At 34.9% G+C, this 138,825-nt stretch overlaps 2 protein-coding genes across 5 annotated transcripts in view; both read right to left on the minus strand.

Moving 5' to 3' along the window:
- Window positions 1-15,626: 15,626 nt before the first annotated feature.
- On the minus strand, window positions 15,627-100,149 carry LOC136025423 (complexin-like). 4 transcript variants are annotated; one of them, XM_065701450.1, is made up of 5 exons: window positions 100,025-100,149; window positions 78,033-78,119; window positions 44,784-44,938; window positions 30,344-30,476; window positions 15,627-20,592 (listed from the first exon to the last, which is right to left on the minus strand). In XM_065701450.1, the coding sequence occupies exons 2-5, from the start codon at window positions 78,085-78,087 to the stop codon at window positions 20,519-20,521; spliced, it is 417 nt and encodes a 138-aa protein (XP_065557522.1). In that variant the 5' UTR covers window positions 78,088-78,119; window positions 100,025-100,149; the 3' UTR covers window positions 15,627-20,518. The 4 variants fall into 4 exon arrangements, with proteins under 4 accessions (XP_065557522.1, XP_065557523.1, XP_065557524.1 ...); XM_065701451.1 differs by lacking the exon at window positions 100,025-100,149 and adding an exon at window positions 79,324-79,432 and having other exon boundaries at window positions 19,343-20,592; XM_065701452.1 differs by lacking the exon at window positions 100,025-100,149 and adding an exon at window positions 79,250-79,272 and having other exon boundaries at window positions 19,343-20,592.
- Window positions 100,150-108,441: 8,292 nt separating this feature from the next.
- LOC136025568 (uncharacterized) overlaps window positions 108,442-138,825 on the minus strand; it is a 31,167-nt gene continuing 783 nt past the window's right edge. The window contains exons 2-4 of the mRNA XM_065701594.1: window positions 135,826-136,071; window positions 112,498-114,407; window positions 108,442-108,637 (exon numbers count right to left, since the gene is read on the minus strand). Of these exons, the coding sequence (XP_065557666.1) occupies window positions 112,944-114,407; window positions 135,826-136,071 (1,710 nt within the window). The 3' untranslated portion in view covers window positions 108,442-108,637; window positions 112,498-112,943. The remainder of the gene's footprint in view (window positions 108,638-112,497; window positions 114,408-135,825; window positions 136,072-138,825) is intronic.

Here is a 138,825-nt window from a genome sequence, read left to right on the forward strand (position 1 = left end):
AATTCCTTAAGAATGACCCCTGAATCACAAAGGCCGTAGAATAAATAGTTGAAATTACTAAAAATACTTTAGCGTAAAGAGCAAGGTATTACGAGGAGGTAAACCCCTCATATGCGTAATAATTTCTGTTCGTTTTAAGTTTTAATGCTACTTCTCACTTCCAGCAGAAAAAAACTTTTCATATTTATTTTTTAATAATGCTAGAAAATACTGCGCCCCCTTCATTGAAAGTCTCTTCCCCCATGAGAAGTTTTTCCATGGAAAGATCCTCCCGTGTACCCCTTCTCACCTCAACTCTCCCTCCCAAACCAAAAAAAAAATCCCCCTGAAAACGTCCGTACACTTCCCAGTAACCATTACTATGTAAACACAGGTCAAAGTTTGTAACTTGCAGCCCCTCCCACGGAGACTGAGGGGGAGTAAGTCATACCCAAAGACATAGTTATTAGGTTTTTCGACTATGGTGAATAAAATGGCTATCTCAGAATTTTGATCCGGTGACTTTGGGGATGGGGGGAAATGGGTGCGGGAGGGGTCTAGGTGCCCTACAATTTTTTGGTACTTAAAAATGGCACTAGAACTTTTAATTTCCGTTAGATGAGCCCTTTCGCGACATTCTAGGACCACTGAGTCGATACGATCACCCCTGGGAAAAAAAAACAAACCAAAAAAAAAAAAAAACAAATAAACACGCATCCGCTATTTGTCTTCTGGCAAAATTCCACATTTTTGTAGATAGGGGCTTGCAAATTCTACAATAAGGTTCTCTGATACGCTTAATCTGATGGTGTGATTTTCGTTAAAGTCGTATGACTTTTAGGGGGTGTTTCCCCTATTTTCTAAAATGAGGCAAATTTTCTCAGGCTCATAACCTTTGATGGGTAAGACTAATCTTGATGAAACTTATATATTTAAAATCAGCATTAAAATGCGATTCTTTTGATGTAACTATTGGTATTAATTTATTTTTAGAGTTTCGGTTACTATTGCGCCGGGTCGCTCCTTACTACAGTTCGTTACCACGAACTGTTTGACAAATTGGATTTTAGGGTGAAGTGGTTACATAAATGTAACTTATCTGTCCGTTAAATGAAGTTGCGAATAATGTTTTTCTCAATAGTAAAAAGATTGGTAAACAAAGAGAATTTGACAACAAAAAATGATTTATTATGTGAGCCCCCTTCCCCTTAATAAGGTTAGATGTAACCCTAGACTAAAGACTAAAAGTTTACTTCGCTCAAAAAGTTCTAAATTCGCTCAAATCCCCCCAAAATTCTAGTTTAGCTGCTTTCGCTATCTTGGAGAAATGTTAGGTTATGAAAAGTCCCAGGCCTATTGTATCGCTCTTTAAGGATACTTAGATAAAAAAAAAATCTTTTTTTAAGTAAGGAGCGACATTAAAACTTAAAACGAACAGAAATTACTCCGTATATGAAAGGAGCTGTTCCCTCCTCAACACCCCACTTTTTACGCTAAATTTTGACTCTTTCAACTCTACTTTTTAAAACATTAAAAAACTTTAGCGTAAAGAGTGGGGCGTTGAGGAGGGAACAGCCCCTTTCACATACGGAGTAATTTCTGTTCGTTTTTAAGTTTCAATGTCGCTCCTTACGTTCTGTTAAAAAAACTTGTTCTTTTTTATTTAATTTCTGAACATTTTTGAAATAATGCATGTTTTGATTTTGGCTCTCCGTACATGAATAGTTAAAACGAAATTTGCGTATTAATTTATTTTTTTTTGGCTCAATGGCGAAAGGCAACTAGAACTTTTAATTTTACAAATGTTTTTATTAGTAAAAATATACATAAGTAACGACTTAAATTACGTAAAGAAATTTTAAATTCGAATGTTTTTATTACGTATTTTTTTGGCTAAATGGCTTTCTCTTAGTTTTGATCAGACGATTTTGAGAAATAAGGGGTGGAGAAGGAGGCCTAGTTGCCCTCCAATTTTTTGGTTACATAAAAAGGCAACTAGAACTTTAAATTTTTAACGAACGTTTTTAATAGTAAAAAATATACGTAACTTAAGAATTAACTTACGTAACAAACTTTCATAATCTTATATTTTATTATGTATACGAGGGGGTTTGTACCCTCGTTAATACCTCGCTCTTTACACTAAAGCTTAAATTTTATCCCAATTCCTTAAGAATGACCCCTTGAATCACAAAGGCCGTAGAATAAATAGTTGAAATTACTAAAAATACTATAGAGTAAAGAGCGAGGTATTAGGAGAAGGTGAATCTCTCCTATGTGTAATAATTTTTGTTCGTTTTAAGTTTTAATCCTGCTCCTTACTTTTAGTTAAGAAACTTTTTCATATTTATTTTTTCATTGCTTTTTAAAAAAATGTTGAAAGATCCTGCACTCCGTCATGGAAATTCTCTTTCCCCATGATAAAATTCCTCCATAAAATGTTCCCCCTGTATAACCCCCTCCCCTCAAACCCTCCCCCAACCAAAAAAATTCCCCTGAAAGTGTCTATACACCTCCCAATAACCATTACTATGTGTAAACACTGATCAAAGTTTGTAACTTGCAGACCCTCCCATGGGGAGAGTGGGGAGAAAGTCGTCCCCAAAGACATGGTTTTCAGGTTTTTTATTTCTGTTGAACAAAATGGCCATCTCAGAATTTTAATCCGGTGACGTTGGGAAAAAGTGAGCGTGGGAGGGGGCCTAAGCGCCATCCAATATTTTTGGTCACTTAAAAAGGGCACTAGAACTTTTAATTTCCGTTAGAATAAGCCATCTTGCGACATTCTAGGACCACTGGGTCGATACAATCAACCTTGGGTAAAAAAAACAAATAAACACGTATCCGTGATCTGTCATGTGGCAAAAAATGTGAAATTCCACATTTTTGTAGATAAGAGCTTGAAATTTCTACTGTAGAATTCTCTGATATGCTGAATCTGATGGTTTGATTTTCGTTAAGATTCTATGACTTGTAAGGGGTGTTTCCCCCCTGTTTTCTAAAATAAAGTAAATTTTTTCAGGATCGTAACTTTTGATGGGTAAGACTAAACTTGGTGAAACTTATAGATTTAAAATGAGCATTAAAATACAATTCTTTTGATGTAGCTATTGGTATCAAAATTCCGTTTCTTAGAGTTTCAACTACTGTTGAGCCGGGTCACTCCCTACCACAACTCGCTACCACGAACTGTTCGATAACTGCAATCAATATACTCGACCCCAAACAAACCCTGTATTCACAATTGATTGCTTCTTTGTGGTCTGGATTTCTAATTCTTGCTTAGGAATTTTTTTACTTAAAATTATCAGGCAGCAGAATAATGGCAAATTTTTTAAAGCTCCTATTTTTTACCTTTCTTAATTTTCCTGTTTATCCTCGTGGGCCGTGAAGACTTTGGTTTCTAGCATCGATATAGAAGGGTTGCGGTGTAATAGGGGAGAGATAAACTTAAATGATGATATTTTGAAAATAAGATGTATTTTTTCAAGAAAAAATTAAATTTAATTTCCATTACAGGAAAATTCGGACCAATGCCGAACTGGTCCGAAAAGAAGGCAAGGGTAAGTGAACATGTATCCCCTAATGTGGTCACTTGATGACCAACAGTCATCATGTATGACAAGAATGCCGGCCAATCCACGCCCCATAACAAAACAGGGATAATACGGGCCCTTATGTCCTCCACAAGCAAGATAGTGAAGTTGCCGGGCCTTCTTGAAGGTGGGGGGCCTTCTAATCCCTGGAAACCCATGATGTGGAGAGTCTATTTCCTTCTGTCCTAACCGCACAAATGGACACCGACAATACCAACCTACAAGTAAGTAAAAACCATAAATATTTCTCGAAAAAGGCTTATATACTGGGGTAAAAACGTAATGTTTTTCAGCATGGGAAAGAACTAGGATGTCGGAAACCTTGTTCGCTTCCTCTGGGGAGGGTAATAGTATTGCTCCATTCTAAGAAATAGCTTTCTTTTCAGGTTAATAAAGCCATTTGACTAAAACATAAGGTGCTTTAGATTACACTTTCTAATGTTGAAAACTTAGCGTTTTACTGTTCCCTCTAAGAAGGGGATTTGAGGATCTTAATCCTTATATTAGTAATATTTTTTTTCAGGTTAATAAATGGCCTTCAGGCGGTTAGAGGGGCTTTTCGCTATATTTTAACGCTAAAAACCAAATTTTTGTGCGAGGTACATTTCTCAATCTATTAGAACATTGATGCTATATCAAATTTTAAGAAAGTAACGATTTATTTTGAGCTTAATAAAGGGAGCCCTTATGACAGTTTTGAGGGAAGTTGAAGACCCCCTCACTCCTAAGAGAGAAAAAGCTAACAATAAGACATTCTTTCGGGAGAATAAAGGGGGAAATACCTAGGATCTTGCTGCTTATAACTCTCCGTGACTGTTAGAAGCGGATTTTGAGGAGCCACTAAGCCCTTAAGTTAATATTCTTTTTCAGCTTAATATAAATTATTTTTACAGTTTAAAATTACAAATGCTTCAAAGAATAACAATTATCACTCTTTTTTCAGGCTTTACCAGAAATGCCTGCAAGGATTGATGATTCGCTGGTGGATTTCTTCGGGGAAGAAGAAGTAGCAATTTACATAAACATCCCCTCAGTATGTGCTTTTAAGATTCTTTAGAACATTATAATAGCTTAGATGTAAAGAGGGGGCACTCTACCCACGCTTATGTGGTAATTTCTGGCTCTTAAATTCTTAACAGGTAGTGGAGGGTCTATGGACGCGAAGGATACAAATGGTGGCCATGTACGAAATATTTTCAGGTGGTTACACCTTTAGTTCTTAGTGGGGTCCTTCTAGCTCTGAGCGCTCACTCTAAAGTATAAGCATGCGTCTTACTTCAAAAATTTTCAGATTGATATTCCCTTTCAGTCTAATATAAATTCATTTTCTGCATGAAACCAAAAGTGTTTCAATGAGCTAATAAGCTCTTATTATTTTCTAGATTCATATACTTACACCACAAACAGAATTCCGTGACAGTTCATGTAAGCCAACATAACAAGGTTAACATGAGGGGGATCAAAGTGCGGGGATAAGCCCTCTTAGCACATTTTCCCCCAAACTTTGATCTAAATTGTTTCGTGAAGAACTCTGGCTTTCATGTGGAATTCTTAGACAATCTTTTACAACAAGTACCATCTAGCAAGGTCATAATCCCAAGACAATGGATGCCAATAAGACGCATTTGGACAATTTGCCAGTTAGTGGTTTTGGGAGGGGGCAGACTCTCCTGAAGTAGATTTAACTGTTTAAAGGTGCGAATATCCTGTAACACTTAAGAGGATAGATGTTTTTGAGAGGGCTAATGAGTCTTTCAAGATGGTATTTTAGCGTTACAGTATGAAACAGAGCATAAAGAGGGAGATCTTAAAGATAAAAATGGGATAACATGTTCAGTAAGGGCCCCATCTATTGATGCAGTGAAAAACTGGATATGGCTTCCCTATAAATCTGCCAAAGACCCTGATTCAATAAGAAATTTCTTTCCTATTCCCCATATTAGTCAGGTTTTGAGTCAAGGGATGAAGCAAAATTCACGCTACTATTGTCCAATTTGTCTTTCAAGATTTTATGCAGAGTCAAAATTGAAACACCTTTTGAGGCAATGTAAGCGTGATGGATACCAGTCAATGGAGACGGTTTTGGGTGGCAATTCCACCTCACGTATCAAAAATTTCCAGATTTAACTCTTGCAGAGCGACAAGGTGAATTTATTTATTGAAGCCAGACTCATGGACATTTACAATTAATCAAATTTGAATCGTATTAAAAACATCAAGCTATTGCAATCTCTAATGCCTACACCTAAAGATAATCGAGTAATACTATGCAATTGGTAGAGGTATTTGAGACATTAGTTGGGGAAGATTGTGTAGGCTCAGCTATGGTTGCACTTATTAAAACATCTAATAAGTCTCTTTGACGGCTGGGCAGCGTAAATTATCCAATGAATCTATCTCTAGAGTACGAGTTGGCTATTGAAAATAAAGATATGTGTTGGGTAAAAATATGTTAAAAAAATTGTTATAAAATTTGTTGAGGTTAGTGAGTAAATGTCAGTCTGCAGCCATGAACATTTAAGCAATCCTATTTTATAGGGGGGGGGGAGAGGCTAACTCTAATGAACTGGCATATAAATCTTGTAATTTAAACGTTAAGCAGCAACATTTTTTACAGGTTTGCATACACAATTTCAACTATGATTTAAGTTCATTTTACCAGCGTAGGCATGTTTGCAGAAAGGTGAAGTCATAGATGGCACATGTTAGATGGTTTTTTAATACAAAATCATACACAACTCATCGGGAAGCTGCTACTTTTAGAATACAAACGAAAAACAGTTAAAATAATAATAAGTACTTCAATAAAATCCGTTTCCTAGATTCACATAGTTGTTTCCCGAAATCCATCAGTGAATTGATTAAAGCACAAAAAAGTGATAATTTTCATAGCTTCCTCCTTCTCTAACAGAACTTTCAGATGAGGAAATGTATGATTTATTAACGAGCATGGGCATATATCCGTATAAGTATAAGAACTCCACCTCGAGGCTATTTTAGGAAAAATTACCATCCTGGTTTTTGATTCGCATCACGATCGTCAATCCACAACTACCAACTATGAATTTTCTATAAAAAATTAGGGCCAAGGGAGGGTGTCAAAATGGGAAGGATTATTGTAAAATGTACATGGAAAGTGATGTATTGACATTGTTGAATATTGTCTTTAAAATCACGGATAAATTTTGCGAGGAATTTGGCTTTGATTTTCGGTTTTATTTTTCTACTCCTTATCTGGTGATGAATTTGATTTTAAAAATCAGTGTAGAAGAAATAGATCTGATCATCGACGTGGATCGGCACTTTTCCAAAGAGAGGAAAACATGGGGGTATATTTTAAACGTGGATCGTATCCTGGAAACCAATACGACTGGACAAAGCACCGGTGAAAAGTCGAATATGGTTTTTCGTGATATAAACTCCCTTTATTCATCAGCAATGTCTCACTGCTGTTTGCCGTGTGAGAATTATAAAAGGCTGAACGATCCTTGTGATATAAGTTTCCCCGACACATCTACTGTTAAGGAGAATGGACCATAAAGTTGGTTTGTCAGAATTTATGGTGAAATACCAGTAGAACTTCATGACTCGGTAAGGGATTTTGTTTTCCCGTGCGAAAATGGACCGGTGTATATAATGTATCTTTAGTAGAAGATGGGGGTATGTACTGGACACTGTCATGATAAAAACTTATTGCCGACCTTCATCCGATATAAATATTGTTGTTCATCACTTTATTTTGCGCTGGATCCTGGCCAACGGTTTTAAGGTCACAAAGGTTCATTGAGACCTCCAATTTAATCAAAAGCCAAACATGAAGACGTATATTGAGACCTTTTTCAGCAAACGATCCGAGACAAAAAAGAAGGTTGAAAAGAAGATCTTTAAACACATTAGAATTGCAGCCTTCGCTAAGATGGTAAGATATGGAAGAGTGTGCACCGTTTTCGTTTTGTGAGTCGTTTTGACGTTGTAACCAACCCAAAAGAAAGTGCCCAAGTCATTGGAGATCCGAATTTCACATCGTTCACGACCATAGACACCAATGTGTTTCTTATACATGGGAAAACGGAAATGTAATTTTAAATAAAAACATTGCCACGGGCACTGCAATTTTTGAAATTTCCAAAAAATTTATGTTGGAATTTGATTACATTGTGCGTAAGCTCCAGTGGCCAGAGGAGGGATAAGTTCAAGTTTATAACGGGGACAGAGATACATTATTGTTAAATGTTAAGACTGGTAATTTAATAGATAATTTGGAAAATGGTGAACCCATTAGCTCTTAAATGGACTAGAGCAACTGGGACGAGTTTTTTTTATCCGGAAGCTAGTAAAGGGCCAGGCCCCAAATAAATTGTTATTTTTAAAATCCAAGACTGGGAGCGATTTGATGCCAAATGCTTGCAGGTCCGAAGGTGTACTGTGTGCAGAAACACTATGAGGATAACAAAAAAGCCGGCTAAGCAGTGCCTTACTTCTATGTAAAGGAAAATTTTGAATTGAGTGTTTATAGGAACTGTTTAGAAAATGAATTTAGTTCCAAGGGTAGGTGTAATGGCTATTTGCTCTTTAAAATTTCAAAACTATACCATTCAAGTTAAAAAAAATGCTGTATCAGCCAGTATGTGCGCGTGGACGGTGTGAGTCTATGTTCACACGAGCAGTTTGAGAGCACTACAACACGGTCATTACCTTACTTCTTATCGAGAAGTATGTGTAGAGCATAGACGGCATCTCGGTCTTGAGAAAGTTATATAGTATGTGGAAGGAGGGACCTTTTTTCGATAACATATGTGTTTTGTCGGTCTCCAGCTCAGCAGTGTGTTTTTCTAGTCTTTTCCTAGTGTTTTTTTGTTTAAAATTTTTTTTTGCGAAGCGGAATCGATTTTTTAAAAAGTGCTTAAGATCAAACAATATTTTTTATGCCCCACCAACCGCCCGGTCGGAGCCCAGCTTTTGGTCGCCGAAATGGCCACCGCATCTTCTGACCGCCTTGCTCATGGGTGGTGCCATGACTAGGTTTCTTTTTAAATATCCATGTAAATATGTTTAAGTGTTTTTGAAATGTCTATGTATATGTATTCAAGTGCTTATGTAAATTTATAGTTCACTTATTTATATATTAGAGAAACCATGTATTTTATTTTTGTCTTTTACTATTTATTCCACAGACTGAGGCATGAATGATTCTTGTCGTGCTGTCAACAGAAGAATCTCTCTTCTGTTTTGTGTGTTTCACCATTATGAAAATTGTGCATTCCACTTTAATAATTCAATGGAATTAGGGCAACATCTATATTAGTTCCCCATTGACAATGAAAAGGTTATTCTCAATGATAATCTGAGAGATATTCTTAATTTTAAACAAAATATAATCAATGGTAGAAGTGCTGGAAGCACCAGCGGGGTGAAAAGTGTTATTTTTTATGACTATCCACTGGTCTTATCAATTGTATATATGTTCATGTATCTTTAGTCGAGACAACGAGAGTCGGGTAATAACAATATCTCCCTCCTGCGTAGTCTTGAAGAAGAAACCACTCACTAACACACTCACAACTGCAATATAAAGCACCTTCAGTATATTTCAGTCTACACTTCGTATTTAGAACTCTGTCAGTTAACATTATGAAGTGAATTGAACGATCCTCTACCAAATACAAAAGGTTTGGCTCTGATTACATGTCATTTTCGACCCTTTCAAATGACATGTAAATGACAAATGACATTTCGACATGGGTCGAAAATTTACGCTAAATACTTTAGCGTAAAGAGCGAGGTATTAGGAGGAAGTGAGCCCATCATATGCGCAATAATTTCTGTTCATTTTAGGTTTTAATGCTTCTCCTTACTTTCAGTTGAAAAAAACTTGAAATACATTGTTTTTTTTAATAATGCTAGAAAATCCTGCACTCACTTCACGAAAATTTTCTTTCCTCATGACAAATTCCTCCAAGGAAAGTTCCCCCAACATATCCCCATCTTCTCAACCCCCCCAAACCTAAAAATCCCCCTGAAAACGTCCGTACACTTCCAAACAACCATTACTATATGTAAGCACTGGTCAAAGTTTGTAAGTTGTGGTCCCTCCCACGGGGACTGTGGGGGAGTAAGTCGTCCCCAAAGACATAGTTATAAGGTTTTTTGACTACGTTGAATAAAATGGTTATCTCAGAATTTTGATCTGGTGACTTTGGGAAAATAATTAGCGTGGGAGGGGGCCTAGGTGCCCTCCAATTTTTTGGGTCACTTAAAAAGGGCACTAGGACTTTTCATTTCTGTTAGAATGAGCCCTATCGAAAGATTCTAGGACCACTGGGTCGATACGATCACCCCAGGGAAAAAACAGACAAGCAAATAAACACGCATCCATGATCTGCCTTCTGGCAAAAAATACAAAATTCCAAATTTTTGTAGATAGGAGCTTTAAACTGCTACAGTAGGTTTAGGGGTCGTTTCCCCCTATTTTCTAAAATAAGGCAAATTTTTTCAGGCTCGTAACTTTTGATGGGTAAGACTAAACTTGATTAAACTTATATATTTAAAATCAGCATGAAAATGCGATTCTTTTGATATCAAAATTCCATTTTCTAGATTTTTGGTTACTATTGAGCCGGGTCGCTCCTTACTACAGTTTGTTACTACGAACTGTTTGATAAAATAGTGTGGCTCTCCCGCATATTGTATATTTGACCCAGTTTTGGGACATTTTTACTGAATCTGAAAGACGAGTGTTGCGAAAGTGTTATTTGAAGTACGCCAAGTTTTTGCTTCAGGCCCCTCGGTGGTCCATCGTTAACCCTTTTGGTGTGGTGGAACCGGTTCCATGCCGGGGATGAACAGTTCCAGAAACTGAGTAACCAGTCCTCTTCTCACAAGAGGACAGGCGTACTATTTTAGATTTGGTACTATTAGTAATTTGTGTATATCCTTATGACGTGTTTGTTTCGTTTTCCTTCCTTTTATTTGACTCCATCGTTTTCTTTTTTGTTATGAACATCATGAAGACGAATCTTTAAAAAAGGAAAGTTTCCAATTATTTAGAAATGGAAGTAGTGAAATGAACAGTGGAGTTTTTGGAATTTGTTAATGAAATTTTTGCACTTGGATTATAATTGAGGCCTGGACTATCACACCTGTTTAGTTCTGAGGCATAGATTATAGATTATGACCAGGTATTTGATTCGGGAGGTGGAAGAGATTTAAAGGAGGTTTTTATCCGTAAATTGCTTAATGGATAAGCTTGTTAAATAGATTAAGGCAAGGTGCTGACTATTACAGTTAAGGTAGAAAGTGGGGCTAGTAGCTATTTCGGTGTGGAGTAAAGTTTAACAGGACGGGGTTGAATCCCAATTTTGATGGGTTTTGTGCTAACGAACGTGGAAAGGGTGGATGGTATTAAAGGGGATGATGAAGCAAAATAATTATTTAAGGTGAATTTTTGATGGGAATGAATTTTTTCTGATATTTTCAAAGAATCTACTACAAGAAACATGTTTTCAAAATAAGTTTTTACGAAAATTTGTCATTTAAACTGTCAATATCAGGTGATGAAAAAGTTTACCAAGTAAAGTTATTAGAATGGTTACGCTTTGCGATTACATCCGATGGTTGAAGGACCATCAAAAATTGTAAATCTTGACGGTAAAATTGTGACCACCGAAAATTGTGAGTTTGTGAGCTACGAGCACAAGATTCAAAAGAAACTGGAATTCCTTGCGAGGGAGCAACATTTCTTGAACAACTTGAAACTGACCCAATACTAAAACAAATACTAGACGGTTGTCCTCTTTTGTCTGATATTGATGGCACTGTGTCGCTTAGATTATCCAGTTTACCATCTGAAACGGCATACCTTCTGTTCAAATTCTCCTGGAGTGTGCATGTCCCTTATGAGCCCTGTAGATAATGTTGAGTGCATCAGCGATGATTTTCATGAATACAGAAAGGAGCTCTAACGGTTATTCTTGCGGGAAAACACTTTGAGGTACTTGTATGATATACCCTATACCTAATATTCTTCTAATATGTTAATCTGACGCTCAATCCTAAAGAAATATACCAAATTAAGATAAAAATATAATACTTTAGAAACAATTTGGACTAAATATTTGCACATTAGGAGGGAGTGGGGTAAAGTATAGCGGGTCTGCATGCCTTATGTGTTAGGTACGATTATTCTGGATATTATGTAGTAAGAATAGCTTTCTAGCTTCAAACTGTCCAAATACTTTACCCCCCCCCCACATCTAATGGGCAAATATATAGCCCAAATTACATATTTTCCATCTATTCTGTCACTTCTCTTTGTCATGTCTCATGCTAAGCTGAATGAAAATAATAAAAAAAACCGTTTTATAATGCGTCAATGAATGAGCAACTTGAGTGGTACTGGGCTTATGATACAAGTACCCATTTTGACTACAACTCGGCTCTAAAACTCAATTTAAAATAATGATCACTTTTGGCGTCTTCTTGATTTCAAGTTTCCACCATGGCACATTGCCAGACAGTACGAGCACTCGCATAAGAAACGGACTTAAGCCAGTTGGATACCACGCGAACAGATTCATTAATTTCATTTTTACCCTTTCTTACAAATGTTAATATTAAGTTAAAGTGACACTGCGATTGTGCAAAACCACACAATTCAATGTAGTGCGGGCGAAAAGCGTCGAAAAACACCAGAATACTTCCGTATTTGAGGAAAGCACCAAAATTGACTGAGATGTACTTTCGAGCATGCTCTTTAATATGGCTCGATTACGCGAGCGAAATTTGTCCTTGAAATGCCGCTAGGTAGCTTGAAATCCAAGATGACGGACAAAAATACGAATTTGTCAAAATGAGAAGACATGGCCGTTCAAACAGGCTAGTATGAGGTAATCGATGGCACCGGTTCCAAATATGAGCTGAAAAATAACCTAAGTTGCACTGTAGTTCTGCTAGGTGCCTCAAATCCAAAATGGCGGAGGAAAATACGAGTTTGTCAACTTGAGAAGACATGGCCGTTCAAATAGGCTAGTATGGGTTAATCGATGGCATAGTTTTCGAATATGAACGCAAAAATAACCTAAGTTGTACCGTAGTGCCGCTAGGTGCCTCAAATTCAAAATGGCAGACGAAAATACGAGTTTGTTTAAATGAGAAGACAAGACCACTCAAATAGGCTAGTCTGGAGTAATTGATGGCACTGGTATATGGAAGTAAGAGTGGACTAAAGTAATAATATCTGGAATTCCGTCAATTGCTCTGAATAATGATAATAAGCATTTTGATACTAGACTAACTAAAAAAAAATACAGCCAGTTTCCACGGGAAACCCGATATTCACAATAAGACAATAACAAAAAACAACGCTCGTTCGTCCAAACATGACACATCTCCAACGACTTAAATTTGCCTCCATGTCGACTGCTTTCGTTCAGCCTGTTATCTAGCGGTCAGTTTCATCGTTACTCTAAATGACGTAGTTTTTGCCGTGCTCCTTGAAGGGTAAGTGTTTTTCCATTTCTTATAAGCTAAATAGAAAAGGGAATTGGTGGTTGAAAAAGATGTATGCAAGACATTACTCAGGGCTTAACGAAACGTATTGTTATTGCTTTATGTATCACTGGAATGAAATGATGTATCACATTGAAATGATGTATCTCTGTTTGGAGCACTTTACGTGGGCTGTGTTGCTCGAGGAGGTGCCATGGACGCCTTCTTCAAACACGAAAACAGTCAGTATCCACTGGCTTTGACGTTTGATGGCCAGATCCGTGTCGGCAACAAGTCTGAACTTGCAGATGTCTTAATCAGCTTAACCCCAGCTGCTGAGTTTACCGTCCAAATGTTACGGCGAAACTGATAGATTGAGCTGCTCTGGTGCAAATGTTGAACCCAGGGAATTCGAAGACCTTCGGAGAGTATGCAGAAAACGTGTTTTTTCCCATGATAGAGTATCAACTCAGACGTGTCGAGAGACTTGACCTCGTATTTGATGTCTACAGATTGGATAGTCTAAAGTCGTCTGTCAGAAGTTAGAGAGGCAAGGGTTCACCACTAAAAGTTGTTTCGAACACACACATCCCATTGGAGTGGAGAGAATTCCTGCGAGTAGATGCAAACAAAATAGACTTGTTTAACCTGCTGTCCCAAGCTGTCATGAAAAGGTCTCCAACGTCAAAACGAGTATATTGCACTTTTGGAAACACGTGCATAGCTAACCAGGCATTCGAAGAGCAGAACCTCATCCAGTTCACAGGAAGAGGCTGACACCCGCCTTTCGCTTCACGCTTGTGACGCAGTCTTACAAGGACATGCGTCGATTCTCATACGAACGGTGGACACAGACGTGATTGTGATTGCGACCTCATGCTTTGATCGCATTGGAGTATCCGAATTATTTATTGCGTTTGGTGTCGCTGCACACCTAAAGTACGTTCCCATTCACGAAATAGTTTGATCGCTCGGGCCGGCGAGATCACAGGCACTTTCGTTCTTCCACGCGTTTACAGGATGTGATAGCGTTTCTTCTTTTATTCACCACTCAAAGAGGCAGTTCTTTTTGAATTGGCAAAATATGTCAGGACTGACGGAGACTTTCCTTCAACTGACAAACCGGCCTTGTCAAGTGACAGAACTGTAAGTACACGACCTTGCACGCTTTGTCATGAAGACATACGACATAAAACAAGACTGCGACGACGGGAATGAATTTAGGAAAGAAACATTTCTTCGACAAAAGACCAAGAACATGCAGAGACTTCCTCCAGCTAGTGCTTCGCTTTTACAACATATCCTTAGAGCTGCACTACAGTCAGGTCATGTGTGGAGTCGCAGCCTGGAATCAACACCCAGCCTTCCCAGTTTTTCCGACTTTGACTGGGTCAGAGGCAAACAATGGAAAGTGACTTCCCAATTGGTCAGGTTCCCTTCCACCAGTGCCAAAAGTCTGTCGCGAGACAGTGCGTTGTGGTTGCAAAAAAGGGTGTGAAAGAAGGTGCCACTGAAGGAAATTTGACCTTAACTGTAGCCCACTATGCTGGTGCAAATCAAAGTGCTTTAATTGTTGAACATGTGATTATTCTTTTTACCTGAAGATTCGATTGATCTCTTTGTGTTGCTGATAAAATTATAATTCTTGAATGCTTTAATCCGTGCGTTTAGCTTGTGTTGATGATTTACAATAAATAAAGAGATGAAGAGTTAACAAGTATTTAACTTATTTTGGTTTAGCATATGTAAACAAAGGCCATAAATTAGACGTGTCTTGGTCTTATACTTAGGCAATTTGTACTGTACAGACTGTATTACTATCAGGCGTATGTCGGAATGACAGAACGATATTTAAAACTGCAGCATTAATTACTCCACTCCAGCCTGTTATATCGGGATCATGAACCTCGCGCGACTCGGAAAACTGACATTTTCTTCCGCCATCTTCGATTTTAGACCCCAAGCGGATCAATGGATCTGAAGTATCGATTGCGTCCGTATTTTCGTCCACCATCTTGAATTTCAAGCCACCTAGCGGCGTTCCAAGGAAAAATTTCACTTGCGTAATTAAGCCATATTAAAGAGCATGCTCGAAAATACATCTCGGCCAATTTTGGTGGTTTCTCAAATACGGAAGTATATTGGTGCTTTTCGCCCGCACTAATGCGTATTTATGTGTCTATGACAGCCATTGCAGTTAAATGATTCGAAGCAAATGAACAAATGAACAAAAAAATACTTTGTACTTTATGCTTCCCAATCACAAGAAAGATTTCTATTTTAAAGGATTCAATTAATTTTGAGGTCAGGGGCGTCCAAATAAGAAAAAATTACAGCGCAATGCATTATCTAGAGAAGGCAGAAGCCCTGGCGTAGCTAAAGCATTTCTATGGGAGGAACCAAGAAGGGCCCATATCCAAATAGTCAAGGGACACGGGCTATATAATAATTCTTTCCTCCAAATTATTAGGAAAGGGGGCAACTCCCCCCAACAACAGCCCTGGGCAGGGATGGACCTTTTTGTTCCGTTTCCTACAAGTCCTAGTTTGAACAAAAAAAAATATATATATAACAATAACATGTATTCAAAACATTAGCTGCCAGATAGAAGGGTATAGCCTACTGAATTGCATAGTTCAAAAACTAAAATTCTTTTCAAAATACCCGACACTCCGAACTAGTCGTGTTAACTTCAGCTAATAAAAACAAATTCGCTCTACCAAAATATACAGAATAGATAAACTGGCTAGAATTTGTACGGGTATAATGGGATTGAAGAAATTGCGTTTAAAGAGGAAACCTCTTTGATAGTCAATATATCAGAATTGGATAAATGAATAGGGTATAGGTGTTGCTCGAATAAATATCACATAAACTAAAAAAAAGAGGGAGAAACAGAAAAAAAATTGACAAGAATAAACAAATTTCACTAAATGAAGCGTGATTTTTAAAACTAAATATAAACTTTAGTCTAACTTACATTACCAGGTTTTGAATAGTTTCAGTGAGAAAATTAAATTTAATTAATAACTTATAGCAATATTATATCTTAATAGATAGCTTAACTAAAAAATTGAGTGATAATTGATCATCGAAATAATTAAAATAATTTTCAACTGATATCTTTAGCAAAAATATAATCAAACGGTAAGTAAATAAAAAGTAAGAATAAACACTAAAAACCTAAAAATCAAAGCAAAAACACGATTATTCAGATCAAGCTGTAACTAGGAATAATGTCAGATTATCGAGTTTTTAAGTCAAGTAGGCTGATTTACTTAATTACTAATAGTACTAATTACTAATAATAATAACTAATTACTAATAATTACTAAATAGTACTGATTACTAATGCTATCTGATTTACTTTCGATTTATTTTTGTTCATAGTTTAACTTTTTAATTCTTAAATCTTCCGACTGGAAGGAATTTCAAATAAACAAACTTAAGAAAGGGGCAGTTACCAAAGTAGAACTACCAAACATGCACAAAAATCCCTGTCTCAATGAGTTTAATAATGATCACAGGAATTCTACTCATTAGAAAGCTTTTATACCCATTATAGAGAGGGGATTTCCCCTTGTCTTAATTTAAATTTAAGACGATTAGAAGAGATACCACCCTCATCATCATTGTTAGTACGCCTTTCTCTCTTTTAAAGCAATACCCGCCATAAGCCTTTTATCGGGTATTGCTTCAGTAATAAGATGAATAAAAAGGGCAGAACAGTTTCCCGTTTAGTTTTATTAGTATTGTTCGTCTAATTTACATTATTGCCCAAAAATAAAGAACTTAAGAAAGGGAAAGATACCAAAGTAGAACTGCCAAACATGCACAATAGCCCTGTCTTAATGAGTTTGATAATAATCGCAGGAATTCTACTCATGAGAGAGCTTTTATACCCCTTATAGAGAAGGGATTTCCCCTTGTCTTAATCCAAATTTAAAACGATTAGTAGAGATACCACCCTTATCATCTTTGTTAGTACACCTTACTCTCTTTTAAAGCAATAGCCGCCATGAGCCTTTCATCGAGTATTGCTTCAGTAATAAGATGAATAAAAAGGATAGAACAGTTTCCCGTTTAGTTTTATTAGTGTTATTTGTCTAATTTACATTATTGCCCGAAAATAAAGAATCCTTATTACCATTATTCACCAATTAAGACAAAGCATTATACGAAATAAGACGGGGCTTAATAAGAAAATTTACTGCTCATTGCTAAAAAAATAAAGTGCTAACAAGTGATCATGGAATGATGTCCTAATTGCAATAAATAAACGGATAGTATCCAGTAAACATATCAAGCTACTATATTTGATCAATATTTGAGAGGAACTTTAAATCTTCTCTGAACACAATTGAAAACAACTTAAAAGTTATGATCAAGAAGGCTCGTAGGTTGTTTTTTGCTACACCTCGGGCAAGAATTGCTAGATTTCCCCATGAGATACTCCTTTTTAACAAAAAGGGAAATCTTTGAAGAAGTAGATGGGCCACTAATGGTTTTTAATTTTTAATCACTTTGTTAATATATGAGCACCAGTCTGTGGGGTTTGCACTCAGGAGTCAAATAACGAAACTCGAGTCAATTTTTCACGAAATAGAATTTTTTTTCATTTGAAACAGACACATTCTCTCTTCATTAGCATAAATTCTTCCATAAGTTTACTAGATTTTGATCATAGGTAAAACTTAGTTTCCTTAATTCGGGAGCAGATCCAGGGGGACCATGCCCCCTAATATTTTTTCTGGTACTCTCGTTTGTTTTTTTCTCTGTTTTTCCTTTTTCAAAAAATAAACTTGTAGATTTGGTGAAATATTTGCACCCGTGTCACATTACCCCCCACCTTCCCAAGATTTTGCCCTAGATCCGCCTTTGCCTCAATTCGTATATTATGTTAAGCTCTAAGCTCTTCCTGGAATTGGCTTAATTTTTTGCACTCAGCTGGAAACCGACTGAATTCTGAAACATAACGAAACCGATAAGGGTTGGAACCCAAATAAAACTATCTATAGAGGTTGGTTGCTTAAATTACTTGTCTTTCACCCTCTCTCAGTCTATCAAATAGTACAGCTTATGTAATTCCACTATTACGAAACATCACCAACTTCTACTCAATCATCTTACAAAAGTAGCCTAGCTAAGGAAATAAGTAAAAACAGACAGATCATTCTCCCTAAATAGACCTATTGCTCAAAATACCACTATATAATAAATAAAAAAGCCTGAGTGAAAGGATGGGGGAGATCTATTTCATGGATATCATAGGTAAATGAAAGTATTTTTATCAAGGTGGGTAAGCCTCTAGAAATTATACCAAGAGAAAAAGGGCAAAATGAAATGAGTTTTACAATGTAGGGTCTTTTTTTGTCTTCTAAGACGCAATGGGGCAACTTCACGATAAAGTAGGCAGTTCAAGGATTTTTTTTTAAATGAAGATAAAAAAAAACAGTTTCTTTAAACGAAAGGGCTATTGGGCATCCCCATTTTCAATTAATACGTCTGTCATTGGAGGGGGGGGGGGTGGAGACAATAAGTCCCCTTTCTTTGGGAATGCCCATGTTCCAGCTCCCTAAAGCACGCAAATATTTACGAAACCATATTATTTTCTTTTATAATACAATTGCCTTTTCCAGTTATTTTTATTATTGGTGTTTATTTCTTAAAATGATTTTCACTATTTTTAATGATTGGAACCACCCACTCTCCTCTAAAAATTATTCAGACTAATCAAAATCCAAAGTGAGATTTTGGCTACATCCCTGTGTACTGCATCAGGAAATGACCTTTTTTAAATCATAAAATAAAACACACAAATAAAATTTAAAAATACGACTGAAAACAAAATTGGCATATCAGTAATTTTAAGAAAAACGATGCAATGGCCAAGATGTATTAGGGCATTATTTACTCTGTATGCTCAATCTTACTAAAATGTGTCAAAAAATTATTCAATTCATATCACATAAACCTCTCATTGAATAAATATCTACTAACAAGAAATTAAAATACATACTCACCTCAAATCTAGAACCATAGCTAGAAGGCTACACTCCACGCAACGTATTAACACCCCTCTAATTATAAAAAGCAATACTTTGTCACAAAACTGAATTAAAGCATATATATATATATATATATATATATATATATATATATATATATATATATATATATATATATATATATATACACATTTTGAATCTGAAACTAAACATTGAAATAAAAACAGAGGTTATTTTCACCTCGTAACTTTGTTACAAAATGTAGGAAATAAGTAACAAACTTTCTAGTTTATTTATATACAATGTCTCATAATTACTGCTAAAGGCAAGCAATCCAGAAGCATAGCCTACTAAAAGTAATTGATAAATGCAATAGTTATATATAATAATAATATAATAGCTATTAAAAAATAGTAATTAAAAGTAATCATCTTCATCTCAAATTTTGCAGACAAACAAAAGACAACCCTTCAACTTATTTGTCTTTTTTAAAACGGAATAAAAAATGAAAAGACTTTTAATATAGTTTGCTTTTTTGCCATTTATTTCTGAAACTAACGCCATACTCACTATTTTTTGGCTTGGATTAAATTAGCATTCATAATTACTTTTTTAATATAGTAGAGTTTAATCCATGGAAAGAAAAAATTACCATTGTAAATCCACCTGGTAATGTAATTCCTGATTATTAATTTTAGGAGGGGTTTAGAATAATATGTAGCTACAAAGAATTTAGGAGTTGTTATTAAATAAAATTTTAGTCCAAGCGACGTCTTCTAGGCTTTAAAATTCACGTCATTTAATATTTTATGAAAGCTGGGAGAAGTTTCGAATTGACTTACTATAAAACGCCAGAACAAATGACGTTTCATAGACGCTAAAATAAAACATTTCATTTTTTTAATGAAAACAGGTAGTATTGGTCTTGGTCAGTTATTGTAGGAGGAGTTTAAGATAGTGTATATAGTGCTTCTAAACCGAAAGTCTTACAAAGAAAAATGAACCATTGCCATTCCTCCAACCCCTCTCCCCACAAGAAGGAAACATGTTTGAAAGTCTTATTTTTACTGCTCACAAATAAAAACCTCCAAATCTAGGTTAGAACCTTGCCGATACCCCTATTCATTAATTTTACTATTCTGATGAACCGAAATAGTACTTACCAGTTCTGAGTTAGTATTAAACGATTTTTTTCTCACTAGACAATTTGAATCAAAATTCAGTTTCCAATTTTCGGCTATTATGGGCTCCCTTTAACTAGGTTTCCCCTAGGAGAGGAACCATGATTACTGAGTTATGTTTCAACTATGCTTCTAGAAAATGCTTATGCTACGTATGATTATAACTATGTTCAAACCTTATGTCAGTACTAACATGGACACAAATACGCTCAAATAAAATCAACAAGTAACAAGTAACAAGTTGTTTTCAGGCAAGATCCGTTTTTGACTATTGAAGAACACACTTGCTCTCTATCTGAGACTTCAATTCATTCACCTGGGCTTCAATCGTATTTTTAAGTCCTGCAATAAAATTAACGAATAAAATTGACAGTAGGCTCTCTATTCATTCTACCTAGATGTTACGCTTTCAAACAGTTCGTAATAACTGAAATCAAACAATTCGGGGTAAGGGATTTTAAGTAAAAGAACGAGATGTGTCGACAAACATCAGGAAAAATAACGGTCCTTAGCAAAACATAAATACACAGAAGAAGAATAAGAAAAAAGTTAAATAAATCTCTTTTAAGATTTAAATCTCGTCTGAGGACGGCCCTTGACATAAGACCGAAATATATGAAAAAATAAAGCGTTTTAAGCAAAAGAACGACATGTGTCTACAAACATCAGCTAAACATAACAGTCCTCAGCAAAACATAAATACACAGAGGAAGAATAAGAAAAAAGTTAAATTAATCTCTCTTAAGATTTAAATATCGTCTGAGGACGGCCGTTGGACATAAGACCGAAATATATGAAAAAATAAAGCGTTTTAAGTAAAAGAACGACATGTGTCTACAAACATCAGCACAACATAACAGTCCTCAGCAAAACATAAATATATAGAAGAAGAAAAAGAGAAGAAAAAAATCTGCTTCTATATATTCATGTTTTGCTGAGAACGGCCCATGGACACAGGACCGAAATATTCATTATATTTAGATTTGCAGTGTCTTGTGAAAACAATTCCCTATTGTTCTTCTTGTTTTTGATGTTTGTGATGGAAAGGCACTGGGGTCTTTGTCGTTATTTGTGACATATGTCTATAGAAACCGAAACCCTAAAAAATAGAATACTGATAACATAAAATACGTAAAAGCATTGAATGGAGGGCCTCTTATTTTTGTGGAAAAGTAAAGATTTTAGCTGGTCTAGATATAACCCCGAAAGAAAGACACTTACAAACTAGACTCCAGAGCTAGTTTTATTGCTCACTTTCATTTACTCTTCAGTATGAAACTTGGGGAATGTCGGTTTCCCCGAATTCTTATCCCATCAGATGGCTAGGATTCATCTTTTAAAGGCACTTATCTTCCAGTTTTTAAAGTACCGTAGGAAGTCGCAGGCATTCAAATCGAGGTAAAGGCTCGCAGTCTACATAAAATATCTTAGAAATGCACCCATAAACAGCATAATTAGTCTGAAAAGCCGTACTCCTTCTTGAGGATCATCAAAGAGAAGGAAACCCTGACAAACTTACTTATCTTTGCTTCTATGATAGAAACATTCAGGCCTATTTTGAGTAGCCCATTGTGACAAATTCAAAACGTTAAGGTTAATTGTTCTTAAGGATTAAGGTTAATTAGAGGGTATCAAATCCAAAAACACATACTATTAGACCCTCCATTGTATGCTCTTTTTCCTAATAAAAAGTCTGCTTTTTATTGTGCTTCTGAATCTATAAACTTTATCGATTCTAAATTTACGCATAAAAAGTAACGAATCTGAGAAGGCACACACGCTCTCTATTTAAAACTTCACTAACATGAATTTCAATAATTGCTAAGATTCCTACGATGAATTGTGTATATTCAATAACTAGTACGCTCTGCAATAACTCTTTTCGCGATGAAAAATAATCAATAAGCTTGCGGCAACAAAATCAAACAGCTTGAGGTAGCCTAACTGTGAGCAAGGAACGACGTGTCTACAGTAACCGAAACTTTAATCGAAATTTCAATTGCAGAAAATATATCAAAAGAATCTTGTTTTTACGGTACTTTCAAATATACAAAATTCATTCATTTAAATTTACTCTTAAAACCTTAGAAGCCTGACAAATTGTAAAAGGGGGTGATCTTGACGAAAATCTCAAAGATAGATACAGCTTGTTTTAGAACCCCAGTGCAAAGGTTCCAAGCTCTTATGTGAAAAATTGCGAAATTTTACGCTTCTTCCCCCGAGAAATTTGATAGTTGGTGTGTTAATTAATTTTTTTCACCAGGGACTGCGGTATTGGAACAGTTTTGTAGAATATTGGGAAAGGCATCATTCAAATGAAAATAAAAAAACAGGCGAATAAAAGTGCCTATTTCTATTTTTTGCCACAAACCGAAATTGACAAAAAGGGCCGCAGTGACAAGTAAGGCTCAACTTTTGACATATGCAAACCTTATTCTTAAAGTCATTGACAGGAGATTGGAATTTCCGGTTTTACTCTACCCGGGCTGGATAGGATTAGAGAGAGCTGCCCAACTTACAGTGGTGGTAAGCTATAAAAGTAAATTTGACCACTAAATGAAAAGTACACCTTGAACTTGGTGACAAGTCACTGTCAGAAAAGGCAGATGCTTTTTCTATAGTCCTCGCACAAGCTTCTACGTCAACTGTGCAAATAGAACTAACGGCAAGGTGTTTTAAATTCTCACAAAATTGAATACTCTAAGGCTTTGGGCTTCGATCAAACCTCTAATGCCGTTTTGCGCTCTTCATGTTAAAGCCTTTTAGTACTTAAAAAACCTTCTAATCTAATTAAATGACTCTTATGTCTCATGAGTCCTTCTCAAGGAATTGGGACGAAAAAATGAAACTTTGCCGTACAGAGTGAAGTATTGAGGAGGGGGTCAGGCCCCTCATGTAAGGAATAATTTCTGTTCGTTTTAAGCTTTAATGATGCTCCTTACTTTCAGTAAAAAACTTGCATTTAATTTAATTTCTGATCGTGCCGAGAAATCCGGCTCCTTCTTCATAGAAAATTCCCTCCCCCACGTAAAAATCATAAATGGATATTTCCTGCCATGTAAAACACCCCGAACAATTACATCCTCGCTGAAAATTCCCCCCAGGAAATTTCTTGCGGACGATTCCTTCTGAAAAGTTTTAATTAGCATAACCTCATTTTTAAGGACTGTAATTTTAGATGGATTTTCAAATTAACTAAGAAATCTTTTTTCTTTGAAAAATTTTTCCTGACCCCCCCCCCCTCCTTCAGTGGAAAGCCGGTCCCATGAAAAACTTCCTCAAGGTAAATTTCTCCCCGGGAAATATTATTGCGAGGAGATCCCCCCTTCCCACACAAATTGAAAAATCATCCAGACTTTTCCATCCCCACTGAAACCTTCTTCTTAAACTATTCCCCCGGAACACCTCCAGATGAATAATAGAGTCGGCAAAGATAAATTAAGACAAATAAAAATAATTTCTTAGGAATTATGGTAAGGTCCCCACTCAAAAATTCCCTTTGGAAAGTTCAACCCCTAGAAAATTTCCTCTCCATGAAAAATTCTCACCATTGAAAGTCTGCCCAGTATAAAATTCCCCCCTTCCCGGAAAATATCGGCATATCTCCCAATAATAAATACTATGCGTCAAAACTTACTGCCTCTTCACCAGGGGCTGTGGAGCGGGGGTCTTATTATCCCTAAAGGTGGAGATTGAAAGGTTGAATGGTCATTGTTGACCTTTCAACAATGCTGAACAAAATGGCTATCCAAAAAGGCATGGAAGGGGTTATTCTAGGACAAATATTTGTCCATTATGGTCACTCCTGGTAAAAAAGAAACAAAACAAACAAACAAATAAACAGGCATCCGTGACCTTTCTTCTGGCAAAAAAAAATGTAATATTCTGTATTTTTTCAGATGGGAGCTAAAATTCATTAAGATCCCTTGGATTTTTGAGGGTGTTTCTCCCTTTTTTCAAAAATCAGGCAGATTTTCTCACTATCGTAGCTTTTGATGGGTAAAACAATACTTAATGAATATTGTATATTTGAAATCAGTATTAAAAAGTAGTTTTTTTATGTATCTATTGATGTTAAAGTTTCGTTTTGTTAGCGTTTTGCTTACAGTTTGTTATCGTGAACTGTGTGATACTTGCCACAACTACTTACAGGTCTGAAGTCCCCCCAGGAGCTATATAAGAATTTGTACAATTACCTGATGCAATATGGAGTTACTTCCTATCAAATATAAACCCGAAAGAATCTTCTCTCAGTTATTTGCAAAGAAGGTACAAGGGGAAATAACTGCAAGGACTAGTAATATATCGTCAGATAATAGCACGCTAAAACGTGATATAGAAAGGACTTATTGGGAAGGGATACAGTTTAACTATTTTACACTCTATTTTGGAAGTTTTTTTTTTTAATTACAAATACTGATATACTGATAATACTGATTTTTGTGTCATAAAATCATTGTTATAATAGTTGTCCTTCCTCCCCTCTTATCTTATAATCCCCTCCTAGACTTGCCCTTTTATCTCCCATGGGTTCGTCTCTCGCATTTATACAGTGATGGCTATTTCTAACAAATAACGAGCTGTATACCTGTCACATACGTCCATTTAGTCCCACAACATAATTCCTAAACGCCCTTTTATTCCAAGCACGTTAACTATCCAAGCACATAACATTATATATAATGTTAGATATTATCTTTATTTCTTCATGTTTGAAAAAGCTCAAATTCATCCTAATAAGAACTTAAGTTCAAAGAGCGTATCAAATTCTTCGTTTGATGAAACTGAGTATAAAAGTGTAATTGAGAACTACTCTACTGGAGGTCACATCAGAACCTGTGCCAGAGAAATAAAATGAAACACAATATTTCTAAAATGAAGCTTGATCCTCTGACTGGGTGATAATTTGCGCAGCGACATATTTAGTAATGAATTTATTTTACATTTTGTGATAAGAGATATATATTTTGTTTCATATTTGTAAAGTATGTATTTTATTAATAGGATTGTTATTGTTAAATTAACAAGGACATCAAAATCAAAGAATTCTTTCCCTGGACCTATCTAAGGTCTGTTCACAGCTGAAAACCTGAATTTCCTAATATTTTTCTTTTAGTTGTTTAAAAAAATGACATTTTTAGGACAGTGGCAAATTTTTACTAGTGTTGCCATGCCGAACCGTGAAGATGACTAAGAAAATTATTAAGCGGTTCTTGACAGCATTTTTCGTCTGTAGAAACTCAAACATTTACAAACTGATGATTCCTAAGGACATTAACACCATCAGAGGAAAGTTTCATTTTTTTAAGCTGTCTGATACCATAAGTTCTTAGCATACTTTTAGGTGGTTTGTCACTCAATGTGGTACACTTTAAAATGTGGCATCCACTGCTGTCGAAAATTACATAACCATGCGTGGAGAGGGTTGACTCGAAGGAACAAGGCTAGGAGGGGTGAAACCTCATCCTCTAAACGACTCCTAGGTCAGATTATAAGACTCTTGAAAATTTATTATAGTGAATGTTGTATCATTTATACTCATCTATGGAGACGAACAAGAGGCTAAAATGAAACACATCAGGCGTAACAAGGACAGTTATGATTGTATTCACCTGTTCTTCAAAGTGGACCACTGCTGGACAATCTTTTTTAAGTCCATGGCCTCGGTTAGGTCTTTCTCAATCTCCAATAACGTAAGGACTCTGGTCAAAAATAAACAATGGCAGTTCTCAGCAAGTTTTTGAGCTTACTAAATGTTCTTCTGGCAGCAGCAACTGCAACAGGTGCTGTCGCAGCCAATTTGCAAAGATGATTGGCTCGCATAAGCTGGTGTTGCCGGCAATTTACTTCACCTAGGACTTCTCTGATGCAAGTAGAGACGTAGCGAAAAGAAACAGATTTTCAAGCTCTACTTATAAAGCAGTAGAATTTGGAGGTCTTTCTTAGTTTAAATAAAAAGTTGTTGCTAGCTGAATATCTGCAAATGAAACCCCTTTTTCAAGGAGGCTAAAGTTAGGATCAAAATGGGAGCCGTAAGATTCTCTACCCTCATTGTTGTCAACCTTTCAAGCAGGATTCTAAAATGTGTCTATAGAACTGATACATTCAAATCTCGGCTTGACTCTGAGCTCTACTGTCAAAACGAGATGGTTCAAGTTACCTACGATGATGTCTGACGAAATCTCCTTCTGGATTGACTTTTCTCAAATTGACAAACACTTTTGCAGTGTCAATGAAACTGATCATTTCATCCTCTGATGTTCTTTCGGAGCGTCTCTTCATAGCTTCACGTATATCGACAACAATGAAGATGTCACAGAATTGAGCACCTGGGATTTCAATGAGGTCAAAATAAACGACTTATATGACTTTGCGAAAACCAGGGGGTGAGTCAACCCCCCTCACCCACCTTCGAGCCACCCTTGTATCTGGAAACCTTTTTCATGTAAAAATGGATTCTTGATTTATCCAAATTTATTACGATATATTTGGTTGTGTGGGGTCTCCACGTAACCAATACAAAGAATCAGATTTCATTTTCACTGTCCTTCGTACAGAAGCCACCACATTCCAAAAATCGAAATATTACCCGATAAAAAGGAATACAGAGCGAGACAATTCATAGGCAATGCAACACACAATGCAAATTCAATCAAGAAAAACATACAACTTAACTAAATAGGGCTTTAGTTGTTGTTAACTAAATTCCCAAATTTTGATGGAAAATTCATATCTAGCAAACCTTACATGCCACAACAATTGCCACGGAAAAACCTCATAAAAAGGTTGAATATCCTCAAAAGATACACTACAATGATGAAAACCACTACGCACAATTCAAAATGCTTAAGAACGTTTATTTGGTGGATTCTATTTTCTAGTAAGGAAATTTAAAATTTAAAATTTCTTACGAAAATGGTCATGGGAGCGTTTTTTTTTTTTTTTTTTTTAGGGTGAGTGTATTAAACAAGTCACCATAAAATTTTAGTAGAGGGTTCGTTTGAACATATTTTAGATGCTCTAGTATCTAATTTATTCCTAAGCGATTCTACCTTTAGTTCTCTCTAATCCGAGGATCCCTAGAAGCGGCTCATTATCCCCGCATTTAAATAAGGCTGCCCTTAAATGCTTAAGCCTACAGCATTTTAAAGAAAATACTTCATTCCTACACCAGACATAATGAACAAGTTCAGAGTTCATCTGCAAGATACCTATTACTCCAACCTGTCATCATCTATCAAATTCAATCTCTATATCAAATTTACCATTTGACTTTTAATGAATTAGAGTGGAGTTTGGTGCTGGTATGATAGAGCGGAGCTGATGGCGTGATATAGATTTATTACCTGCCAAAACAGTATAAAAAATGGACTACGAAGTATGAGAAACTTCGAAAAAGGAAAGCAAAAGAGAACAGTTAGCAGGAATAGATTTAATGAAGTGGGATAGCCAAACGTACACATTCATATAACCATTTTAAATCGAGTCTGTCCCTAGAAAGTTTCAAAGAGGACTTAGAGTAAGGATCTGTTGCTCTAACAGGAACCGCTAAAGCAGAGTCCTTCAATCTAAATTCACTGACCAAGTATGAAGACCATGGTGGTAGTCAAAGCAAATACTTCACATACTTGAAATACATTATGCATAGCTTTTCCTCTCTTATATGTATGAAGGAATCAAAAATCGGAAAGATGTAAAAAAAAGTATGAAGACAAAAGCATTATAAAATGAGCAAGAATATCACAGCTAAACCTCGCCTTGTTAGGGCCAAGCTTTCCAAATCCCGAGGACATCCGCAATAATAATTACCTTGCGTGGCAAAGAGTTGTACACCGAGGTAGGTGAGGTAAGTGAGTAAGCGAGGTAAATGTTACAATGCTCTTCCACTAGTTTCCATTCTTTGAATATATTAATGGGGTCCTATATATTTAAGTGAACGATGCGTTTGGCTCAAAGTGGTAGATGACAGACTGACGCTGTATGGCAAACATGTACTACCGGAATTTTATTGCAGCACAAAACTTCCTCAGGCTAACACAACTGCAATATAAAACAGCTGCACAGCTAAAATCTAAAGCAAATGTATAGCAGCAATATAAAACAGCTGCAATATAAAAAAAACTGCACAGCTTCACTACAAAACAGCTGCAATATCACACAGCTGCAATATACAACACAGCTGCACAGCTACAATATAAAAGAAAAAAAAATATTCCACAATTTCAAACTAGTCATTGCAAGTAATGAAAACCATTGTTAAAGTTGTAAGTAATGACCAACCAAGTGAATTTTTTTAAAGTGAAACATAGCAATTATTCAAATTAATAATATTGGAAAACTCCATTCATTCATACAATTTTGAGTGATAAAAGGGATAAAATTCTGATAAAATATTCCTGATGTCCTTGGTAAGAATTTGTATTATCTTTTTATGGCAATATTTATGGGGCAATAAGGTGCCCACCTTTCACTTTAGTAATTATTTTAGTTTACTGTATTATTACTGCTAAATTTACTTTAAATTACTTTACTAATGATTGCCATGCATCTGGTCTTGATAAAAGTCATGTTTTGGCAAAACTTTAAAACGTATTTTCAACGAGTTTAGTAACAATTTTCTATTTATAACTTGTGCTGCAAGTTCTTTGAACATGGTAGCTGTTCGTTAGCAACATTTTTTTTTTATAAATTTGCCACTATTCAACTTCCAGGGGAAGAAGAGCAGCATAAGGTAACATTTAAACGCCTTAACCTACGCTGAAATCTACTTCAAGACAAAATGTATCCTTTTAGAAAAATTATAAAGATGACAGATCAAATACAACCCAAAGGCTACTCGGGATGAAAGCTTGTATAAAAAGTGGTCAGAAACAGTGCTTTCGATATGCCCAGATTCTCTTAAAAGAAAATTAGTTTCTTTAAAATCTTCCCGAAGATTAACGTTCACGTAATCCAAATCGCTAATCTTTTCATGTTCATTTTATGTGATATTTCAGGGAGCCAAATTTCCTTTCGGGTAAATTCAGGGAAACCCAAGAAACCTCAGGATAGTGGAAATGTTATGCAAAGATGTTCAGGGATAGGAAAAAAACCTCATATTTGTTCCGAGTTTTGCAAAGTCGTTAATTTTTTGTATATTTTCAATATTTTTACCCTCTTCAGTAGCTACCCTTCTCATTTGATTAGATCTTTAACACTTCTGACAGCTAACAAAATGGACAAGTAGACTACAAAATTCTTTTTATATACCGCTTAACACAACATATGCTATATGTCCACCTATGTTATGTTAACCAATGCCATATGTTATGTTACGCTATATCTAAGGCATAATAAACTACTTTTCACACTTTTCTCAGCAAGTTCCCTTAGTAGCGTAGATTGATATTTGACATATTTGAAAAATATGACATTTTGACATATTTGAAAAATATGTCAAAAAGATTCAACCCTGGGTCAGAACTAGTTTTCCTGATTCCCAGTCGATACTTGCTTATGTATCATCCATATTTACTGTTACTTCTCTGCCTCCCTTTTTATTATTGCTTCAATATAAAGTTTTTTTAAGATACCGTAAAGGAAAGCTGAATAACAAAATATGTAGAAGGAATAAAAATACAAATACACTACGGTAGTTATATTCTGTTAATCGTCAAAACGTTTCATATTGATGATTTGCCAACTATTCAATTTGGAAAACTTACAGTGCTCGCTTTCTTATCTCCCTTTTTTTAAAAAAAATGACATTTTAGATTCAAAATTTAAAATTAAATTTTTTATATGACATTTGGAAATGTCTACCAAAACATTCATCTGAGCTACCACATCAAGTCTTCATTCTACCTTAAAATAAGAAGTCGTGCTTATAGTTTCTGTATATAGAAAATGGTCTATTAAAAGAACGTATTTCTGAGAATTACTTCTCACTAAATAACTTTTTTTTTAGCTTTTATTAAGCATAATGAACAAAATTGTAAGCAATTACAGATCACTACGCTAGTGAAACAAAAAAATTATCATTAAAACTGCAGCATAGAAATAGCAAAATGTATGAATCTATAAAAAAGAGAAAAAAACAAGATATCCGGCTTACTGGTAAATTCATCCTGATCGTCTTCTTCTGCTTCTCTGGCTAACTCCTCTGGGGTCTTTTTCTTTCGCATTAGTGGGTTATCTGGTTCAGGCTCCTTAATTTCTTGAACTTCCTCCTTCTTTTTTATGTTGTACTGGAAAAAAGTGACTTCTTTAAAGATTTTTGGCTTGCAATTTTTTCTATTGATTTTTTAAAAACTAATCTCTCGATTAATTTTAATAATATTACAGAGACATGCGAAATGTTTCTATATTGTAATATCTTAATATATAAAAAAGCTCATTATATTTTTGTCAGACCAAAAGTATTGAAACCAGTATCCTGGTGTACTGATTATCTCTATAATTATCTTCCCTTTTGTAGCACTTTTAGATTTTGCTCTAAAATAAGATTTGCCATATAGAACATGATATCAAAATACTTTTCGTAAATTTTGAGTTAGGGACTTAGCCCAAACAGGATCATTCTGGTTTTCTTACCTTGGGTTTTGTATGGCTTATATTTAATAGATTTGAAATAAAAGATGTATTATTGGGCCAAAAACCAAAGATTATATTTCAAACTTTTACGAAAATGACTTGTTTTCTTCCTAAATGTTGTCTTTTTTTGTCAACGCTGTTAGATAAATTTGTCAGTTTAGAGCACTGATTATCAATTCCTAAGCTGCGGCCAATAAGGTACCAGCTGCTACCCCTATGAGTACGCTTGTGAGTAACTATACTTCGGCCAATAAGGTACCAGGTGCTACCCCTAAGAGTAACCTTCCTACAGGGTGTCCTAAGAAGCTCTAATTAATTTATCAAAACACTAAAACAAAAGAATCTCTTGGTGATCTATACCAAAAGCAGTGGTAAGGTAAAGGATACTGCATTAGACTTTACAGTCCGTACAGGCGGTGCTGATCTCCGTTTCTTGGCCCTTCAGCCAGAAAGTGCAATGGGGGGTTGGGAGCCAGCCATCCTGTGCTTTCGCACACCCTTCCTGTTTACCTTCCCCAGATTTCTCCAGGTACCCATTTAGAACTGGGTCGACTCTGGCTAAGCTTACAGAGTCACGCCACTGACCCCCGTCCCAAACTGAAGAATTGGGTACACTGGGATTCGAACCCGCATCCTCTCAGAAAAGGGGAGCCGAATCCAGCGCACCAATCCACTCGGCCAGGAAGGCTTTGGAACGAATGGCTTTTTCGGCCAGGACAAAAGCAGTGGCACAAATTAGGAAATGGACAGAGGAAATACTCCGCTAAATTTTGAGCCTGCGATCTTTATGGTCTTCAATTCAACAGCTTCATCATTTGGAAGAATATTCTTTTGTATTTTCATTTAAAAAATTCAAAAATCCTTGCCCCCTCCTACAGTTTTGAAAATTGGCCCCAATAGGCAAAAAACCCTTTAGACCTGTAATAAGATAGTCTAAAGGACATTTTAATTTCAAATTAAAATTTAAAGTTTAAGAATGAATATTAAATCAAACAATTCGTGGTAATGAACTGTAAGTAAGGAGTGGTGCGACTCAATAGTACCGAAAACTCTAAGAAACAGGGCTTTGATAAAAATGGATGCATCAAAAGAATCACATTTTAATCTTATTCCGAATATACAAAATTCATCAAGTTTAATATTACCATCAAAAGTTACGAACATTGGAAAATTCGCTCAACATTTGAAGAAGGGGGAAACATCTCCAAAGCATCAAGTGATCTTAATGAAAATCACACCATCAGATTCAGCATATCAGACAACCTTACTGTAGAGGTTTCAAGCTGCCATATGAAAAAATGTGGTATTTTGCTTTTTTGCCAGAAGAATGATCATGGATGCGTGTTTATTTGTTTTTTTGTTTGTTTGTTTATTTGTTTGTGTTTATTTGTGTGTTTTCCCAGGGGTGTCTGTATCTAACCTGTGATCCTAGAAGGTCAAGAGAGGGCTCATTTGACCGTAAATCTAAAGTTCTAAGGCCCTTTTTAGGTGACAAAAATATTAGAGGCACTAGCCCCCCTCTCACGCCCTTTTTCCCCAATGTCACCTGATCAAAATTTTTAGATAGCCAATTTGTCCAGCAAAGTCGATCTACTAGCTATGTTTTTGAGGATGACGTGACCCCCCCACAAACACAGAGATAGTATTGGTTATTGAGAAATATAGAGATATTTTTCTTGGGTGGGAGGCTTTTTCGGTGGGGAAATTACGTCGAAGGATCTTTCTATTTAGGAATTTTGTAGGGGAAGAGAATATTCCATTGAAGGGGAGCCAGATTTCTCGGTATTATTTAAAAAAAAGGATCAGAAATTAAATAAAGAAAGGATTTTCAAATCAAACAGTTCGTGGTAACGAACTGTAGTAAAGAGCGACCCGGCTCAATAGTAACCAAAACTCTAAAAAATTGAATTTTGATATCAAAAGCTAAATCAAAAGAATCGCATTTTAATGCTAATTTTAAATATATAAATTTCATCAAGTTTAGTCTTACCCATCAAAAGTTAAGAGCCTGAGAAAATTTACCTTATTTAGGAAAATAGGGAAACACCCACTAAAAGTCGTAGGATCTTAACGAATATGACACTATCAGATTCAGCGTATCAGAGAACCCTACTGTAGAAGTTTCAAGCTCATATCTACAAAAATGTGGAATTTTGTATTTTTTGCCAGAAGACAAATCACGGGTGCATGTTTATTTGTTTGATGGTTTGTTTTTTGTTTTTTTTTCTTTTCCCCAGGGGTCATCGTATCGACCAAGTGGTCCTAGAAAGTCGCAAGAGGGCTCATTCTAACGGAAATGAAAAGTTCTAGTGCCCTTTTTAAGTGACCAAAAAATTGGAGGGTATCTAGGCCCCCTCCCACGCTCATTTTTTCCCAAAGTCAACGGAGCAAAATTTTGAGATAGTCATTTTGTTCAGCATAGTTGAAAACCATAATAACTATGTCTTTGGTGATGACTTACTCCCCCACAATCCCTGGGGGAGGGGCTGCAAGTTACAAACTTTGACCAGTGTTTACATATAGTAATGGTTATTGGGAAGTGTACAGACGTTTTCAGGGGGATTTTATTTTGTTTGGGCTGGGGCTGAGGAGAGGGGGCTATGTTGGATGATCTTTCCTTGGAGGAATCTGTCATGGGGGAAGAAAAATTCAATGACAAGGGCGCAGGAGTCTCTAGCATTACTATAAGAAAACAATAAAAAATAAACATGAAAACGTTTTTTCAAATGAAAGGAAGAAGTAGCATTGAAACTTAAAACGAACAGAGATTATTACGCATATGAGGGGTTCTAAAAATACTTTAGCATAAAGAGCGAGGTATTTAGGAGGAGATAAATACCTTGCTCTTTATGCTAAAGTATTTTTAGTAATTTCAACTATTTATTCTACGGCCTTTCTGATTCAGGGGTCGTGCTTAAAGAATTGGGACAAAACTTACGATTTAGTGTAAAGAGCGAGGTATTAACGAGGGTACAAACCCCCTCGTATACATAATAAAAATATAAGGTTATGAAAGTTTTTACGTAAGTTAATTCTTAAGTTACGTATATTTTTTACTAATAAAAACGTTCGTTAAAAATTAAAAATTCTAGTTGCCTTTTTAGATAACCGAAAAATTGGAGGGCAACTAGGCCTCCTTCTCCACCCCTTATTTCTCAAAATCGTCTGATCAAAACTAAGAAAAAGCCATTTGGCCAAAAAAAGAATTAATATACAAATTTCATTTTAATAATTTATGTGCGGAGAGCCAAAACAAAACATGCATTAATTCAAAAACATTCAGAAATTAAATAAAAAAAAACTAATTTTTTTTAGCTGAAAGTAAGGAGCGACATTAAAACTTAAAACGAACAGAAATTACTCCGTATATGAAATGAGTTGTCCCCTCCGCAATCCCTCGCTCTTTACGCTAAAGTTTGACTCTTTGCCACAATTCTGCTTTTTAAAACAATTAAAAACAAATTTTCAAAACAATTTTTGAAAAATCTCAATCTTTTTAAAACAATTTTCCCTGTTCTTTAACAGCTAGCAAACTAGACACTTACTTCTGCTAATTTTGATTTTATTTCAGTTTTTAGCTCGTCATTATTTGTATCGGAGAGATTTTATAGTGAGTAAAATTTTTTTTTTCCATTTGGCCGAAATGTTCACTTAGACTTTATTTTAACCATTGTCTCCCAAAGTTCCTCATTCCAAATAACTCTTCTTGTTTGCATATTGAATTAGTATGTGACTTTGGTTCAATGGACAATAAACAAAAAAAAAATGGAAGAATAAAATATGTAATAGAAAAGTGGCAGACCCCCGCATCGAATCAGAAATTCAAGCAACAAATAAATTAATGAACGGAAAAAAGCAATAACAGGATATTACTCTTTAACAAAGATTTGGCGAATTCAGAATTCCCAGAATGTTCGTTTCGAGGATAGCATTCCTGAGTTTACTCGAATTCCGTCTCCATGGCACAGTCTTTGATCAGCGTTCTTATTGCTTTTTTTTCGGAAATGATTTTCTTCTTGCCGTGATATCACCTCATATCATAAGTACTTTTGGAAAAGAAAAAGAAGAAAAAAGGTCATTGCATTTTTCCTCGTGTAGAAAAATCTTGATGGAAAAATGTTTCTGTACTTGAATCCACAAGTGTAAAGGATGAGGACCTTTGAAGTTCGAATTTCTACCAACCCACTTGTACCGGAATAGGATAGTAGTTTATAAGCCTATTTGGCAGCCTATCATGTATATTAATACGTGAATCGTATATTGTGCAAGATATGCGGAAGTGAATCCTTCATCACAATCCAATCTGACACCGTTTCCAAGGGGTTTCAAGCTATTTTTGAAAATTCTCATAAGTTTGTTTTTGAAATCAACTTTCACCATTAAGATCAAAAGAAATAGTAGTTAACGTTTGTGAACTAACTTTAAATGGCAATTCTTATTCACTTGATGGTATTTTCCAAACATGTATATAAATTTTTGTTGGTCCAGAGTTCATTTTTTACTAGGTTACATTGCAGCTAGACACTAGGTCTAGCAGCAACGATGATTTGGCAATTGGCCAACTCCGTTTGGCCTTGCATATTACTAGCATTGACAATGTACACTTTTTTTGATCGTTAAGATTATCACTGTATAAAATAAGATAACGGAGATGGTCGGCCTTGAAGCGTATGATTGAAGGCATAACAAGCACAGATCCATCAAGAGGCTTACAGCATCATGTCAAGTCTTGAAAAATTATTTTAGAAAGTAGTCCCAGGATAATCATTTTTGTTCTATCATACCTCAAAAAGCTAAAATACTTACGCTCATTCCATAGAATATAGGGATTTTTCTTCTTTTTATTTTACCTTTGTGCAGTAGGTGTTACTTCTATAATGATGAGGCTAAGGACTGACTCAGTAAGTCCGTCAGTCTGTAGTTAAGTCCGTCCGTAGTCACGACTTGGGTTATAACTTTTAGTGTGGATATACCTTATAATATTTTGTTAGAGACATCAGAAGTACCCCATAGATGATGGAGGGACATATATTGTTTTCGAATAGTCGTTAGCAAATATTTGATTATTACAATTACGGAGAGTGCCGAGAATTTAGATTTATCCTCAAATTTACTTTTTTTTTTCTTTTTATTGAAAATTCCGATCTTGGTCAGAAAAATTAGTAGGTAGATCATTAAATATTAAAATATATTGTTTTCACAATTTGTGTTCTAAATTTAATTTTTGTTTCAACAATTTCGGGAAGTATTTAAAGGATTTTTTTATTTAGTGTTTTTTCTAGTGTTTAGTGTTTTAGTTGGCTATTTTCTTTTGCATTTAGTCAGATTAAAACGTATAACCTACGAAATTTGGATCTCCTAGAAATTACAAATGTAGATAAATTTATGTTGAAACATACTGAATGTTGTTCCAATAGCAAACAAGACCCTTTTGTTATTGAAAAGTCTAGTTTTGTATATATATTTACATAATCATTTAGTGCTATGATGGTTTTTTTCTACTGGCATTTCGAGGTGTCGGTATTTTCCACATTTGAAGATAAATTTATTGTCAAAACGTACAGAGCATTTTCTCAAGAACACACAAGGAAGCTTTTATGGACCACACCCGTAGATGTCTTTTTATTTTCATTCAGTTCCCTGGTTTGTGCTTGAATATAGTGGTGACAACCTTTTAGTGGTGCTCCTGAGAGTTGTAGGCACAAATAGAGGCGAGTTTAATACTCCCAATTTCATTCACTGGCCGTCCAGGCCACTAGCTGATCATGAGCCAAGGCATTTTGTGGAAAACATTACCTAAAATGGATAGATTGAAGCCAGGGATGGCTGCAAAAATCGTGCACAGAAGGTAAGTCCTCCGGAAAATCTGAAGTACTGACCGTGGTGCAAGAAAAAATCTCGAGGAACAATCGGAGGTGGGTGAAAGAAGCTTTCTTGTTAGTCCCGGCGCTAGGATAAAGTGCGTTTGCCGCTGGCGTATGTTGGGTGACTCTCCCCTCTATTTTTAGGGACGTACGTTGCCTTACCACGCCAGTCTAAAGCTAGCGGGTTGGGTTCTCATGACGTCAAAAGAATGATGGCGGACACCTTGAAACTGTCAAGGAAAGCTTTCTACAAAGGGAAAAAGACAGTCAATCTCAAACTATTACGCCCGAGTGAGCCTTAATAGCCCAGAAACTTTTTGAATGTTGAGGAAAACGGGCGAATATGGCCTGAACCGCAAATCAGATTTGTATGTCGGCCAATATTAATAACAATAATGAGAATACTGCATTTTACTCCCTATTGGTGTTTTCAGTCAGTTCAGAATATCAATTTGTGAATATTTTCAAAATAAATACCTTCATGTTTTTCTCTGGGATAGAGCTCGTCTAAAACTATTTGATTTCCTTTTTTGTTAGTTTGTTGTAAATGCCTCTTAACTAATTTACTTTAAGACATAAAACTTTTCAGCTACAATTAACAAATCCGCTTTCGGAAAGCTGTTATTCTGTCTACTTTTAAACAAAACTTTTTTCCGCGTTAAGAAACAACCAAAACTGTGGAAATAGCATTTCCTCTAAAATGGAACTTAATTTCCTCGACTAAACAGGATAAGCCTTTAATTTCCACTCAAAGAGCCTATTGTTAGATAATCTTTGTAGTTCTGCACAATTATTTGGGGTCATGCCTGACAGTGTTTAATAGGCTGAAGCGAAAAACTAGTCGAAATTAGAACGGAGCTATCAGTTCTAAACGCTGTCTGAAACGGCTAATAGACAAAGAGTTTAGACTCATTTGAATTAAAAACAGCAGAAGTCACAAGATTAAATGGAAACAGTCTTCCTTTTCTCCTTCTGTCTTCCTTTTTTTTCTTTTTTATGTGTTTGTGCTGTTGCATTGGTGATTTCTCTTTTCATTATAATTTAAATGCAATGAGTGTTAATTTTTTTTTTGGCGATCCTGAAACGTGTCTTCTGTGAATTGAAGAAAGAAGTGGAACAACTGAAATCAAAGAGTGATCTTAAAAGGAAGAGACCATGAAAGGGAAATGCCACCCCCTTAGAAAATTTTTAGAAATATTGAAAGGGGAATATAAATATTATAGACGCTAGTTTTTTTATAATCCCCTAGTGTGCTTAATGTGAATTAAGTTATTTTTTTTATGAAAGTAAAAAATGTAAGAAGATAATGAGGAATCCTTTGCAGGAAGTTTTTTCACCATCTTCAGAAAATACCTCATTACCTTCTTATATTTATCAGGATGGAAAGATGGGGTGGACTTTGTGATTATGCAAATAAAAGCAAAGTGTTATGGGTATGGGTAGACCAAAAGATCTTATGGGTCTCTTATTTGAATGGTCGTTAAATAACAATGCAATGGTCGTTAAATAACATTTTATGTTTTTTAAGAAATCTTCCATATCCATCTCTGAGGTCTTGCTATCTTTCATTTTCTCCGCAGTTTTCAATATTTTTCATGATTCTACTATTTTTAGCTTGTTTTATTTTTTACAACATCTTGTAATAGTTTACCCCCATAATTAAATAGAGTATTGAAATTAATTAATTGGTAGTTTCTTACCATTCCTTCAAAGGATAAAACGAGGAAATTCCAATTAATAGTTTTCCGAATTCCTCCTAATAGCATTTGGAATTAAAAGAAAAAAAATGTAGTTTCTATAATTTTCAGAGAGAAAGAAAATTAAGATATAATAAATTATAGAGATTGTCAAGGATATTACTGTGCTTCTAGAAAGTGTAGCATTATCTATACTCTCATCAAACTCCACGCCAGAAGAGGGGTTAGTAACTTGCACCTTTGAAACAAATTCCTTGCATCGAACTTCTTTCAGATGAATTCCTCGCAAGACATTATTTCTTGTTATTCATTCTCTGATATACTTTGGGATCGTTTCAGTCCAGAGCAAATTCCATACTTCAGTAGTCCAAACGCACTGGAAGATGCACAGGCGCACCAGATTTTATGTCGACATAAAACCCCTCTACTTTCAAAAGTAGAACACAAAATACCCTCTAATTAAAAATTAATGAGACTTTTTTTCTTTTTTCAACGAGATCTACAATACAAAAAAGTTTGAGTAAGAACAGATATTGAAGCCGGAGTCAGCTGTACTTTTGATTTTGCATTTTTAGTTGTTTTTTCTACATTTTTAAGCTAAAACCTCTATACTATTAATAAATTATACTGCAGATTTTTGATATTCTAAAACTGTAAAATAATAAAGAAAACTAGAACAGAATTGTTTTACATACTTATATACATGTAACAGTAACTGGTATTTTATTGTAATGAGTTTTAAAATGTATAAATTTTAAAAATGAAATCAAATCAAATTGTACAAAAAAATAAATTAGCCGGCAAAATAATTGCAAGCTGTAGAATTGGATACATTAAAACATTTAATTTTCAATGAATTTTTATGAATTTTATGTGAGACATTATGTCATGCTGTATTTCTAATGTTTCTTAGAAGAGAAAGTAAGAAAACAATTATTACAATGTTTGCCAGTTATGAACGCAGATCCTAAGCAAAATCTTGAGGAGGGGGGCAGTGCGACAAGGGTACCAATAATTGACGGAACTGACAAGTTTATTCAAAAAAAGAGTTAAAAATCGAAAAAGAAAACGGAATGAGAATGCCAGAATTTTGGGTGGCCGGGTTCCTCCCGACCCTCCTGGATCTACCCTGTATTTATTTATTACTTATAGTATTATTTATATTAGCATATTACATATTTTTTAATAACTAATATAATTACCATTTAGTTCCAAGAACGACGCAGATGACAGCAGTGTCTTGTTTTGACATCACTTTACCAGATCATTAACTTTATACATAACGTTTTATTTTTATTTTCAGACGGGTCTTTTAAGAATAAACTATCTCATAGAAAACACAATTTAGTAGAAAAGCTTGATTCTTTGAAGCCTGAGGAAATACAAATTACAATTTTTTCCAATTCAAAGAATCCACCAAACAGAAAATTGGCTAAGGAGCTCGATCAGAATACCCCCGAGGCAAATAAATCACTGGATTTCTATTCTAAGAGAAGCAGCAGTATCCATTTTAACAATATTCTGGAATTGATAAGAAAAGGAAATATCACATTCATGGAACTCTTACAAAGTTTTACTTGAAACCAATTGTAGCTTGTTTTATTCAAACATACAGGCTATATTTATGCAAGTGTTTTATTAATTAGTCTTGGATAATTAAGGTAATAGGATAACTAATCCTTTAGTCTGATATAGCAAAACTAATTAGTCTGGATAACTAAGGATCAATTTCAATAAATGATGTCCCAAATACAGGTGGAAACAAACTGTTCACTAGTTTATATCTTCGTTAAACTCAAGAACTCTCCACCTTGAACTCAACACGAAAAATAGTCCCTATAATCCTGACAAAAAGACTTTATTAAGTTATTTCATTGGAAATAAAGATGTTCATTTACCCAGAGCGAGTAATAAGCTTATTTTTCTGTTTGTTAAAAACGAGAAAACAAGACTAAATATAAATACGTTTCATTTCGAAAAAATATGGGTTGCATGAATTAGTATGTTAATCACTGTCTTTGTACAGATTAAGTAAAAAACCAAGTTTTTCAGTTGAAACTAATGAGCAAAATTAAAACGTAAAATAAACAGAAATTATACCGTATATAAGAGGGCTGCCCCCTCTTCAATCTCCCACTCTTTAACTTGAAGGTTTTTAGTACTTCGAAAAAGCTTCTTATTCTAAATAAACGTTCCTTGTGTTTGGAGAGTCATTCTTAAGGAATTACGACACAAAGTTAAACTTTAACGTAAATAGCAAAGTATTGAAGAAGGGGCAATATTCTCATATACAGGATAATTTCTGTTCGGTTTAGGTTTTAATGTTGCTCCTTACTTTTAGTTGTAAAAACTTTTTTTGCATTTTATTTCTGATCATTTTCCAAACAATATCGTGAAATCTATCTCCCCCTTCAAAAGAAAATTAATCTTCCCCTCATAATATTTTTCCATTGACAACTCCTTCCATGTAAAATATACCCCGGACAATTCCATCCTTGCTGGAGATTCCCCCCGGAAAATTTCTTGCGGACGATTCCGCTTCATAGCATACTTTCTTCTAAAAAATATTTCGTTTCTGATCATATTTCAAATCATGCTGAAAATCCCCTCGTGGAAAATTTTCCCAGAAATATCCTGCAATGAAAATTTGCTCACACGGAAAACTCCCTCGTGGAGAATTTCTCCCGCGGAAAAATTACCTCAAAGAGAATTTCCCCCATGTAAAATCACCCCCCCCCACCGCGGAAATATCCTCCAGACAATTCGAACCCCGCTGAAAACCTCCTCCGGACATTCCCTCAGAACATCTCCACATATAAAATTTAGTTGGTGAAGAAAATGTAAGACAACAAAAATAAAATTGTTTTGGAACTACCCATGTGAAAATTCTCCCTAGAAAGTTTAGCCCCAGAAACTTCCCTCCACACGAAAAACTTTTCTCGTTGACCCCCCCCCCAGGTAAATGTCTGTATACTTCCTAATAATACGTATTGTACGTAAACAGTGTGCAAATTTAATAGCTCAATTTCCATTGGGGCTATGGGGCGTCATGTTACACCCAAAGGCACAGTTATTGGACCCCTTATCTATACTGAATAAAATGACTATCTAAAAGTTTATATCTGATGCATTTCGGAGAAAAGAGGGTATGGAAGAGGGGCTAGTTGCTCTGCAACTTTTAGGTCACTAAAAAGAACACTAGAAATGTTAGTTCCATTCTAAGTCCACATTCCCGATATTTGAGTACCATTGGTCCGATATTGAAATTGAACACTCATCCGTTATCTTTCTTCTGGCATACATACACTATTTCAAATTTTTGCAGATGAAAGCTTCACACATCTACAGCAAGGTTCTCTAAAGCGTTGAATATGAGGATGTAATTTTCATCACACTTCCTTGACTTTTTGGGTTGTTTTCCCCCTCTTTCGAAAATCAGACAAATTTTCCAAGGCTCGTAGCTTTTGATGAGTAACAGTGAATCTTGAGCGTTTGGAATCAGCATAAAATGCCCATTGTTTTCATGTGTCTACTGATATCAAAATTTCATTTTTTAGAGTTTGGTTGCTATTGAGCCACTTCGTTGCTACGAACTATTAAATAAAAAAAAACAAGTTTTTTTAAATGAAAGTAAGGAGCGACATTAAAACTTAAAACGAACAGAAATTACTCCGTATATGAAAGGGGCTTTTCCTCCTCGACACCCCGCTCCTTACGCTAAAGTTTTTTATTGTTTTAAAAAGTAGAGTTGCGAGAAAGAATCAAACTTTGGCGCAAGGAGCGGGGTGTCGAGGAGGAAAAGCCCCTTTCATATACGGAGTAATTTCTGTTCGTTTAAAGTTTTAATGTCGCTCCTTACTTTCATTTAAAAAAACTTGTTTTTTTTTAATTTAATTTCTGAAAGTTTTTGAATTAATGCATGTTTGATTTTGGCTCTCCGTACATAAATTACTAAAATGAAATTTGCATATTAATTCTTTTTTTGGCTAAATGGCTTTCTCTTAGTTTTGATCAGACGATTTTGAGAAATAAGGGGTGGGGAAGGAGGTCTAGTTGCCCTCCAATTTTTCGGTTACTCAAAAAGGCAACTAGATCTTTTAATTTTTAACGAACGTTTTTATTAGTAAGAAAAAAAACGTAACTTAAGAATTAACTTACGTAACAAACGTACATAACTTACGTAACTTACGTTACGTTTTATCCCAATTCTTTAAGAATGACCCCTGAATCAGAAAGGCCGTAGAATAAATAGTTGAAATTATTTAAAAAATTTTTAGCATAAAGAGCGAAGTATTTATCTCCTCCTAAATACCTCGCTCTTTATGCTAAAGTATTTTTAGAACCCTTCATATGCGTAATAATCTCTGTTCGTTTTAAGTTTTAATGCTTCTCCTTACTTTCAATTGAAAAAACTTTTTCATGTTTATATTTTCATTGTTTATTTTATAGTAATGCTAGAAAGTCCTGTGCCCTTTTCATTGAATTTCTCTTCCCCCATGAAATACCCCTCCAAGGAAAGATCCTCCCATATAGCCCCCTCCCCTGAACCCCACACCCAAACCAAAAAAATCCCCCTGATAACGTCGGTACACTTCCCATTAACCATTACTGTATGTAAACATTGGTCAAAGTTTATAGCTTGCAGCCCTTCCCCCAGGGACTGTGGGGGGTAAGTCATCCCCAAAGACATAGTTATTATGGTTTTCGACTATGCGGAACAAAATGGCTATCTCAAAATTTTGATCCGTTGACTTTGGGAAAAAAATGAGCGTGGGAGGGGGCCTAGGTGCCCTCCAATTTTTTTGGTCACTTAAAAAGGGCACTAGAACTTATCATTTACGTTAGAATGAGCCCTCTTGCAACACTCTAGGACCACTTGGTCGATACGATGACCCCTGGGAAAAAAAACAACAAATAAACACGCACCCGTGATTTGTCTTCTGGCAAAAAATACGAAATTCCACATTTTTGTAGATTGGACCTTGGAATTTTTCTATAGTGTTCTCTGATACGCTGAATGCGATGGTGTAATTTTCGTTAAGATCCTATGACTTTTAGGGGGTGTTACCCCCTATTTTCCAAAATAAGGCAAATTTTCTCAGGCTCGTAACTTTTGATGACAAAGACTAAATTTGATGAAATTTATATATTTAAAATCAGCATAAAAATCCGATTCTTTTGATATATCTTTTAGTATCGAAATTTCGTTTTTTAGCGTTTCGTTTACTATTGAGCCGGGTCGCTCCTTACTACAGTTCGTTACCACGAACTGTTTGATTTGAAATAAAAATAAATTTAAAAAAAAGATCATTTTTTTTGGCTTCTTCTAGCGGGTTACTCTGATACACTGTATATTATTTTGTAATTCGCATCCCTTTTTATGTGAGGGACTTTCGGTTGGGAGGGACACCCACGCCCACCAGAAAACCTAAGTTTTACTGAACACCCCTTATTAAAATGATCAAACAAGATTGTTTGCTTTTTAATTAATCCCCCTCAGAAAAGAATTGCGTGCGCGCCAGTCTTCATTTACTTTCCCCCTCCTTTTGAGAAGTGTGCACTTATTGTGAGTGATGAAAGCGACGCATCAACTTCCGTCTCTCTCTTTCTCTCTCTCTCTCTCTCTCTCTCTCTCTCTCTCTCTCTCTCTCTCTTCTCTCTCTTTATACCTTTGCTTACAACTTGGTGATTCATTGTAATTTGTTTATTCGATAAAAACTTCAAAGAAAACAATGCATTTTTGAGTTGAAGGATATCCTATATCTAAAGGAAATGAGGAAACACTGGAAAACAAAAAAATACGAGATAATTCATAGCCAACGAAAAAAATAGAAAAAACTCATCTACCATTTACCTTTGGCAATTTGCTATTGTCAATTGCCATTTTCCAATAGATTTCCAATTTACCAGCACTTGCAATCTCCCTTTAAAAGCTCCTAATATGTGACGAAAGAACTGCATTATTTTGCGCAATGTTTTTTATGCTAATACCAGTAATACCAGTTAATAGGTTTAAAACTGGCGAGCAACAAAAAAATAAATAGAACTCTTTCTTTTTTCGCTGATTTTGGTTTACCTCGTTTTTCCTAGTTTGTCCTGTATTTGAAAATTCTTTATTTTGAAATTCAAATTCTAAACCAAATTTTATTACACTGAACAGGATTATTGGAAATATCATTAATTGTAAAATTGCCGACTAGATTGAAAAGGTTATCACCTTTGTTTGCGCAGTCTAAATGCAGGTCATTTTGAAATTAAAAAAAGGTGAAGACCTTGGTTTCTGGATTTCTTTTTCCTAGTTTTGGTAACATGAAGAATTAGAATCTATTAGTTTATCTATTAATTCTATTAATTAATATTATTCATTATTTATTAATTAACAAAATAATTATAATTTTACCTTGTCTCTAATTTCCTGCCTCATGTTTTCTCTTTCTTCTTCCATTTTCCTGTGTTTTTCTTTTCGTCTATCTTCTGCCTCTTTTATAGCCTCTAACCTTTCTCTTTCAGCCTCTTCTTCCTTTTCCTTGTCTCCACTGTCTTCTCCTCCTCCTCCTATAAACCGTTTAAAAAACAACTGATTTAATTCCTTTAAAAAAAAAAAATGTGTTTCTTAATAAAATAAAAGCCTTTTTTCTTTAAATGTTCTCATCTTTTGAAAAGAAATTACAATCAACTTGAGTAAGTACATTGAAAATTAGTAAGTTCTGAAATATATTAGTTTAAAACCGAATAAATTACAATTTTTTATTTCCATATAATATTTGGGCATTTTTACGGGAAATTGTCTTTATTTGTATTTCCATCGACCAGATTGAAAAAAAATCCCCATCCCCTCAATAATGGATGACTTCAAGATCGGGAGTCTAATGCTTTACTATACTGCATCCCAGCAAGCAAGGTTTGATATTGGGTTATACACATTTTCTTACAAATATAAGGGTTGCTAAAAACAGATTTTCTCTAGCCCTACCAACATTGTCAATTATATATAATATATAGAGTATATATGCTCTGTATTTATGGCTAACCATGCAACAAAATGGTCTCTCAATTTCAAAAGCATAGTGATTTGGTAACAGAAACTTTACCTTTTCCGATGCGTAAAAGTAAGTCTGTTAACGAGTTTTAACAGTCTTAAGTAGAAGCTATATTAAAATAAATCCATTTTTTGAGGTCTTGTAATGTGCACCTGCCCGTTTAAAGGGGGGAGGGGGTCTTCGTAAGCCGCTATTATGATTGTTGTTTCAATTTTATTTTTAGTTCACAAATTTGTATAGGTAAAAGATAAGGTAAAGAATGCGGCATTGCACTTTACAGTTCCTAACGCTGGTACTTCATGACCCTCCAGTCAGGAAGTGAAATGGGGGTAGGAAGTCAGTCATTCTGTTCTTTCACACACACTCTCTGTTTACCTTCCCAGATTTTTCTAGGTGCCCATTTAGAGCTAGATAGACTCTGGCTAAGCTTAGAGAGTCACACCACTGACCCCGTTCCAAACCAACTACCCAATGACACCAGGGCCCGAACTCCTGTCCATGTGGACAAAGAATTTCAAGTCTAGCGTGCTAAGGACGTGCTAAGGACGTGCTAGGACGGATCATATAGGACAAAACAGCAAAGGACGCGTATTCGTACTGGACAAGCAGTAAATTTATGAATTCGGATAACAATGGAAATGGGCTTCCAATTTGAAGAGTTATTTTAACATTCATAATGGCAAGGCTTCCATTTGACTCCTTTCAAGCCTTTTTTTCCAACATTCATGGGTCACAAAGAGCCTCCAGTTGATTGGAGGCTTACTAATCCAACTATTGAGCCGTTGGGTTAGTAAGGTATTTATCTCCTCCTAAATACCCTGCTCTTTATGCTAAAGTATTTTTAGAACCCCTCATATGCGTAATAATCTCTGTTCGTTTTAAGTTTCAATGCTACTTCTTCCTTTCATTTGAAAAAACGTTTTCATGTTTATTTTTCATTGTTTTCTTATAGTAATGCTAGAGAATCCTGCGCCCTTTTCATTGAATTTTTCTTCCCCCATGACAGATTCCTCCAAGGAAAGATCCTCCAACATAGCCCCCTCTCCTCAGCCCCACCCCCAAATAAAATAAAACTCCCCTGAAAACGTCTGTACACTTCCCAATAAACATTACTATATGTAAACACTAGTCAAAGTTTTTAACTTGCAGCCCCTCCCCCAGGGATTGTGGGGGAGTAAGTCATCCCCAAAGACATAGTTATTATGGTTTTTGACTATGTTGAACAAAATGGCTATCTCAAAATTCTGATCCGTTGACTTTAGGAAAAAATGAGCGTGGGAGGGGGCCTAGATGCCCTCCAAATTTTTTGGTCACTTAAAAAGGGCACTAGAACTTTTCCTTTCCGTTAGAATGAGCCCTCTTGCGACATTCTAGGACCACTTGGTCGATACGATGACCCCTGGAAAAAAAAAAAAAAAAAATAAAATAATAATAATAAACACGCACCCGTGATTTGTCTTCTGGCAAAAAATACAAAATTCCACATTTTTGTAGATAGGAGCTTGAAACTTCTACAGTAGGGTTCTCTGATACGCTGAATCTGATGGTGTCATTTTCTTTAAGATCCTACGACTTTTAGGGGGTGTTTCCCCCTATTTTCATAAATAAGGCAAATGTTCTCAGGCTCGTAACTTTTGATGGGTAGGACTAAACTTGATGAAACTTATATATTTAAAATCAGCATTAAAATGCGATTCTTTTGATGTAGCTATTGATATCAAAATTCAATTCTTTAGAGTTTTGGTTACTATTGAGCCGGGTTGTCCCCTCCACAATCCCTCGCTCTTTACGCTAAAGTTTGACTTTTTGCCACAATTCTACTTTTAAAAACAATTAAAAGCTTTAGCGTAAAGAGCGAGGGAGTGCGGAGGGGACAACCCATTTCATATACGGAGTAATTTCTGTTCGTTTTAAGTTTTAATGTCGCTCCTTACTTTCAGCTAAAAAAATTAGTTTTTTTTATTTAATTTCTGAACGTTTTTGAATTAATGCATGTTTGGTTTTGGCTCTCCGCACATAAATTATTAAAATGAAACTTGTATATAATTAAAACGAAAATTACGTATTTATATCTTTTTTGCTAAATGGCTTTCTCATAGTTTTGATCGAATGACTTTGAGAAAAAAAGGAGCGGGAGAGGAAGCCTAGTTGCCCTCTGAGTTTTTGGTTACTTAAAAAGGCAACTTCTAATTTTTTACGACTGTTTTTATTAGCAAAAGATATACGTAACTTATAAATTAGCTTACGTAACGAACTTTTGTATTCTCATGTTTTTATTACACATATGAGGGGTTCACCCCCACGTCAGTACCTCTACATCGCAAAAGCCGTAGAATAAATAGATTAAATTACTAAAAATACTTTAGCGTAAAGAGCGAGGTATTAGGAGGAAGTGAGCCCCTCATATGCGTAATAATTTATGTTCGTTTTAAGTTTTAATGCTGCTCCTTACTTCCAGTTGAAAAAACTTTTTCATATTTATTTTTTTATTGTGTTTTTTTAAATAATGTTAGAAAATCCTGCGCTCCCTTCATGGAAATTTTCTTCCCCGTGATAAATTCCTCTATGGAAAGTTCCCCCAACATGTCCCCCTCTTCTCAACCCCTCCCCCCAACCGATAAATCCCCCTGAAAACGTCTGTACACTTTCAATAACCATTACTATATGTAAGTACTGGTCAAAGTTTGTAACTATTAGCCCCTCCCACGGGGAGTCTGGGGGAGTAAGTCGTCCCCAAAGACATAGTTATAAGGTTTTTCGACTATGCTGAATAAAACAGCTTTCTCAGAATTTTTATCCGTTGACTTTGGAAAAATAATTAGTGCGGGAGGGGGCCTAGGTGCCCTCCAATTTTTTGGTCACTTAAAAAGCGCACTAGAAATTTTCATTTCCGTTAGAATAAGCCCTCTTGCAACATTCTAGGACAAGAGGGTCGATACGATCACCCCTGGGAAAAAAAAAACAAAAAAAAAACAAAAAAATAAACACGCATTCTGCCAAGCAGAGCTGCCTTCTGGCAAAAAATACAAAATTCCACATTTTTGTAGATAACAGCTTGAAACTTCTACAATAGGGTTGTATGATACGTTGAATCTGATGGTGCGATTTTCGTTAAGATTCTATTACTTTTAGGGGGTGTTTCCCCCTATTTTCTAAAATAAGGCAAATTTTCTCAGGCTCGTAACTTTTGACGGGTAAGACTAAACTTGATGAAACTTATATATTTAAAATCAACATTAAAATGAGATTCTTTTGATGTAGCCATTGGTATAAAAATTCCATTTTTAGAGTATTGGTTACTATTGAGCTGGTCGCTCCTTAATGCAGTTCGTTACCACGAACTGTTTGGTATCTCACAGAAATATCTCTGTTTGAAATATATACTGTTTGATAAAACTAACTGTGAGAAGCTTCAAACAAGTGAGAAAAACTGAAATTTAAAAGTTGTCTCAATAGTCTGCTTTTGAGCCAGTAAAAAGAGCGAAGAGATTTTGAGCCGTAAAATCATTTATTGGTAAAAAATAGACATATCCTAACTTATTCAAAACTTTACTTTTTTCTTGAAATTTAGAATGGACAAATATTTCACACTTTTGAAAGTTTTCCAGGGGCTAGAGAGCATGTTTAGGTTTAAACCAAAAACCTATATATATATACTAGACATCAAACGTCAGTGAAATTACATTAGAGAGGATGAGATAAGTTAAATTTCCAGAGGATGGCAAGCACAATAAAGAAAAGGCGGAAAAGTTGATCCGTATTTCCCGTAGAAGACAAATACAACAGAGCTATTATTAATAGCACTAGGGATTCTAGGGAATACGTGTAGGAATTGTCCCTCATGTCTTGGAAAACCTTTTTTCGGCAATTTCTTTAAAAGAAAAATAGAGAATTTAAATGAGCAAAATAGAAAAAAATAAACCAAATATACTAAAAACGACAGTGGACAAAAACATTAAACAATAAATATCTAAATATTTCGGTTCGCAGCCGGAAGCCCTTATCAACGGTGAAAAAAAGTAACTTGTAGTAACCTTCAAGATACTCTGTGCCATAAATTAAAAAATCATGCCATTTTTCATGTCAAACAACCAAAGTGCCGCAATAAAATATATATACAGTAGATAAGAAATTGACATAAAGAAAAACACAGATTTTAAATCTTTATCTTTTTGTCTCTCCTATTCATCATTTCCCCTTAATCTTTTGGGATTTAATACTATCTTACATTTAAATATCAATTTTTATTTGTTTTAGATTTGTTTTACTTTACACTGTGACAAAATTTCAAATGACAAAATATCGAAATTTTATATCACACAACCAAAATACCATAATAAAATCAACACAATGCACATAATAAAGTCGATATAAAAGAAAAATGAGTGTTTATAAGTAATAGTTAAATTATTTACCTTTTTTGTCTGACCTAGTCAACATACTGTCGACATTTTTCTCTTAAAATTTTTGAGATTTAATACTTGTTTACATTTTAAGTTTTTGCTTTAGATTCGTGTTACTTGACATTGTGGTATTTCCTTCAATTGTGAAATTGACCACGTTTAACCTATTTATGGTATTTTTACTTGATGATACTGAGTATTAACATACCCAGGCTTATAAATATAAAATTCTGCCAAGTTTCACAATTTTTTTCATATCAAACAACCAAAATATAATAATAAAAAATAAACAAATCACAAAAGAAAATACACCTAAAAATTGAATATTTAGAATACTGATAAATTCTGAATTTATGAATATTAGTTAAATTCGTTTCCTTTTTCTGTCGGACATAGTCAGCATACTGTCAACACTTTTTTTCTATAATTTTGTGATATTTCATAATTTTTTACGGTACTTGTATGATAAATCCACTACCGCTCAAGTCGTTCATCCATTGACGCATTATAGAGCCATTTTTTCGCTAGTCTCTTTCATCTTAGTGTGAGACATGATAAAGAGAAGAGACGGAAAATAAATAATTTAGGCTATAGGTTTTCATATTAGGGAGGTGGAGGTAAATTATTTGGACTGTGGGAAGTTAGAAAGTAATTCTTACCATATAATGTGGAGAATAGTTGTACCTAACACATTAGACACGCAAACTTGCTATACTTTATCTCCCCCTCCCTAATGTACAAATATATAGCCCAAATTTGCTTTTAAAGCATCATATTTTTATCTTACTTCGTATACTTCATTGAAATTAAGCATCAGAGAAACAAGCCTATTAGAAAAATATTAGGTAGTAGGTATAAGATACAAGTACCTTTTCTACTGTTGGATATTAAACTCTTGTTTTGAAATGTTCTCCATCAAAATTGTGATACAGTGAGACAAATTCTTTTTGAAAATGAGTAGAGTAGAATTATTTGTAGTTTTACTTGAGCGTGATGATTTTTGAGTTAAATAAATATAAAAATTTTACCATCTTTCATATCAAACAACGACGTTATTTTCTTGGAAAACTGGTTATGAAAGAACTTGCGATCGAACATGACAACCTATCGATACATACTGGCCACAATCTCTGAAAGGCATTGCATGTCCAACCAACAAACTCGAAATATTAATGAACAGATTCATTCATTTAGTTTTCCGACTGTTTTGGGCTCTTAAATTCGTCATGGAATTGGTTATGAAATTGGCTGTAGAGAGATAATAGTTAATTCATGCTGCCTTTTTGAACTTAATTTAGTCTGATGGAACTGAATTTCGAAACATCGGATTTGATCACGAGATAATTCCAAAAATACTTCAAAACAAAAAGGGAAACCCATTATAATAAAATTAAACGTTCTGGGTTTCCACTTAAAAGAAACAAACGACGTTAAAACTTAAAGGAACATGAATTGTTAAATATGGCTATAAATTAGGTGAATAAGCCACTTGACGCCTTTTTTATGATATTTCTGAATATCATAATCGCTTTATTAAGTTTATAATAAAAAAAAACAAGTTTTTTTCTTAAATGAAAGTAAGGAGCAACAATAAAACTTAAAACGTACAGAGATAACTCCGTATGTGAAAGGGGCTTTTCCTCCTCAACTCCTCGCTCTTTACGCTAAAGTTTGACTCTTTCTCTTACTCTACTTTTTAAAACGGTAAAAAACTTTAGCGTAAAGAGCGAGGTGTTGAGGAGGAAAAGCCCCTTTCATATACGGAGTAATTTCTGTTCGTTTTGAGTTTTAATGTTGCTCCTTACTTTCATTTAAAAAAACTTTTTTTTGTTTAATTTCTGGACTTTTTGAATTAATGCATGTTTTGATCTTGGCTCTCCGCACATAAATAATTAAATAAAAATTTGCATGTTATTTTTTTTGGCTAAATGGCTTTCTCATATTTTTAATCGGAAGATTTTGAGAAAAAAGGAGCGAGGGAGGAGGCCTAGCTGCCCTCCAATTTTTGATTACTTATAGGCAACTAGAACTTTTTATTTTTTACGAGCGTTTTCGTTATAAAAATATACGTAACTTACAAATTAACTAATGTAACGAACTTCAATATTCATATGTTTTTATTGCGTATATGAGGGGGTTCATCCCTCGTCGATACCTCGCTCTTTACACTAAAGCTTAAATTTGTCCAAATTCCTTAAGAATGACCTCTGAATCACAAAGGCCGTAGAATAAATAGTTGAAATTACTAAAATTACTTTAGCGTAAAGATCTACGAGGAGGTAAACCCCTCATGTGCGTAATAATTTTGTTCGTTTTAAATTTCAATGCTGCTCCTTACTTTCAGTAGAAAAAAAACTTTTCATATTTATTTTTTCATTGTTTTTCCAAATAATGCTAGAAAATCCTGCGCCCCCCTTCATTGAAATTCTCATCCCCATGAGAAGTTCCTCCATGGAAATATCCTCCCACGCAACCCCCCCCCCCCTCAACCCTCCCCCTAAACCAAAAAAATCCCCTGAAAACGTCTGTACACTTCCCAGAAACCATTACTATATGTAATGGAAATTACTATATGTAAAACTTGCAGCCCCTCCTACGGGACTGCGGGGAAGTAAATCATCCCCAAAGACATAGTTATTAGGTTATTCGACTACGGTGAATAAAATGGCTATCTCAGAATTTTGATCCAGTGACTTTAGGGGAAAAGTGAGCGTGGGAGGGGGCCTAGGTGCCCTCCATTTTTTTGTCACTTAAAAAGGGAAATAAAAATTTTGTTTCCCTTAGAATGAGCCCTCTTGCGACATTCTAGGACCAATTGGTCGATACGATGACTCATGGAAAAAAAACACAAAAAAAAACAAATAAACACGCATCCGTGATCTGCCTTCTGGCAAAAAATACGGAATTCCACATTTTTGTAGATAGGAGCTTGGGGGTATTTTAACTTTTCGGGGGTGTTTCCCCCTATTATCCAAAATAAGTCAAATTTTCTTAGGCTCATAACTTTTGATGACAAAGACAAAATTTGATGAAACTTATATATTTGAAATCAGCATGAAAATTTGATTCTTTTGATCTATCTTTTAGTATCAAAATAATATAAAAAATAAAAAATAGTATCAAAAGTAGTAAGGAGCCTGGTCGCTCCTTACTACAGTTGGTTACCACGAGCTGTTTGATAAGTTTTTAATTATATTTAACTTCTTTATCCTGGTTGCAGCGGCAACTGCAACCTAGTGACGAACCTTTGAAGATGTCTTATACGTTCTATTAAAGGCTGCTTTTTACCATGTATCACATCTTGTTTCAACCTGAGTACCCATAAATTGAACCAACTCTGGCGAAATAAAGAGCCGAAAAATGCAGGGGAAGTATATGATTTGAGCTATGTATGACATTTTAGGGGGAGTGGTGGGTATAAAGTATATTGGAACTGCAGTTGAAATGGGCTAACTACAACTATTCTGCATATATGAAGTGAAAATTGTTGTTTTTAACCATTTTCTAGTTTAATTAAGAGGGAATGGTATCACCTTAATGTTTCAATGAAGGGCTTAAAATTGAACTTCCGAGAAGAGCAATTAGCATATTCGAAAAGAGCACAAAAAAGGCATCGAGTAGTGTGTTCACCTAATTCATAGCTGAGTAATGGAGAGGGTCTCCATATTTACCCATGAATTACCAAACGTATGAAGAGGTTTAACATTAAATTTCCTTAATTTTCCTTAAAGTTTCCTTTTCGCAATCATGAAAGCTTCTTTCTAGACTTCTACGACATACTGAAAGTGATGTTGTTGTTTCTCATCAATATTAAAGGGCTCTCTTGAGTGCCTTTCCAACGTTTACTTTCTTATCTATATTTTTGATTTTATCAAATTAGTTATTTTGACGGGTAACACTATACTAAAACAATCTTTTTATTTAAATCTGTTCATTAAAAATGGAAGAAAACATTTGTAGTCTGTCATTTTCTAAGTTTACTCAAACGTTCTAAATTTGGATACCGTTTTTAAGTAATTAAGCATGAATACCGGCTTTTATTCAACAGATCAATGTTAAACAACAGATATTATAAGTAATGTCAATTAAATTTAGATTATAAGTATTGAAAGACGTTATAAATAACACCGATTAAGTAATCGACGTTATAATTAATGTCAATTAAATTTTAATTATAAGTAGCGCTAAGTTGATGCTATAAGTAAAACTGATTAAACAAATGACATTGTAAGTAATTAAGCAAATTACCCTGACCAGATCATCATCAAGAACAAATTAATGACAATTAGGGTCGTGCATCCTCGATGACCATTCTATACGAAAAATTGAATGAACCGTTACCCGAAGGTAAAAAAAACCGTTACCCACAAAATTGAACGAACCATTACCGCTTAACCACAAAATTTTTATTTCAGCACACTTAAGTCGTTGCCCAAAAGAAGAAGCAAACACTGCTAGAAAGTGTTCTAGCCTTAAGATGGAAATTAATATTAGACAACAATGCTTTTGTTCTTGTGTCACAGGATTTCTGCAAAAAGGGCAACTTGTTTTAGCATAAATCAATTCAGCCATTGTCGTAAAATCTCCGCTTTTTTAGAATACCGTCAATAATGGAAATTTAATCTCTTCATAGAGCCTGACTTCCAGAGCCAAATGGCTGAAAATATGGACACTGATTTTGGACTAGTTTCAGAACCAATGTCACGGTATTGATCCTGGAAGCATTAATACTTTTTATGGATATGAAGCCATTCTAGTTTGCTAGAGCCGGCCCCCGTGAATAGACTTAAGAATGTTTACTTTACATTATCCTCGGAAGAGTCAATAGAAGCATTCGCATAAGTAATGGTATTTTTCTTTGGGAAGGGGGCAGTAGTTACCCCTCTGAAAGTTTTCCATAGATAACTTCGAAGACCACACTGCCTTTCCATGACGAAAGTAAAACAGTTCAAAATAGGGACGAAACCTTTTAATTGACAGTTAACAGATATAAAATTATTTAACTGTATATTTCGAACACATATACAGTATTCATCACCCAGTTAAATAATTTTATATCTGTTCACTGTCAATTAAAAGGTTTCATCCCTATTTTGAACTGTTTTACTTTCGTCAAAGTTTTTTATTGAATAAGGTCAGTAAATACAGATTTTTTCGAAGGGGAATGTGAGTTTTCTAGGGAGTACCACTGCCCAGCTGGGTCCCCGTGGCAAAGCTAATATATTTGAGCAATGTGATATATTGTACAAGGAGCCAAAATCTAATTAGGACTGAGGCATGAATCATGCGCTATAATAAGAGAGAAAGTGTGAGCAATTTGAATGAACTTTTAGAGATTTTGAAAGTTAAGGGTTCTAGAATTGGTTTGAATTATTTAGAAATATCTAGAATTGGAGTCGAAATATGTAGTAATTATGTTTTTGAGTACGATCTAATCTCCCACAGTCCCCGGGGGAAGGGCTGCAAGTTATGAGCTTTGCCCATTAATTGCATGTAGAATTTTTCATTGGTAAGTATACAGACGTTTTCAGGGGGGTTCTGGTGGGGGGATTGGGTTTCGTGAGATGATCTTTCCATGGAGGAAATCTCATGGGAGAAAACAATTTCCATGAAGGGGGCGCTGGATATCCCAGCATTATTTAAAACGGTCAGAAACTAAAGTTAAGAAAAAGAAAACATGTCTACTAAAAGCAAGGAGTAACATCAAAACTTAAAACGAACAAATATTATTACGTATATGAGGGTGTTCGTCTCCTCTTCAATACCTTGCTATTTACGCTAAAGTATTTTTAGGAAATTCGAAGGAGCTATTTATTCTAATTAAACGGCCTTTGTAATTAAGGGGTTATTCTTAAAGAATTAGAACAAAATTTGAAAGAGCGACGAGGTGGCGAGCCCTCTGATATTACTTATACGAGGAAGTTTGCCCCCTCGTGAATACCTCACTCTTTACGCTAAAGTTCGAATTTTGTATAATAATGGCCAATATAAGCAATAATTTTTTGTGTTATATTCCGGCCGATCTTAGCATTTAATTTTACCTTAAGCAGCTTCATAACTATGATTCTTATGTGATAATAAACCAAAGATATTGCATGTGTTCGGCTTGTGGGTGTTATCAAATAGTAAAAAACAAGTTACGAATATAAACTATTACGAATATAAATCATTACGTATATCTTTTAAATATCTTTTCTTTCATTCATTTCAGTCATTTGAGAATTGCTCAACTTGTGACTCTCATTTTCATAAGAATAGTTTCGACCTCTTTGGCCGTTTTGTTACTATGCCTTAGAAATTAGTCCCCCAAACATCGCTAATTTAAGTTACGTGGGGGAATCTTTTGATGGAGGAATTTCTTGTGGGGGAAGAGAATTTTCCATGGAGGGAGTCTGGAGTTCCTGACATTATCCAAGAAACGATCCGTAATTAAATAAAAAAACAAGTTTTTCAACTGAAAGTAAGAAGCAACATTAAAACTTAAAACGGACAGAAAAAATTGTGTTTTTCAGATAGGCTACCTCTCGTCAGTAGCTCGCTCTTACTTTAAAGTTTCTTTTTTTATCTTTTAAAAGAGGTTATTATTCTACTTAAATAGATTTTGTGATTCAGGAGTTATTCTTAAACAACTCAAACAAAAGTCAAACTTAGGCCATTATAAGGTTATTATTAGTTTAAAAAAGTAAAATTATTATGCAAATTTCATTTTAATCATTCATGTTTGGTGAACCAAATTCAAAGCCTGCATTAATTCAAAACGTTCAGAAATTAAATGTCAAAAACTTGTTTTCTTATTTAATCTATATACTAAAGTAACCTTAAAAATATTCTTTAAATAAAAAATTAATGTAATTTTTAAAACTCCTTTGCAAAATGTATTGAAAAGTTGAAATTATTTCTTTTTCCTTAGGATTTTGAATATAACTGACTACATAATATAGCAAGTTGATCTCAATTATAAATGCATAAATGAATAAAGTAGGTGAATTGAGAAAAACTCCTCAAGTCCAAAAAAATTGATGTTTAAATTTCAAGTCCAAAAAATGATTATTAAATTGATCAAGTCCAGAAAAGATCCAGACCAAAGCTTGTGATTTAAATTTGACCCTTAGTGTCAACAGCCAGGTTTGACAAAGGTACCAATGCTCTTCCTATTTAGGAAAATACTTATTTTGTGTGTGTGTAGAGCAAACACAATTAAATAAAATACTATTTTGTTGTGCAGAGCAAACACATCGGAAAAAATCCCCTATTTTCAAAACATTGTTTGGCGAAAGAAACTGTCGAGTGTGAAAGTTTGGGGATTGAAGGGATGGTAGCCCCCTCCTATTTAGGATCAACCCTGAATATAATGGTAAAAAAAAAAATCAAATTTAAAAAACGAGTTTTCTCAAATGAAAGTACACAGAATCGGTGAAATTTAAAAGCGAAAGACTTTTCACTTACAAACGTGGTTTTGTCACCCCTTCCTCACTCTTTGCGTTGAAGTCTGGCTTTCTTATAATTTCATTGTTTATGGAATAAGAGCTCTAACATACGAAAATAAAAGTATAAATGTTTCTTTTTTAGTTTAAATTTGTCTGTAAATTAAGTGATAATTTACTTCACAATGCGACTCGAACGATGTGTCTCAGACAGCAAAATTTTTAGTCCAAAGGTTTTGAAGATTAAACCCTTGTAGATACCAACCGGGTGTATTAGTAAAATGTAGAGTACTTTCTGGAAAGTGTTATGTAAACAATAGAATAGAAAGCGGGGACTGATCCAAAATGGACCAAACCCCCCTAGCCTCCCCCCAGGATACGGACTTGATTGTATTTAACAGTGATAATACTGGCCTATCGGCTTTCTTCAGTTCTTGTAGGTGATTGAATGAGCTATGGCAGTCACGTCTTATGTATCTTTATTATGAATTCATTAAAAATTTAAAATCTTTAGAAATCTTGCGTTTTGAGATAGAGGCAACCGTTACAATTTTAGATTATGAAGATGAGATTAAGTTTTTAATGAGAAAATAATAATGACGAAAAAAGGATTAATAAGAAATTGAATGAAAAGAAACACGAGGGGTACCTAATGAAAAAGAGGAAAATTTAGATTCATTAAGTAAAGCTTAGACAAATTCAGTGGCGCCAGTTGGAGAAGGGGGCAGCGAAGTGATATTTAGTCTCCCCCTAAATTTTAATAAATAACTTTTTGAAGTATTTTCATTGAAAAGTTGAAAAAATGACAATTTTGCCCCCCCCCCTTAGATTTACAACAACACATTTTACACCCTCTCGCTGAATTTTTATAAATTGACGTCGCTGGATATATTTATGTGTGAATCACTTTGTAATTCCATGATGGACAGTGTGACATAATGTTTTGAACAAAGGAATTAATTAGCATTTTTAATTAGCATTGCTAATTAGCTAATTTAATTACCATTAGCATAATTAATTATGAAAGCAATTAGTATTCTGACCCATGTCTTACTGATAAAATCCATTCTAAATGGATCCAGATCAAAAGCTACGGTTTATCTTTTATTGGTTATTCTGAAGAACCGTTTAAGATACATGTAATGAACAAAATCAGAAATATATATATGTATATATATATATATATATATATATATATATATATATATATATATATATATATATATATATATATATATATATATATATATATATATATATATATATATATATATATATATATATATATATATATATATATATATATATATATATATATATATATATATATATATATATATATATATATATATATATATATATATATATATATATATATATATATATATATATATATATATATATATATATATGTATATATAAAACGAAGTAGATATTTAAAATCTACTTCTTAAACTGAGATAAAAAAAAACAATTAAAACCAACAAAAATATCCTGCATATGAGGGAACTCCCGATCCATATCCCCTAAGTCTTTGCACTCAAGTTAAAAGTGCTTTAGTGATAGAATTTACAAGTGCAAAGAATCCAGGTCGTGGGTTATTGCAAGTGTTTATTTACTATTTACTTTAGAAAAATTTGAACTGAAAATTTATTGTTTAAATGAAATGCACTTCAATAAGGTAGATATATAGAATCTACTTCCTAAACTGATATTAAAAAAAAACAACAAAAAAAAACTGAAAAGACACAAAAATATCTTGCATATGAGGGAACTCCCGATCCACAGTCCCACAGTCCCTCGGTCTTGGCACCCAAATTAAAAGTGCGTTAGTTATATAATTTACAAGTGCAAAGAATCCAGGTGGTGGGTTATTGCAAGTGTTTATTCACTAATCACTTTTGAAAAGTTTGAGCTGAAAATTTTATTGTTTAAAGGAAATGCACTTGAATAAGGTCATTCATTCTTGTGGCATTGTGAAAAATACTTTTTACTCAGTTCATGTTGTCGTTGTGTTTGAAAATTGGTTCTTAAGGCATTGAGAGCAAAAAATCGAATTTTATGCGTATAAAGTGAGGGTGCAAACTCCCCTCATAGGCCAAACAGTTTCTGTTCATCTTAAGTTTTTATCTCACTCTTTACTACTATTTGAAAAAAACTTCTTTTTTGTATTTGATTGAAAAGTAGGATTTTCGAAATAAACTAACGTCTCCGCAATAGGATGCATATGGTGAAAAGAGGTCAGAGGTGAAATCCGGAATCATCTAAAAATTCACTTAATTAATCTGAAGCAACTCTCAAAGAAAGCACAAAAACATGGGCTTAACACGCTTTCTTGAGTCTTTCTTGCCATTCTCCAAAGAAAAGAATCGGGTGGCTAACATCCTAATAGATGGCGTGCAACAACGCTGTATGTCATAGGGGCTAGCTTTAATAGATAAAAGGTGTATATTAAGGGCCCATTTTTTTGGACAGGCTGTATGTAGGGACAAAATGCTAGAATTCTTCCAAAATGGAAGTATTACAATACTTCCATGACCAGTGATCTCTTTTGTTATTTAAAAGGGGCACTAGACCATTAGATTTTCATTCTGATTATCTCTCTTTAAATAGTTTATGACAACTTTTTTGATACAATATAAAATCTAATTAATTAAAGTCAGTAAATTGTCTATATTTTTCCTAACAATTCTTAAAATACGAAACTAGCGAAAAAATTTAATAATTTGTCCTGATAATTTAAATTAATTAAATTAATTAATTATAATTTCATTCTGATTATCTCAGAATGGTAGATCTGATTATCTACCATTGAAGCCTTAACTGATATATTTGAAGGTTTTAGCTCTAACTATGAAGATCATAACATCCATTTCACAAAGATCCTGAATGGCGAGGGGGATCCGTATGGGGAAGACCGAAACTTTTGGAGAAAGTCAGAAAAATGGTCTATATTTTTCCTGATAATCCTTAAAATACGAAACTAGCGAAAAAAATGTGATATTTTGACCTGATAATTTAAATTAATTAAATTAAGTAATTAGATTTTCATTCTGATTATCTCTGTTTCAATAGTTTATGCCAACTTGTTTGATACAATCATCCCCGGGAGACCCTGAAAAGTTAATATATGAGTAAAATACGCCATCTTGATAAAAATCACACGATCAGATTCGAAAGGCCAGAGAACCCCAGAGTGGACGTGTCAAGCTCTTATCAAAAAAATACCTTAAAAATCCAAAATTTCTTATTTTTTTCAGTACTGAAGGCTATGAAGGCATTTTTTATTTTTTCAAAGGGGAATGTATAAAACCAAAGGATGTAAAATGTCAAAAGTGGAATCTTGTTTAAGGTTCTTAAGAATTTTTAAGAAATAAAAGATGATATGCCACAGCATAAAATCGAACTCCACAATGTTTCTTATATACAAAACAGTTTTTCTTTGGAAAAGTTAAAAAAAAAATCGATATTTCCTTTAAGGTTTTCGTACATGTTGGATTTCTCTAATATGATAGCTCCCCTTTTCGGGATGGTTAGCTCCTTTTTATCAACTTTTAAATTTTTATATGTTAATAACATTTGGTAAGCAGCTTTAAAATTAATAAATTTTCCATTTTTAGGATCAGCGCAAAAGGAATATTTTGCTGTTGTATGCGTTATTACTAAAAGTTCGTTTTTTAGAGTTTCGGTTTCCGTTGACAAGGCATGCTCTTTACTTAAATATTTTTTGTTGCTACGTACTATTTCATCCAAGGCTTTTTTTAAATATTAGGGAAAATATCAAAATCCCTTTCAGCCCCTATTTTTCATATTCAAGTTTTATATTCGTCGAACAATACGTCAAGAATGATAATTATCCCTATAAAAGTGTGCAACTTCAAATCAAACAGTTCGTGGTAAGTAAGGAGCGACCCGGCTCAATAGTAACCAAAACTATAAAAAATTGAATTTTGATATCAATAGCTACATCAAAAGAATCGCATTTTAATGCTGATTTTAAATATATAAGTTTCATCAAGTTTAGTCTTACCCATCAAAAGTTAAGAGCCTGAGAAAATTTGCCTTATTTAAGAAAATAGGGGGAAACACCCCCTAAAAGTTGTAGAATCTTAACGAAAATGACACCATCAGATTCAGCGTATCAGGGAACCCTACTGTAGAAGTTTTAATCTCCTATCTACAAAAATGTGGAATTTGTATTTTTTGCCAGGTGACAAATCACTGGTGCGTGTTTATTTGTTTGTTTGTTTTTTTGTTTGTTTTTTTTTCTTTTTCCCAGGGGTCACCGTATCGACCAAGTGGTCCTAGAATGTCGCAAGAGGGATCATTCTAATGGAAATGAAAAGTTCTAGTGCCCTTTTTAAGTGACCAAAAAAATTGGAGGGCATCTAGGCCTCCTCCCACGCTCATTTTTTTCCCTAAGTCAACGAATCAAACTTTTGAGATAGCTTTTTTGTTCAGCATAGTCGAAAACCATAACAACTATGTCTTTGGGGATGACTTACTCCCCCACAATCCCTGGGGGAGGGGCTTCAAGTTACAAACTTTGACCAGCGTTTACATATAGTAATGGTTATTGGGAAGTGTACAGACGTTTTCAGGGGGATTTTATTTTGTTTGGGGGTGGGGCTGAGGGGAGGGGGCTATGTTGGAGGATCTTTCCTTGGAGGAATCTGTCATGGGGGAAGAAAAATTCAATGAAATGGGCGCAGGATTTTCTAGCATTACTATAAGAAAACAATGAAAAATAAACATGAAAACGTTTTTTCGAAGGAGTAGCATTGAAACTTAAAACGAACAGAGATTATTACGCATATGAGGGGTTCTAAAAATACTTCAGCATAAAGAGCGAGGTATTTAGGAGGAGATAAATACATCGCTCTTTATGCTAAAGTATTTTTAGTAATTTCAACTATTTATTCTACGGCCTTTCGGATTCAGGGGTCATTCTTAAAGAATTGGGACAAAACTTACGATTTAGTGTAAAGAGCAAGGTATTAACGAGGGTACAAACCCCCTCGTATACATAATAAAAATATAAGATTATGAAAGTTTGTTACGTAAGTTAATTCTTAAGTTACATATATTTTTTACTAATAAAAACGTTCGTTAAAAATTAAAAGTTCTAGTTGCCTTTTTAAGTAACCGAAAAATTGGAGGGCAACTAGGCCTCCTTCTCCACCCCTTATTTCTCAAAATCGTCTGATCAAAACTAAGAGAAAGCCATTTAGCCAAAAAAAGAATTAATATACAAATTTAATTTTAATAATTTATGTGCGGAGAGCCAAAACCAAACATGCATTAATTCAAAAACGTTCAGAAATTAAATAAAAAAAAACTAATTTTTTTAGCTGAAAGTAAGGAGCGAAATTAAAACTTAAAACGAACAGATGCCGTATATAAAATGGGTTGTCCCCTCTGCAATCCCTCGCTCTTTACGCTAAAGTTTGACTCTTTGCCACAATTCCACTTTTTAAAACAATTAAAAGCTTTAGCGTAAAGAGCGAGGGATTGCGGAGGGGACAACCCATTTTATATACGGAGTAATTTCTCTTCGTTTAAAGTTTTAATTTCGCTCCTTACTTTCAGCTAAAAAAATTAGTTTTTTTTTATTTAATATTTCTCAGGAACGGGCTACTAAATGTAAAAAACGAATTTAAGGGTTATCATTTTGTGGTTTCTAAAAGAATTTCTTCAAATAAGCCTTTTTTATAGGTATATCCCCCATGAAAAGTAACCCCCCCCCTTCAGCTGTCCCCCCTAAACCAAAAAAAAATCCCCCTGAAAACGTCTGTACACTTCCCAGTAACCATTACTATATGTAAACACAGGTCAAAGTTTGTAACTTGTAGCCCCTCCCACGGGGACTGCGGGGGAGTAAGTCATCCCTAAAGACATAGTTATTAGGTTTTCTGACTATGATGAATAAAATGGCTATCTCGGAATTTTGATTTTGTGACTTTTGGGAAAAAATGAGCGTTGGAGGGGGCCTAGGTGCCCTCCAATTTTTTTGGTCACTTAAAAAGGGCACTAGAATTTTTCATTTCCGTTAGAATTAGCCCTCTCGAGACATTATAGGACCACTCAGTCGATAAGATCACCCCTGGGAAAAAAACAACAAAAAACAAAAAAACAAATAAACACGCATCCGTGATCTGTCTTGTGGTAAAAAAAAATGCGAAATTCCACATTTTTCTAGACAGGAGCTTGAAAATTCTATACTAAGGTTCTTGGATACGCTGAATATGATGGTGTGATTTTTGTTAAGATTATATGACTTTTAGGGGGTGTTTCCCCCTATTTTCTAAAATGAGGCAAATTTTCTCAGGCTTGTAACTTTCGATGGGCATAACTGATCTTGATGAGACTTATATATTAAAATTGAAACAGCATTGAAATGCAATTCTGTGACGTAACTATTGGTATCAAAATTCCATTTTTTAGAGTTTCAGTTCCTATTGAGCCGGGTCGCTCCTTACTACAGTTCGTTTCCACGAACTGTTTGATATGAATTTTAATTCAAATTTCAATTCTTCTATGGAAAGCTCTTATAAGCTATTTTCGTTTTAGTTAAAGCAACATTTTAAGATCAGTGAAATAAAACGCAACATAAGAGTTAAACCGAGGGTATCTTAGTTGAACTAAGAACGACAGGAAGGTGAAAACGAACAGAGCTATTGTTGGTGTCAGATTTTGAATATTTAAAGAACAACGGAGCTGATAATTTGACGGATCAGATACAAAAGAAGACGTAAATCTAAGGGACCTAGGAATATCAACATGGAGCTGGAAAAAAAAAGCAAAAGACACACAGGAAAGAATTTAAAGTTTTTCAATGTCAAGTAATGGTTTAGTTGCCGAGCAATTTACATCCTGGATAAGGTTTATACCTTTTTTGTAAGTGTTCGAAAGCGGTTTGACCAAAGAAGGGAATCTACTAATAAAGCCTTTGAATATATGAATTTCAGATAGCTGAGGACAATTTAGTTGAGGGCATCTTATATGTTACACTCAAGATATTTATTAAGAAACCCATAATTAAGAATTAATTCAAAAGCATTCCTTGGAATAATGGAGGTCAGGGATACAATTGTTCTCCCTTCCCTCACCAACCCACCTTCTATATTTATCTAAAGATTCATTGAACAGACAACCCGTCTACCCACATTAAGATCCAAGGTTTCCCTACCAATGAGTGTGCAATTACACACTACTACACATAGTTTTATGAGGCCTCAAATAAATCAACTCGGTTTATTCAAGCTTTGAACTTATGTTTTACAATAAACTTTATTTTTTGCATACTAAGGGCATCTCTAGAAACCAATGTTTAATCACATGGTACTATTGTCTGTGAAACTGGGAAGGTCAATATGTAATTTTTGATAATTTGTAATCGTTTGGTCATCCCAAAATTTGTACTTGATAGCATCTTGGCCCTCTTTGTGCCAAAATTGGTGGTTTGGACCTCCAAATGGTTGAAAAAGTCACCTCGCTGTGGCATAATCTCTTATACAGATTAAAAAAATCAACTCGGCTTATTGGAGCTTTTAACTTATTGCTCAAGTATTTTTTGCATACTAAGTGCATATTTAGAAACAAATGTGCAATCACATGGTACTATTGTCTGTGAAACTGGAAAGGTCAATATGTAATTTTTCGATAATTTGAAATCGTTCGGTCATCTCGAAATTTGTACTCGATAGTATCTTGGCCCTCTTTGTGCCAAAATTTGTGGTTTGGACCTCCAAATGGCAGAAAAAGTCACCTCGCTGAGGTATAATCTCTTTTACAACTCAAAACAGGAATGTGAACTTTCAGTTTCTTAAGTGAGCCCTCTCGTGATATTCTAGGACCATTGGCTTTATAAGATCACCCATTGAATAGAATGGGACGGAGGAAGAGCGTGCGTAGATCTATTGGCCTCAGGTGGCTTGTGCTGTGGTGACTTGTTAGTTGTAGTAGAAAAATAAGAACAACAAGTAAGCATATAAAGACGTGATAATCCTTCTCGAAAAAAAGCCAATTTTGTATTTTGTACACAAGGGCCAAAAACTTTTGAAAAACGGTTAACAGACATGCTGAATTTTATGCTCTAATTGTCATCAAGATCACTTCCCTTTTCCAGGATGGTCTCTCACTTTTTCAAAAATCAAGAAAATCTTTCTAGGCTCATGACTTTTGATGAATACCTTTAAACTTCATAAATGTCACATATTTAGAATCTACACAAAAGTGGTTCAACTGATGGTATCAAACCTTTTGCTTACTTTTTCGGTTACTATTAGCACGAGTCACTCCTTACATATATGTCGTTACCACGAACTGTTTGACGCAATTAGAAACAGAGGACCAAGCCGAGACATGGAAACAATCTATTCGAACTATCGTTTAAGCTCATACAAGCACGAACGAACTTATCGAGATTGTGTTTTTTTTTTTAGTTGGAGTTGGCGACACGGAATAGCCTCATCAGCCTATGAGTTATGTCTTATCTATTTTGGGACAAGTTATTAATACTATCCCTTTCGATCCATATTATGGGGTCGTTTAATTAACTTATAGACTTATCGCGCTATTTTAGATCTAGAGAATACTTTAGTCTAAGGAGAAATATATTCTCGACAACGGCAAGATGACAAAAAAATATTTTACACAAACTTCTCCTGGAAGACTTAGTAGCTTGGCTCTTCTAGAAGAGGAAATCTATTCTTCCAACTATCTGGAAATCTATATACATATGTATATATATATATATATATATATATATATATATATATATATATATATATATATATATATATATATATATATATATATATATATATATATATATATATATATATATATATATACAATGATTGCTCGCTTAAAAGAGTCGATATATATCGACTCTCTTTAAACAAGCAATAATTTAGTATCCATATCTTTACTTTTTCCCAAAAACGGATGCATATTTTTCTTTAAAAATTGGCACCCTCTGGTGCCAATTTTTTGACCAGAAGATTTCCTGGCCTAAAAAACAACTTATGTAGGTCACCGGTTTCAGAAAATTCAATTAGAGCCTTAAATTTGGAAACACACTTTTCAATTAAATGACCTAAAACGGCTAAGAGACTCTTTTCTTGAGAAGATCCTCACGTAATTCTATTAAATGAAGACAAAGATAGGCTTGTTTTGTCTGGAGACAAAAATAAATTCATTCTGAATAACAATTCCATTTTTTTCTTAAAACCCTTGTTTATTAGTCTGGCACGCTACCACAAACAAATTTAACTAGAATGTAGCTTGATGGGAATAGGATCATATCCTGTTACAGAATTTTTCTTATGAAGCGTGTACTAAGCAGTTTAAGTATAAAAATATACCTAGAAAAAGATCGAAAAAACGTAAATTTACAATTGGTGATTCGTTGGAACAAGAAAAAATTTTTTCAAACCATCTGAACCATCAGAAGTGATAAGACCAAGAGAACGGCCCGAAAAACGAAATTCACAATGGGTGAAAACTGACAACCTGGAACATCAAATGAGACAAGACCAATTGGAGCAGAAGGCATTGGAAAAATGCCTCAAGTAAAGAAAATCCAAAATGAAGAACAAAACAAAAGCGAAGAACAAAATTATATGTGGTCAGAAGACTTGCAAGAACAGGAATCAAAATGAATCAAAATTGAAAGTGAAGAACATAGAAATATGCAGTTAGAAAACAAGCAACAGTGAGAATAAAAAAGAATAAGAAACCAAAGTGAACAACCAAGGAATATGTGGTTAAAAGACAATAAACAGCGAAAATCTGAAAAAGTCAAAAAGGGAAGAACAAAGAAATGTGCAGTTGGAGAACAAGCGACAACGAGAGTCAGAACGAGTCAAAAATGAAATCGAAGAACAATGAAATATTAGGTTGGAAGACCAGCAAAGTGAGAACAAAGAAATGTACGAGAAGACAATCAACAGCTAGTATCAGAATAAGTCAAAAACGAAATTGAAGAACAAAGAAATATTAGATTGGAAGACCAAACTAATATGCCTTTTATATACAGATTACTCCGTATATAAAAGGGGCTTTTCCTCCTCAACGCCCCACTCTTTACGCTGAAGTTTCTTACTGTTTTAAAAATAGAGTTACGAGAAAGAGTCAAACTTTAGCGTAAAGAGCGAGGCGTTGAGGAGGAAAAGCCCCTTTTATATGCGGAGTAATTTCTGTTCGTTTTAAGTTTTAAAGTTGCTCCTTACTTTCATTAAAAAAAATTGTTTTTTTTAATTTAATTTTCATTTGGAGATCGCTGCTTAGGTCGAATTGCATTGCCACCTCCAAAATTTCCTAATAAATTGGTTTGCCTTTTTTAGGACGTCACTTGCTCTCTGAAGAGTTCCACAAATAAACCAGAAACTTGAAGTCATGTTTCGCTTTAGCTTAATTCAACGTAATTGATGATCAAAATATTAACAGTCGTAAATTTTAGCTTCAAAGTATCAGGACAAATTAATCCCAAAAAATCAATTTAATAAAACATCCGTCACACTCCACTGTGGGTCCAAACCACTTTCAAATGGAAAAATGCACTTTTTAGACTGCTGTTGAAGAACGCCTTGCAAGTCCTTGAAATTATTGGATATGTATTATATATATAATATATACCTGTAATTTATTAAATTCCAGGTAGTTTGAGCTGAATTCGATCACTTAAATGAATTTTCGTAATAAATTTTTTCACTTATTCTGAGAATTTTAGTTAGCGGACTTTCATAGGCTTTGAACCGCTCTATATTATGATCTGAAGGGTGCTTTATTCTTACCATGCAGAGTAAATTTTTTTCTTCAATAGATTTTAATAGTGAGATGCTTATCCATAATTTTTTGGTCGAAGGTCTTTTCCGATATAAAGTTTTATAAGGACAGCTTTTGTTTAATATCTTAAACGAAAAATCAAACTTTTCGTTTAATATCTTATAGACTGCATTCAAAGCATTGTTTGGGTTCTGTAACCACTTCATTTCAATCTATATTACTAACTTTCTGAATTTAACCTTGTTACATTTGTCTGTATTGGCTCCAAGGAAATATATATAAGGGAATTACATAGCAATGTAGCGCAATTTACAGGAAATTTATTGCATATCAGAGAGTCGAGGTGAAGGCTTCTGCTCTTTGGAATCCCAAGACTTCGGGCAAAGGGCAATCGAGCGAAAGCCAATATACAGTCAATTATTGACAACATCTAGTGAAATCTCACCGTTTCTTAGAATACATGTCCATGGGTTGGAGTAAGTGAAGGAATAAAAGTAATGAGCTCCTTCAACATGAAGTCCGCATTAAATAATTCCAAAATTTAATTCCTTCATGCAAAGTATTGAATTAATGGAAACGAGCTTTCATATGGAAGGTCAGGGGATCGTTCGTTGAAAGGTCTCTAAAGCCTAAAGCCATTTCGAGGCTCTGTTTTGCCAGCCAAATGCGAAAAAGAGCCCGGGTGTAAGTTACCCCTAAAGCTTTTTACTTGTATGATAGTATTTGGACTAAATGTTAGGAACATGGGCTAGGATGAGAAGGTGCTTTATCTTCATTGTAATATAGACTATCAAACTAGCATATTTACCTGCACAGAAAAGGGGGAAGAGGGTGTAGTAAAGGCGATTCCACAAAATTAAAAATTGCCCGAAGAGCCCATCCCTATTAATTGGGAAATAAATTCAGCTGCACGGAAAAAGGAGAAGAGGATGTAGTAAAGGCGGTTCCACAAAAATAAAAATGACCCAAAGAGCTGATAATTGGGAGATATATTTAGCTCCACAGTAAAAAGGGGAAAAAGGTTTAGTGAAGGCGATTAAACAAAAATAAAAATTACCCAAAGAGCCCATCCCTGATAATTGGGATATATATTTAGCTGCACAGAAAAAGGAGAAGAGTATGTAGTAAAGGCGATTCCACAAAATTAAAAATTACCCAAAGAGCCCATCCCTAATAATTGGGAAATAAATTCAGCTGCACAGAAAAAGGAGAAGAGGGTGTAGTAAAGGCGATTAAACAAAAATAAAAATTACCCAAAGAGCCCATCCCTGATAATTGGGATATATATTTAGCTGCACAGAAAAAGGAGAAGAGTATGTAGTAAAGGCGATTCCACAAAATTAAAAATTACCCAAAGAGCCCATCCCTAATAATTAGGAAATAAATTCAGCTGCACAGAAAAAGGAGAAGAGGATGTAGTAAAGGCGGTTCCACAAAAATAAAATACCCAAAGAGCCCATCCCTGATAATTGGGAAATATATTTAGCTGCAGAGAAAAGGGGGAAGAGGGTGTAGTAAAGGCGATTCCACAAAAATAAAAATTACCCAATGAGCTCATCCCCCATAATTGGGAAATATATTTAGTTGCACAGAAAAAGAAGAAGAGGATGTAGTAAAGGCGATTCTACAAAAAAATAAAAAATACTCAAAGAGTCCTTCCCGAATAATTGTGAAATTATTGACCAAGGAATAAGGTTTCGGGATTTGAGAACCTCAATCCTTGAGGAAATTTCAGGGCTGGACATATCAGAATACTGGATATAGAAAACAAAGAAAAAGGTCATTCAAGTAAATTTTTTAACAGCAACCCCCTTTTCAAATGAAATGAAAGATTGCATCTCAATAATCTGTTACTTTTTGCTATAGAACAACGATTTTGGCTTCAATTGACAAAATTGATGATAGAAAATTTGATTTAAATAATGGAAATTTTTTATAAAGGGTCTATCAGATACCATTGGCCTGTTTCCACGCTTTGGTGCACACCTTTCTTATCCGCAGTTTTGTGAAATCCCATGATCCACGTTGTAATAACAATTTAAAACCACAATAAAACAAATTAAATTATGAACGTCATAACACGAAAAAAAAAACAATCCTGGTATATGGGGCATACCGCCCCCTTGTTTGCTCACTATTTATGCTAGAACATAGTTTGTTATTTATTTAAAGCATATTAGAGTGTAGTAAATTTAGGTGGCTCGTGTTTAAAAAGTTCCAACCGAAAATTTTACTATAAAAGGCAAATAATTGTACACCAATTCAACTCATTCTTTGTAAAGCATTGAAAGAAAAATAAAGCAGAAATACTTTACCGTAAAATAAGGCAATATTTGCATATAGTTAAAATAAAATTCATCTATAGCCAACATAAAGCAGTGGTCAAAGTGTCAGCTTTATTGAATTTTTCAATTCATGTTTGCTGTTTCTCTTTTTGTCTCTCTTGTGTAACTAACTAAACTTTAGTTTGTGTAATTCTTTTCGTGTAACTAAAGAGAAACAAAAAGCAATATGAACATCTTTAGACAATAGAAAGACAAGAAAAGAACCAAGAAAATGCAAAAAAAGAAGAAGAAAAATGGCAGTGAAAAAAAGATGGCCATCCCTGTGTAAGTATTAATCAATCCAATATTAAAACTAAATCAACCATTCTTAAGCACTTACATACCGACAAGAAACAACAGCAAAAAATATTTTTATTTATTCCAACAAATAATTTGTTGGAATTATTAAAGTCAAACTAAATTTATTTGCCACATAGGGAATCTGGCGCCCCAAAAAATATGGACCTTTCTGATTTAATTAGAAGAAGCTTCTTGGAAAGCGAGCAGATTGAGAAGGTCGTAGCCTCTCTCTGATATATTAATTGTTAGTCTGACTAGCTAATTAGCTTGTTTAGTCTCTCTATGATATATTTGTTTGAACTCCCTCAGTTACAGTGATTTCTTTTCATCTTGAAATTTAAAATCAATAAGTGACATTCATTTGAAAAACCATGTGCTTAATTTAAGATACCCTAAGACAGTTCATAAGCTTTTCATAGAGATGAGCCCCTCCCTAAAGAACAGAGGTATACAAGTCCCAGTTCCCTTAGCCACATCCAAACCATGTTCCTGAATAAAAGAATCAGGCGTCATATTTTTGCCGACCAAGTATAATTTTATTGAGTGAACATTTTTCTTTGAAAGATCAAGATGTTAGCTGTCTTTTAGACTTCATATTTTCCTAATTAGCTTGTTAGTCTAGTTAGTCTTTGACTCAGCCACTTAATTAATTTGTTCTTTATATTTTTCTAATTGTTCCATGAAAGTGACTCCATGAAATGAAGCAAAATTATTCGTAGAAGATGCTTTCAGTGTCCATGGAACTTAATTGCTTTAGAACAGTATTAATTTACATCAAACTATTCAAGGCTTTGAACGGTGAGTAAAGAGCGGCTCTTGTCCATAGTAAGTGGAAATAAACAAAAATATGGAACTTTGGAAATTATATGCATTAATTTCAATTTTTCATTCATTTCATTTATTCCAAATACAAGTTTTTCATCAAGCTTTAAAAAACCTGTAAATCGCAAATCGAACAAGACATGTTGCGTATTCCCAACACAGACCTCCCCTAAAATGAATTGAAATTTAACCATAAGCTACAAAAAGGGGAAAAAATCTCAATTAGGCTAAATATTTTACATTCTAATTCAGCATGTCTGAAGGCGCTCTAGCTAAAAAAACGATAAAAAACAGAATTCCAACTATCCCTTAATAAAGAGAACTATGACGATTGTTTATTTGTTTTTAATTTTCATGGGGATTATCCTATTAAAAAAACAATTTTTAGGAAGTAGAAAAAGGCTAATTTGAACGAATATTTTCAGCTCTAATACATTTAAAGGCTGCTACTAGGCAAAAAATTTTTCTTCTCTATCATATGCATCAACTTGTTAACTTCTTTTGTATCTTTTCAGACTTTTTTCGTTTGATGAATCCATGAGTAGTTTCCATTTAAAAACATTGTCATATCATAAAATGTAGAATTCTTTTATATTTTGCAAAATAAATATCATGGATGTATTTACTAGTTTTTTTTCCGGGATTGATGGTCATAGAAGATTGGGAGAGGGTTCACTCAAACAGAAATTAAAAGTTCTAGTGTCCTTTCTAAGTGACTAAAAATAGTGTTGGGCAACTAGACCCATTTTACGTCCCTTTTTTCCCACAAGACATACGATCAAAAATTTAAGAGAGACATATTGGTCAGCATAGTTGAAAGGTCCAACAATTAAGCCTCTGTGGATGATTTGCAACTCCCTCTCTTGTATGTTCCTGATCCTATCCCCATTAGCAAGTAGAAATTGAAAAGCACATCTGTAAAGAAAGCTGCCCAGTGAAACAACCTTTTTTTAATTTTCTTATATTTATCTTAAAAGTAAAAAATTAATTGCAAAACCAATTGTTCATATATTTCAGAAAAGAGCCTGGAACGCTGATATGGCTCTTTTTTTTATATAATTTCTAGGCTTGGCCGGGTACTGACATATCTTAGGAATATCAAAATGTGCAACAAAGTGAAGTTTTTATTTCATCCATGCCGTCAGGGTGTGCATGAATTGATAACTGGTTTAGAAGTCTCAAGGAGGCCCAGCATTTGGAGGCTGGTGGAGGGAGAGGGGGGTTAAGATGGTCTCTTAAGTTTGATTTTTTTTAAACTTTGTATTATTCATAATAATATTCATAACAATGGATTCTTCCCATATCCTCCTTTCTTCTGGAATTTCTAGAGAATGAAAAGTTTGGTTGTTGATTTTGGAACTTTCTAAGTCAATCTTTATTTTTAAGAATTTAATCCTCTTCCAAACTTGCTAGAAAAAAAGTAGCTGACCAAAATGATGGGTATTGTGAGGCAGCCGTACATTTTGCATTTGAAGTTTCCAGAAAATTGCAAATTAAACTTCATATAGAGGGCAATTGTTGGTGGGAGACGACAGTCCCTCTCATATTCATATCATTTATGTTTATTCTAAAGCACGAACAGCATCAAATTAAAAATATCTTGGGTCCCTGTAATCATCATAGGCCTATCCATTCTAAGTTATTTCTTTCAGTTGTTTAAAAACCATAGAGTCTTTGGGGCAGCGTCACATTTCCGTCAATGTTGCCACATAGAATCGTGAAAGTAATTAAGCAAAACAAATTAGGTAAAATTTAAATACCCTTTTGCCCGGAAAAATTCAAATATTGACAATTTGTTGATTTGAAAAGAATACACCTTCAAAGGAAGACTAGACTTTCTTAATAAATTTAATTATTAATTTTAATTATTTAATTAATTAAATTAATTAATGTTAATTTCTTAACACTATGTACAATTCATGCTGTTTAATGCCACATGTTTTAGCTTATTCTTTTGTATCCACGTTTCTTTTTTTTTAATTTGATGCCTGCTACAACCAACTGCTAAATAATTGCATGTGGAGGTCTTTCTCATTAGATTTTAAATTCGAAATTTTTCAGAATTTTTAAATGAACATATAGCCTGTAGCTGGGTAATTTCCCACTTAAACAAAAAATCTGTCTTCTTTTCACTGTCATTGGTACTTAAATGTATTTAAATGATTATATATATTAATATTTATATTAATATATTTATATATATATAATATATTTATATTAATAATATAATACATTTAAATGATTATATATATCATTATTTATAATGATTATATAATATTGATATACTTAAATGTATTGGTACTTAAATGACTAACTAAAGAAAAAGAATGTTACTATACATTTTCTATTGCTTTCAGAAACACATTTCCAAATAATGCCGACACTTCATTGTGAAGGCATTGTATGTACCATCGTGTTTGTCTTATAAAAATATTGACATGAATAAGTAAGAGATTGCTGGAAAAACTTGACCAAGAAAAGAATGGAATGTTAACGAATATAAATGGAATTTATATACTGAAAGACGGATAAAACTTTTAATAAGACAGTAAACTAAAAAAGAAATAATAGCGTCCTTTGTACAGTGTCTCCGTACACTCGGAACGTCAGTCATTTTTTCTCAGATTTTGGCTATATGTTAATCCGCTAATCCATTAAGCTACGTTAATCTGTTAACTGTTTAGGCTACTTTTGCGTTCCTCTTATTTTCCCCCATTTTTCCTGTTCATAAATGCTTTCAAAATAAAGCTGAAGAATTACTTATATTATCATTTGTAATAAGAAGTTCTTTGTTTTCTTTTTTTCAAAATCCACTGTCTTATATAAAGCTTCAATATTTTTATGTCGTGTTAATTCTAAATAGAAAGGGAGCATGTTTTTAATAATTTATTAATTTATACGAACTTAAGTTCAATATTGAGACTTTTCATTTAATAACACATTCATTAGCATGGGCGAATCTCCAGCGTTTTTATTAGGTAGGGGGACAAGGGTTTACATCTTGATAATCATGGGGGGCAACTCTACTCATTGTTAGGGGGGCAACTGCCCACCTTGTCCCACCTTTCCCAAACGACCCATCTGTCCATTACACTCCAAACATAACAAAACTATCAAAATTTGAACATTCACTTTTCTGAATCAACGTAAAGCAAGAAAAATCTTATTGATTTATAAAAATATATCTAGCGGAAAAATTGATATATTTCAAATATCAGTAAAGCAGTATTTCCCGTATTCTTTAGACCTGAAAGCATTTTATTGGTACTTTCGTATTATCCCTACCCAACCCAAGAAGTGAAGTTAGGTTAATACTAATAAAATATACCTAAATATAATGAAATTTAATAATTTAGCAACAAAATTAAGGACACTACAATAGAAGTATGGAAAGCAGGCTGTGCAGAACGTACTATGTTAAATACTTGACTTAAACTAAACACATCTATAATTTAAATATAAAAAAATACCCGCATCGTAGGTTTTTCTCAATGAGACCAAGCTAATTATAACCAATTGCAGACAGACAAAACCGGTTTTTCTCCGATTATATAGACCATAATTCCTGAGTGGGGTCGATACAATACGTAAATCCATCCATTTTCCAGTAAAGCTCAACATTCTAACTTACAAAACTTAAAATTACACGTCTTATATGAAACAAAATTTCCCCTCCCCTGTCCTACCCTATGATATTCCAGCCAGCCTCCAATTGATTTTTCTCTTTTCCGCTCTAAAACAGCCAAGAAGAACCCAATTTTAAAACTGTGGGAAATGTGCCAACTACTATAACGACGGCAGGGTAAAAAGATTACACACGCCTCTGAAAGGTCGTACCAAAAATTCTAAAGGGACATGAACTAGTACATCCAACCCCTAAGGATTTTATTTTTTGAGAAGGTAAAATATTTCCTTTCGTATTTATAAATTTAGTCAAATAGCTTTTCAGACAAAGGGTATCGAAAAAAAGATGCCCTCCAATCCCTACTATAACGCTTATGAAGAGGGTTATTGTTGGTGACACTACAACTCGTACTAAGGATTTTTAAGACGCACGAATAAGTTTATCGACGCCCCCTAAAATCCTATTTCAAAAAATTCCAAGTAATCTCGGTCCAATTTTATCAGCTTAGTTGAATAGCTTATTAGACAAGAGACACAAGTTCAAACAGTCCATATTAAGACTTAATTTTCAAAACGTTTTGGTAAACGGGGGCAGAACCCTTGACTAGACTAATTGTAATTACAATTTTATGAATGTATTTAACCAAACTACTGACAAAGTAAGATAGTCCACCAAAAGTAGAAAGCAAGTGAAAGAATACTGTTTTATCTCCTAGGTGAGAGAGAAAACATCATCTGCTAGAACTTTAGTAAATGGAAAAAATCCTTTGATTTATATTGTTTTGTCCCATTCAAAAGGGAAAACATATATTCGCTTTCTGATGTGAAAACATAATCAGAAAGAAAGTATTGTCTCTTTTCATTACTTTACGCTATTTCACTTATAAAGCCTTTATAGTCATATAAAAAAATTTTTAGAGAGCAAATTGAAGCCTTTCAAAGCTAACGAACTAGCGTCAAGAGAAAAGTTCTATCTTCAAAGGCTCAGAGTAAAAGCAATCTGTTCCTTTGTTTTATCACCACTTCTGAATCATTAAATAAAAAACAGTCTTGTGAAGATAATTGTCCTAGGCTCTAACGACCAGACCTCCTATTATTCTCTCTTCTATAGTATTTCAGATCAGTAATAGCATCCTAGGGTATTTTCCCAGTCTAAATACACTTTCATCCAATTCCAATCAGCAATGCGAATAGAAGCTGGAAACAATACAAGGGAATTGGGAGGCAATAAATTAGGCACTAAAGTTATACAGATAAGCCTGTGACAATGAGAAGTTCAAATTATCAGGAAGCAGAAGCAACATTGCAAATATAAAACATAACTGTTAATTATTGCTATTAATAGTAAAAGTGGGAGGGGCTGTACTCCACTTAAGGGGAATATTGATATCATTTTTTTTTCAACTTCTTTGTCTGGTATAAGTTGTGAAAAATTCGTGAATTATAAGGGCTGGAGAATGTATTTTCAAATTATTTTAAGGTTTCCTAAAGATATTTTTCGATCATCTATGTCCAAATTATTGTACGTATTGTTATGTATGTGAGAGTCACTGGGATACATGCATCTCCAAATTATAAAAGATCGAAGAATTTATCCCAAAATTATTTTATTGTGCCTGTTTGATTTCTAGAGATAGTGTTCAGTCTTGTAGACCTAAATTATCTTATGGTCACAAACAATGACCATTTGAAGTGTTGGATGTCTAGCATCCAGGCAGTCGATTTTCGCATCTTAGCATGTTTGATGGATCAGGTGTTGGTTCCAAAAAATCAGAATTTATAGTAACGGCAACTGCAAATTTTCGTTTTTTGGACTTTCCAACAGACGTTATGTTATATATTTAATTAATGCGTTGGAAAATCAATAATCTTATTTATGCTAAAATTCTTATATGATGTACTAACATAGCACATGACGTCATTTGCAAAAACAAAAATTAAAGCTCTTAACGAATTTCCTCAGACTTCTGAGCTATTTTTGCTGTACCCATTTGATTTCAAGAAAATTTTGCTGTATTATCCGTTATTGTTTATTGAATGTTAAATTCTAGTAAACAATATAAATGATGTCAAGCCATGTGCCAGGAAATTTATTTTGAGAGCGGGGTTGGCATTTGGAAGGAGAAGTAGTATTTCCGGGAGGGATTGCACAAGTTTAGGAAAAAGTGAAAAAAAGGTAAATTATAACAGATTGTAGAAAACTGGTGGTATTGCCACTGCTATGAATACTATCGAGTGCTTGTCACATCATCAAGCCACCTGATGGTAAAGTAGCTCCAGAGGCTCCTCCTCCTCCCTAAAATGTACAGAGCCTCACTCTTTACTCCTTTCCTTGAAGTTCTAATTCCTTTTAATCCATTCTATTAACTTATTCTAACAATAAAAAGGCAGTTCAATTTCATTGATTTTTCTGTCACGCGTTTTATCTCTTTCCTTTTAATTTAAAAATGCCAACAGTGAACTCAAATTCGTGAAGTCTCATAATACTATTAATGAAAAAAACAAAGAAAAAATAGACACCAAACGAGGGTGATTTTAAGCCAATAAAATCGCCCTTGTTTGATTTCTTCTTTTCTCGTCTTCGTTTCCTACATTATTTGTCTAACTCCATTTCTGGCCAGTGGGGTCTCATAAAGTATTTAGAGTTTAGCAACATTTGCTAACAGCACAGACCAGGCACGTATCAATGAAGTAGTTTTAGAGGAAACGTAGATGGGGGAGAATTAATTGATTTGAAAAAGAACACCAATATGCAAATTATTCGGAAAAATGTAAAAAAAACGGGAAAATTGTAAAATTCTTACGATTTTGGAAAGGGGCATGGGCCAAAATACCCTCAGCCGAAGCACGTTCTTGGTATGTGCTATTTTAGGTGAGCCTAGGAAAAAATGGCTTTAAATAAATTATGCTGCGACACTTACCCGTAACCGCACTCAATTGATTTCCCATCATTTGTTTCGCTATGAATGCAGCCATCTTTTAATCCTTTTTTTGTAGCTTAGCAACCACTGGAAAAAAATAGCCATTAGAAACAAAACTTGAGCACTCAAGCAGAAAATTGTAAAATTTGCAATAACCTAGGCTAGAGCATACTTTAACAACGAAAACTTAACGAGCGTTATCGCAGTATCTCATATAAAGGACTAAACATACTCGTAGTTAGTGTATGTTCGACTTACAGTCTAATAGCATAACGGACATACTTTTTCCGTAACCCTGTTTGAATAATAAGTATGGATATAATGTTTTAGTAAAATTTGAAATTAGGAGAATGACATTGCGGCAATACTACTTCGCACGTGCTTCATAATAGAAACTTTTGACTTGTACGCAAGGATAATAAATATCGTATACATAGATACATGTAAGTCCGATTTTTGGAGAGGAAGTATTCTCGGTCGGGGTGGGGAGGATGTCTTACAGAAAGATTTAAGGGAAATGGGAACTTCCTGGATGGCTGCAAAGAGGGAGGCGTTGAATAGATTGTGATGGAGGAGGACTGTGTGTAGCTGTGTTGGCCTTAGGCAGCTTAGTGCTGCAGTGAGTTATTAGCAGCAGCAGTAGTAGTAATAAAATAAAGAGTAAGAGTATTTTCGATTCTCGTGGAAATAATAGTTGGTGGAATGGCTTATTTTCACCAGGATTTAACTTGTGCTATAATATAACAAAGAATTATATATTCCTTCATAATTATGAATTATTATACATATCTGATTGGCTAGTTGGCAAGTTAAAATACATCCCCTCTCTTTTTGTACAGCCATGGAGTGAACGTTATCAACGAAGGCCTAATGACCAAGGTTTCAAGATTACTGTGTTCTAATTATTGTAATGAAGATCTTTGATTGGCTAGTCTGTGGTAAGCCCCCCTCACCAAAATAAAGAATAATAAATTGAACTTTGTTGCTGGCTATAACTATCTAAGATCTAAATATTGCTAGGAATAAAAATTTATGAGGAACTTAGGTAAATTTATTGTGGACGTGTCGGGAATTAACTAAAGTCTTGGTATTATTTAATTCTTGGTATTGGCTAAATCATTACTGAAACTTTTATTACAAAACTAACAACTCATTGCACCACCAAGCTAAATCTCTTCATTAGCTACATCTCAGTGTGGATGGACCTTAACACCTACTTGAAGATTTTGCCCACTTTTTTTTACATTGGCTCCTCCACATAGAAATTTAAACACTTATAAAAACACGGTACCAGTTCACCAAGTATTTAGTCCTATCCAAATACCACTAAGTTTTTAAGAGATTCAATAGTAGTAGGCAAGTTTGTTCGGATATTGGTCTATTTATCCACGCTAACTGATAAGCTATAGAGTCTTTTTCCTACAAAAATGTGCCAAAAACACGTTTAAAAAAGAAGGAAAACCCTACGTCACGAAACCGTCATCCATAATCACGGATACGTAAAAACCAGATATTCCGATAACAGCGATGTAACTGCTAGATTATCTGGATCCATAGAATTATCCAGATGGAACAGAAAAAAGAATTAAGGCTCAAATTCAGTAGTGTCGGATGAGGGGGGATTAGCATCTTCATATTTTGAAAAAAAATATATTTTAGAATTTTCTTTGAAATGAGTTTTTTTCTCGTATTTTCATAGAAAAAGTAAAAATAAAATATCCCCCCCGCCCTGATGTCGAAGAATATTCTTTTTCCCACATTTCCCTTAATTTCTGTGAACTGGGGGGGGGGAATTCAATTTAAGAGTTGAAAAATATATTATACACGTATGAAGTTCTTTAATAGGATTTTGAAATGCCTGTGCATTCTGGCTTTTAGAAACAGATTGAATTTTCATCATATTTTTTTATATATTTAATCTGAACAAAAAGAAATTTTGCAGTTTAAAATTAATATGTGCCATTATAACTTATAAGTTGTGATTATGTTACAATTTTTCTTGAAAAATCTTGTATAATTTTTGGTTTGAGGTTCTTTTTTGGGTTTCCCCGAAGCATTATGTTGTCTTGAATATTATTCTCCAAAGAAGAAGAAGAAAAAATACGGGGCTGTTCATAGCACTGCTAGCTTCATTTAAAAGGCAAGGCAATGCTGCTGGTAATAAATGGCCCGTAGACTAGCCTGGTACTAACACAATGATAAAATGGCTAACCTCAAATGAAAGCAAAGAGCGACGTTAAAACGAACAGAAAAGATTGCTTGCATATATGAGTAGAGGCTGTCCTCTTCTCAGTTCCCTGTGCTTTACGCTAAAGTTTGACTCTTTGTCTAAATTTAATTACAACGACTGCTCAAACACAAGGGCCGTTGAATTGAAATTTGAAGCATTTTTAAAGCACCATAAAACTTTAGTGTAAAGAGTGGGGGCTGAGGAGAGGACAGACGGAGTAATATCTGTTCGTTCTAAGTTTCGATATCACCCTTTGGTTTCATTTGAGAAAACTTTCTTTCTTTTCTTAATTTCTACTCTTTCTTCTATAGTATTCCGAGAGTTACCCTAAATATGAGAAGGGATACCAAGCCTAAAACCCAACTCTTTACGTCGAAATTTTACTTCTGTGCTCAGTGGTGACTGTGGCCTATCTTGTACCCGGGACAAAAATCTTGGTTGATCGCCCCCTCTCAGCCTCCCAAACATTAACAGGCAAAATTTTAATAAAATATTGATTTATTAACAAAATTTTCCATTTATTTAAACCCGACTTTTCTGACTTTATCCTATACAAAATTATTAATTATCATTACATCCTGTAAAATACGCACGGGTTTGAATGCAAAATATCACAAACAAAAATTGAAATTAATTAAATTTGGTTTTCCTACTTCTATTTTCAGGAATAGTGATGAAGATGAAGGAAAAAAGGAAATTTGGGATTACTTGTGTCCTCTACTCTATTAAAAAAAAAATAATAAAAAAATAAAAATTAAAATATGACTATAAACATTAGATTATCTATTTGAAATTTGCTCTCCTAGAATTTCTGCGCCTGGGGAGAGTGGGGTGTAGATGCAAATTGTAATGGTGGAGAAGTATGCTCGGCTGAGTTTGCCTTAGGTCGCTTGGTGCTGTAGTGAGTCGTTGAAGCATTAGCAGCAGTAGTAGTTGTTTAGTAGTAGTGATAGTAGTAGCAGTCTATTTGTATATTTTAGACTTTTTAAGTAATAAAATGAAATTTGGCCGTCTTTTTTCATCTCAAGACAAATACCTTATAGTCTCAAATGAGCCACATGCATCAGTTCGTCGATCTTTTCATAAGCTCGTTCACTGTTGAATGTACCGATGAATACAATAATTTCATACTGATACATGAAACAAAACAGTCTATGAGGTAGATCGATGTATATGATAGGTGTATGATTGTGTATACACTTATACACAAACCACATGTATCAGCATATTTGTCTCATAAAACCGGAGAGCGCAATAGATGTTTCAATGTGCATGATGAACGTATGCCAATACACGAATCAAATACATAAGAAAATCCGTCTTCTCATAAGCCAGATTACATGATAACCATACCCTTGTGGATGGTATATGAACGCTCATACACAAGCCACATGTGTCAACAGACATACACCTTATGTAATAATTGAAGATGTATAGATGCATGCTGATATATGTGCCACATGTACCAGACGACTACGCTCATAAACCGAGCTATACGAAAGAAGCATCAGTATATATTTTACGTATATACGGATACATGACTCACGTATATCACAAGATAATCGTATTAGTCTTATTCAGATAGATTTGTCGGTTTGTTGTGAGCTTGCCAAAACCAGTTGTGTCAATTCATGAATATTGAAGTGGCGAGGATCAAAAACCATTTTTCAAAATCTAGGGAGAGGAGGGGGCAAATGTGCTGTTTTACTTCAACTCTCTCAATAAAATATGAAGAGAATCTTATTTAAATGAAAATACCCCCAAAAAACTAATTGAAATCTAAGGGGTGGGTGGAATCTAGGGATAGCATATACCCGATGACGCCAATGGTCAAATCTCTTCATGTTCATAGACACTTCGGGAGTGCGTACCTGCCAAAGTCTATTCTAAATTAAAAAAAATCGACTAAACATAATCTTCTCATAATAGGCGGCTGTTGGTGGATATCTTATATTATGATCAGTTTTGATGATTACTACTTAGAATGTCTAATAAGTAATTTTCCCACCAATTGCGAATTCTCATTAACATCAAAATCTGATCGGGATAGCACTGAACGGTGACACACTTTTGGGCTAAGTGGAATAACGAAGGAGTGGCGAAAGTGGTACCAAATCACGAATGGGGTTTGAACTTGAACACAATAATCTAAGACATTGGCTGAAATCAAACAGATTATTTTTTAAAGCCGCCTATTTTGAATTTGCGAAGCTATGCGTTTATTAATTCAAAAACAACTTTCACATAAACAACTGGTTATATGCTTAACCCTAAAATTAATCTGACGACATATCATTTAATCAAGCAGATAAGAATATTAACAATTATTAAATACACTATTAACATAATAATTAATAAAATTATTAACTAGAACAATATTGACTAAGTTGATAGAAAAAATAAAAAAGTATTGTTCAAATCTTTAGATTTAATAAATTTAGATTTATATATTTTATATATATATATATATATATATATATATATATATATATATATATATATATATATATATATATATATATATATATATATATATATATATATATATATATAGAATAAATACTTGAAGTAGTACTTGAAGTAATACTTAAGTACAGTTTTTGCAAGTACTTGATATTTGATACTTAAGTAAGAATTTGGAAAGTACTTATTACTTGACATTTAAGTAAAAAAACAATGAGTACTTAATACTTGATACTTAAGTAAAAATTTAGAGTACTTGTTGCAGCACTGTTTTAAAGTACCCTGCCGTTCAAATCTTTAGATTTAATACTTAATAAAATAATGCAATTAAAAATATTCAATTCTATGCAAGGACTTGTTTTCAATATGTTTATTGTAATAAGACTGAATTATTGGTTTTTCGAAAGATTGATTTCTTTGAAGCCCCTCTTCTTTCAAGTATATCTGGGCTAAGATCTGAGTAGTCTCTGAACAATATTGACAAAAAGAAGAGACAGAAATATTTCCGATTATTCGAAGCGTCAAAAATAGTTGATAAAAACCGAGTTGAACTGTGAAAATGTTACAATATACATATTTTTTGTATAATAAAAATTACTTCCAGCATCGGTGTTACGAGGAATTCAAACGTATTAGGGAAGCTGTCAGGAAAATATTTCAGAACAGAGAAATTCGCAAAGAAAGAGGGGGCTTAAATTCATTAAAACCGAAATCGGATTTATATAAAATAAGAAGGGATTCTAGAGGGATAAAAAGAGATTACGGAGGGCATATACTCATTGGAACAATCTCCACGTACATACTAAGAACATCTATGGAACAGGCTGATGCGTAGAGGCGAGATCTATAGTTATTATTTTCGGTGAACTGTAACTAAAGGTACACAATTTTTAGCCACCGATTACCCTTTTTTTTTGTGTTCATTCCCCTTATTTCTGGTTTTTACAATGTATCTTGAGAAGGGAGTATTTTTTTTAATTTTTTTTTGTACCAAATTTATAATATAAATGTAAAATAGTTATTTTTTTTTTGCTCTGCTGTCGATACTACCGATGGCATTTAATGTTGGGGTTTTATGATCAAATTAAAATAGGTCCAATTAATGCTAAACGATTCATTGATGGATCTTAGAATAAAATTCCTTGGTGTGGAATCGATAACCAATTTGCTTTCCAGCCAAGCTGTAGAAACGACTTCCTTCCAAAATTCCAGAGGGTGTGTTTCAAGAAAATGATAAGCTTTGTCAATGAAACTGCATAAGCCTCTTTTCTTCTATAAGGGAAAAATTACCCCTCTGTTATGAAGATAGGGACTTAGAACCAAATTGAAAACGAAAGGAATAATACCTTATTGACTCAGAGAGAGTAATATTAATATTTTCGAAATAGACACTGAATGCATTCCTTGAAATATTTAGGAAGGAGTTAAAGTAATTCTGAAATCCTTGTGTTGTAAGTCTGCTTTATTGTTTCAGTACTATGGCACATGATCTTGAAAACTACACTCCTCAAATGACAATTTTTTCAAGAGGGAGAAAACAACTTTTGTTCATTCTGACATTTTTCCATTAGTGTATTTACTCAATAATTTATCAAGCGAGGAAGAGGTGGCGATGAAAAAAGGGAGGCATACAGCTTTGAATCCTCATTCCTGAAAAACGGAAGTATTGCCAAAAGTTACGCACTTTTTGGCTATTAACTGGTAATAATACCTACAAAAAGTGCTGATCAGAGTCGAAAAGCTAGTAGGTTATTTTCTTAGTTTTTTAAGAACTGAAATAAAAAAAAGAATGAGGCACCAATACTCCTGCAAAATTTTGACTGTAACCGCAGATCAGTCACTTAACAAGAGAGGTTAAGATGAGACTGGTCGTGCCTCCGAAAACATGGATGTCTTACCGATCGTTCTTGAAATTTTCCATATTTTCCGCCTCCATTTACAATAAAAATTGGAGGGTATGTGTCCTTGAACCGTAAACTAAATAAAACAATCCAAAAGTTCGTTTATTAATGCAGAACAATCCAAAATATTGGTTTTTAAGTAAAAGACGTTTTTATCAATGTCATCTTCTGATCTACCTGTTATCAAAAGTTGAGACTTTTCTCTCAGGGCTATGTGTTTTGAGCCTCAAAGGTGCTAATTTTTAAAGTTTTTCTAAAATGTACGTTGCTAAATTATTTAAAATAAGCGTTTATGTTTAATTTGCTGTTATTCAGATTTGATTAAGACAAGCAAAGTAGAGATAAATAGAAAGAAGTTATGAAAAACCTGAATGTGAGGAATTTTATTCATTAAATAAAAAAAGAAGCCAAATTCTTAAAATAAACGCAAAAATACTCACTTATAGGTAATCCTGTGCAGTTAATAGCACGCACAAAAATCCCTAACATGTATTGGTGAAATTGAAAGTATGAAGTTCCCTGGGTTTAACTAGGACCTCATGCAAAAATTCTCGGAAAAAATCTCTGGAGCAAATTATCGAGTCTTTTGCTACTGCAACTACTAAGAATTTATTGCAATACGAAACCGCCTAAGCCCATCTATTCTGTAAAACCTTAACTTTTTACCCCCTCCACGGAATTCCAATTTTCTCTCTTCGTAAAGTCTCTTCTCCATTCGTTGACGATCCGTTCTCAGTTTGAACCTCAGATGAATGGAAAAAAAAATCTCCGACAACCTATCAACTTTCATGCATAGAACATGGCTTAGCCACCCTCGCTTTTCTTCACTAAAACCTTAGAAAGCGGGATTAAACCAAATGCTTCATTCACATATTGTTTTATGTATAGCCTGCCAAACAAGTACTTGAAACTATACCAAAACGATTCCTCTAATAAATCATTTAACATATCTTTCTTGTCCTCATCATTCCGTCCTCATTATTCTGGCATACTTGATTCCAGGAAAAGACCGAATGAATTCTCATACACACGTGTAGATAACACACGGAGGTGAGAAATATATTAAGACTGACGTTAAGGCCAAGAACGTCTTTAAAGAATTTATCTTTCTCCATTAGGAACATTAATTTTTTCTAACAGTGAAGTTGAAAACTACACGTGACCTGTTTACTTCAAAATGGTTTCATCCTCTTCTCATGTAAACTCTTTTCTAAAAAAAACTATCAAACTAACAGAAGAACAATTTTTTACAACAAACACTTTAGCTTGACATGGCCTTTGCAGCACATCAAGTATATTATTTGCTTAAGCTTATTAAAGAAAAAAACAGAAACTGTGCAATTCGTTCTTTTATTTCAATACGCCGCTTGGGTTTTCAGGTGAACTACCTGAAAATAGCATATCTAACACACGTTCGAACCCTATTATTCCCCTTCTGGGTGTCTCTGATTCATAATACTATTGCTGCTATTATCATTTCAGTGCAGTACTAGGTCGATTGAGGCCAGCTGCACGAGCTTTCAACGCCAATCTATTTAAAGCCCTCCCAAGAAGTCCCAATTTCCTTTATATCCTTTCTAAAGATCTCTTCCGACCCTATTGAAGAACGATCTGCCTTTCGTTTGGCCCGAAATGGTTGGCCGAAAGGTGATCTTTGGCAGTTCGACAAGGTTTATCCACAGAGCCTGTCCTATCCATCTCAACCTTTCTCTCATTATAGCCCTAAAAAGTGGAATAGGACCACTTAAATAATACTTTGAGCAGTGATCAGCGGAGTGACTCAAGGAAAGAGTAGTTAAAAGTATCGTAGGAGAAAATTTTACTGACACTAAACCTGCTCTTCATTATTATCCATTATTTCATTATATTCATTATTGTTTCATCTTAATACAGAATTAAATAAAAAAAACTAGTTTTTTTTAACTGAAAGTAAGGAGCGACATTAAAACTTAAAACGAACAGAAATTACTCCGTATATGAAATGGGTTGTCCCCTCCGCAGTCCCTCGCTCTTTACGCTAAAGTTTTTAATTGTTTTAAAAAGTAGAATTGTGGCAAAGAGTCAAACTTTAGCGTAAAGAGCGAGGGACTGCGGAGGGGACAACCCATTTCATATACGGAGTAATTTCTGTTCGTTTTAAGTTTTAATGTCGCTCCTTACTTTCAGTTAAAAAAAACTAGTTTTTTTTATTTAATTTCTGAACGTTTTTGAATTAATGCATGTTTGATTTTGGCTCTCCGCACAAAAATTATTGAAATGAAATTAGTATATTAATTTTTTTTTGGCTAAAACGTCTGTACACTTCCCAATAACCATTACTATATGTAAACACTGGTCAAAGTTTGTAACTTGCAGCCCCTCCCCCAGGAATTGTGGGGGAGTAAGTCATTCCCAAAGACATAGTTATTATGGTTTTCGACTATGCGGAACAAAATGGCTATCTTAAAATTTTAATCTGTTGACTTTTGGAAAAAAATTAGCGTGGGAGGGGGCCTATTTGCCCTCCAATTTTTTTATCACTTAAAAGGGCACTAGAACTTTTCATTTCCGTAAGAATGAGCCCTTTTGCGACACTCTAAGACCACCTGGTCGATACGATGACCCCTGGGGAAAAGAAAAAAACAACAACAAACAAACAAATAAACACGCACCCGTGATTTGTCTTCTGGCAAAAAATATGAAATTCCACATTTTTTTAGATAGGAGCTTGAAATTTTTTCTATAGAGTTCTCTGATATGCCGAATGCGATATTGTGATTTTCGTTAAGATTCTATGACCTTTAGGGGATGTTTCCCCCTTTTTTCCAAAATAGGGCAAATTTTCTCAGGCTCGTAACTTTTGATGACAAAGACTAAATTAATTGGAACTTATATATTTAGAATCAGCGTGAAAATTCGATTCTTTTGATGTATCTTTTAGCATCAAAATTCCGTTTTTTAGAGTTCCGTTTACTATTGAGCCGGGTCGCCCCTTACTACAGTTCTTTACCACGAACTGTTTGAAAAGAAAATAATTCGGTATTTCGGGGCTTCTGACATTATTACTCCTTTGCGGAAGTTAGGCTCAAAATTGAAAAATGATTATATTTTTTCTCTGGGCCCCTTCCACCTCTTAGTTCGTTTATTTTCCCGTTAGTTTTCACCTGTTTTCGCTTTATAGTTGTGTTATCTCTTAGCAGTTCTTTCGTTAGTTGAGTTGTGGTTGTGGTATATATGTTTTATCGCTCGTATAGTTGTGTTATTTTCAAATTATACTCCATAATAGAGAGGCTCCGAACACCCAGCATTGTATATTAAGCTCTGAATTTGACGTTTTTTTTCTAACGTGACCAGATTCGTCCTGCGCCCTTTTCATTGAATTTTTTCCCACATGGCATATTTCTCCAAGGAAAGATCCTCCCACATAGCCCCCTCCCTCAACCCTACCCCCAAAACCAAAAAAATCCCCCTGAAAACGTCTGTACACTTCCCAATAACCATTATTATATGTAAAAACTGGTTGAAGTTTGTAACTTGCAGCCCCTCCCCCAGGAACTGTGGGGGAGTAAGTCACCCCCAAATACATAGTTATTATGATTTTCGACTATGCTGAACAAAATGGCTATCTCAAAATTTTGATCCGTTGACTTTGGGAAAAAATGAGCGTGGGAGGGGGCCTAGATGCCCTCCAATTTTTTTGGTCACTTAAAAAGGGCACTAGAACTTTTCATTTCCGTTAGAATGAGCCCTCTTGCGACATTCTAGGACCACCTGGTCGATACGATGACCCCTGGGAAAAAAAAAACAAACAAACAAATAAACACGCACCCGTGATTTGTCTTCTGGCAAAAAATGCAAAATTCCACATTTTAGTAGATAGGAGCTTGAAACTTCTACAGTAGGGTTCTCTGATACGCTGAATCTGATGGTGTCATTTTCGTTAAGATCCTACGACTTTTAGGGGGTGTTTCCCCCTATTTTCCTAAATAAGGCAAATTTTCCCAGGCTCGTAACTTTTGATGGGTAAGACTAAACTTGATGAAACTTATATATTTAAAATCAGCATTAAAATGCGATTCTTTTGATGTAGCTATTGATATCAAAATTCAATTTTTTAGAGTTTTGGTTACTATTGAGCCGGATCGCTCCTTACTACAGTTCGTTACCACGAACTGTTTGAAAAGTCCAAAAGATGGCCTCAAGAAGAGTTTTTACAGTCGACTTGAAAGAATTGTTTGCCAAGTCTTCAAACCTTGTCTACGAAAGCAGGGCAGCCATTTAGGGACAACTGGGGAGAAAGGGCGCTACATCTCCTGCTATTTTCACAAAAAAAGAAAAAAGATAACGTTTACAAGAGAGATAGCAAAGTCAGTCATGAGATATCTCTTGGACAATTGGCAGAAATTGTTCAATTTTCAAGAAGATTTAAGGACTCATCATGTTATGCATGATAAGATCTTGATGAATAAAAAATTATATTAAATGTTATGTTCGTGGTATTTTATTTTTGGGAGGTGGAGATAAAAGTAATATCCATTAAAGTAATTTGAAAAGGATGCAATGAATCTTGCTCTAAAATTCCTTCCAAAGTCAGTATATAAGATAGTAGCTCAACAAACAAATTTTTACCTACTCCATCTACTGTGTAAAGTCCGACAAATAAAGCTTTGATTATCTCTCTATTTGATATTTGTATCAAATTTCAATCGTAAAATAAATAATATCATCCAAGTTACTTATTCAAAAGCTTACTGAATATTGTTTCATCATTTGCTTATGGTTTTATCCACCTAAAAGCTGATACAAAGGAAGTCACTTACCGCATAAAATGTTTATATAGCTAATTTCTAGAATTGCCTCAGAATTAGCTCCAATTTGCTTTGAGTAATTCAATAGTTCAGCCATAAAATATCTCATATCTTGTTACAATAATCTTTTTGACGTCTTAGAAACACAAAACACGCAATCTGTAATGTTAGACATGCACTTGAACGTTATTTAGAACTGAGGGATTTTTCCTTCTTTTCTTTATTTACCTGCATACAGACTATTTTAAAAAAATAAGGATTATAGTAAAAAAGATATGAAACAATTTGTCAAGCAAAAAAAAAAAACTTCAGCCAGTCATCCCCCATCCTCAGCTCAGGATCCTTGATGATACATGGCTTCTAAGCGATCAATACTGTGAATTAAAAAAAAAAAATTTAACTAAAAGTAAGGAGCGACCCTAAAACTTAAATAGAACATAAATTATTCCGTAGATGAAAGGGTCTGTCCCCTCCTCAACGCCCCACTCTTTACACTAATGTTTGACTCTTTGTCCCAACTCTACTTTATAAAATACAAAAAAAACTTCAGCTAAAAGAGTGGGGCTTTGAGAAGGGGACAGCCCCTTTCATATACGAAATACCTTCTGTTCTATTTAAGTTTTAATGTTGCTCCTTACTTTTTGTTAAAAAACTTGTTTTTTTATTTAATTTATGGATGTTTTGGAATTAATACAGATTTTAAATATGGCTCATCGAGCAAGAATGATTAAAACGAAATTTGCATATTAATTTTATTTTTTTTTAATTAATAATAACCTTATAATAATCTAAGTTAATTTTTTGAACCAGTTGTTTAAGCATGACTCCTGAATCATAAAAGCTGTTTAATTAGAATAATAACCTCTTTCAAAAGTTAAAAAAGAAACTTTAGCATGAGAGCAAACTGTGGAGGAGAGGCAACGCATCTCTTATACGCATCGCTTATTTTCTGTTCGTTTTAAATTTCTACGTTGCTTCTTATGTTCAGTTGAAAAAAACTTGTTTTTTATTTAATTGCTGGTTGTTTTTTGAATAAGGTCAGAAAAACCAGCTCCCCCTCCATGGAAAATTTCTCCATGGAAAGATTCTTCCACGTAACCTAAATTAACGATTCTGCGGAACTAATTTTCTAAGGCATAGGAACAAAACGGCCAAAGAGGTTGAAAACTTTTTTATGAAAATGAAAGTCACAAGCTGAGCAATTCTTAAATGACTGAAATGAATGATAGACAAGATGTTTAAAATATACATGCAATAGTTTATGTTTGTTTTAAGTTTTAATGTTATTTTTTACTTTCAGTTGGAAAAAAACTTGTTTTTTTTTTAATTTAATAACAACCAAAAGCCGAAGACTTACAATATCTTTGGTCTATTCTCACATAAAAATCATAGTTATGAAGCTACTTAAGGTAAAATTAAATGCTGAGTTTGGCCGGAAAATAACACAAGCCATTGCTTATATTGGCCATTATTTAGCATAATTCGAAATTTAGCGTAAAGAGCCAGGTATTGACCAGGGGGTGAAATTCCTCATCTACGAAATATGAAGGGGTCGCCGCCTCGTCAATACCTTGCTCTTTACGCTAAAGTTCGACTTTTGTTCCGATTCTTTAAGAATGACCTCTGGATCACAAAGGCCGTTCAATTAGAATAATGTATTTTATAATTAGCATAAAAGAAAATATTTAAAATTAACATACAAATTTTATTCTTTTGATGTATCTATTAGTATCAAAATGTCGTTTTTTTTTTAGTTTCTATTACAATTGAGCCAGGTCGCTCCTTACTTACATTCAGTTACCTTGAACAGTTTGACAATTTATAGCTAAACCAACATCGATTGGCAATTTTTGGCTAATAAAAATACCTTTAAGTAGTGGTGAATAATAAAAGGTAAGAGTGAAAACTGCCACTACCGTTGAAAAAAACTTTACTCTTATTTATGGCAAAGAAGGGGGAAAACTGAATAGAGGTAAAGAATAAAAAAAAAGTGGCCAAAAATGCCACTAGCATAGAAAAAAATCACTTACTCTTGTCTATGGTAAAAAATAAGTAAGAGTGAAGAATAAATGGTAACAGCAAAAGCTGCCGTAGGTGTTGAACAAAAAACTTTACTATTGTATAAGAGAGCAAAACGGCGATAAAACAGCGATCAAAAAGTAGCTAATTTCGTTTTTCTTTTTCTTTAGCGTCTCTGCCTTTTTTTTCTCATCTTATTATGTTTGTTTTCTTGCACGTATTAACGGATCAATCTATTCTTTTTTCTCTATTGACACAAGCTTCCGGATATGAAGCTGAAATATTCGTACTTTTATTGTTATTTATAGGAAAAAAATCTCAACGTTCCATGTCCTCCTAGTTTTACTGGGTATTATATTTTCATTTTATTCCAATTATGAATGGAAAGGCAGTTGCGTCTAAGAAATAATACATCAATATTGCAGTTATTATTAAAATAACTATTGCAATATTGTAATATTTTTTCATACAAATTCAGGTCGGAGTTTTGATTTCCACCATCATGAATTCTAGTAATTAAGGATTTTTTTTTTCGAGGATGTTATTTTACTCGGCACAGCTTTGGCAAATTCTACACAACGCTGAGGTGTCTGAGGCCAACACATTCCCTCTATCTCAAAACCTGTTTAAAGTGTATATAGTTTTCATTTCAAAATAATTACGCGGAATACATTTTTTTTTACCCTCGTCTCATTCTAACCTTAGTTTCAAACTATCATCTTCCTTCCTTTACAGATTATTCAGTCAAAGTTCTACTTTAAGAATACAGTCTATACAAATATTGATGACATGACAATAAGTCACAAAAATGTAGGGGTTTGGGAGTGAGCAAGGATTTTTCTAATTTTTAAAATGAAGATATTTAAAAGTTATTTTTAAATCAAGGGGTAATAGCGTTTTTTAATAGTAATAATAAAAAAATAACTTTTTCATTTTGTGGGAGAAAATTGCTCTCCCTCCCAGACCATTCGGCAAATATCTTTCAGAAAAAATTCATGCTAATCAAGCTACTTTTTAATAGTGTACATGAAAAGTTGTTATAATTTATCTTTATTTAGCTATATCTAGAATATAAAATCTCTCAAATAGCTCCCTTGGTGACAATGTTTGAACTTTTATAATAATCAAACAGTTCGTGGTAGCGAACTGTAGTAAGGAGCGACCGGGCTCAATAGTAACCAAAACTCTAAAATATGGAATTTTAACACCTATAGCTACATCAAAAGAATCGCATTTTAATGCTGATTTTAAATATATAATTTGTCATCAAGTTTAGTCTTACCCATCAAAAGTTATGATCCTGAAAAAATTTGCCTGATTTTAGAAAATAGGGAGAAACACCCCCAAAAGTCATGGAACCTTAACGAAAATCACACCACCAGATTCAGCGTATCAGAGAATCCTATGGTAGAAGTTTCAAGCTCCTATCTATAAAAATGTGGAATTTTGTATTTTTTGCCAGAAGGCAGATCACGGATGCATGTTTATTTGTTTGTTTTTTCTTTTTTTTTCCCAGGGGTGATCGTATCGACCCAGTGGTCCTAGAATGTTGCAAGAGGGCTCATTCTAACAAAAATGAGTCTTTTTAAGTGACCAAAAAAATTGTAGGGCACCTAGGCCCCCTCCCACGCTAATTATTTTCCCAAAGTAAACGGATCAAAATTCTGAGATAGCCATTTTATTCAGCGTAGTCGAAAAACTTTATAACTATGTCCTTGGGGACGATTTACTGCCCCACAGTTCCCATGGGAGGGGCTACAAGTTACAAACTTTGACCAATGCTTACATATAGTAATGGTTATTGGGAAGTGTATCGACGTTTTCAGGGAGATTTTTTGGTAGGGAGAGGGGCTGAGAAGAGGGGGATATGTTGGAGGAACTTTCCATCGAGGAATTTGTCATGGAGGAAGAAAATTTCCATAAAGAGAGCGCAGGATTTTCTAGCATTATTTAAAAATAAACAATGAAAAAATAAATATGAAAAAGTTTTTTCAACTGGAAGTAAGGAGCAGCATTAAAACTTAAAACGAACAGAAATTATTACGCATATGCTGGGCTCACCTCCTCCTAATACCTCGCTCTTTACTCTAAAGTATGTTTAGTAATTTCAACTATTTATTCTACGGCTTTTGTGATTCAGGGGTCATTCTTAATGAATTGGGACAAAATTTAAGCTTTAATGTAAAGAGCGGGTACTGACGAGAGGGTGAACCCTCTCATATATGTAATAGAAACATGAGAATACGAAAGTCCGTTACGTAAGCTAATTTATAAGTTACGTGTGTCTTTTACTAATAAAAACACTTGTAAAAAATTTAAAGTTCTAGTTGCCTTTTTAAGAAACCAAAAACTCGGAGGGCAACTAGGCTTCCTCCTCGGCTCTTTTTTTCTCAAAATCATTCGATCAAAACTATGAGAAAGCCATTTAGCCAAAAAAAAAAAATAATAAATATGCATATTTCGTTCCTCTGTGGACAGCCAAAATCAAAACCTGCATTTGATTCAAAAACGTTCTGAAATTAAACAAAAAAGAAAACATTTTTTTTTAACTGAAAGTAAGGAGCGACATTAAAACTTAAAACGAACAGAAACTACTTCGTCTATGAAAGGGGCTGCTTCCTCGTCAACGCCCCGCTCTTTACAATTTTTTAAGTTTTAATGTTTTAAGTTTTAATGACGCTCCTTACTTTCAGTTAAAAAAAAACTTGTTGTTTTTATTTAATTAAATAAAAAAACATGTTTTTTCTTAACTGAAAGTAAGGAGCAACAGTAAAACTTAAAAGAACAGAAATTACTCCGTGTATGAAAGGGGTTTTTCCCTCCTCAACGCCCCGCTCTTTACTCTAAAGTTTGATTCTTTCTCTCAACTCTACTTTTTAAAACAGTAAAAAACTTTAGCGAAAAGAGCGGGGCGTTGAGGAGGGAACAGCACCTTCCACATACGGAGAAATCTCTGTTCGTTTTAAGTTTTAATGTCACTCCTTACTTTCATTAAATAAAAAAAATAAGTTTTTTTAAATGAAAAAGTAAGGAGCAACATTAAAACTTAAAACGAACAGAAATTACTCTGTATATGAAAGGGGCTTTTCCTCCTCAACACCTCACTCATACGTTAAAGTTTGAGTCTTTCTCTTAACTCTATTTTAAAACAGTGAGAAACTTTAGCGTAAAGAGCGGGGCGTTGAGGAGGAAAAGCTCCTTTCATACACAGAGTAATTTCTGTTCGTTTTAAGTTTTAATATTGCTCCTTACTTTCATTTAAAAAAACTTGTTTTTTTAAATAAAATTTCTGGACGTTTTTGAATTAATGCATGTTTTGATCTTGGCTCTCCGCACATAAATAATTAAAAGGAAATTTGCATATTAATTAATTGCAAATTAATCGGAAGATTTTGAGAAAAAAGGAGCGAGGGAGGAGGTGAAGTTGCCCTCCAAGTTTTTGATTACTTGAAAAAGCAACTAGAACTTTTAATTTTTCACAAACGTTTTCATTGGTAAAAAATATGCTTAAGTTACGAATTATCTTACGTAACGAACTTCTATATTCGAATGTTTGTATTGCATAAATTAGGAGGTTCAACCCTCGTCGATACCTCGCTCTTTACACTAAAGCTTAGATTTTGTCCCAATCCCTTAAGAATGACCTCTGAATCACAAAGGCCGTAGAATAAATAGTTGAAATTACTAAAAATACTTTAGCGTAAAGAGTGAGGTATAAAGAGGAGGTAAACCCCTCATATGCGTAACAATTTTTGTTCGTTTTAAGCTTTAATGCTGCTCCTTACTTTCAGTAGAAAAAGCTTTTCATATTTTTTTTCATTATTTTTTTCAAATAATGCTAGAAAATCCTGCGCCCCCTTCATTGAAATTCTCTTCCCCCATGAGAAGTTTCTCCATGGGAATAGCCTCCCACGTAGCCCACGGAGGGGGCCTGGGTTCCCTCCAATTTTTTGGTCACTTAAAAAGGGCACTAGAACTTTTAATTTCCGTTAGAATCAGCCCTCTCGCGACATTCTAGGACCACTCTGTCGATACGATCACCCCTGGGAAAAAAACCCAAAAAAAACAACAAAAAAACAAACAAATAAACACGCATCCGTGATCTGTCTTCTGGCAAAAAATGTGAAATTCCACATGTTTGTAGATAGGAGCTCTACAATAAGGCTCTCTGATACGCTGAATCTGAGGGTGTGATTGTATGATTTTTCATACAATCAGTATGAAAAATACACACATACTAGTGTGCATACAAATATAACTTTTAGGGGGTGTTTCCCCCTATTTTCTAAAGTGGGGCAAATTTTCTCAGGCTCGTAACTTTTGATGGATATAACTGATCTCGATGAAACTTATATATTTAAAATCAGCATTAAAATGCGATTCTTTTGATGTAACTATTGGTATCGAAATTCTATTTTTAGAGCTTCGGTTACAATTGAGCCGGGTCGCTCCTTACTACAGTTCGTTACCACGAATTGTTTGATTAAAAAAACTTGTTTTTTATTTTATTTCTGAACGTCTTAGAATTAATGCATGTTTTGATTTTGGGTCTTTGCACATGAATAATTCAAACGAAATTTGTATAATTAATTTGTTTTTGCTAAATGACTTTCTCTTAGCTTTGATCGGGCGATTTTGAGAAAAAAGGATGGGAGAGGAGGCATAGTAGCCCTTAAATCTCTTGGTTACTTAAAAGGGCAACTATAACGTTTAATTTATTACGAACGTTTTCATTAGTAAAAAATATACGTAACTTACGAATTAACTTATTTAACGAACTTCTATATTCGTACATTTTTATTACGTACTTGAGGAGGCTTGTCCCCTCGTCAATACCTCGCTCATTACACTAAAGTTTAAATTTTCTCCCAATTCTTTAAGAATGACCCCTGAATCACAAAGGCCGTAGAATAAACAGTTGAAATTAATCAAATCACTTTAGCGTAGAGAGCGGGGTATTTAGGAGGTTTGATAGTGTTAAAAGGAATCACTACTCAGATACCTATCAAATATCTTGTTGAAGAAGATAATCAATCTTACATAACAGCTAGCAACGATATACAGACGAGAAATGAGTAGAAGCCATAATAAGTTTTGAAAGACAAAAAATGGAAGGCTTTTAATATTCTTAATTGATTAGATGTTAATAAAAAGGGTATAAAAACTTTATTTATTGTAATTTTTAAAACACTTCAATTAAGTTATAGAAACCTTCTAGTAATAGTTTCAGGGATGTGTAGTAGGTATTCATAAGACTTACAGGTTGATACATTTATTGTTCCAAAGCACGATCAGTGTGCATTACCCTCTCCCTGTAACAGTATGTTATACATACAGTTAGGTATGAGGTTTAAAGTGGAATCATCAAAGAATTTTTGATATCTGATCGGATGCAATAGAGTTACTTCCATAATTTTTTTTTAGCAAAAAGATAAGTATGGATTTTTACTAGCTCGCTTAACCAAGGGTAATGGTAAATGTTAATGATGATTCCTATTGTGTTTTTTTTACTCTTATCCATGCTCTAGCCTATTTTGAACTTATGGGGCAAATAACATTATGTGAAGGAAACAAAGCAGATGTTCGGAGGTTTCAGCACTTCTAAACCCAGCCTATCTTCCGTAATACAATGTCCGTGTTCGTGTAAATATGATAGAAGGCACAAACAGTCAAGGAGACATCAATATGGAAATTTTAGCCTGTTTTGCTTTACAGCCCCAGCACTAGAAGCAGGGTTACCAACTTGCACACTTTTCGCGTGAAATGTATTATTTTTTTTTACCTCAAAGGGGATACGAAAAAGTGAAAATCACTGTTTTTAGGTTAATTTTTCATTTTCTTTAAAGTCAGGAGTTATCATATTTGTCAAAAGTGCACGTAACCCGACGAACAATGTTGCCAAATTGCACTTTTTTTGTGTGAAACGCACTCTACTTTACCTTAGAGGAAGCGTAGTGTAGATTTTTTTTTTACTTACATTCTTTTTAAGCCAAATTCACTCTTTTTTGGCCTTGTTTTGCACTCTTTTTAGACGCCAGCAATTGGCAACCCGGACTAGAAGGCTTCAAAGTTTCATTGTTCAGGGGTTTCTACAGGTCACAAGGAGTGATCTGTGAGCAAGATTCGTAAAGATTGTCGATCCTCAGGGAGGATTATATGTTTCTGGAAATTACAGGGAAATTCGTCTGAATACAAACGTTGTGGAGTGCACTGAAGTAGTTTATTAATTATTTGTAAAGTGTTTATATTACAATAACTTGGTTATAGACTTAGATTAACATTGTTGCTAATATTAAATATATAGAAACAATTAAGTGTTATATTTTGCGGCAAAGTAAACTTCACCTTGTTTCGTACAGGTTGACCCCCGAAAAAGCAGAGGTAATTTTTTAACAATCCAGCAAAACCTTAAAAGGAAAAAAAACCCATTCATATTGATTGAATTCCTGAAATTGAGCCATCTTAATTGGATAGATAGTCTTTATTTTTGATATTGTCTGTATGTATACAGATAAAAAGACTAGTTATGCAGATAATTCTTGGGTTGTTTTATTGGACTATTAAAACGTCATCTTTTTTCAGCCTTTATATGCTGTAATTTTATATTCTGCTAAGTTTTATGTTGTGATGCTAAGCATTAAAGCATTAACTTGTATACATTGTACATCCAAGACTAAAAACGATGATTAAGCATTAGGAAACTTAGAATAAACTTGGTTTTAAAAACTCGCATTTTGAGACTGTCTTTAACGATTGTTTCATTAGTTTTTTTTTCTAATTCTCTTTGAGAAAAACAATTTTACAAATTCCCAGGGGTTGTTAACTATGGCATTTATTTTATGGTAAAAAAACAAATGAAAGTGTTGCTCCCGCAATGCCACTGTAAGATAAGCAAATCAAAGGTTGCAGAAATACTTGATGTTGCCCTAGCAACATAAATCCAGTTGTGTTTTCATACAAAAACAATGCAAATGATGTATTTTCATTTTGGAAATCATCCAAAATGAATGCTTTGATCTCTGATGGTCATTAGTGTCAACGAGTCAATAGTTATACTACGCTAAAATCGTTGAAATTCAAACTATTTAAAATCCATAGTCAGCAAGGAAACTTATTAAAAAATGGGTTTTATTTATGATCTTTGTCCTGGAACTAATTTCATAGGTCTGTTAGTTTTTCAATTATAAAACCTAACTATCTTAAAGCTACGGGTCTTTTGTATTCACGCTCCTTTAACAATAGGTTCCAATATCAAATAATAGGTCCTAAATAACGTTTAGTTTTTTGTTGCTCAAGTGATTATATTTGCATATTTTGTAGTAGCATCTAATCTGAACTATTTAAAAATAAACTGTTTGTATTTTAATTTATAGGGTATTGAATTTTCAGCTGTTTTGAGTCCAATTGATGTGTATAACCTGAAGAGAGGTCAAATAGTTTGGACATACTACAAGGACCAGGAACGTATACTGGGGGCAGTATTTTAAGCAAAGGGATCAAAGCTAAGATGAAACAGACAATCCATAAAAAATCCAAATTAAGGGGGAATTGACTCAAAACTTGATATTTCATACTGGATTATAGGATCAACTGTAGCTTTGGAGGACGGGCCCCATTACTTACGGATTTTCTTGGGATCTAAGAATTATAATTCCTAAGAATCAACTTTACGATCTATCCCATAAGGGGAAAGAGAAAACCAAAATATTAGCAACATATTATTAGCAACATATTAGCAACAGCAGCGTCAGTTTTAGTAGTAGTAGCATCATTAGCAGTAATAGTAGTGGCTGCAGCAGCAGCCGCAGTAGTAGTAGCAGTAGTAGCAATAGTTGTAGTAGCAGTAGAAGTAGTAACAATATTAGTAGTACTAGTGGCACTACTAGTAGTATCAGTTGTAAAAGCATTCCAATTAGTCGGAGACGTTGCAGTATTAGTAGCATTCCTTTTGAATGACTCCACCCATTTATATCCAATTAGTTTTTATTAAAGTCTAGATGTTCGTCATCTAGTTTTAATTCGTAATTCTAATTTGCTTCTAATTACCGTTTCGGAAAATAGTTCTACTTCCTAGGAATATGAAACAACTTTTTCAAACTGATGAGAGAGACATTCCATTGTAATGAATCAAAATGGGGGGGGGGGGGGGGCTATATCATGCCATTACGGCACAAATCTACTCTGACTACGATGTTGATATTTGGTAAAGATAATATTTTCTTGCATCTAACGCCTTTCCTTCATTTTAAACTCCAAGTCCAGAATCCTGAATGTTTCATATTTAAAACAAATGAGTAGGTACAATCTAAACAGGAATTAGTTTATAGAATCTCGCAAGTCACAATTTAATAGGAAAGGCGTAAATTACTGTCAATTGGAAGGGACAACAACAAAGACACACCTAAAGCGTACATTCAGTTCAACCGAATTGAACTGTTTTAGTGATAAAAATTAGAAGAAAAAAAATTCAAGGTACCAAATCAATACCATAAAAACGGGCTAATTATGATTTTATTCTGGGTTACTGGATTTTACTCTGCTACCCAAATAAAGGTTTTGTTTTAGAATAAATGTAACATGGTTTTCACTTACCCTTAATTCGTCAAGTTTCTCCTTATTCTCTTCTATAACTGATGCTGAGACACTTTCACAACCAACTCACTAGAGCCAAGTGACGCGATGCTCGAAAGCTTGCCTAGTTCCATAGTCAGAGATTCCAGGGAATCGATCGTAAAAGGGAACTCTTTCTCTTCAGTGGCGAAATGCCAGAAATTTCCCTAGTTGAATAATCACCATGAAGACCTACTTAAAAATGGGAGCGGGTGCCAACTTTTCCCAGCGGAATTTCATGTAAACAACGAAAAATTGCTGACTATGGAAACCTATAAGCGATATTTTCCTTTGAATCGAGATAGGCTTCCTAGTAGGGTCAGAGAAGAAACTGGAATAAATAAATAGAGATGACGGCATAAAACGATCGGATTTATGAGGGTGTAAATTTTGAAAGGTTAAGGCTCCTATCGCAATTTTTGGCCATATTAGAAAGCCCGAGTACGATGATATCGGCCGAGTCGGTCGACAGCATAAGATTTTTAGCAGAAAGTTACAATATATTTTCAGAGGAATATTTTAAGAGTGCGCCAATATTTAATTTTTCAAATCAAACTGTGATATATTTGATAGCGGTGATATGTGCTAATAGTGACCCAATCCTATTAAACAAAATTTGATATATCAAAAGATTTTCCTTTTTACGGTGACTCTAAATATACAAAATAGCCAAAGTACTATAAAGCGAAAATTCTGAGATAGCTGATTGGCCAAGAACTATCGATCAGTTGCATCCTCCAGGTTTCGTAAATCATACCGTCACATGGAACCACATTCATCCGGCACAGTCAGTACAAAATGTAGTAAACAAAAAAAACAAGTTCTTTCAACTGAAAGTAAGGAGCGACATTAAAACGAACAGAAACTACTCCGTATATGAAAGGGGCTGTCTCCTCTTAAACGCCCCACTCTTTACGCTAAAGTTTGACCCTTTCTCACAACTCTACTTTTTAAAACAATAAAAAAAACTTTAGCGTAAAGAGTGGGCGTTTAGGAGGGAACAGCCCCTCTTATATGCGGAGTAGTTTCTGTTCGTTTTAAGTTTTAATGTCGTTCTTACTATTAGTTGAAAAACTTGTTTATTTAATTTAATTTCAAAACGTTTTAGAATTAATGCATGTTTTGATTTTGGCTCTCCACACATAAATAATTGAAACGAAATTAGTATATTAATTTTTATTGTGGCTAAATGGCTTTCTCGTAGTTTCGATTGGACGATTTTGAGAAAAAAGGGGTGAGGTAGGAGGCCTATTTCCCCTTCAATCTTTTCGGTGCCTTGAAAAGGTAATTAGAACTTTTAATTTTTTCACGGACGTTTTTATTAGTAATAAATCAACGTTCCTTACGAATTATCTTATGTAACAAGCTTCCATATTCGTATATTTTTATTACGTAATAGCTGTTGATGTGGCGCTTCGCGCCACACCAACACCTAGCTTGTGGGGGCACTTCGTGCCACCCCTCCCCAAGCCCCCCCCCCACGCGCGTAAGTCGTTACGCGCCATTGTGGTTGTGTCTCTGTTTCCTACCTGTGAATATAGACTTATATATATATATATATATATATATATATATATATATATATATATATTTATATATATATATATATATATATATATATATATATATATATATATATATATTTATTTATTTATATATATATATATATATATATATATATATATATATATATATATATATATATATATATATTTGTGTCCGGGGGACACCCGGACACAAATCACGACCGGGACACAGGGAATATAAATGACGACCGGGACACAGGGATTGTTCGAATAGAAATTACAGACCGGGACACTGGGACACAAATGAATATATATATATATATATATATATATATATATATATATATATATATATATATATATATATATATATATATATATATATATATATATATATATATATATATATATATATATATATATATATATGTTTTTAACTACGTAAAACTTGCGTATAGATCTGAATACGGATTATTTTTCCCATGGACAATTATATGTTGCATGTTCAAGAGTCGGTAAACCTGACAATCTATTTATATGCACAGACAATGGGACAGCGAAGAATGTTGTATATTCGCAAGTTTTACGTAGTTAAAAACATATATATACTAGCTGGATATATAAAAATAAGTTGCCTGTGTGTGTGTGTCGAGTGACGTCATGTCATCATGTCATGTCGTCATGAAGTTAGTTGTCGTCATTGTTATGACGATGACGTCATTAAAGGTATTTAAGAAAATCGTTCAAAGAAAAATTTTTCGTTCAAAGACAAAGAAAGATCGTGGACGGAAAAATGTTTAATTGTAAAATGACTGAAGAACCTACAATGGCAACAGCCGAGGAAGCTGCTCAAAAAAAAGCTGCTCAAAAAAAGCTTCCAAAAAGGAATCTGCTGCACAAAAAAAAACTAAAAAGAAAAAAGAAAAAAAAACTAAAAAAACTAAAAAAAGGTAAAAACCAAAAAAAAAAACTAAAAAGAAAAAAGAGAGAAACACAAAAATTTATTTCATCATATACCAATTCAAAAACGAATGTTTATACAGACCGGGACACCGGGGAACAAATGACAACCGGGACACAGGGAATATAAATGCTGACCGCGACACTCAAAGAGAAATTACAGACTGGGACACCGGGACACAAATGACGACCGGAACACAGGGAATATAAATGACGACCGGGACACAGGGAGACAACTACAACGGGGACGTCGGGGGGCAAAGGGGGATATATAAATGACGAAGGCGACACAGGGAATGTTCGATTAGCAATCACCATCAACAAAGCTCAAGGGCAATCATTAGAATCATGAGGTATAGATCTGAATACGGATTGTTTTTCCCATTGACAATTATATGTTGCATGTTCAAGAGTCGGTAAACCTGACAATCTATTTATATGAAAAAAGTATATGCATCTATATGAAAAAGTATATCTGTATATGCATCTATATTATATGAAAAAGGTAAAAAACTAAAAACTAAAAAAAAGACCAATTCATAAACGAATCCATATACAGACCGGGACACCGGGACACAAATGACAACCGGGACACCGGGAATATAAATGCTGACCGCGACTCTCAAAGAGAAATTACAGACTGGGACACCGGGACACAAATGACGACCGGAACACAGGGAATATAAATGACGACCGGGACACAGGGACACAACTACAACGGGGACGTCGGGGGGCAAAGGGGGATATATAAATGACGAAGGCGACACAGGGAATGTTCGATTAGCAATCACCATCAACAAAGCTCAAGGGCAATCATTAGAATCATGAGGTATAGATCTGAATACGAATTGTTTTTCCCATTGACAATTATATGTTGCATGTTCAAGAGTCGGTAAACCTGACAATCTATTTATATGTACAGACAATGGGACAGCGAAGAATGTTGTATATTCACAAGTTTTACGTAGTTAAAAACATATATATATATATATATATATATATATACTAGCTGTTGGGGTGGCGCTTCGCGCCACCCCAACACCTAGTTGGTGGGGGCGCTTCGCGCCCCCCCCCAAGCCCCCCCGCGCGCGTAAGTCGTTACGCGCCATATTAGTTACGCGCCATTGTAGTTGAGTCCCTATGTCCCACCTGTGAATATAGATAGATATATTATATATATGTTTTTAACTACGTGAAACTTGCGAATATACAACATTCTTTGCTGTCCCATTGTCTGTGCATATAAATAGATTGTCAGGTTTACCGACTCTTGAACATGCAACATATAATGGTCCATGGGAAAACAATCCGTATTCAGATCTATACCTCATGATTCTAATGATTGCCCTTGAGCTTTGTTGATGGTGATTGCTAATCGACCATTCCCTGAGTCGCCATCGTCATTTATATATCCCCCTGTGCACCCCGGCGTCCCCTTTGTAGTTATGTCCCTGTGTCCCGGTCGTCATTTGTGTCCCGGTGTTCCAGTCTGTGATTTCTCTTTGAGTGTCCCGGGCGTCATTTATATTCCTTGTGTCCCGGTCGTCATTTATATCCCCCTGTGCCCCCCGGCGTCCCCATTGTAGTTGTGTCCCTGTGTCCCGGTCGTCATTTATATTCCCTGTGTCCCGGTCGTCATTTGTATCCCGGTGTCCCGGTCTGTATATACATTCGTTTTTTAGTTTTGTTTTTCTCCTTTATTTTTTTCCTTTTTTCTTTTTTTTCTTTTTTAGTTTATTTAGATTTTTAGATTTTTTAGTTTTTTTTATTAGTTTTTAGTTTTTTTGTATTTTTTACCATTTTTTTAGTTTTTTTAGTTTTTTTTTACTTATGTCCTGGTCGTCATTTATACTCCCTGTGTCCCGGTCGTCATTTGTGTCTCGGTGCTTTGTTGATTGCTAATTTATATTATATTTATATTTATATTTTTTATATTTATTAATATTTTTTTAGTTTTCTTTTTCTCTTATTTTTCAGTTTTTTCCTTTTTTTAGTTATTTCTTTTTTAGTTTTTAGTTTTTTTTTGTTTTTTACCTTTTTTTAGTTTTTTTAGTTTTTTTAGTTTTTTAGCTTTTTTAGTTTTTTTATTAGTTTTTAGTTTTTTTTTAGTTTTTGCCTTTTTTTAGTTTTTTCAGTTTTTTTTTTAGTTTTTTTATTAGTTTTTAGTTTTTTTTTAGTTTTTACCTTTTTTTAGTTTTTTTTTAGTTTTTTAGCTTTTTTAGTTTTTTTTCTTTTTAGTTTTTTTTGTAGTTTTCACCTTTTTTAGTTTTTTTTCTTCTTTTGTATTAGTGTGAAATAATTCAGACGTCATATGTGGACAAACACGACGTCACTCGACAGACAGACAGACAGACATAACCCACAAACAACTTATTTTTATATATATTTATTCATATTTTTTTAGTTTTCTTTTTCTCTTTTATTTTTCAGTTTTTTCCTTTTTTTAGTTTTTTTCTTTTTTAGTTTTTAGTTTTTTTTAGTTTTTTACCTTTTTTTAGTTTTTTTTAGTTTTTTTAGTTTTTTAGCTTTTTTAGTTTTTTTATTAGTTTTTATTTTTTTTGTAGTTTTTGCCTTTTTTTATTTTTTTCAGTTTTTTTTAGTTATTAAATTTTTACCTTTTTTTAGTTTTTTTTAGTTTTTTAGCTTTTTTAGTTTTTTTTTTCTTTTTAGTTTTTTTTTGTAGTTTTTACCTTTTTTAGTTTTTTTCTTCTTTTGTATTAGTGTGAAATAATTCAGACGTCATATGCGAACAAACATGACGTCACCTGATCCACAGATCCACACACAGACAACTTATTTTTATATATATAGATATATATATATATATATATATATATATATATATATATATATATATATATATATATATATATATATATATATATATATATATATATATTCACAGGTGGGACACCCGTAGAACCTGGAACATAACGCGTTACCAACTCAGCAACTTCGGGCTTGAATACCCGCGCGCGTAAGTCGTTACGCGCCATATTAGTTACGCGCCATTGTAGTTGTGTCCCTGTGTCCCACCTGTGAATATATATGTCTTTGAACGATTTTCTTAAATACTTTTCATGACGTCATCGTCATAACAAACATGACGACAACTAACTTCATGACGACATGACGACATGATGAAATGACGTCTCTCGACAGACCCACAGACAACTTATTTTATATATATATAGATGTCAAAAGGCACTAGATATAGCAATTTTCTTTAAAATGAGCCATTATATAGCTCTATGGTTTCCAGTGCCCAAACAGTTGAGGAGCCAAAACGGAAACAAAAAAGCTGCAGAATATCGTGGTTACAGCCGATTTTCTTTATTTTTCAGGCCAATATAATTTCTTTGTTGTTTAAACCAACAGACGGTAAAATTACCATACAGGAGTTACTAGCTACCAAGGCAACCCGAGTAATTTAATAATATTTATTTTACTATAGGCTAGAGTTCGTTCTTTCTTGTATGTATATCACCTATTGTTAGAATTCTTTGCTATATGAATGTTTCTAAGTGTAATGGCTAGTAAACAGGACTTTGAATCCTAAGATTTGAGTTCAAATCTCTGTAGAGCGTTTTTACAGTTGATCTACACAACCATGTAGGTTTCTAATTATTTTAAGGTCTCTTGAAGTTTTTGTTGTTTTAAAACGTACACTTGTGAGAAAGAGTCAAACTTTAGCGCAAAGAGCCAGATGTTGAGGAGGGGACAACTCTTTCATATACGGAATAATTCAAAACAAACAGAAACTGTTTATGAAGGAGTCGCTTCCCTCCACAATGCCTTGCTCTTTACGCTAAAGCTTTAAGGACTTTACGAAATGCTTCCTTTTCTATTCAAACGACCAATGTTTATGCAGCTGTTCTTAAGAAATTTGGACAGTCAAACTTCAGCGTAAATAACAGTATTGAGGAGGGGGGTATTCCCTTCATATACAAAAGTAAATCCTGTTCATTTGAGTTTTAATGATCTTTACTTTCAGTTAAAAAATCTGTTTTTTTTTTTGTTCTGATCATTTTTAAATAACGCCCGTAGATTTGGTTCACTCTTCTTAAATATTTCCTTCTCACTGGAAACTCATGCGTAGGAATTTCTACCATGTAAACTAATTCCCGTAAAACCCCCTCCAGGCAGTAAGAAACTCGCCCCCGTAAATTTTCTTGCGGTCGATTCAGCTTGAAAAATGCTCCTTAGCATGCTGTCATTTGAAAATACTAATTTCCAATAATTTCCTCAATAGCTTCTGAAATCCTCTCTTTCCGTAAAATGGTTTTTCTGGAAATCCAAAATGAAAATAGCCTCAGAATAATTTTTCCTGAACCATCTTCAGTAAAAATCTGACTTTGGAAAGAGATTATGACAATTAAAAATAATTTCGAACAGTAATTCTATCAGATCGCCCCATGTAGAATTTTCCATGGAAAACCCCCTCCCCCAGAAATTTCCCTCTCCATTAAAAATTCTACCAAAGAAACCCACCCTAGGCACAAAATTCCCCCTCTCAAAAAGTGTCTGTATACTCCTCTATAACAAATACTATGCGTACAGATTGAATACATTTCATAGCTTACAGGCGTCTCCCTGTGGCTTGGGGGGGTTATTTTTACTCCCCACAGTAGTTATTACCGCTCTCTCAAAATTTTGATCAGATAACTTTAGAAAACAAAGGACTAGTAAAATGTTTTATTATTTCAAATCGTATTTTGTTGATAAACAATAGGTTTGTTAGGAAAGGCCTTGAATATAATGCACACTTACGATATAAATTGTTTATTCTTCCCAACAAAGATGCTTAAAGATATGCAACCGTTTTTTTTAGCTGTTTCTTCGAGTGATCATAATGGTAATATTTGTTTTAGGATGTCAATATAGAGCTCATTCCAGCAAAATATTAAGATTTAATCATTTTTAGATAACAAAATGTCATATCAAATTTGTCATTTTTTGCACTTTATACTCCCACAAAAAAGAGAATTTGGATTAAAATTTTAAACATTAAGGTCAAAACTGTTATCGAGGGTATTTTGATATATACAATTAGTTTAAAAATATCTAAAGCTTATATAGAGCATTTAAGTTTCAGGGCACATTTGTGGTTCAGTTGAATATTCATTTCCAAAATATAAGTAATCCATTATCAAGAAAGAGCGACTCAGCCCAATAGCAATGGAAATTTAAAAACGGAATTTATTCGTCAAAAGCTACGGGTGTGAGGAAATTTCTCAGCTTTCTTTCCCTTTCTCAGCCTTCGCTCTTTAAAGCCTAGGAACGACGCATCAACGGATGATAGATGGAATTATCTATCAACAAAACAAAGAATGAACTATGCGTTTTTTGGAACACGTATTTCGGAACATTTACTTTGGCAGCCATCATTTTTTTTTTTTTTTTAGAGAGAGAGAAAGATGGTTTTATTAATATAATTAAACAAAACAAGCAAATGGCCCGAAGCAAAGCAATTATCTTATGAGCAATAGGTTAGTTCAATAGAGAATGTATAGCATTGGCTATTTCAATTGAATGCTACAAGTTTTTTGTTAGATCTAAGTTTTATTTAAATACTGGGCATATACACAATATATTCTCTTTTTAATTCCCACTGTGTCGAGAATTCAAACTCAAAAATATGGGCAGAATTTCTTTGTTTCAACCCATGATTTGTAATCTGACTTTGTAACTGAATATTGAAAAAGTATTTATATTTAAAAAAACACTTATTGATGGCAGCTTTTACGAAGCATTAAACCAACTTATTTCATTGAACGAATTTACTGTTGTTAAGATGAAAAATATCCCAATTTTGTGCATATAGCTACCTAATTTGATTGTCCCGTTTGAAGGTTTATCTTTAACCTAATGATTCGAAACTAGAATAGAGATTTACACATAATACAAAGGCAAAAAACACCACAGCTTCTTTAACTTATCTTAGGCTGCAGCTAAGCAAAAGACATCATTAAAAATATGCAACTTATAAAATTTCAGAGAATAGTTTGACACTACAATCCTTCAAAACCTTCAGCCATGATTATGCATTATTTCTTCCTTCATTCGTTCTGTCCATTAATCTTCTAGGATCTTTTCGAATCCCAATTTCCTGAAAATAATGTCATTAATTAATTAATTACTTAATATTAAAAAACACTTTCCCAGAATCAAATTTTCTGGCGACTTGGCATCCACAAATCTTGATTAGCGGTTTAATATTATTCTGATTCTATATTTGGGCTTACATTTAGTATTTTCTCTGCTGCTTACATGAAAACTATTTGAATAATTAAGTTCATTTGAGCCCATGTGAAAAGACTTTCAAGAAAAAATGATTATAATGAAAGTAGAGCGAAAAAAAATCAGATGAACAGATCAAATTGCTCCTTAGCCCATGCAAAAAATCTATAAATAGCTCAAACAAGTTAACCACTGAAGTTTTCATATACTTGTACTTAGGCAAAGACAGAACTTAAAAGGAAACCCAAACCCTCTCCCCCAAAATATACATTTTATTTTGCAAAAAGTTTCACAACAAAGACTAACAAAGACAACAAAGACTAAACCGTAAAATTATAATCTAAGTGTTCTCTTTATTGTTTTTTTTTCGACTAAGATGTATTTTTGCTTAAGGGCATATAGACAGAAATTATCATAAAGAAGACTATCGTTTCTATTCCTTTTAAAGTAAAATACAAATAATTTGAAATTTAGGGAAGTATAATCTAGGAGAAACAGTAAGGACTGTCACATTCTGAGATGATATGTCAGAGTAAAATTAAACACTAACGAATTAACAAAATAAAATGTTTTTTTCTTATAGTCATTTCTTATTATCTTTCTACCGAAGTTCCTTCATCAAAATGTTTAAATACTGTTTCATATATTTCCCTAATATTATACTGATCTGTCTGAGAAGGGGGGGGGGGCAATAGTACACTGATGTGCCATTGACAGAGAAAGGTAGCGTAACTCAATAACCTTTTTGTAGCCGCTTATCTCTTCTGTAAAATTGGGATTAATCGACTAATCTTTGCTTCACGTTTTCCTACGAAAAAAATTATAACACTATAAGAGTGTGGTTGACTCAACCTGAACCAAAGTGCTATATCTGATTTAATCTTTAAGTACAAAAGAAATCAAACTTAAAGTTTTTTTTTCTTCCCCGGTTCCATCTTAGGTCTAATCAGCCAGTTTCCTTGGCGGTTCCTTGGATCCTAGGCAGTTTCCTTTGGTCTCTTCTAATTGTTATTTACGGTTTTATTTGAGTTGTTATGACATTATCAAGGTTAGATCCCTGCTTAAAGCTTCGCCAAACATAGTGTTTGAATTTTTTTTTTTCAAATGAAAGCATGAACTAGTCTGATGAAATTTTAAGAGGATAGAATTGTCCATGGGGAATTTTACGGGGGGGGGGGTTAGTTTACATTAGAGAACTTTTCAAGGACAAGTTTCCCATGAACAAAGTGAATTTTTCATGAAGGGAATATCAGATTTACCAGAATTATTTAAAAAATAATCAGAAACTCAATAATAGTTTTTTCGACTGAAAGTAAGGAGCATCCCTAAACTGAAAATAGTGGGAAATTAGGCCATATATGAGGGAGTTCATTAGAATAAAAAGCTCTTTCAAAAGGACTAAAAGCACTAGCATAAATAGAAAGGTATCTAGGAGCAATATAAAGAACAAAGTATGACCCCCCCCCCTTATATGCGGTATAGTTCCTGTTCGTTTTTACTTTTAATGCTGCTCCTGATTTTCAATTGTTTTTTTTTTATTTACACAAAAAAGAATTGACAGTTCATAGACTAAAAATAGGCACGAACTACAGATTGAATATTTGAATATGGCCATGTATTGTACTTTTTCGACGAGCAACTTTCAGAAGTATGGTCAATTATGTGAACAATTTATAGAGCCTTAGCTGGAATAATCATTTTCTCTTACAGCTAGGATTGAAGCTGAATGAGTTCCGTACCTATTTCGTATATTTTGCTCAGAAAAATTCATATTTATAAAAAGCCTCAAAGCTAACATTAAATCTGTTTTGGGGAGAGGGGCACTTCAAAATTTTAATTGCTGTACATGTTAAACAACATTACATATACCTTACAATACATTTAGGCTTTATTGTTTGACGTCATCAAGTCATTTACTCTGACCTACTACACCAAATGATTACACTGTTTTTTTTGGGTCTTTGATAGACAATAACAATAGAAGAAAAAGACGGCTCTTATTGAATCACTATATAATCAATAAAAAAAAATTCGTGAATCTAAAAGAAAGACGTTTTTCCTTGGCTCGTAGATGCTTTTGTCAACATTCATTAAATCTACCCGAATCGGGTTCATTTTCTTGTTTTATTTACTATGTTTTATGGCACAGATAAAGGAATAGTATTACAAGTACCTTTTGATGTCATAATTCCTTCATTTTTAAAAAAATTAGAGCTTATCAACGGCCCCTTTCATAACAGCAATATTATAAAGTTGGTATACATTTCTTGAAGTCAAATTTTTTTGAACATAACATACACGTTTTTTAAACGTTAGTAAATAACTTTATCCCCAGAATTCTCTGACATCTCTTGTCTTCTAATTTTTAGCTAAAGCACCCTTTTAGGAGTGGTACCATGCAGAAGATTTATATATATATATATATATATATATATATATATATATATATATATATATATATATATATATATATATATATATATATATATATATATATATATATATATATATATATATATATATATATATATATATATATATATATATATATATATATATATTTGTCAATGCTACAAAAAGAGAACGTGGCCTATCTGATGGCAACGTTCACCTCTAACTTCTCAGCAGAAAGCTAGGCAGTTATTTTCATTAATTGGTTTAAAAGTTAGAACATGGTAACGATCAGATTCTGATTTGAATTTGCCTCTAGGAAAAAACTCCTTGACTTTGTCCCTTCGTGTGTGCAACCGAATTCTTCTTGTTTTTTTTTTTTTTTTTTTTTTTTTTTTTTTTTTTTTTTTTTTTTTTTTTTTTTTTTTTAACAGCTTTTGTAGACTCGGGTTTCAAGTGTTTTATGAATTTCCATTTTTTGTTTCGGAACTTGTCTGTATTTCATGATAAAAAATACTGTCGGTACATACCCGTGAAAATTTCATGTCGCAAAGATAAAACGAAAATTCATTTATTAAGGCAAATGGTGATTTTTAATCTGAAGCAAAACTACACATGATGACCATTTAACAGACAGTTAGGTATAATGTCAATCAAAATTGAATGGTCATAGAATACGAATCAATAAGTTTCATATAATTCGAAACACTAGAACAGTATTAGTATTAAACACAAACTAATCATTTTTTAGCCCTGAAATTAAAAAGTAAAATGCGAATAATATTGAAAAATACTAGCATTCTCCATTGCATCAAACAGTTCGTGGCAACAAGCTGTAAGTACCGGGTGACCCGGATCAAGAGTAATCGAAACCCTAAAACACAAATATTTGATAATAGTACATACTACAAAAGAATCGAACATTCAAGTAGATTTCAAAAATATACAGCTCATTAAGCTTAATGGTACCCATTAAAAGTTACGAGCCAGTGAAAATATGACCTATGTCTGAAAGAGGGAAAGCAACCAAAACAGGTTATCTAAATGGAAATCACACCATCATATTCAGCACATCAAATAACCCTATTTTCAAGTTTCAAGATCCTATATGCCAAAATGCGGAATTAAAAATTTTTTACCACAAACAAAATCACGTATGTGTTTCTTGTGTTTGTTGTTTTTTTTCCAGGAGTGACCAAATCGGACAAGGTGATCCTATAAGATTGGGAGACGGCTTACATACATTCGGTGCAAAAAGAAAGAACTAAATTATTTTTTGCACAATATACCTTACTTCTCCGCAATGCGGTTTTAAGTTATAAATAAACATGGACTTACCCTTGCTTAAAGAAGAGTACTTTAGAAACTATTTGAAAGGCCATTTTTGAGCACATCTCAACATTTTGACTCTTGACTAGCTAAATTTTGCTTCAAATTTGACATCTCTCAATCCAAAACAGATTCTTTTTCTCAAACAGCCACATTTTCATGAAAAATGAAAAAGATGAGTTTCCTTATAATTTTTTGATACAATAAAATAATATTATTAAGTATTAAGCCTGTGATTTCGTAGTTTCCTCCTATATAAATTATAAATTTACTTTTATTCTATGATAAATATTCTATGATGATTGAAACAAGCAAGCATGGCAAAATAAAACATGGCACTGAGATTAGTGTAAGAAGGTGTGCTACATTAATCCAGTTCTAAAGTGTCTGGTAATGGTCTGTCTTTCTCGTTCAAACAGTAAATTTGGAATAAATCAATGTATTATGCTCTTGTGTCAGTTGCGGTTTTGGCCTAGCGGTTCCTTGAACCCTTCTTGAAATAATATTATTGAATTATAATCAAGTAGGTGTGGGCAAGTCTTGTGGGTGCAAACAATTTGTGCATAGAGCAGAAAACACTTCCTTGGCCCATTAGCGCTATCGACCAACGTAATCGAAGGCAGCTCGACCAAGGAGTTATCCGACTGCTCCAAGTGTGGTATTTTTATTGTGTTTGAGAAAGTTTTGTGGGTGCAAATAATTGGTGCATAGAGCAGAAAACACTTCCTTGGCCCATTAGCGCTATCGACCAACGTAATCGAAGGCAGCTCGCCCAAGGAGTTATCCGACTGCTCCAAGTGTGGTATTTTTATTGTGTTTGAGAAAGTTTTGTGGGTGCAAACAATTGGTGCATAGAGCAGAAAACACTTCCTTGGCCCATTAGCGCTATCGACCAACGTAATCGAAGGCAGCTCGCCCAAGGAGTTATCCGACTGCTCCAAGTGTGGTATTTTTATTGTGTTTGAGAAAGTTTTGTGGGTGCAAACAATTGGTGCATAGAGCAGAAAACACTTCCTTGGCCCATTAGCGCTATCGACCAACGTAATCGAAGGCAGCTCGCCCAAGGAGTTATCCGACTGCTCCAAGTGTGGTATTTTTATTGTGTTTGAGAAAGTTTTGTGGGTGCAAACAATTGGTGCATAGAGCAGAAAACACTTCCTTGGCCCATTAGCGCTATCGACCAACGTAATCGAAGGCAGCTCGCCCAAGGAGTTATCCAACTGCTCCAAGTGTGGTATTTTTATTGTGTTTGAGAAAGTTTTGTGGGTGCAAACAATTGGTGCATAGAGCAGAAAACACTTCCTTGGCCCATTAGCGCTATCGACCAACGTAATCGAAGGCAGCTCGCCCAAGGAGTTATCCGACTGCTCCAAGTGTGGTATTTTTATTGTGTTTGAGAAAGTTTTGTGGGTGCAAACAATTGGTGCATAGAGCAGAAAACACTTTCTTGGCCCATTAGCGCTATCGACCAACGTAATCGAAGGCAGCTCGCCCAAGGAGTTATCCGACTGCTCCAAGTGTGGTATTTTTATTGTGTTTGAGAAAGTTTTGTGGGTGCAAACAATTGGTGCATAGAGCAGAAAACACTTTCTTGGCCCATTAGCGCTATCGACCAACGTAATCGAAGGCAGCTCGCCCAAGGAGTTATCCGACTGCTCCAAGTGTGGTATTTTTATTGTGTTTGAGAAAGTTTTGTGGGTGCAAACAATTGGTGCATAGAGCAGAAAACACTTCCTTGGCCCATTAGCGCTATCGACCAACGTAATCGAAGGCAGCTCGCCCAAGGAGTTATCCGACTGCTCCAAGTGTGGTATTTTTATTGTGTTTGAGAAAGTTTTGTGGGTGCAAACAATTGGTGCATAGAGCAGAAAACACTTCCTTGGCCCATTAGCGCTATCGACCAACGTAATCGAAGGCAGCTCGCCCAAGGAGTTATCCAACTGCTCCAAGTGTGGTATTTTTATTGTGTTTGAGAAAGTTTTGTGGGTGCAAATAATTGGTGCATAGAGCAGAAAACACTTCCTTGGCCCATTAGCGCTATCGACCAACGTAATCGAAGGCAGCTCGCCCAAGGAGTTATCCGACTGCTCCAAGTGTGGTATTTTTATTGTGTTTGAGAAAGTTTTGTGGGTGCAAACAATTGGTGCATAGAGCAGAAAACACTTCCTTGGCCCATTAGCGCTATCGACCAACGTAATCGAAGGCAGCTCGCCCAAGGAGTTATCCGACTGCTCCAAGTGTGGTATTTTTATTGTGTTTGAGAAAGTTTTGTGGGTGCAAACAATTGGTGCATAGAGCAGAAAACACTTCCTTGGCCCATTAGCGCTATCGACCAACGTAATCGAAGGCAGCTCGCCCAAGGAGTTATCCGACTGCTCCAAGTGTGGTATTTTTATTGTGTTTGAGAAAGTTTTGTGGGTGCAAACAATTGGTGCATAGAGCAGAAAACACTTCCTTGGCCCATTAGCGCTATCGACCAACGTAATCGAAGGCAGCTCGCCCAAGGAATTATCCGACTGCTCCAAGTGTGGTATTTTTATTGTGTTTGAGAAAGTTTTGTGGGTGCAAACAATTGGTGCATAGAGCAGAAAACACTTTCTTGGCCCATTAGCGCTATCGACCAACGTAATCGAAGGCAGCTCGCCCAAGGAGTTATCCGACTGCTCCAAGTGTGGTATTTTTATTGTGTTTGAGAAAGTTTTGTGGGTGCAAACAATTGGTGCATAGAGCAGAAAACACTTTCTTGGCCCATTAGCGCTATCGACCAACGTAATCGAAGGCAGCTCGCTCAAGGAGTTATCCGACTGCTCCAAGTGTGGTATTTTTATTGTGTTTGAGAAAGTTTTGTGGGTGCAAACAATTGGTGCATAGAGCAGAAAACACTTCCTTGGCCCATTAGCGCTATCGACCAACGTAATCGAAGGCAGCTCGCCCAAGGAGTTATCCGACTGCTCCAAGTGTGGTATTTTTATTGTGTTTGAGAAAGTTTTGTGGGTGCAAACAATTGGTGCATAGAGCAGAAAACACTTCCTTGGCCCATTAGCGCTATCGACCAACGTAATCGAAGGCAGCTCGCCCAAGGAGTTATCCGACTGCTCCAAGTGTGGTATTTTTATTGTGTTTGAGAAAGCTTTGTGGGTGCAAAAATTGGTGCATAGAGCAGAAAACACTTCCTTGGCCCATTAGCGCTATCGACCAACGTAATCGAAGGCAGCTCGCCCAAGGAGTTATCCGACTGCTCCAAGTGTGGTATTTTTATTGTGTTTGAGAAAGTTTTGTGGGTGCAAACAATTGGTGCATAGAGCAGAAAACACTTCCTTGGCCCATTAGCGCTATCGACCAACGTAATCGAAGGCAGCTCGCCCAAGGAGTTATCCAACTGCTCCAAGTGTGGTATTTTTATTGTGTTTGAGAAAGTTTTGTGGGTGCAAACAATTGGTGCATAGAGCAGAAAACACTTTCTTGGCCCATTAGCGCTATCGACCAACGTAATCGAAGGCAGCTCGCCCAAGGAGTTATCCGACTGCTCCAAGTGTGGTATTTTTATTGTGTTTGAGAAAGTTTTGTGGGTGCAAACAATTGGTGCATAGAGCAGAAAACACTTCCTTGGCCCATTAGCGCTATCGACCAACGTAATCGAAGGCAGCTCGCCCAAGGAGTTATCCGACTGCTCCAAGTGTGGTATTTTTATTGTGTTTGAGAAAGTTTTGTGGGTGCAAACAATTGGTGCATAGAGCAGAAAACACTTTCTTGGCCCATTAGCGCTATCGACCAACGTAATCGAAGGCAGCTCGCCCAAGGAGTTATCCGACTGCTCCAAGTGTGGTATTTTTATTGTGTTTGAGAAAGTTTTGTGGGTGCAAACAATTGGTGCATAGAGCAGAAAACACTTTCTTGGCCCATTAGCGCTATCGACCAACGTAATCGAAGGCAGCTCGCCCAAGGAGTTATCCGACTGCTCCAAGTGTGGTATTTTTATTGTGTTTGAGAAAGTTTTGTGGGTGCAAACAATTGGTGCATAGAGCAGAAAACACTTCCTTGGCCCATTAGCGCTATCGACCAACGTAATCGAAGGCAGCTCGCCCAAGGAGTTATCCGACTGCTCCAAGTGTGGTATTTTTATTGTGTTTGAGAAAGTTTTGTGGGTGCAAACAATTGGTGCATAGAGCAGAAAACACTTCCTTGGCCCATTAGCGCTATCGACCAACGTAATCGAAGGCAGCTCGCCCAAGGAGTTATCCAACTGCTCCAAGTGTGGTATTTTTATTGTGTTTGAGAAAGTTTTGTGGGTGCAAATAATTGGTGCATAGAGCAGAAAACACTTCTGCTCTGTGAGGTTGCTAATAGTTTAAAGTTAAAATTGAACCACTAATTCATCCAAAGCAATTCAGCAGTATGTCATGGGGATCTAAAACAACATGCCTGATTTGTATGCATGATCTTATCCTCGAACATTTGGTTCACAGTATAGGTAAAATACAGTTGTAAAATGTTTCTCTGAACATTACACACATTTCACAGGACGAAATTTAGGAAGTTTTCCAACACGTCAGAGCCATGCTCTAATTTGCTACTTGGTTTTCTATCGGAAACCTATGTCGTTGCACATGCACAAATTCAGGTTTATGAAGTGTTTGTGGTAAGAAAGTAGAGCTTATGAACGGCTCCTTTCATAACAGCAATATTATAAAGTTGGTATACATTTCTTAAAGTCAAATTTTTTTGAACATAATATATACACGTTTTTTAACCGTTAGTAAATAACTTTATCCCCTGGGTTCTGTGACATGTCTTGCCTTCTAATTTTTAGCTAAAGCACCCTTTTAGGAGTGGTACCAAGCAGTAGATTTATATATATATATATATATATATATATATATATATATATATATATTGTCAGTGCTACAAAAAGAGGACGTGGCCTATCTGATGGCAACGTTCACCACTAACTTCAAGCAGAAAGCTAGGCAGTTATTTTCACTAATTGGTTTAAAAGTTAGAACATGGTAACGATCAGATTCTGATTTGAATTTGCCTCTAGGAAAAAACTACTTGACTTTGTCTCTTCGTGTGTGCAACCGAATTCTTCTAGTATTTTTTTTCTTTTTAACAGCTTTTGTAGACTCGGGTTTCAAGTGTTTTATAAATTTCTATTTTTTGTTTCGGAACGTGTCTGTATTTCATGATAAAAAATACTGTCGGTACATACCCGTGACAATTTCATGTCGCAAAGATAAAACGAAAATTCATTTATTAAGGCAAATGTTGATTTTTAATCTGAAGCAAAACTACACATGATGACCATTTAACAGAGAGTTAGGTATAATGTAAATCAAAATTGAATGGTCATAGAATAAGAATCAATAAGTGTCATATAATTCGAAACACTAGAACAGTATTAGTATTAAACACAAACTAAGCATTTTTTAGCCCTTAAAATAAAAAGTAAAATGCGAATAATATTGAAAAATACTAGCATTCTCCATTGCATAAAACAGTTCGTGGCAAGAAGCTGTAAGTACGGGGTGATCCGGCTTAAGAGTAATCGAAACCCTAAAACACCAAGATTTGATAATAGTACATACTAGAAAAGAATCGAACATTCAAGTAGATTTCAAAAATATACAGCTCATTAAGCTTAATGGTACCCATTAAAAGTTACGAGCCAGTGAAAATATGACCTATGTCTGAAAGAGGGAAAGCAACCAAAACAAGTGATCTAAATGGAAATCACACCATCATATTCAGCACATCAAATAACCCTATTTTCAAGTTTCAAGGTCCTATATACCAAAATGCGGAATTTAAAATTTTTACCACAAACAAAATCACGTATGTGTTTCTTGTGTTTGTTGTTTTTTTTTTCCAGGAGTGACCAAATCGGACAAGGTGATCCTATAAGATTAGGAGACGGCTTACATACATTCAGTGCAAAAAGAAAGACCAAAATTATTTTTTTGCACAATATACCTTACTTCTCCGAAAATCGGTTTTAAATTATAAATAAACATGGACTTACACTTCCGCAAAGTAGAGCACTTTAGAAACTCCATTTGAAAGGCCATTTTTTGAGCACATCTCCACATTTTGACTCTTGACTAGCTAAATTTTGCTTCAAATTTGACATCTCTCAATCCAAAACAAGTTCTTTTTCTCAAACAGCCACATTTTCATGAAAAATAAAAAAGATGAGATACCTTATAATTTTTTGATACGATAAAATAATATTATTAAGTATTAAGCCTGAGATTTCGTAGTTTCCACCTATAGAAATTATAAATTTTACTTTTGAAATATTCTATGATAATTGAAACAAGCAAGCATGGCAAAATAAAACATGGCACTGAGATTAGTGTAAGAAGGTATGCTACATTAATCGAGTTTTAAAGTGTCTGGTAATGGTCTGTCTTTCTCGTTCAAACAGTAAATTTGGAATAAATCAATGTATTATGCTCTTGTGTCAGTTGCGGTTTTGGCCTAGCGGTCTTTTGAACCCTTCTTGAAATAATATTAATGAATTATAATCAAGTAGGTGTGGGCATCTAGCCATGGCTAATTGAAGAAAAAGCTTGAAGAATTGAAGAAAAATGTGGAATTTTATATTTTTTGCCAGAAGACAAATCACGGGTGCGTGTTTATTTGTTTGTTTGTTTTTTTGTCCTTTCTTTTCCCCAGGGGTCATCGTATCGACCAAGTGGTCCTAGAATGTCGCAAGAGGGCTCATTCTAACGGAAATGAAAAGTTCTAGTGCCCTCTTTGAGTGACCAAAAAAATTGGAGGCCATCTAAGCCATCTAGGCCTTTCTGATTCAGGGGTCATTCTTAAAGAATTGGGACAAAACTTACGATTTAGTGTAAAGAGCGAGGTATTAACAAGGGTACAAACCCCCTAGTATACATAATAAAAATATAAGGTTATGAAAGTTTGTTACGTAAGTTAATTCTTAAGTTACGCATATTTTTTACTAATAAAAACGTTCGTTAAAATTAAAAGTTCTAGTTGCCTTTTTAAGTAACCGAAAAATTACAGGGCAACTAGGCCTCCTTCCTCACCCCTTATTTCTCAAAATCATCTGATCAAAACTAAGAGAAAGTCATTTAGCCAAAAAAGGAATTAATATGCAAATTTCATTTTAATAATTTATGTGCGGAGAGCCAAAACCAAACATGCATTAATTCAAAAACGTTCAGAAATTAAATAAAAAAACTAATTTTTTAGCTGAAAGTAAGGAGCGATATTAAAACTTAAAACGAACATAAATTACTCCGTATATGAAATGGGTTGTCCCCTCTGCAATTCCTCGCTCTTTACGCTAAAGTTTGACTCTTTGCCACAATTCTACTTTTTAAAACAATTAAAAGCTTTAGCGTAAAGAGCGTGGGATTGTGGAGGGGACAACCCATTTCATATACGGAGTAATTTATGTTCGTTTTAAGTTTTAATGTCGCTCCTTACTTTCAGCTAAAAAATTAGTTTTTTTTTTATTTAATTACATATAGTAATGGTTACTGGGAAGTGTACAGACGTTTTCAGGGGGATTTTATTTTGTTTGGGGGTGGGGCTGAGGAGAAGGGGCTATGTTGGAGGATCTTTCCTTGGAGGAATCATGTCAGAGAAAGAAAAATTCAATAACAAGGACGCAGGATTCTTTAGCAATACTATAAGAAAACAATGAAAAATAAACCTGAAATACAATAACATTTACGGTAGAATTATAGTTAATTGACTTCTTGTTATGTTGGAAAGGGTTTAGGTTAGGAAAATGAAACTTTCAGGGATGCGTCTAGAGGCTAAAGTATGTCCTGGGAAGGTATTTTGAAGTACCTACCTCGGTAAAATTCTGGTTAATTGACTTCTTGCTATCTTGGAAAGGGTTTAGATTAGGAAAATGAAACTTTCATGGATAGGTCTACAGGCTAAAGTATGTCCTGGGAAGGTATTTTAAAGTACCCACCTCCACTCCTTTTCCCTCTAGAGGGCCCTGAAAATTTGCCTACATGACAGGTCTATACCTATTGAAATTTTGAAATTACAACATTTTACATTAATATTCAGTTACTAGCTGGGTTTTCTCTGCCTTTAGTTCTGAAAATGCAATTCCTGTTATTTGAATAGAATTTTGAGCCAAATCAATGTTGTTGTTTTTTTTCAAAATTTAGGAAATATATTTGCATACCTTTAAAGCCTTGTAAAATGGAATTGAGCAAAGTTATGAAGCTGAAAACAATTTTGTTGTACTTCAATTAAGCAGAATACCTATTTTGCAAGGTTTCACTTTTGTGACCCACATATTTTTAAAGGTCATTAAAGGTCAAACCCCTCTAGAGGGAGAAGGAGTGGAGGTAGTTGCTTCAAAATACCTTCCCGGGACATACTTTACACTGTAGATTCATCCCTGAAAGTTTCATTTTCCTAACCTAAACCCTTTCTGAGATAGCAAGAAGTCAATTAACTAAGATTTTACCAAGGTGGGTACTTTGAAATATCTTCCCATTATATAGTTTAGCCTGTAGACCCATCCCTGAAAGTTTCATTTTCCTAACCTAAGCCCTTTTCGTGATAGCAAGAGGTCAATTAACTAGAATTTACCTCCATTTCTACCTTATTTTGATGCATTAGAAGAAACTTAACAAATCATCAGCTCAAAAATGCTTTTTGGGCTACACCTCCCTCCTCCCATTAACTGAAAACACAAGTCCTCAGAAGTAGGCCTAATTGTTTTATGTAACTAACAGACACTTACAAGAACTTTTAGTAATGCAATATTCCAGACTCTGAACAGTATACAAATTAAAAAATATAAGTCTTATAAATGTTGCTTTTTTGAGCTCTATTTTAGAACAAGTCTCTTTCTTTTTTTCCAAACGTTTACAAGTCGTAATTACAACCCGGTGACAAGACATAAAACTTTCTGTTTCCAATAGTTTACCCTAGAGATTTCGACGCCCCCAAACGCCCAAATAAGAATCACCCTGTCTTGGAACAACCCCAATTGCAGGAATGCTGTATGCTCTGTGTCTGGGAAACAGTTTCAATAATTATGTTAAAATGTAAATGGAGCGGTCAACTTCATTGTTACTAATTACTAGTTTCGGCGCAATGGTTCTCCTGTCCTCTTGTGTTTAACATTTTTCGAAGTTATTCCATTATTCATTCATTTCAATTTTTTTTTAATTAAAAGAGGGCCTTTCCGAAGCCAAGAGCGGGGGGTAAGAGATTTGTAAGATATGCTTCGTTAAGTAATGTATCTTGCGTAACTCTCTTGTCCACACCAGCATAAATGTATATGATATGAGCAAGTAGCAACAGCTTTTTTTTTTTTTTTTTTTACCTGATAGTGTTTACCTCATAGGTGCACACAGTTCAATGTATTAGGAAGGGAATGGTTAAAAGCATAAAATTTACATTGTAGGCTCAGAATTTTTCAATTTCCCTCTTAAAGGGAGTTTCCCGTCATTCATCATCCAAGAACCCAATCCGAACTCCCAGCCTTCTATGTAAAGAATAAATATATATATATATATATATATATATATATATATATATATATATATATATATATATATATATATATATATATATATATATATATATATATATATATATATAGAGACGGATGGCTGGTTACGAGCCACCCGTGCGTTTTTTTTTGTTTTTTTTTGCTTTTTTACGTAATTTTATCACAATCAATCAATGGTCCCACCACCAACCAGAAATTTCTAGGGCCGTTCATAGGGCCTGATCCTCCCGGTGTCCCGGTCGTCATTTGTGTTCCGGTTTCCCGGTCTGTAATTTCTCTTTGAGTGTCCTGGTCGTCATTTATGTTCCCTGTGTCCCGGTACCCCCAACACCTAGCTGGTGGGGGCACTTCGCGCCCTCCGAACGATTCGCCGGTGATTATTTTCAACAAGGCGTATTTTGCACGTTTTTTTTTGGGGGGGGGGTGTATTTGTCGGAGAGGAAAGACTGTGACGGATTCTTTGAAAGTGTGGTATATTCTTAGGAAAAGAGCTATTTTCAACAGGGATGATTTTCCATTTGGAAGGGAAGTTTTTTTTTTTTGGGGGGGGGGGGTAGACTTTTGATCAGAAATTTTACACGGTAAAATTTGGCTGAATTCAAATACAAATTTGCTCATTCAACTCATGATAAATAATCCATGAAGAACTATCTATTAGAATTATCTACGAGAAACTTCTCGATGGAGGGGAGGGATCTTGGAAAAGTTTTCAACATAGAAGTAATTTTCGGAATGAATTAATAAACGATCAGAAATAAAGTAAAAATTAGTATCTTTTTTTAGTAAGAATATGAAGAATAAGCTAAAAAGAATTTTTCATTCGGAATAGTGAACTTTTTTTTGAGGGGGGGGGGGGTATTTGTATCAATGACACACTTTTACAGGGGCTAAGTTTTTACAATCGCTAAAGTAAGTTTTACAATCGCTAAAGTTTTTACTGTTTAATAAAGTAGAATTGAGAGAAAGATTCAAACTTAAGCGTAATTGAGATGTTGAGAAGGGAACAGCCCCTTTCATGTGCAGAGCCCTTCTTATCACCTTGCTCATTAAGCAAAAGTTTTTTAGCACTTTGAATTTTTTTTTTCTATTACAAATTTTCTTACAAAATTTGGACAAAAACCAAACTTCAGAGTAGAGAGTAAGAATCTACTGTAAGAAGCATAGTATTTGTCACTGGGAAGTATAATTTTTTTAAGGGGGGGGGGTGCATTTTCTAATGTAGTTTTTTCACAGGGAGAATTATTCAATGGGAGGGAATTTTCTGGGGCTGAACCTTCCAGGGGGAATTTTATACCGGGGGAATTTGCCTGAATTCCTATACCAAATTCTTTTTGGCTGTCTTACTTCCTCTCTGCCGGCGAATTTTACATATGGAGATGTCATGAGAAATTGTCCGGGTGAAATTTTTACCTGGTAAGAATAGCCCAAAGGATCTTTTTGTGTGGGGGGGATTTACCACAGAAGGAATTCTCCATGGATAAGTTTTCAGGTGGTGGAGTTTTCCACTAGGGTGGGGGATTTCTGGTAAACTTTTCCTGCGGAGGGGGGAGGTTTTATGGCACGAATTGTGCAAGAATCTGAAGTGTTTTTCTGATGAAAGTGTCCTAAGAAGAATTTTCAGCCATTCGTCTGCAAGAAATTACCTGGGGAGAATTTTCGTTGGGCGTTGGCGAGGGGTATTCTACATTTGAGGAAGTTTCCATGGAGGGATTTTTCTTGGGATGAGGGAATTTTCCATTTAGAAAGAGCCAAATTTTCCGACATAAGTTAAATGCTTGTTTTGCGTTATTTATGAGTTTGGTTACATTCCCCCCACTCCCACGAAATACCTTCCATAGCAGGTATCTAATACAATCTAGTCCTTGAATTTAAAAATTATTTAAAAATTGTACTTTTGCAAAATTAAGGGTTCGCCATCTATTGAATATGCATGAAAATCTGGAAACCGAGTTTAGGCTTTAACTAAATATTTGTAAAGAATTTTCGTTTAAAAGTTTTGGAATTTCAAACCGTCGAGCAAGCACAAATACTTTTATAAAAACTCTTTTTTTATGATTAAGTGCTTCGAAAAGTTATAAGCCTTACATTAGGATAACTTTTTTGCGACGATTTTTTGCGACATTTCCACAATTTTAGAATGTGTTTTCAAGAATCCTCTAAGGAGAGAGGGAAGACTCCACTGGAGCATCAATTGGGAGGGGAGAGGTGGCAGATGTATTTTTTTGAAAAATTACATCTTTTAAACTAAAAATTTTGAAAAGAAGATATATATATATATATATATATATATATATATATATATATATATATATATAATACTATAGTACTTAGTATAGTACTATATACTTTTGTGCTTAGAAATGCTAGTTCTAGTAGTGCATCCATTTCTGTTTGACCCTCCTCCTCCGTGGGGGAGGAGGAATGCGTAACTACTAAAAATGCGTAAAGTTGGCTTGCTGACAGGTAGCTACATATGGAACGAAAACCTTTTTTTGGTTTTATCAGTTTGTTCAATAAATATAGAATACCGACCTCACCCCGCAGCCCCTAGGAATCAAGGACTAATACACTTCGGTCTATAGGTAATGTTACCTGTAAGCAAGCCCACTTTACAAATTTTTGTCTAGTTGGAGGGGGATTTTTGAAAGCTAAAAAGTGGATGCGCTTCTCCAATCAAACAGTTCGTGGTAATGAACTGTATTAAGGAGCGACCCGGCTCAATAGTAACAAAAACTCTTAATAATGGAATTTTGATACCAATAGCTACATCAAAAGAAGCACATTTAAATGCTGATTTTAAATATATAAGTTTCATCAAGTTTAGGCTTACCCATCAAAAGATACGAGCCGTAGAAAATATGCCTGATTTTGGAAAATAGGGGGAAACACCCCTTAGAGGTCATAGAATCTTAACGAAAATCACACCATCAGATTCAGCGTTTAAGAGAACCCTATTGTAGAAGTTTCAAGCTCCTATCTACAAAAATGTGGAATTTTGTATTTTTGGTCAGAAGGCAGATCACAGATGAGTGTTTATTTGTTTGTTTGTTTTTTCCCAGGGGTGATTGTATCGACCCAGCTGTCCTAGAATGTTGAGAGAGGGCTCATTCTAACGAAAATTAAAAGTGCTAGTGCCCTTTTTAAGTGACGAAAAAAATTGGAGGGCACCTAGGCCCCCTCCCACGCTAATTATTTTCCAAAAGTCAACAGATCAAAATTATGAGAAAGCCATTTTATTTAGCGTAGTCGAAAAATCTTATAACTATGTCGTTGGGGACGGCTTACTCTCCCACATTTCCCCACAGTAATGGTTATTGGGAAGTGTACAGACGTTTTTAGGGGGATTTTTGGTTGGGGGAGGGTTGACAACAGGGAGATATGTTGGGGGAACTTTCCATCGAGGAATTCGTCACGGGGGAAGAAAATGTCCATGAAGGGAGTGCAGGATTTTCTAGCATTATTAAAAAAAACAATGAAAAAATAAATATGAAAAGTTTTTTCAACTGGAAGTAAGGAGTAGCATTAAAATGAACAGAAATTACTACGCATATGAGGGGTTCACCTCCTCCTAATACCTCGCTCTTTACGCTAAGGTATTTTAAGTGATTTCAACTATTTATTCTAAGACTTTTGTGATTTAGGGGTCATTCTTAATGAATTGGGACAAAATTGTTACGTAAGCTAATTTATCAGTTACGTTTATCTTTTACTAATAAAAACATTCATAAAAAATTTAAAGTTTTAGTTGCCTTTTGAAGTAACCAAAAAATCGCAGGGCAACTAGGCTCCCTCCCCCTGTTCCTTTTTTTATCAGAATGATTCAATCAAAACTATGAGAAAGCCATTTAGCCAAAAAAAAAAAAAATAAACTTGCAAATTTCGTGTTAATTACTCCTCTGCGAAGAGCCAAAATCAAAACATACATTGGTTCAAAAACGTTCAGAAAATAAATATAAAAACAAAAACAAGTTTTTTAGCTGAAAGTAAGGAGCGACATTAAAACTTAAAACGAACAGAAATTACTTCGTATATGAAAAGGGCTGGTTCCTCATCAACGCCCCGCATTTTACGCTAAAGTTTTTTACTGTTTTAAAAAGCAGAGTTGAGAGAAAGAGTCAAACATAAATAAATAAATTGAAAATTTGTATTATTGCTCATCAGCTATTAGGAAGGAGGGGTGATATCCCTCACTGTGCTGGTTTGGGGGATTCCAGAAGCCTGAGAAAATTATATTTCAATTCCCAATTAGTCTAAATCTACATGGGCGTTCAGATAAATATCCTCTCTTTTTTATTTAGAATAGAAAATATCCTCTCTTAGAAAATTCTCTCTCACCGGTGGAAAATACCCCCTCCCGGAATATACCCTAGGTAAGTATCCCCCCCCCCGGGAAAATAATGTTTTCGAAATTTGAAATTTTATTTGACTTATTCTTTTATTTCCCAAGGGGGAGGCATTTTGGTACTTGTTTCTTATATTACCACTCACTCAAGTTTACACTGTGTAAAACTTGTAATTTTTGAAACTATAATTTCTCGTAAATTTCTCAAACTATAAAACTTTTAAATCGTAAACTTGAGTGAGTGGCGTATAAGGCACAAGCACCGTTAACGATGTGTAAAACTCAACAACAAATGGTTTCTTCGTTAGTCTTTTTCGTTACTTAAGAAACAAATTTGGGCTATATATTTGCACTTTCGGTGGAGGGGTTAAAGTATAGCGGATCTGCGTGTAAAATGGGTTTGGTACAATTATTTTGCATATTATGAAGTAAGAGTTGTTTTCTGTCTTCGAACTGTCCAAATACTTTACCCCAACCTCCTTATTTGCAAATGTATAGCCCAAATTATATATATTTCCTATCTATTCCATCACTTATCTTTGTCTTGTCTCACGTAAAGCTAAAAGAAATGAACTAAGAACCAGTATGTTTGCTCGATTTTTATATAGCGTAAACTTGAGTGAGTGGTCTATAATGCACGGGTACCAAAATTCCTACAAAAAAACTCAAACAGAATTCTCGAATTTGAAAACCCTTATTTTCTGCTAGGGGCATTTTCTGGGGGGAGGGGGTAATTACTTGGTGAGACGAGGGGCTGCTCACTCCCCTAACCCTTGTACACCGGGTGTCGGTGCTGGGAGGGTGCCATTTCATCTTAGACAGGGTAAAAACTGACAAAATAGGTGCCGGGTGGGTGACGGGAGTAACTGGTGAATTTGTAATCTCTGTGTTTTCTGTGTTGGCACAATTTTATACGACATTGCTTCTTTACTTGAACGCAAACAATTCTAAACTGATTAAGAATCACAGAAAACAATTATTTTTCAAACTTTTTCCTTGGTTAAGCCTATCACTTATAATCTCATAGTCCGCTGCCCCAGGATTATTTTGGCCTCACCTGTGGACAGTTTCGGCTGTCGGAATTGTAAAATAGGATGATGTTAATATCCCATGTGACCAGTTTAAACTGTCGGCATCTGAAACTGTCGGCGTTTTAAGCCGCCTGAATCTAGGGCATTTCGAGGGAATACACAAAGGGTCAAAATCGTTAATGAAGTTTTCCTCAGAATGAATTTTGAGCAGTAATTGAAATCTGGTAAGGTCATCAGCACATAACTGTTTTCAATTGAACATAAATCAGAATTTGCAATGAAATAGACTGAACTTGCATGTAAGTTTTTGTGTGCAAAATTGTTTGATGAGTTTATAAATTCTGTTAGACCATCACCGGCTAACTTTTTCGAAAATAAAGACGACCTTATCTCTGCATCAAAAATCTACCCAAATAGTAGATTAAAAACCTTTTTACAGGGCACAGAAGATTGCTTCGTTTTTATGGCACTTGGTATCTACCAAGTCAAACAGTTCGTGGTAACGAACTGTAGTAAGGAGCGATCCGGCTCAATAGTAACCAAAACTCTAAAAAATTGAATTTCGATATCAATAGCTACATCAAAAGAATTGCATTTTAATGCTGATTTTAAATATACAAGTTTCATCAAGTTTAGTCTTACCCATCATAAGCTACGAGCCTGAGAAAATTTGCCTTATTTAGGAAAATAGGGGGAAACACCCCCTAAAAGTCGTAGGAAAATGACACCATAAGATTCAGCGTATCAGAGAACCCTAATGTAGAAGTTTCAAGTTCCTATCTACAAAAATGTGGAATTTTGTATTTTTTGCCAGAAGACAAATCACGGGTGCGTGTTTATTTGTTTTTTTCCCCAGGGGTCATCGTATCGACCAAGTGGTCCTAGAATGTCGCAATAGGGCTCTTTTCTAATGGAAATGAAAAGTTCTAGTGCCCTTTTTAAGTGACCAAAAAAATTGGAGGGCATCTAGGCCCCCTCCCACGCTCATTTTTTCCCAAAGTCAACGGATCAAAATTTTGAGATGGCCAATTTGTTCAGCATAGTCAAAAACCATAATAACTATGTCTTTGGGGATGACTTACTCCCCCACAGTCCCTGGGGGAGGGGCTGCAAGTTACAAAATTCGACCAGTGTTTACATATAATAATGGTTATTGGGAAGTGTACAGACGTTTTCAGGGGGATTTTTTGGTTTTAGGGGTAGGGTTGAGGGGAGGGGGCTATGTGGGAGGATCTTTCCTTGGAGAAATATGTCATGGGGGAAGAAAAATTCAATGAAAATGGCGCAGGGCGCAGGATGAATCTGGCCACGTTAGAAAAAAACGTCAAATTCAGAGCTTAATATACAATGCTGGGTGTTCGGAGCCTCTCTATTATGGAGTATAATTCGAAAATAACACGACTATACGAGCGATAAAACATATATACCACAACCATAACTCAACTAACGAAAGAACTGCTAAATGATAACACAACTATAAAGCAAAAACAGGTGAAAACTAACGGGAAAATAAACGAACTAAGAGGTTAAAGGAGCCCAGAGAAAAAATATAATCCTTTTCCAATTTTGAGCCTAACTTCCGCAAAGGAGTAATACTGTCAGAAGCCCCGAAATATCGAATTATTTTCTTTTTCCTATAAGGCCGGAGTAAATGAAACAGAAACTTACAATAGCGGAAATATAATATACACAATTCAACCAGATCTTATCTTTTTTAACTTAAAACGAACAGAGATCATTAAGCATATGAGGGGTTCTAAAAATGCTTTAGCATAAAGAGCGAGGTATTTAGGAGGAGATAAATACCTCGCTCTTTATGCTATAGTGTTTTTAGTAATTTCAACTATTTATTCTACGGCCTTTCTGATTCAGGGGTCTTTCTTAAAGAATTGGGACAAAACTTACGATTTAGTGTAAAAAGCGAGGTATTAACGAGGGTACAAACCCCCTCATATACATAATAAAAATTTAAGAATATAAAAGTTTGTTACGTAAGTTAATTCATAAGTTACGTATATTTTTTACTAATAAAAACATTCGTTAAAAATTAAAATTTATAGTTGTCTTTTTATGTAATCTCTCAAAATCGTCTGATCAAAACTAAGAGAAAGCCATTTAGCCAAAAAAGGAATCAATATGCAAATTTCATTTTAATAATTGATGTGTGGAGAACCAAAATCAAACATGCATTAATTCAAAAACTTCCAGAAACTACATAAAAAAAACTAGTTTTTTTTAACTGAAAGTAAGGAGCGACATTAAAACTTAAAACGAACAGAAATTACTCCGTATAAGAAATGGGTTGTCCCCTCCGCAATCCTTCGCTCTTTACGCTAAAATTTTTAATTGTTTTAAAAAGCAGAATTGTGGCAAAGAGTCAAACTTTAGCGTAAAGAGCAAGGGATTGCGGAGGGGACAACCCATTTCATATACGGAGGAATTTCTGTTCGTTTTAAGTTTTAATGTCGCTCCTTACTTTCAGTTAAAAAAAAATAGTTTTTTTTTGTGTATTACACATAGCGATCGCAAATTCTGTCGGTCGGCCTCTCTGTCCCGGTTTTGCTAGTTTAGGCACTTCCTGGTAAGCTAGGGCGATGAAATTTCGCAGGCATATCAGGACCCAGACCAGATTAAATTAGAAATCGTCATTTTCTCGATTCAACCCTTTGCAGGAACTGGGGGGATGGGGGTGGGTTGGACGGTTAAATAGGAAAAATTTGAAAAAACGAGGTATTTTTAACTTACGAACAAGTGATCTGATGTTCAAGAAATTTGAGGTTTGGAAGGATATCGGGTCTCAGAGCACTCATTTTAAATCCCGACCAGATCCGGTGGCAAGGGGGGGGACCTAAAATCTTGGAAGACGCTTAGAGTGGAGGGATCGGGATGAACCTTGGTGAGAAAAATAAGCACAAGTCCTAGATACATGATTGACATAGGATACGCTCTCTTTGGGGGAGTTAGGGGCGAGGGTTAAATCTGAAAAATTAGTTATTTTTAACTTACGAATGAGTGATCATATCTTAATGAAATTTGATATTTTGATAGATATCGGGTCTTAGAGCTCTTGTATTAAATCCCAACTGGATCCGGTGACATTGGGGGGGGGGGAGCCTAAAATCTTGGAAAACGCTTAGAGTGGATGAATCGGGACGAAACTTGATGGGGAAAATAAGCACAAGTCCTAAATACGTGGTTGATATAGCCAGAATGGATCCGCTCTCTTTGGGGGAGTTGGAGGGGGTCTAATTATAAAAAATTGGAAAAATGAGGTATTTTTAACTTACGAAGGAGTAATAGGATCTTAATGAAATCTCATATTTAGAAGGACTCATAACAGAGGCCTCTTGTTTTAAATCCTAACCAGAACCAGTGTCTTTGGGGGGGGAGGCTAAAATCTTGGATAACGCTCGCTTAAAGCGGAGAGATCAGGATGGAACTTGGTCGGTCGGAAGAACAAGCACAAGTCCTAGATGCGAGATTGAGATAACCGGACCACATCCGCTTTCTTTGGTTGAGTTGTTAGGGGGGGTGTAATTCGGAAAAACTAGAAAAATGAGGTATTTGTAGCTTACTAACGGATGATCAGATCTTAATAAAGTCTGATATTTAGAATAATCTTGTACTTTAGAACTCCTGTTTTAAGTCTCGATCAGATCCGATAACATTGGGGGAGTTGGAGGAAGAAACCAGTATTCTTGGAAAACATGAAAATAGAGGTATCTTACCAATGGGTGATCGGATCTTAATGAAACTTGATATATAGTAGAATCTTATGTCTCAAATGCCCCATTTTCAATTCGAGTCGGATCTGGAGACATAGAGGGTCGGAAATCTTGTCAAACAGAAATCTTGAAAAACACTTAGAGTGGAGATATCGGGATGAAACTTGATGGGAAGAATAAGCACAAGTTATAAATACAAGTGATTGACATGATCAGAACAGATTCGCTCTCTTTGAGGGACCTGGGGGTTTTTAATTTGGAAAAATTAGAAAAAATGAGGTAGTTTTAACTTAATAATGGGTAATCTGATCTTAGTGAAATTTGAGTTTTAGAAGAATATCATGTCTCAGAGCTCTTATTTTATATCCCGACCGGATCCAGTAACATTAGAGGGAGCTGGAGGGGAAAGCCTAAAATCTTGGAAAACCCTTAGAGTGGAGGGATCGGAATGTAACTTGGTGGGTAGAATAATTAAATGTCGTAGATGCGTGATTGATGTAACTGGAATGGATCAGCTCTCTTTGGTGGAGTTAGGGGTTTGCAGTGCTTTAGCGAGTTCGGTGCTTCTGGACGTGCTAGGACGATGAAAATTGGTATGTCAGGAACCTGCACAAATTGACTTGATAATGTTGTAGAATTTTCCCCGATTCTACAACATGGGGGAGGGGCTGAAGAGAGGGGAAAAGTTAGAAAAAAGAGATATTTCTAACTTAAGATTGGGTGATTGGACCCTAATGAATTTTGCTATTTAGAAGGACCTCGTGTCTCAGAGCTCTTGTTTTAAATCCCGACCGGCAGTAAGCCTCTGATTTTTTTTTTAAAATCAATCTATTGATTCTTAGAATTTTGCTAGAGCTCATACTATATGGGCTCTTGGCTCTTCCAACTTCGTCACAAGTGCCATATGAGCTCTTAGCTCTTGTTAAAATAGAATTGAGAAAGCTGATTCTTCCTTGTGCTTCTGCGAGTCTAATGTAAACATGTAATCATGTAATTATAGAGCAAAATCATGGGGGGGGGGTCAATGTGACAGGAACGCCAAGCAGCAAAATCTTAGGGAAAGCTGAATGTCGCAAAGGTGCAAATAATTGACGATATTGACAAATTTATTAAGAGAAAAAGTGAAAAAAGAAACAAACAGAGAAAAGGGGGCACTCGAGAAATCTCGGGGGTTAAGGGTCCCGCCCCCTGGATCCACCAGTGTTCTAGTCCTTTATTATAAGTCGAAAGGGATTGGAGACCAACTTGCTACGGGAATGAGTATTTTCTAGGGGGAGATTCGCCGGTAATTATTTTCAACAAGGCGGATTTTGCACTTTTTTTGGGGGGGGGGGGTGTATTTGTCGGAGAGAAAAGACCGTGACAGATTCTTTGAAAGTGTGGTATATTCTTAGGAAGAGAGCTATTTTCTACAGGGAATTTTCCATTGGAAGGGAAGTTTTCGGGGGGGGGTAGACTTTTCATCAAAAATCTTACACGGGGTAAATTTGGCGGAATTCAAATACAAATTGGCTCATTCACCTCATGATAAATAATCAATGAGGAACTATATCAATGACACACTTTTACAATGGCAAGTTCATGGGGGAAGAATTTTATGTGGAGGAACTTCCTTAGGGTAATTACCATGAATGAGGAGGTATTTATCGGAACATTATTCGAAAAAAATCAGAAGTTAAACTTTAAGAAAAACTATTTTTTGAACTGAAAGTGAGGAGAAACGCTAAAGTGTGGGCTGCCTCCTTCTCGATACCCCACTCTTTAAACTAAAGTTAGACCTTCATTCAAAATTCTTAAAGAGAGACTTTATTTAAAGTGCTTAAAACTTGAGCGTGAAGAGAGATGTATTGAAAAGGAGGCGGCATACATGCGGAATAATATCTGTTCTCTTAAAGTTTTAATATTATTTCTTACTTTTAATAGACAAAAATTGTAACTTTTTAAATTTAATTATCATAAAGATTGATAATTTACAACTTCTTGAAAATACATTTCTAAACTCCTTCCGAAATCCCAAGGCTATAATCAAATTCTCCAATTAATAGTTTATTCAAATTTCCAAATAGGAACTACAGTTTAACCCACCCTCTAGATTAAGCCTTTTGCAAGTAATTTTATGGAGTCATAACCTGTTTTGGTATTTTATTGATAAAAAGGACAGTAAGTGAAAAATATCCCCCATCTGAATTTTCATATATTAGATCTACCGTCCATTGATTTCCACTGCGAAGGACATATTAAAACCCGATATATGGGGTAATCTCCAGTACCTGCAACTGTTTATCAAGACCTGCTAAAGGTTTGACACATTAATATTAGACTTCAAAATACCACTTAAACATCAGAGATTCATCTCTCATACGCCATCTTCTATTCGAAGTACCTACTACCCGTATATTTGATCGATACGCCTTTATATCCATGCCAAAAGCTAAAACAAAAGACCAAAGCTAAAACAAGTCTTGTGACGTATTTTCTGATTATCCCATCACCTTCCTATTAGCTTATGAAGCAAAACAGGTTTGGTGATGTCAGGTCTAAGACGTGCCCGGATTCGATATTTGTGTCTTTTTTAATGAAATTGGCATGGCCGCAAGAAACCTGTTTTCTAACATGCCATGAACGGCTAGGCCTGTTTTCGAGAGACCTTTTCCATCTTAATACTTAAAGCTTCGGAATAAAACGAAGATCATTTCGATGAGTAAATTAGATATTTCAGAGGACTTAGGCATTGGAACTCATGATTTGGAGTTAATCCGAACAGCTAACGTAAAAGGTATGAAGACAAGTTTAAGGTAAGGATGAAAAAAATAAAGAAGAAGCAAGAACTGCGACTAGAAGATATTTTGCAATCAGCATCATAAGAAATCCATCGAATTGTAAATGAAATATGCGGTTAGGAAAGAAGCCACAATGAGACACGTAGTGAGTTCCAGAGGAAAATAAATCCCATAAAATGGACGATTGTTTGATGCTTTATGTTTTATGTTTATATATATGCTTCCTTTAAACGAGCAACTTTTTGTTTCGTTATAAAATAGTTTTCTTGGAATTGTATTCACTTTGGTGCAATTCCATGTCTGGTTGTATCGAACCCACCTTTCGCCTGTTCTCTTGAGATGAAGATGAAGCTCAGGTTATTTGCAATTCAAAGACAAGTGACAACGAGAATCAGTACTTTCTCTTTTTTTCTGAAAATCAGTAATGACTACAAAAAGTCGGGAGATTATCGGGAGGCTTTTCCTTAACTCAGGGGGAAAATCAGGGGGTTTCAAACAGCTGTTTTGTCTCACATGTCAGTTGTACTGGTGGTAAAAATGTCAGTAATAGAGAAACAGAACAGAGTAGAATAGAAAGTATGTTTTAGAGTCTTAAGTCCGGTTTTCACCTCCCGAAACTTCCAGAATCTGGGCTTCCAAATTGTTCATTGACGCCTTCTTCTTCTTGCATCTGGAATATGAACAGGTCCGAAAGTATATCAAAATAATCCAGAAAAATGGGGCTTTTCAACTTCCAGATTTCTGGAATTGTTAAGTATCGCATAATAAATTCAAAAAAAAATATCTTGGAAAATCTGGGAACCCAGATTCTGAACGGTTAAGACCCATTATTACTCCAGAATCAGCTGTCAATATAATATGACGAGACGGAGTAAAATTCGACGAAAAAGAGCAAGATTGTTAAGGTTTAAAGTATTCTAAGACACATTTCCGACTAGAATTCTTCACAAAACTGTTTGTAATCAATCAACAAAAAAAGGACCTGGAAAATTGTTTTAAGAGAGTTTTTTTCCTTTGTATTTTCGTCGTTGGGCTGTCTTGTCTTCTGATGTACTATAAAAATTTTACTGAAGTAAGGAATAATATTTCTTTCATACAAAACTTATGTAAACTAAATGGTTTTATTGAAAGGCATCTAAGGCAACTAGTTCACATAATTAGAACTAGAATTATGAATACGAGTCACAGAACTCAGGCAGAGTTTTTCAATATATCAAACTGCAGCTAAAACTACCTGATCACATAATTGCAACTAGAGTTCTGAATACGAATCACAGTCATAATTTTTACTAGATCACACTGCAGCTAATTCTGATTGTCAACGATATTGTTTGCTCTTTCTGGAGCCAGACAAGCTCACGCTAAAGAAGCTGATTTCAAGATAGCGGCACTAGCTTCAGTAGGGGTTGCGAAAGCAACTGCGCCTTTCAGTAACTGCCTCATCCTCCCATCTACGACCAGAGACTGAGGTGTCACTTTAAGCCTACTCATGCCAAGTTTAGTCTAAAGCGTCGAACTATTCGTAACTGTCGACAGGCAGTTACGCTTGTCTGTTTTGACGTTCTTCATAGTACTAAGCAGTCTCTCCGCTATTACGTTCGAAAACGGTAGAGCGTACAAGTACTCAACGACAAGCCTCAGGTCATCAAACTTTGGCTTGCCGTTATAGTATTTCTGGGCAAATATAAGCTACCAGTAGTCGGTTACTGAGAGTGAACTGGCATCTTTGCCATTTGACTGTCTTACAGAGCTCTGCTGTCTCCACTCTGTGTCTATCAGACTTTTGGACCAGCAGGGTAAGAAATATTTCGCCAAAAATGGTGCCAGGTGAACAGGGTCAAGTAGTTCGGAGAAGGCGAAAATGTCCGAGTCGAAAGAGAAGCGGCTTTTTAATCCGGACCACCACTTCCTGGTTAAATACTCTCGCTGTAGCACAAACCTTGTCAACTTCGTCGGGATTGGCATTTCGTACATCACTAGACGCAAGGAGGTCAGCCATTGCTGCTTTGGCATCTAAGCCGATGTTGACCTTTCGTAGGACTACATAACTGGATTCGTCTTCGACGTCAATTTTCATGATGTCGGCACAGCTCCTTACTGCGCGAGCATTCATAAAGTTTTTCAACAGAGTTTCCACCAATTGAATGACTTCGATTTTCAGTCGGTAGAAAATAGCCGCCTGGGACTGGAAAAGGGTATTGAAGTCGTTCAAAAGTCTGAGCGCTTAGTCCACGAGCGTCATGACGATCCTCAGAAATGGATTTTTCAGGGCACACAGAACTAATGCACTGCCGTGAGTAGGATTTTTAAAATAGGCACTGGTGAAATAGAAGGTTAGGGCATTCCACTGCTCTAGAATCCGGTGGCACAGTTCTGTAGCGAAAGCCATCTTGTTTGAACTTGTGCAAATATCTTGTGGATCCTAGTCTCTTAAAACCATCGAAATTCTTTCAGGGCAGCTGTATGCTTTGTACTCATGTTGAAATGATTGTACACATGACGACACAGGTCTTCTAGAGTCTTCGTCAGTTTTTTGCGAACATACGAGCTGCACAGATGAATGGAATGACAACTGCACTTCACTATTAACACCTAAGGGTAGCTCCTTTGAATCAGAGCCACCAATGAGTTGTTACAACCCATCATGGCATTCGTGGTATCAATACAGAACCCAACCCGATTCCATAAAGGCACTTCACTTACTCTTATCTTCTTTTTGGGATCCAAAATAAAAGTAAGAACTATCGATGAAATCATAGATAAGTCCTTTTGTCTGCGACCATTACTTCCCTCAACCTCTTCCAAGTTCCTGGCAATTATACCGAGTAAATTACCGACTTCCAGTTGATATACCGAATAAGTTTAGACCAAAAACATATTCGTGATTACACCGAATTGTTTTGGTATCGAAAAACTACCGAACAATTTTCGTATTCGGTATAATTTCATCAAAACTAGAAGAAAAGGCAGGATTCGTGGTAACTACCAAATTTTTAAAAGTATACTGAACCAATTAACAAAGACCAACCATGATATCGAATTATTTTGAACCCTATAGCTAATTCGGGAGTCTGTGTAACTACCTAATCTCCATAAATATGCCAAATAGTTCACAAAATAATCAATAATTTCACTAAACTCTCTCGCTGAATTCGTGATATCTACCGCATACTGGCAATTATGCCGAATCCCGATCATTATGCCGAATAGATTTGTACCAATTGCATAGCCTATTTGGGATTTTGTACAACTACTGAATACCTGTAAACATGCCAAAAAGTTCTGCTATCCAAAAAATCCTGAATTTTTTTGTCAATTTTGGACCTCCGGCCCAAAATTTTACCGAATCTTAAAAAGGCGTTGGGGGGGGGGGGGGGTTGCGAACCCACAACCCCCCTTGCGAAGCCCTTGGTACATAGGAAGTGACTCCCTCTCTTCTGATGGCTCCCCTTGACTCGTTAAGGAGTCCCCGAGAAACAGCAAAATAGGTTAATAAGTTAGGGGACGACTTTTACGAATCGATTGCTTATAAGCACAACTACCATTCTCAATCTTTACTACCTGAAAGTACAGTTAAAAAATAATATAATCCCCCCGAACCGATAATGAGATCCTGGAATGAAAATGACAGCATTTTTCCGGGACGTTTTTTCGCATGCCAAGTATCGTTGTCTAGCACCTAGCTGGAAGTGCCCGAATTATTAAAAGTCGGTCAGCAAGATAGACGTTGCGATGGCATGCTATGGTACTTGAGCAAGCCAAGACCAGACAAGCACCTAGCACCTAGCACCTCGTTGTCTAGCACCTAGCTGAAAGTGCCCGAACTATCAAAAGTCGGTCAGCAAGATAGACTTTGCGATGGCATGCTATGGTACTTGAGCAAGCCAAGACCAGACAAGCACCTAGCACCTAGCTGAAAGTGCCCGAACTATCAAAAGTCGGTCAGCAAGATAGACGTTGCGATGGCATGTACTTGAGCAAGCCAAGACCAGACAAGCACCTAGCACCTAGCACCTTGTTGTCTAGCACCTAGCTGAAAGTGCCCGAACTATCAAAATTCAGTCAGCAAGATAGACGTTGCGATGGCATGCTATGGTACTTGAGCAAGCCAAGAATAGACAAGCAGCTAGCACCTAGCACCTCGTTGTCTAGCACCTAGCTGAAAGTGCCCGAACTATCAAAAGTCGGTCAGCAAGATAGACGTTGCGATGGCATGCTATGGTACTTGAGCAAGCCAAGACCAGACAAGCACCTAGCACCTAGCTGAAAGTGCCCGAACTATCAAAAGTCGGTCAGCAAGATAGACGTTGCGATGGCATGTACTTGAGCAAGCCAAGACCAGACAAGCACCTAGCACCTTGTTGTCTAGCACCTAGCTGAAAGTGCCCGAACTATCAAAATTCGGTCAGCAAGATAGACGTTGCGATGGCATGCTATGGTACTTGAGCAAGCCAAGAATAGACAAGCAGCTAGCACCTAGCACCTCATTGTCTAGCACCTAGCTGAAAGTGCCCGAACTATCAAAAGTCGGTCAGCAAGATAGACGTTGCGATGGCATGCTATGGTACTTGAGCAAGCCAAGACCAGACAAGCACCCAGCACCTCGTTGTCTAGCACCTAGCTGAAAGTGCCCGAACTATCAAAAATCGGTCAGCAAGATAGACGTTGCGATGGCATGCTATGGTACTTGAGCAAGCCAAGACCAGACAAGCGTAACTAACATACAAAAAATCCTCATGGTCGGGACAGTGTGCGTGGACATGATAAAAGGAAACTTAAACGTTATACGACGGTCCTTTTTATTACTTTTTGGTTGTCATAGGACACAGTTGCAACAATGAAAAGTATTTCCTCTGGAAAAAAACGACGGCTGCTATGGTGCACCAAACGAAAAACGGCAGTGGAGTGCCTAAGCCTTTTCGGTGGTTGCGCACTAATA

Source organism: Artemia franciscana, chromosome 3, assembly GCF_032884065.1.
Source record: "Artemia franciscana chromosome 3, ASM3288406v1, whole genome shotgun sequence".
Classification (NCBI taxonomy): Eukaryota; Metazoa; Arthropoda; class Branchiopoda; order Anostraca; family Artemiidae; genus Artemia; species Artemia franciscana.

Coding starts and splice junctions, on each gene's coding strand:
- LOC136025423 (XM_065701449.1), bottom strand. CDS start 50,924: ATGTTCGATCGCAAGTTCTTTCATAACCAGTTTTCCAAGAAAATAACG. Junction 30,477..44,783: donor GGCAGGAAATTAGAGACAAG/GTAAAATTATAA, acceptor ACTTTTTTCCAG/TACAACATAAAAAAGAAGGA. Junction 20,593..30,343: donor CGATCAGGATGAATTTACCA/GTAAGCCGGATA, acceptor ATTTTATTGCAG/GACTTAAAAATACGATTGAA.